At 41.3% G+C, this 123,530-nt stretch overlaps 1 protein-coding gene across 6 annotated transcripts; it reads right to left on the bottom strand.

The window, feature by feature from the left end:
* Positions 1 to 15,154: 15,154 nt before the first annotated feature.
* On the bottom strand, positions 15,155 to 102,211 carry HDAC11 (histone deacetylase 11). Of its 6 annotated transcripts, none has more exons than XM_075939669.2 (12): positions 102,057 to 102,211; positions 96,486 to 96,634; positions 93,140 to 93,240; positions 70,256 to 70,372; positions 61,763 to 61,805; positions 57,877 to 57,953; positions 55,504 to 55,566; positions 45,923 to 46,019; positions 36,740 to 36,918; positions 32,503 to 32,688; positions 21,527 to 21,664; positions 15,155 to 15,375 (listed from the first exon to the last, which is right to left on the bottom strand). In XM_075939669.2, coding segments are annotated over exons 1-12 (1,158 nt in total). In that variant the 5' UTR covers positions 102,059 to 102,211; the 3' UTR covers positions 15,155 to 15,369. The 6 variants fall into 6 exon arrangements, with proteins under 6 accessions (XP_075795784.1, XP_075795785.2, XP_075795783.2 ...); XM_075939670.2 differs by lacking the exon at positions 102,057 to 102,211 and adding an exon at positions 100,798 to 101,068 and having other exon boundaries at positions 36,857 to 36,918; XM_075939668.2 differs by lacking the exon at positions 102,057 to 102,211 and adding an exon at positions 100,798 to 101,007.
* Between the last annotated feature and the right edge of the window lie 21,319 nt (positions 102,212 to 123,530).

Raw genomic sequence — 123,530 nt, forward strand, 5'->3', positions numbered from 1 at the left:
CTAGAAAGAAGGCGTGGGCATGAGGAAGGCAGGGATGGGGCGGGGGGGGGGGAGTAGAAGGAGGAAAAAAAACCCAAACAGGCAAACACAAGATCAGCACACAGCAAGAAAACCCCAAACACAAACACACACTACAGACAGCCACTTCTCTCAAGGGTCCTGTATTAGCTTCTTCCTTTATCTGGAGAACTCCCTCTCCAAACGCCCTGTTAACAGCCCCTGTTCACAGGCTCCTTGGTCACTGACTCATTCCTTTATAAAGCCCTGGACTGCCTGATAGCTCATTCCCTTGATTAAGGTTCAACCAATGAGCAGAGGCTCTTAAGTATTCATTTTCATTTGGCTACCTGGACTCATATCATGGACTACCATTTTCTTGTGCTGCCTCGTTCCTTAAAAGATATTAAAAGATTGATAAGAAATAGTTCAACTCCATCAATCTGGAAAGTTTATGGACTAATAAATTATACTATAGAAAACCTGGAAAATGTCTTAAAACACGAAGAAAACTTTCCTGTTAAAATCTTAACCACACTCCTTTAGCCATTGGCTGTGACATTAAGAAAACACTGTCTTCATTAATCAGTCACTGAATCAGTATTTTAAAAAATAAGCCTTTGATCATGGCCCCTGGCAGGACCTTGGTAGTTTTTCACATATTAGAAATTCATTTTTTCCAACAAGATTGTGTTTTGCTTCCACTGTTTTGACCTCAGATGCTTTAGGGCTGCAAATCTCAGGCATCTGTCTGTCAAAAATATGTTCCCCATCTGGATGCCTTTCAGTCAAATGAAAACCTCAAGAGACTTTTTGCACCAAAATGATTCTCAACCAACAGTAAACCTTTGTCAGTCAATGTAGGAACAGATTTGACTACTATTGCAGCAAGGGAAATTGGTAAAATTAGTATGCAGCTGTAATTAAAATGATGCTACTTTCAGCATTAAACGGAGGAAACATAGATGGAAGCTTTCTGAGGTATTTTCATATATGCTTCTAATAAAATGGAAAATGTGTGCCAATTTACCTTCAAGACACAGTTCCTTTTGACCTTTTTCCATGGAGATCATACTTCAATACTGTACATCCACTTCAGGATTTTTCCTTGTTTGTTTAATCTCCAAGAGGTTATTTGGTCCTGTATTAATATAACAATACCAGGTTTTCTGTATAGAATTTTTTTTATTCAGACAGCGTATGTTTATTAAGAATATGTATTTGCAGAGGACGCTGCTGCAAATTAGCAATGTGAGGTGTGTTGTAGATAAACACCGAAGTACACTAATCTATGCAATGAATTGGGTATCCAAGGGAAGCTTAGGTTGGACATTAGGAAAAACTTCCCATCAGGATGGTTAAACACCGGAATAAATTGCCTAGGGATGTTAAATATCTCCAGTGATGGAGATTCTACAAGAGCAGGTTAGATAGACATCTATCAGGGATGACCTTGGTCCTGCTGTTAGGGCAGGGGACTGGACTTGATGACCTCTTGAGGTCCCTTCCAGTTCTAGTATTCTAGGAGTCTATGTTGACGATGTATACGACCAGATTGCACATTCTAACATATTGTATTTTCCAATGGTTATAATATCACTCTATCAGAACTGGATTCAAGCTTAGACAGCACTCAACTACGCATAAGAACTAAAGAAAGCCGGTTCAGTAATTCACTCCAGCAAGTTACCCCTTCCCAATCAACAAGGTATTTTGATGCTCAGTATACAGGAGAATTTCCAATGCTCGGAGGAGATACATTTAGTTGATTCATGAAGAAAGGTGTCCAAGCTCATGGCAGAATATCAAAAAACAGGACTATGCAGCACTTTAAAGACTAACAAGATGGTTTATTAGGTGATGAGCTTTCGTGGGCCAGACCCACTTCCTCAGATCAAATAGTGGAAGAAAATTATCACCCTTTGGTATATATGGTTGTGACAATTTTCTTCCACTATTTGATCTGAGGAAGTGGGTCTGGCCCACGAAAGCTCAACGGCTACATTTCTATCATTATTCGACAGAATATCAGTAAGTTTTAGGATTTAACTGAAAACATTCAGTTGTTCAGCAGTCTGGCAGATGGACTGGCATGTCAATGTACACGTGATATATACATGTTTGACATGTTCCTGTTAGTAACAATAGGCCAGACTGTAATGCTGTGTAGTGTCGTCAATGGAAGGGGCATCACATGGCCATGAAGTTACACTGACTCTCCTCCATGTTCCTCTCTGGGTTTGCCCATCCCAAACAAGAAAGTGAGGATCTGGCAGATCTCAGGCTTCCCCAGAAGCACAGAACCATCCCAGAGGATGCCTGGGGCCTCCACTGCAGCACTTCGTATGTACTCATCATGGGGTGATGGAACATGGAAATGTACACAGACTCCTCAGAATTCTGTCTACGTTGTATGTTTGGAGGCATCCCTACTGGGTTCCCGAGGAAGAGAAAGTCAAGCATCTTTTCCCTAGCTCCCGTTCTGACCTATCCACAGCCCTGGCAGGCCACACAATGGAGCGCTGGACTTAGGAGGCAGGTACTATTCCTGCTCCATTGCTGGCTGACCATCCCTCTGGCCCCTTTCTGGGTTTTGGGAGCCCACACTTTATGGTGTTTCCCCACTTCCTGCATAGGATAGACCTGTTGTTCAGCAACTCCCACCTCCACTCTTGGGAAAAATCAAAGGAACAACTCATTGTGTGGCTATGAGTAAATAAAAAACAGATCCGTCTTCTCAGACACTCCTTTTTATGGGTCCGTAAAAGCAAAGGGAAAAGCATATGCAGCCGGAGAGCTTGTAACTTCGTGTGAGTCCTATTGACTGATTGCTCACAGATGAGCCTGACATCCAACCCAATTGCTGCACTTAATATTGCAGGCTGTTTTAGTGCTGCTCTTCGCTCTCAGGCACTGCACAATAAGATCTGGAACCTACTTTTGTTTAAGAAAACAGCTCCACTATCTTTCTCTAGGCATTTAGAAAGCACTCACCCCCTTCTAACCATACGGCAGTGCGAGCTGGATAAATATATACAGTGAGGAGCAAAAGACAAAGGACAAATTCAATGAAAAGAAAAGCCCACTTGATCTGGCAGGTCTAAATTCACAGTGCTGGGCAGATCACCCACCACACCTCTAGCACAATAATTTGTTTTCCAAGGAGTAATGAGGCTATGAGCTCTAGAAGCTGAAGTTTGGGTCTGAGTGTTCTGTTCCTGAGTTCTCGTCACAGCTCTGCAACTAACCTGCAGTCTGATTGTGGGCAAATCACTTAGACCTAACTGTTCCAGTGGTCATTAATTTTCAGCGTCTCAAATGCTAGGTGCCCAAGCTGGCCAGCTATGTTTCAGAGGTGCTGAGTACCAGCAGCTCTCCATCAATTTCACTGCATTTCTACAAGGGCAGGATATATAGGGACACACAGGGAGGGGGCAAGGCATTAACACTTCTGCAGTGTTGTTGCTGGAAAAATACTGTCTCTCCTTCCATGTCAGCCTAAGATTTCCGTCTTCATTCTCATCCTCAAATTTTGATCACAAAACATCACATGAACTAAAATGGAAGTCAGAGCACCTCCTATAGCAGGGTGGACGATGAGTTGAATATGGTTCACCAGGGTTAGTTGTGGGTGGGCCACTGGTGCTTTATTTACCTGTGCCTCTACAGGTATGGCTGCTCACAGTTCCCATTGGCCATGGATGGGTGTTCCCAGCCAATGGGAGCTATAAGAAGCAGTGTGAACCAGGACACTATTTCCTGCAGCTCCCATTAACCAGGAACAGTGATCCATGGCCTACTGGAGCTTTAATTGCCTATACCTGCGGATGTGCAGATAAATCAGGCTCACCAGAGGCTAAGCCTGGCAAACTGTGTCTGTCCGTGGGCCGTTTATTGCCCATCAGTGTTATAGAGATTAGGAAGCCCAATGTAAAGCTGTATTATGCTAGAATAAGAGGTCTGTGTCCCTCTACTCCATTTCTCTTGTATATCATGAGCTTAGTATTTAAACCAGTGGAAATGCATGTCATCATATTTTGCTTCATATTTTTCAGAGGAATACATCCAAGAGCAGATGCTAAATTCTCCAACCAAATCCTGTTGTTTTTTCCAGGGAACAGTTAGTTCACCAGACAATAAATGCCAGCAGATACTTACCTACTAGTCATTGGGACGTGCTGTCTCAGAATAAAGGAAGGACAGTTCATGGGATCTAGTTTCTATATCCTTGATGTATCATTTCCATTATCCAATGTTTCTGTGAAAAGGTTCGTACACCTTTAAATCAGAAAATCTCTAACAGGGGCACTCCAGATCTTGCATTTGGTTAAATGAAATGTCAATTTTTAAATATTTCCATCTGGAAAAATAACATTCCATACAAAGACCAGCAAAAAAGAGTTCCTAAAAAGGTCACAGAAGCTGGAGGTCACATGCATAGCCCCCAATCATATCAGTTATAAGCAGCTAACAAGATCCTGGTAATTTCAATGCTCCTCTGTAAATGATTTTTTGGTTTTATATTGGGTCAGTTATACAGCTCAAGGAAAAGTTTCCCTCTTTGGTCCAGATTTAAAAGTGATTATACCAGGGTAATTCTGAAATCATCTATTCTAGGTTAATGGCATTAACTAGATTCACCCTGGTTTAAAAAACTCCCAGCATCTAGCCAAATGCACTTAATGTACAATAAAAACACTAGAGAGACAATAAAAGATATTACTTCACCCACCTTGTCCCACTAATATCTTGGGACCAATATGGCTACAACAACAAAGTAAAATCACTGACATTCAACCTGTAATAGGTTCACTGCCTGTAACTAGAGAGGGTGATATAATTCTAATCAAATATCTCCACAAAAACAATACCACACAGCACACATCATAAATATTGTAGCTCATTGTAAAACTGGTGGCCTTCCAAATTCTAATGACTGTGATGCACTGAGACATATTAATGGGGAACTTGATGAAATGCTACAGTCTAGAGAGAATTTTTTTGACCTAGCGGGAGTGCTGGAATTTCTCGTACTAAAGCACATTTCTCCCTATCTTTATTCCAGCCAAAACCAGCAGGCCAGCCTTCAACATGAAATGATTCTCCAGAGCTCCTACAATGGAGACAGAAGGCCTAATCACATTTTAATTGAGCCAAATCAGACTTCCAAATTCAACACAGATTCAAGATATATTTCCTCCAGTTAAATTATAAAACCATGGGGCCCTCCTCTGACAAGTGACTAATTCAGAAAGGACAGCCTTGAGGATTGAAGGATGACAAGTGTGCCAGGATGAAAATGTATCCCCTGAAAAAGAAGAATGCAATATTTTACTGTTCTGACACTGTCGATACCCCACAAAAATTACAAACCCATATAAATTGGTGGGATTCACCACTGGATCATTGGAAAATTGGTCATTTTCCCCAGTTGCCTGTTTTCTCAGGCCTTCCTGGGGGGAGAAGATTGGCTCAGAAATGGCAGTGAGATTGCAGTGGGGACGTAGAAATAATGTACAGGAAGCAAGCTGGGCTATGTAATTATGGTCCATAATGAGGCCTATGCTATGAAAGAGTTTAAGCTCGTCCCAAGAAGGCTTTTAGGTGCTCGCAGCTGGCTAAACACTGTGCTTTTTAAATATTGCAGTGTATTTAGCTTGCTATGAATACAAAAAAGTGTAAATACACATTAAATAGTGAGTCTCTAGACTTTATCTGATGCCTAACACAGACTGATTAAGCAATCTACTGGGAAATGATCATAACAAGCCAACAGACCCACACAGGGCTCTAACTTATGAAGTGAGGCGCACACTGTCCCAGATCTAACAAAGCACTTGCTTAATTTTAAGCCTGCGAGTAGTTCCCCTGGTTTCAGGATTGAGAGTCTTCCCCCCGCCCCCCGAAAGAATATTTTTACCCTCATTATTGGCTTCTATTCCATTTATTTTTTAAATCCAAGGTGTCTTGGGATTAAATACCCCAGCAATTGAAAGTAGCACATTGGCTCCTACCTGATGCCTGCCATTTAAAATAAATCACTATAACAGAAGTTGCTACTACTTCATGGCTTACAGCTCAAGAATCAGGGAAACCATTTATCAGCTTACAGATGTTTTCATCTTAAACAAATATCCTAAAAGCACCTTGATTGTCTCCTGTTTTAAAACATTCAGAATTCTTCTGCTTGTATGTAGAATGAAAGGTAAAGACTTTGTATCATAGTGAATAGCTCTATCACTGGAATCAACACAAAAACATCTCTCCAAGATTAGGCTTGAGCTAACATTTCTTGTGTTTTTTTTTTTTAATTAATTTTGAAAGGTTGTGAAACCATAAATGTCTCTTTAGAGTGATAAGTAATAGAGAGGTTTAGTGTTAGTTTGATCTTGCTAAAACAAAAGGAAAAACTATGTGGGCCAGACCCACCTCCTCAGATCACCACAAAAGCTCATCACCTATTAAACCATCTTGTTAGTCTTTAAAGTGCTACATAGTTTTTCCTTTTCTTTTGAGTGAGACACTAAATAGGCTGTCATGCTCTAAGGGTTATAGTCCAGAATTCAGTTTGTCTATGGACCCAATCTCTCTGGGCACGTCTAGACTACATGGCTCTGTCGAAGGAGCCATGTAGATTTGTTTACTAGGCAAAGGGAAATGAAACGGCGATTTAAATAATCGCCGCTTCATTTAAATTAAAATGGCTGCCGCGCTGTGCCGATCAGCTGTTTGGTGGAACAGAGCTGTAGTCTGGACGCTCTGCGGTCGACATCAAAGGCATTTGTCGACCTCCCCGGTAAACCTCATCCCACGAGGCATAACGGGGAGGTCGACAAATGCCTTTGATGTCAACCGCAGAGCGTCCAGACTACAGCACTGTGCCACCAAATAGCTGATCGGCACAGCACAGCAGCCATTTTAATTTAAATGAAGCTGTGATTATTTAAATCGCCGCTTCATTTCCTTTTGCCTACAGCCCTAATCTACATGGCTCCGTCAATGGAGCCATGTAGTCTAGATGTGCCCTCTCAGACCTCAGGTCTACCAGGTTAAAGATGACATTTTCATAAGTGCTCAGCATTGGCTTAAGTCAATGGGAGATCTTCTGCTGACATCAACAGGAACTAAGTAAGTCTGACAGAGCACTTTTGAAAAGCTAGTTTAAAATTACAATAGACATTAAAATTTCCACTTATAAATATTGGTTACAAATATTTACCAAGCAAAAAAGGAAAGTGAGGCTATCTTCATTTTTTTTAAAAAGTAAAACTTCATTTTCTAGGTATGACCAGTAAAATGCCAATCCAAGACTATAAAAGTTAACCAACAGATTGCTTACCACATATTTACACCTATGTATTATAAATCATTACCAGATCTAGTTCTTGTGGTTCTGAGTGCTTCCCAGTTATATATCCACAGGTCTTTTTGTTCATATCCATATTTTAATCTAGCAGAACAAATCACAAATACATTTTTGCTAAAATGAAACTACTGGATTTTCTGTATGATATCGAGATGGGGAAGTAAGTGCTGCTTAACAGGCTGGAGAACATACACTTCAAGGACAATGTGTGGTCAGGCAACAAGATATTAGTCAAGCACTCACTAAAGAGATTCTGCTTGCTAACTTCCTTTAAGTCTCAAAGTTGCAGGTGTATCTTTGCATAAGAACACAGAATGCTAACTGCTGATTTAATAGTACTATGCAAATGTGTTTTCAAAAAGGAATAAAGTAAAATCCGATCCTATGCCTAATGTGCTAGGATTTTTGTATTGAGCAGGTTATTTTAATACATCTAATTTTCCCCTCAACTGCTTCACATCTTGGAGGAGTAAATCATATGACAATGTGTAAAGGGAATTTATCATATGGGTTAAGCAAAGTATTGCTATTTCCTCTGTGCAAATGGAAACACTAAATCATACATTTTTCTCACAGACAATATTTTGAAAGGCTTGCGTTCTTTTACATTTCAGTCTCAACTCTTCCTACCACTAAAGCTTATTGAGAAGGAATTCATGTTCTTAGGGCATTCCCTTCCAAATAAGCAATTACCCTAAACACCCCCTGTTGAACAATGCAGACTTGTTCATTCAAAATAAACAACTATCTTTTAATTAGAGATTTATTATCTTAATGTGCTCAGTTTCATTGCTGGCTTTGGCATTGACATCCAGATTTCAGAATGAAAGAAAGTGAAAACAGACAAAACCTTAAACCCCCAAGAGTTGCAAAATCCTATTAGATGGCAGATGGGAAAGATAATTAGCCTACAATTCAACCATCTCATGCTTGACTAAGAACTCTATTTCTCTGCTTCGCAATGTTACTAACTCTTCATTTTTAACCTTAAATCTTGTAAACTGGCATAAAAAATATGGTCAGGGATTAAATGGGTGCTCTTAAAATCGAGAGATGATAATGACCCATATTCTCTGTATTCCAGTTGCTTTGGTCCATGCCAACCAAATAAAGTCCTAAGACTGGTGCACTAGGGATATGTCTAGACTACATCCCTCTTTCAACAGATGGATGTAAATTAGGCACTTCAAAATTGCACATGAAGCTGGGATTTGAATTTCCTGTGCTGCATTTGCATAATTGCATCATGGCGCTCTTTCCAAAAAGCGCTATTTTGAAAGTAAAACTGCAGTCTAGATGCAGTTCTTTCAAAAATAGAAGCCTTTTTTGAAAGATCCTGTGAACCTCATTTTTTGAGGTTTACAGGATCTTTCGAAAAAGCCTTTCCTTTTTGAAAGAGCGTCATGATGCAGTTATGCAAATGAAGCACAGGAAATTCAAATCCCAGCTTCATTTGCAATTTCGAAGTGCCTAATTTACATCCCTCTGTCAAAAGAGGGATGTAGTCTAGACGTATCCTAGGGCACTGAAGGAAAACTCCAGTGTAGGAGAATGCTTAGATGGCAAAGAGTCAGCAAAATGGCTCCTATACTAACCTCCTTCCTTGCAGCTGGCAAAGGGTTTACATGAGAGAGAAAAAAGGTCTGGCTAGGTCTTACCTGTCCCAGTGTTCCCTGGATGCTGCAGTGGCTAGCTGGGGCCATTAGCCTCTAGTGTAATTTAGAGTTTGCACATTTATTAATTCTAACTTCACACTGGGAACACGAGGCAAAGAACTACACTCAGCCAACCAGCAAACAGAACTATAAGAGGTGTCTTGTGGCCAATCAGAACAGCTCAACTCCCAAATACTATTTGCCAAAGGCAAAATTGCCATTGGTTTCAGTATAAGCAAGACTGAATCAGAAAAATGTAGTGTGTGTTAGGATATCAGGAAAGGACACTATAAAAACTTGTGGACCAGATGCCATATTAATACAGTTGTGATAAAAGATTCCTGATCCTTTAAGATGACCTACTGAACTCAGATAGGGTTGTTGAGTGGACATTCAGATTTGGTTTATAGGTGTAATTTTTAATAATAATTTTCAAAAGGTCTGTTGGATCATTGTATATATTTCTGTAAAAACAGAGCTTGCAGCATATTCCGATTCCATGGATACAAGTTACTGTCACCCAAAGGAAAAATCCTTCTAGCCTCCACGTTCTGAATCCTCAGCTACTGCAGCTCAATATTTTTTGCTGATATGCTTCAGCTTCCTGTAGGGGTCAATTGCGGAAGAACTCTGTACATGTGAAGTATGGGGTGGTGAGGCCTGCATTCCCCCCCTTCCCCATTCTCCCCCTCCCTTTCCCTACTACGGATGAGCCAGAAGTAAGTCTCTAGGAACATTCGCCATTGTAGCAAGAACGAATTGTAGATAAGGGTGGGAAAATAACAATCTTGTTTACCTAAATGTACTGATCATGTAAAGGACAAGCAGTACAGCTGAGCAATACTGTAACAAGCAATGAGTAACCCCCGGAAATTTCCAAACTGCCACAAAACAAGGTAGAGACACAGTATTTAAAGCTGTACCAGAGCTCAGCAATTTGGACCTCACTGATGGGCTTTGCGTACCGGCACCTCAGAAGCTGAGACAGTATCCCACTTCATCTGCAGTCGAAATGGGGTTCCCCGGCTAGCAGAAGGGATGTAAGAAATACCGTTTTTACTATCATGTTGTTGTTCTTTTAGTTAAGGGGCACAGCTGATAGCTGTCAGAAAAATAAATTGCTTGTGTTTGACAGATACCTGTGTAGCATGTCTTTGTACTTTGAGAACCCAGTGTCAGACCTGAGACTTATTCTTGCAGGAAACACTTCCGATAGTACTTCTGTTGTGTTTACACAAGGCTATTTCTTTAATAACTACCTCCTTTAAAATGAAAAGAGATTGAATTGTTTTAAATACAATGATGGGTGCAGTGCAGGAACTTAAACAGAGTAAAACAGAACACTATGTTGCTATCCCCTGACATGTGGGTGCTTGTAAGAAGACATTTTAGAAGCAATGCTCATTTGTTAATCTGACCACTAGATAGAAATGATTTGACCTTCTGCAGGATCATCAGAAACATAAAGTTGGTTGTCTCCCAGCAAAGCAGCCTGAACAATGCAATGGACAAATGCAGAAGAAAGTCAAATCACTATTGTGGGAAGAAAGGAAGTAGTACTCAATTGATACCATGTGAAGTAGCACATTTTGGATTTGATTCTTTTTGTCTCATGGATTTTTTCTAAGCAACAGAACCATCTCTTTGACATTCTCCCTCTTAACTTGGGTCATCAGAAATAGGAAAAAAAAATCTTAAATGTATAGTCGACTAATAGAACTCACACAGCTGAACTATTTCTCCCAAGTCTGACTAGAGCTTTGATTAGCTTTTGTTCCCCTCAAGTCAGTGGATTTTCTCTTTTCTTGTGCAGATGACTGACAGCTTCCTGGTCATAGCTGTGGTAAAAGACAAACATTTGCTTTCCATCTTTAGAAAGAACTGATTTACAGTTTCCAGGTCAAGGACTCAGAGGATTCTACCTCAGAATGATTTAGTCTGTCTATAATGTTATAATGACAACATTCCTCTCCCCAAGAAGAGATGGAAATAAAAGTCTAAGTGGGCATTACTCCAATTTCAAACCTACAAATTTAGCTGCCATGAGAAGAATGTCCCCATCATTCCTCATCTGTGGATTTAAAGCATCTCTGTCTGATTACTTGCACTAAAACAATACAGTATTGTGGAACTGCACGGTTCTGAAGGCAAAGTCTCCCAAACATTCATAATTTCCCTCTTACAGGAAGGTTGAGATGTACCCTGGATTCCTTATGAGGCTTTGTTCTAGATCTGAAACCCATGTAGATGAGCTTCCTAACACTGTGTGATGCAGCATGAAGAGAACTGGATGGATATGTACAAATTGGAAGGACAATAATATTTCCCAGCCTGGAGTCAGGCTCTCATTGTATCAGTGACTCTTGATGGTGATTTGTTTACTCAGACACATGCTTTAAGGCTGCACTGCCTAGCTAATAAACACCCTGAAAAGAAACAAGAAGCATGGCTGTTGCCATGATGAGGATTTGTCATATCATATGGTAATTTTTATTTCTTCCTAGAAATCTGCCAGTGGTGAAGTAACCTTCTGAACACCATCCTTGCTGGGGAAACACATAATAAATCAGGCCCAACATGGCTAACATGGTTCCTGGTGCTACTTCATAGATTTCTATTATTCTTACCGAGGCTGGAGCTTTCCTTGCCCTTATTAGAGACAGAAAGATATTTCATTGAAACTAAGCACCCCGTGATAATGCATTATGGTCTTGTAACTTTGTGTTTTTAAACTTAGATACACTTAATTAGATAATCATACATCTGCCTGGGTGCTCCGAGGTAGTGCAGGTATATCAAAATAGCAGAAGAAGGTAGAGGTTACTAAAGATGCACTGCAAACACAAGTCTAACAAGGTATATCAGAGTACATTACATGGGAGAGCGGTGATTGTAATCTTTGGGGAAGGCGGAAGAGTAGGCATCTTGCTTTTACCTGTAATCTGAGGATAATAAAAGAGTATGAGGAAATTGAACCTAGAAAAGATACCTTGTGTGGAGCTCCTTATTTGTGAACAACCACTGAAAAATAATTTTTCAGTGAAAATTATTTCACTGAAGCCTAAAAAAACATGACTTTTCTTACATTATAAAAATCAGAGACTTCATTTTTTAAGTGACAAGAGTGTAGTGTAATGCAGGTGGTAATTATTTCAGATGTTTTTTTTTTCTGCACTCCTTATTTAGTGATTTAGCTCTGTATTCCAAGTTAATCATTTTTGTAGCCCATTGGTCAAAGGTACCAAAAAATAAGACAGAGCTAATATAGCTGTATCGTGTGCTGCATTTATTGTGACCTGATGGCTAATTTAGACACACAGTTTACAGAAGTAAGAATATAACAATGAATTGTTATGTTTTATCATGTACAATCACATCTGTCTGCAATACTTCTATAATCCACTATCATCAAGTTAGCCATGCAATACTAATCCCTGTAATCAGAGCCTCTTGGCCCAGTAGGTTGTGTTTTGTGTTTAAAATTCAAGCTCTATCTTTATACATGCTTATTTTGTGCATACTATTTTCCTGTACAAACAACATTTTTGTGTCCAAATAAAATGTGCATGTAATAAAGTAATATGAATGCAAACTGGATGTTTGGTGACCTTTTTTCCAATTAGCTATTCCCCTGTAAAACAATAATTTCTATTCTAATAATAATTTGGACATGTCTATTTCCTATTTGAAACTCCAGTAAAACCTTTAAATGAAACCTTTGCAGGTCACTTCATTTCTAAAAGCAGAGTTATAGCACTGTGTATGTGCAGCAAGTTTTCCCACAAATATTTCATAAGGATTTTTAACACAAAGACCAATCTGTATTTCCTTTGTAACTTTAGGTACAATAAGATAGCACTCTTTACTGAGTCTGTTCAATTGCCCCAAGAGAAAAGGAACTACACCATCTCAAAATGATAGCCACAGCTTGTTCGTTTTCTGTTATGAGGCATTTTTCTCTGTCTATTGACCCCATGAGAATTAAATTAAATTAATAAAGAAACCCCCACCCCACATATAGGGCATGGCTACACTACAGGGCAAAAGTTGAATTAAGATACACAGCTTCAGCTTCGTTAACTGTGTAGCAGAAGTTGAAATAGCTTAATTTAGCTTTTGGCGCTGTCTACACAGCAGGAAGTTGAAGGAAGAATACTCTTCCTTCAACTTCCCTTATTCCTCGTGAAATGAAGGTTGCAGGAGTTGGAATAAGAAGTCCGCCATCTTGAAATTATTATGAAATAATGGCTTGCTCTGTAGCCGTACACTTAGTTATTTCGAAATAATGTCAGTTATTTCAAAATAATGCTGCAGTGTAGACGTGCCCTTATTGTAAGTAATGATGGGGTTATAAGAAGCAGCAAGGAGATTCATAGTAAAGGCTGACATTCCAACCTTAACTTCTGTATTAAAAAAGACATTACAACAGTCTAATACCAAGCATAGTGTGACATATACAATTCCAAGGCAGAGCTGGACAAGCTAAGGGCAGAAACTCAGCCTTCCTTTTGAATTAGCTTTGTTTTGCCTCTTTAAGTCACAGTCCATGAAGAGAATACCACATACCATTGTTAATATGGCATAAATACAGGCGGCCCCCCGACTTGCGACGCGATTGGTTCCCGGGGAAGCGTCACAAGTCGGGGGTGTCGTAATTCAAACCCTCATTTACGATAGGCGCTGTGCGCCGTTGTAAATGCAGGGCTGAGGACGTAAGTCAGGGATATTCAGCCCCTTCCGCACTTACAAAAATGGTTGTAAGTGCAGGGGGTCGTAACTTGGGCGGGCAGAAATCAGGGGTTTTCTGTACTGGTAGTGTAAAATGGTCAAAAGTGCCCAAGAGGTTTAGAAGCCTATATTCCAAAGAGTTTTAGTAAGGCTTAGGCACCAATATCATTTAGGTCCTTTGAAAATTTTAACCATTACTTATTACTGACTTATGTTAGACACTTTTTGGAGTGAGTTATAACAACACAGGCTGATCAACGGGTTTATTTAAATGTTGAATTTGTCTCTAACACTTTAGATCATCTTCACTTAAGTCAATGGAGCTACACTGCTGTTGCTGAGAAGAACTGGGCCCTATGTTTTGCCTTATTCAGCTATAATAAAAGGCATCTTTCATAACACTAATTCAGTTACTATAAATTCTGACAGAAAATTTCTGCTTGCATATATACTTATTCGGAGCACTGACAAACCAAAGCACATATGTCTAAACAAATATGAATAAAACCCTCACCTGGCATTAAATCGCATTTTACTACTTATTTCAACCTTACCATTTAATGAATGATAAATTCGGAAAACCGGGAGACCTTTCTGTGGTAACTGCTTACCTTGTTTGTACTTGGCCAGCGATGATCACACAGTTTCATTTCTTTTAAATAAGCCAGGTGAGAAATGAGCAAACAACATGGGAAATCTATATAGACAACAGTTGCTTTGTGTATGCATACACAGATAAATGTAAAGCAAATAAGTCTGTTTAAGCATTAAGATTAAAATGGTATTTTGTGGTCTTGGCCCACATGATATGGACAATCTAAAAACCCCTAATTCCAGGATCTAGATACAAAACCATGAGTTGATAATTGCAATAAGGTATGTGAAACCAAGGAAAGTGCACTCTCTCATAATGTTGTCATTAATCAATTTCTGTCAATATTCTACTCCTTAAATAGGAAGTGAATATAGGACAGAAAAATATAAAGACGATTCTTGACTTCTATCATATCAATTGCACATTTTACTATATTATTTTTATTATATCATAGAGTTTGTTACTAAGTACTATTAATACCTGGTCCAGCTGTTAATTAAGATTGGTTTTAGTAGATTTTATATCACTTCAACAAATTAACTACCTTAAGTTCATTTCTGCTTAGGGTCGTCAGCCCTCCTGCATTGTTTTTAATCTTTAATTTTTAAAGATTATGTAACTGATGAAAACTCCAAGCATACATCCAACCAAAATTAGCATCTCCGCTTCTGCTGTTTCCCAGCTTGTCAATAAAGTGTCCTTAACAAGCATGTGTCAATACTGAAAACTCTTATAATTCTTGTAACCTCAGTAACTTTCTAAGTAAAGAATGAAAATAGCAAGAAACTGAAAATTCTCATAATGAAAGTCCAGTAGAGGAAATGTATTGCTTTATTGATTTTTTGGGCGTCTCTCACCTTTGCAGCAATACATCAGTAAATAAGTAGTTTTATGCAAAGATCCTGTGGCAAAGAATCAATTGTGAACCAAACTTGTGGGATGTATGGCTACCTCTCCAATAATCAGAACAATGCTGTGTTCTCCCTATGGCGTCATAACTTGAAAACTATAAGCCTCCAACTTAATGTTTAAATCTAGAAAAAATACAAAATAAGGACATAAGATTATCATAATCCAATATATTTAATAACAAAGCTACCAAGAGCACACATTGGACTGGGGAAGGGAAGTAGAATGAATACCAAAAATTTGGCTTTTCTCCTTTTAACACAAGTACAGCTAAAATTTGTTGGTTCACTTTTCTACCATTTTAAAATATTCCTTTTACTTTTATCATTTATAGCTGTCAACAACATTCAATAGAGTCATATTTACAGATTGTAAGGTCAGAAGGGGTCACTGTCTTATCTAGCGTGACTTCCAGGATAGCACAGGCCACTCCTCAGAATAATTTTTGGGCAGGTCTTTATGCACCTCAACATGGTTTTATGCACCTCGACATAAATCTTATGGGCACTTATATGGTTCTTAGAGCTGAGAGTACCATCATGCATATTTGTCTGCAGGACTTCTTCATCTGCTCCCACCAAGTTAAATTATCTCTGTTTTCAGAGCATTTCTCCGTAATCTCTAAATTGTATTAATATTGCTAAAACAAACAATCAAGAGTTTAACACAACAAATCTAGCTGATGAAAGAAGGACTCAAGAAATTATGGACCGAAAATTAAGACAATAAACCCCAGACTTAACTTCAGAGACAATGTTCCCAGAAGCTAACATAAGGAGGCTCAATTTTACCCACATTTCAATTGGCAACTTCCACTAGCACCTCCCCCAAATACTACATTAGGATGGATAAAGATACATTGAAAGATAGGGATCATGGCAGCTGATATACATATATTAAAATCGGGCTCCTGACGTCTTTTTCACACCAGTTTTTCACCATAATAACTTCAACTGGTTTTATCATTGTTGACTCCCAATCACGCGGATAAGATCAGAATATTAATGGCCTGATTTTCAGAGGTACTAGCCACCTGCCTCTCCTATTAACTTCATTTGGAACTGTGGCTTCATAGCTCCTCTAAAATCAGAAAACACTCAATGAGACCACTCCCATGCTTCAACTCTTAACAGTTTTGCTGCTTTGGAGCCTGAGTTAAGTACTATTTGTCAACTTTATACTAGAAATTGTTGGAATCAACAACTAATATCTGAAATAAATTATCACTCAATCTCATGATGTCCAAATAATTACACTAACTAACTAACTATGGCTTCTTTGAAAAAAGAAAACAATTCTGATACTATCCTGTGTTTTAAAGAATATTACAAGCAGCCCAAATAAAGCTAGACTATTATAGAAAGATAAGAACTATGGTCATCACGTCACCTGCAGTAATGCCTCTTTAAACCTGTTTTTTATTAGTCTGTACTCCCATGTTTACCACAGGATATGGGCTCGGCAAAGACTTGTAAAATGACTCGCATAAATTATGGTAGCAGTCTGAGACAAGTATAACATTTCCAAGCCAAGATCTGTCAAAAATACTAGTTTCCAAAAGAACCACAAAAATAGCTCTGTCTGCTTCAGATAATTTCTTGAAGTTGATTTCTATTTTAAAGGAACACCAACGTAAAATCTAAGCTGTTTAAAAGCACAATGATCGCAAAGCAGTCTATTAAAGCAGCATCCAAAGGCCCCATCCAGATTAGGAACCCAGCACAAACACAAGGGCTGCTGGGTGCTCAGAGCATTGGGAAATCAGGCCCATTTTTAACGCACCTAGGTATGGATTGAAGAGGCTGATGTTAAGACTCAATTCTTAAAAACCTTACCCGTTAGCTGTATGCAGATGTAGACAGGAAGTTAGAGAAGGGACAAAGTCAAGGTCACAAGAGCAGAAAAGGAAATTTACTTGGGTTGCAACATTCTCTGATGGATTGTAGTGGTGAAAGATGGGAAAGAGGAAAAATTATCATTGTATGCATTAACTTGGCTGAGGACTAATGTGTGGGCAGCTGGGGGAGCGAGCAGAGTATGAAAGCTATGGAGAGCTCCTGCCTTATGCATTGCATGGGGGCAAAGAATGGCGTCCCGCACAGCCTGTATTCATTGCTTTGCACTATGGAAGTCAAGGGCAAACACCAGCCTTTTTTTGGTAATGAGTTTTTCATCCCCCTCTATTTTAATGAGTCAGCAATTATTTTCTCCTCTGCTTGCAATGTGCATCAGGGCAACTGACACATATTTATTACTGTGGTTTTCACTTTTTCGCTAATAGGTTTCGTTTCAAACTTCTTTAGACCTCTAAAATGGAAAGAAAATGGACATTCCAAAATACTCACAATGTACTATATCTGCACATGATCGGATACATTTAAGGTTTAATTTACAAGACATTAAAATGAAGGAAGAAATGTCTACCATATGTTTTAAAAATGCAATGTTTGGTTTATGACACAGAGACTTCTAAACTTGAAAAAACAAATATATATTCATTACCCACCTAAAATAGTCAGTTCTCTTAAGGTTTCCATGAAAAGAATTACATCACAAGTGGAAATATATACAGAATTGATCCAAAGATTGGATCTTATTGGTGGAAAACATTAACTGACTTTATATCTGATAGTACGCAATATAGCTAATTATTTGTAACACTAGTACTGAGCGTGGAAAAAAAATGTAATAGAGGGTTTTGGCTCCACAGACCATTGAATTGACAAAACAAAAGTGTTGTATTTGTAGTGTGTTCAGTATCTACTACAACTGGTTGTCTTTCCGCCACTGCTGTACTTAATTAAACTCCAGGCAAAATTTTGATCTTAGGTAAAATCCATGTAACAAGGATCAGCATTGGACCTATCATGTGCATTCGAACTATAGCCCCATCGCATTTGTTTCCTATGTCAGTTCCATTTTTTCCATGAAAGCAGCTTTGCCTTTTCCCACAATTGTTTGAATTTGGCTTTAGAAAAGAATTTTTCTATTCAGCATGCAAAGCTTGATCTCCAGTTTTGCCCCTTGCTCTGGTGTAAAGGGGCCTTAATGAGAATCAGGCCCTATATGCTTCGTTTCCAATAGATCCTAACACTTCATGTAGCTCTGCAAGACCATCAGCAGTCTCTGGAAGGAACCTCCTCCATTCCTGAGAGTAAAGACATTGGTTAAACCAGTACAAGTTGAACCACTGTAGTCCGGCACCTTCAGGACCTGCCTGGTGCCAAACCAGAGAATTTCACAGACCGTGGGAGGTCAATATTGTCTAGCAGCATTACCAACACTTCCACTGCTAATTGGGCTCTTACATACCAATTAGGGGACCAAAAAATAGAGCTAAATAACAGCACAGAACACTGAAAGCCAGGGCTGGTTGCTATAAACAAACTGCAGGAAACTTGGCCACAGCCATGATAAGTGGACATTCAGATAACTAAAATCATGACATGTCATATAATATTGTAAAAGCTGCAAGGGAACAAAAAATAAAGCTGCCAAAGAGGTCCTCAAAACATGAAAATGTGACCTGTTTGCTAGTTTCATCCTTAGTTGATTTGGATGTCTAAGGCTCTCATAATATGATGAGACATTGGGCAGGCAAAGTATATTAGCTATTTTCTAACAAAGACAATACTTAAGCTAACATGATTTCTAAATTAAGTACAGACATGGCCTAAGAACTAAAACATCCTCATACCCACATGGAAAAAAATGTGGACTGATTGAGGAGGATTACCAGAATATAATGGCAGATAGTGGACAGACAGTACACTCTGTTCTGCTGAATGTGCCAAACTGATAGGCTACATCTAGACTGAAAGCCTCTTTCGAAAGAGAGCATCTAGACTGCAACCACTTCTTTTGAAAAAGAGAGCCGCTTTTTCGAAAGAGAGTACCCAAGCAGTCTGGATGTTCTCTTTCGAAAAAGCCCTGTTTGCATTTTTTGAAAGAGCGCTTTTGAAAAAAGGCATTATTCCTCGTAAAATGAGGTTTACTGCAGTCAAAAAAACCACCACGTTCTTTCGATTTAATTTTGAAAGAACGCAGCAGCAGTCTAGATGCAGGGGGAACTTTTTTCGAAAAAACTCTGTAGTCTAGACACACCTTAGTTAAAGCAATTATTTGCTTTTGTAGTAAAATAAAAGTTCAAGGAATAATCATGTTAGTAGTTTAACTACCTTAGCAACTTTACTACCAAGAAGTTTGTATTGGGGCAGGTCCCATAGCTGGCATCTAGCCAGCGCTTTAACTTGCCAACAAGTCAAATTTATTGCTGTTCCTCTTTACTAGAATTTCTTTCACTGGACTCCTTGGAATGTTAACACAACTAAAATATCATGACCATTTGGTGAAATAACGGCACACCCAGTATTATGGTAACATTATGAAATTGTAGGAAGTTTACTGTGGGAAATGTCACTGCAAAACATTTTGGTCAAATTAATCCCTTTCTTTGCAAATATGTAAAATATGGTGGGTTTCTAGTGTTCTTCTAAAAACACTTTAAAAGAAATGTACAGGGAGGATTGCTGAACTATGTCCTGGTTGTCTAGTAATTTGCAGTAAATCAACAATCTGCCTTACAATGTATTTTCCTATAATCCCAAGCAATAAATCATACCAGAGATTTGTCATATTATTTCCACAATACTTCTATCTAGTATCTTTTGCTCCTTTTATCTAGTATGTTGCTTCTATCCCACATCTTTTGAAAGGTGACAGATTCTGATCAGACGTTACACTAGCAAAACTAAAATCGACATCTGAGATCAATATATGGCCAATCTCAGTATCTCAAGCCTCTGCACAATACTGTCTCTTCATGCTCTTTCTAACAACTTTCTACTGACAATTCACTTTGTTCAGTGAACTTTCCACCTTTAACCCTCTTCCCAACAATATAAACCATAATAAAAATAGTAACAACCAAATTAATTCCTTTCCACTCTCCTGTAACTATAAAATGCATGTCAAACACAAGCAATCCTAATCACATGAGCTTGTTGCATCTCCTGCCTCACCACCTTTGTCTGTACATTGTCTAGCTTAGGACCTTTATTCATTACACTAGCCCCAGTGAAGACAACACAGGATCGATCCCTCAGAGTCCCTGCAATCATGCCCAGACATAGTACCACACTTGGCAGGAAACATTATGCCCATTCGTATTTCCACACTCAGGCCCTTGTGCCATTAGTTTTTCAGAGGAGGGCCTGTGAGTCAATCGGACCCACTTATGTCAGTGTGAATGCAATTCCACTGACTTCAAGGATGCTACTTTAGTCAGATTTATAATAGTGGAACAGATCAAAATGGGCCCTTTGTCTCACATGTGGCTGTAAAAGTCCAGACATCCAATGTTCCTATAAAATAATGTCCAGAGCTGTGTCTGGAAGGGCTTGCAATAAGCTGCCATTCTCATATTGGACAGTTTGGAGACTGACTATATAATCATTTACATGGTCTGCCAGCCTCATGCATATTCATCTTGCTCTCAATTCCTTTGCTTAAGCTCTAGATTTTAAACCATTTTCAAATGGCAAAAATCCAACTATGGCACTTTTTAAATTCCTTTGGGGGGTGTTTCTTATAATCAGTTCTGCTACAAACCTGGGACTCGGCTCTGTGGATATCTTTTATGAATTAAATCCTGAAGTTCAAAAACAGATTGTGTATAAACTTAAAATCAGTGACATTTGGCCAGTCTGATGGTATTTTTTTGAAGCACAGGCTTTTCTGAGATGAATTTATTATCAGTTGTAGACTAGTAATGGAACAAATCTAATGGGATACAACTGTTATACAATCCATAACATATCAAAATATGAAATCTCCTATAGACACATAATTTGAAACATTCTGTGTGTGAAGATTGCTAGCAACAAACTTACATAGTATCCACATTCTTTTATCCTATGAAAAATGTGTTCTCAATAGAATACACTCAATCCCTAAATCAAACACCCTTTGTTCTAAAAGAAAAGTTCTATTAAATATTTTGTATTGATCTTTTAGTCTGTTAAGCATTATGGGCCGAGTCCGGAAACGACATGCCAAATAAGATAAGGAGATAAGTTACTAGTGCAAGACAAACCTTTCACAACAAAATCTGTAACCACAAAGTATCCCACTAGCTATCTGGTAACATGGACAGGAATTCAGCCTTGTGTCGTTTTTTAGGGGTATGTCTAAGCCTCAGTGTAAAATGGCACTAAACCCAGGACAGGTGAAGGGTCCAAGCCTGAGACAAGCCAGGACTCAGGGTTCAAGACTTACTGCTTTGCAGGGTAGATGCAGCCCTGCTGAACTTGCATTCTGGATGTCTGTCAGAAGTATCTCACAATCCCATGGGCTGGCTTTCCTTGTTCTTTGGATAGTCAAGTGTGATGGACAGTCCAGTTTTTCCACATTACACTACAAACAAAAGGCGAAAGGGGGCACATTTTGTGACGGCACTACAAATCCTGGGATATGGGTGGTTGGACTCCAGCCAGCGTAATGCAGCATAGATACTGGAGCCCTATGGGTCAAGAATTCCTAACCCGGGTTTACAAGTGAGTGTAGATGCTCAAGCTCTACGTTAACAACCCCAGGGACTGATACATCAAGTCCTATTAACTGTAGGCTTACAATGCAGTGTAGACATGCCATGGGAGTCTCACAAATCTTTTGTCAAAGCACAATTTTTGAATGCCTCTAGCAAGGTACAAGATTTTTTGAGATGTAGTTTTGTAAATTAGAAATGAAACTTCTGACCCCCGATCGCACATTTGGGCTGTCTGAGTCAGTGGAACTTCACCAATTATGAGCCTCATAATGCTGAGAGTTTAAACTCATTTTATGAGTTATGTTTTGAATTTCACCTTTGCTAAAGCTAAACTCAAGCGGTGCAAGACAATGCAAAAATAAACACACACAAAAATGTCAGTGAAACACATTCTAATTTAAACTAGCAAGTTTAGCAGAGGCTTAACTAATACCATCAACTTATGTCTCTCTTACTAAGATTAGATAATCAGATGAAACGAACATTGATGCTTGGCCTGATAGGTCAAAGGATTTCTTTGCACGTGAATGATAAAATATAGCAGACATTTAAAAAATTGTAGGTAGCTACTCTTTTAGTACAGGCAATTAGGGTTTATTTGTAACATGGAAGAGAGTTGTTGTGTTTAAATAAAACTGGCTCAACATTTAAGTTAAAAATTATGAAACATTTTGAGTAGGAGTTATTGGTTTTCTAAAGACTTATCTACTTGCAGAGTTGTTCCCAAATAGCTCTTCCTGATTAAGGTTGTGGGTGAATTCTCTTATTCTGGAATAAGAGTATCCACACATAGGCCAGGTCTACACTAGGACTTTATATTGACTGTAGCGACATATGGTCAATTTTCGAAGTGATGCATTCACACTACAAAGCCTCTCACATCGACCTTAAGAGCGACAGAAACTGATTTAAGTACTCCTGCTTTTCATGAGAAGTAACACTATTCCCGGTCATGCACAGTCAAATTTACAGTAGTGCGGATGCAGGGCTGCTGTTGGTCTTCAGGAGGCCTCCCGCAGTTCCCTGGCCAGAACGTTGGCCTGGACTGCTCTCCCTGATGAGCACAAAAAGCCATGGGAAATGTTGATGGGCCTTTCCTGTGTGGTCAGCATTGTTAGCGCTTTTGAGAAAGCAGCACACAGCAGCACATATGGAAATGACTTTGAATAATCCAACCAACGCTGTGACGAGTTCATATACTCCTGCTTCCATGGGCTTTAGTTCCATGGGGCACATAAGAACACCAGCATGAAGTGTCCAGATCTTGGACCTCATTGAGGAGTGGGGAGATTAATCCATCCTCTCTGAGCTTTGAACCAGCAAAAGGAACACCGACACTTACAGCATGATCACAAGCTGCCTGGTGGCTAAAGGCCATTCCAGGGACACCTAGCAGTGCAGAGTGAAACTCATGGAGCTGAGGCAGTCCTACCACAAGGCAAAGGAGGCAAGTGGATGGTCTAGTGCAGCACCTCACAGCTGCCACTTCTACAAGCAGCTGAATGCCATTGCGGGGGAGGTGTCTGGCCAGCTTCCCCAGTGTGGTCATGGAGTTTGGCCTACACATACCTAGCATCAGTCTGGTGGACAGCATGGTGGCGGAGGTATAGGAGGAGGAGGAGTTGACTAGCCAGCTGGCGATCTCCAAGAGCCAAGATCTGGTCATGATGCTGGAGCCAGTCCCTCCTCCCAGGTTGTATCCCAGGCCAGCACCAACCCCAGGGAGAGCACTTCTGGTGAGTTCACAAACTTTTTCTAATTACAACTGGGTTAAGGCAGTGGGGTGTGAGATGCCTATACAGTGCAGAGGACTTGGAATGGCTTGTTAACATGTCTCTAGATAGAGTGGGAGTCTGGTCTGTCTGCACAGCACCATGAAGCTCTCACATAGGAACTCTTTAATTCTTCTCACAAGGTGTTTGAAGAGGCCAGCCTTATGATGTCCTCTGTAATAGGACACCTTCCCAAGTCACCAGTAAGTGGTCTAGCATCATTGGACCACAAAGCAGTGCAGCTTAAGGCCTAGGTTTATGGCCACATTCAGTCAGGATATGCTTTTCCGTTAAAAGTATTTGCGCAAAATCATGCCAGAGTAGATGCAGCCAGGGGATGTAAACAAGTCACAACAATTGTCACGTTAAAGAAAATACATTCTCATCTTTCCTAACTACTCTATTACTTTTTCATGTAACCAGACACTATAACTGCCACAGGAAGGATGTGGGAATGGGACGTTCCCCTTGCATCTTATCTTTAATAGACCGGAATGTAGAATTATAGAAACAACAAGGTTTAAAAAATAATTAGGGGCAGATAAGTAACTGATCATTGACTGTTATCACCAGGGGAGCCAATAATGTCTGTGGGCCCCAGAGCAAGGTGTATGGGGCAGAGGTGGGACAGCCAGTCCTCAGCCTAACCTGGACTGTGGTGCTGGGCCCCCCTCAAACCCTCACAGCTGTGCAGAGTGGCGCTCCGGTGGCAATTTTAATTTTAAATTTGCAATAGCAGCAGCCAGAAGCTCTGGGCCCCTCTGAATCACCGGGCACCAGGGCAACTGCTCCCTTTGCCCCTCCCCCATCGTTGGCGGGCCTAGTCAGCCCTGAAAAAATTAAGTGCATGCAAGACTATTGAGAAGATGTCTCTACTCCAAACAATATTTTAGTTCTCACATTTGTGTCTTTTCCTTGTAATATATTCATGATAAGAGGTATTTTGACTTTTTCTTTTAGGAAGTACACCAGCAGTTCTGGAAGGCAAGTGTAAATGTAAGGGAGCAGCATGAATGTTTGGCACAACTGCTCCCCACACATGGAGCCATTTTCAGGAACTACAGAAAAATCAATAGACCTTAATTCGCCTTTTTAAATGAAAAATTGATTTTTGTTGATAATGAACCATTTCTCTCACTTGGCAGGAAATGCCTTTGTGTGAACAACTGTTCAATTTTAAAACTAAACTTTTGCTTTTTAGTGAAAGAACATTGGTACTTCTTGTATGGGGACCAACCAACCAACCAACACAAAATGGATAGAAACGGCAAGATGAATTGTTCCAGTTTGCCTTTTTAGGACCAACCTCAACCCTAGTTTAAAAAGCTGTAAATTTGTCCCTAAGTGTTTAGGCATAGACACACTAGTACATGAAGTATGAGAAGTACTTGAGAAGAAAGCTGCCTGACTGCAGTTTCTCTACACTACTTTCTTCTACATACTTCCAGCCACTGCTATTACCAGTTAAGCTTGAACTGGTAGAGTGTGCAATGAAAATTTACCATATTCAATGCAGAATACAAAATTTACATATAAGTATCAAGGAGCAGCTTCCAGCTGCACAGCAGATGCAAAAAATTAGCTAGTTTCATAGGAATGGATAAGAGAACGTGTCCTATATCTGCTATGTATTTGAGAGAGTTTGTGTGTCTTTGTTTGTTCAGGAACTCCTCTCCTCCTAAATGGTAAGAGCTAGGACTACTACAGTCCGTATACAACTTCCTCTTATCAGAAAAGCGTTTGGTTGCGCCAGGAAAATGGAATGTGCCTGGAATGGGATTGCTTCTCAGAAAACTATACAGAAAAGAGACAATCACCAAGCAGGCGAAAGGTGCAGGATGGGGGCAACCCCCATCTGGGACTGCCCCTAGCACCGAACCTCCCACTCCCCAGACACCCTTTATGGAGAGGAGGGCTGATGCTCACTCCACGCCAATTCATATGTAAAGCTGTGAGGCCCTGGCATGCCCCGCCGACTGGGAGGGAAGGGGACGCAACGGGCGAGCTCCAACTCAAACCGTGTATCTAAACAGGTACTTAACAAGGAAAGCAAGGGAAACAACTAGGCGCTAACTACACTAAAGGACTTGTGGGTACTGCTGGAATCACGCCTGTGAACAAACGAGAAGGGAGCTCCAACAACCATCGTGGGGATAAGAAGGACCTGAGGGGGTGGAGGGCCAGGGGGGATGTATCTGCACCGATATAGCGGTGCCCCTCCAGGGGACTCTCCAGCTGGCCTGACAGGTATCGCTAAGGGAAAATTCTCTGGCAATCCATCATGCGGCACACACACATCTAAGTGGAAGGGACATGAGCAAGCACTCCGAGAAGAAAGGAGTTTCCCATACCATACAAGGGGAGGGGCTGCTGTTCAGAGGGATGCAGTATGCAGAGAGGCCACTGCGGGCAGCCGCACCACAAAGAGAGTGGCCAGCAGGGCCGGGGCTCTGCCATCTTCCCTGCACTCCTACGTAGCCCTCTTGCCCAAAACCTTTCCCCCCCTCCCAGCACTTGGGCACAATGCTGGGGGGGGGGGGGGGGGAGGAGAGAAAAAGCACACCTGCAGGCTGGGGCGGGGGCTGGGGGAGAGAGAACAGGTTTGGCTGGAGAGACCTACGGTGGGGGAGAACAGGCCCTTGGTAAACAGGATCACCTGGGGAGAGAACAGGCCCCTAGCAGGTGCGGGGGCTGTGGGGAGATAGAAAAGGCAACTCACTGGTGGGAGGATCCCCTCCCGGAGCCCCTCCTCATCCCCAACCCACACTCTCCCTGCCCCAACCTCCTGCAGACACACCCCTACATCCCCAAGGCCTTGCCTTGAAGGACCCGGGCAACGCTGGGTACGTTTACTAGAAAACTAATTTCCAGTAATCTTGGGCCAAATTTCCACAGAGAATCAAGTATCTCAAAGTATGATCATGAGAAAACACAGTTTTCAAACTTACTTTAAGAGGCTGAGTTAACTTTTAAACCATTTAAAATCTAACAACTGGATTTCAAACTAAGTAAGCTAATAACTAATTGTATTTTAATGTCATTAACCACGGCATTACATTTCCCATAAATCTTTCTATAACACTCCACGATTAGGTAATCTAGGAGGCTACTGTCCTGCTGAATGTATTCGTTTGGCAATGATTAATCAATCAGTCAGCTCATCTCTTACACCCCATTTATTTGATAAGTAATCTGTATCATCTGGGGATTCCTACAACAGCCGAGATTGTAAGAGATATAGTTTAAATCCAGAATTAATTTACTTCTCTAGAGATAATAATCTTAACCTAAAAGGGCACTTCTCCAGTGCTTTCCCAGAGGGAATCTCCAAGTGCTTTATGTATGTTTACAGCCCAGATCACCACCTCCTGCAGTAAAACTCCTTGTGGAGTTTTTGTCCCTATTTTTTCACTGGGGTGGACATGGGGAACTGGGGGGTGGGGGGGTCACCTGGTCCCTGTGGTGTACGTTTCAAGGCCAATTACAAACCTGGCAGAAGTCCCAAAAGCCAGCATCTTTATTGGACCGCTATATCTCTGCTCCCAGAGGCCCACCTTTCCCGTACCGGACAGCATGACTGTTGGAGCTGCAAAACAAGAGACTCACCCAAGATGCAGCAGACCTCGGGGAAAGGGCACACCACAAAAGGTAACAGAACCTCAGGTTGTATCATCTGTAATGACTCAACTCCAAAATACTCCGCCAGCTTGCCCTGGTTTTGCTTCTTGCTGAGGGGTGGATGTCGGACTCATGGAGCTAACTTCAGTTCCCCATTTGACAACACAAGGAAGACCAATGCGTGGAGTGCCCTCCGTCCAGCACAAATATAGAGGAGTTAGGACTTGGTTCTTTTACCCTCCCAACACACCTGTGATGTAAATAAAATCTCCACTTTATGGATGGAAAAACTTAGATCCATTGGCTCAGATCTTCAAAGACACTTAGGGTGTGTCTAGACTACCTAGTTTTGTCGACAAAAGTGGACTTTTGTCGACAAAACTATACCAGCGTCTACGCTACCGCTGAGTTCTGTCGACATAACGTCAACAGAACTCAGCAGTTTTGTCGACGCTGGTAAACCTCATTTTACGAGGCGTAACACCTTCTGTCGACAGAACTCTGAAACAGGTGGTTTCAGTGTATGACAGGCTCAGGTTTGGAGTCTGGAGAGGTACACGAGTGTTATGATGCTGCGGCCAGATGGGGGCTTGGCCCCAATTGGCCAGGCTTCATTTTTAAGTAAAGCATTACGTCAGACACAAAATGTTTTGGCATTGTCTTTATTTCTGAGAGGGGCAGGGAACCTGTTTTGAGGCAGGGGTCACTGACCCACAGAAAAGTCAGTTGGGGCCACACAAGTGAGATGCAAAAAAACAACCCCCTCCAATATCCCCCAAGCCTCACTAATGTGGCCTCAACTGTGCTGGTGGGGGCAAACAGGGTGCTTTTGGGTGCTTGGGCAGGAGCCTAGAGCAGAGGACAGGGTACTGGGGCAGGGGACAGGGTAGGGGCCTGGAGCAGAGGACAGGGTAGGGGCCTGGGGCAGAGGACAGGGTGCTGGGGTAGGGGACAGGGTAGGGGCCTGGGGCAGAGGACAGGGTAAGGGCCTGGGGCAGAAGACAGGGTGCCAGTGGGTGTCGGAGCAGGGGCCTGGGGCAGGGGACAGGGTGTCAGGGCAGGGGGCCAAATGGTGCTGAGGCAAGGGACAGGGTGCCAACGGGTCCTGGGGCAGGGTACTTGTGGTGATCTGGGGGGAAAGGAGGGGAGAGAACAGGGACTGGCACCTGGGGATCCTGCAGCTGTGCACCAAGGTCCAGGAAGTGCATGGGCTGCTCCCCCGTCCCCCCAAACAGTGGTGCAGTACCTGAAACGCTGGTACCTTCCTGATGCCTTCCTGCACGGGGGTGAGGAGGAGTCCTGGACCACGCCAGCCCCAAATGCTCGGGCAGCGTGTGCCTTGCTCCTGCGTTCCCCACGGCAGCACGCTCCACCGGAGCAGCCAGAGTCAGCACGGTCCTGGACGCCCACCTCTCCCCCCACGTGCAGGAAGGCAGCAGGTGAACAAAGTCTGCAGCATGCAATGGACCGCCGTTTTAGGTACCTCGCCGGCTGTTGGGGAGGAGGGGGAGAGCAGTCCGCCTACTTCTGGGACCTGGCACACAGCTGCAGAACTCCCCTCACCCTGAAGGAAGTCCCTGGAGGTAGCATCAGCACGGGGTTCATCTTGGGGGCAGCGCCAGTGAGCACAGGGGAGCCAGGGACCATTGGAGATGGGGGGGGTACATGGGCAGCTTCGCGAGCTGCACTTTCCGGGGGAGGAGGGGAGCCGCATGCAGCTCGTGAGCCGCGGGTTGGCAACCCCTGCTATAGAAGTTAATGCACTAAGCCCCAGAGGTCCCAGGTTCAATTCCGCTTTTTGGTGTTACACAAAAACTGGTTTCTGGACAAGGGGACCTGTGAGATTGGGGAGGGATAGCACACACCTGCCCCCGCCCTCCATGGAGTGCACCCAGCAGCCAGCTGCTTTAAGTGACATGCGGAATGTGGCAGGAAGGAGTCTGCCTGAGGATCCCACTGGACCACAAACATTGGCAGCAGAGAGGATCATGGCGGCTAGATCTGACCCGCAGGCCACAGTTTGCCTGCCTCTGCCCTAAACTATTTACTTTTCATTTTTAAAGCACAACATGATGAAATTAACTTCCAAACATCCTTAAGGCTGCTATTGAGTTTATTTTGTTGAGGTTTCAGTTACATACTAAATGAGCAATGGGGAAGGTAAAGAAGAGTACAGGAGAAAAAGTCAGTCAAGATTATTCAATATTATTTTAATTTCCACCAAGAGACTAATATAAACATATTAAACACAAACAGAACAAGTTTTTGAAAAGACCATATGGCACTATTACAGTGTATTAGCTCGATACAAATGTAATTTTCAATTTTATAAAAATTATAAGAAAGTATAAGAACATCTTTAAGTAATACATCAGTAAAAATAAATCAACATTTTAATGTATTCTGAATATTCTTAAAGTAGGAATTTTAAAAGTGTTTTTAATAGCAGTGTTGTAACTCAACAGTAGTGCAGCATGCCAAATAGATTTTAAAGCAAATAATTTATAGCAAGTTGTACAATTTTCTAGAACTAGTAGACTCAGGAGTCTGAGAACTAGTGTTAACTGAGGTAAGTATTTCAATTACAACTAAACATTATTTAAGTACCTTACATGCTGATTCTATCACTAAGAGACAAAAGTCGACATCCTTTCATGTGAAGACAGAACCCTTACTCATGTAACAAAACCAGCATTATTATAAGTGAACATTTAAAAGACAAAGAAAAATGTATTCTCCAAAATCTTTATACTTTTTAGAAAAATTTGAACCTATGCCACAGTGTTTAACACAAACATCAAATTCTTTATAGTTACTAGGTGCACGCAATTCTCCACTGAGTAAATTATTTGTTGACAATTCCTGACATTCCAAGAAAGCCCAATTTCAAGATTTTTGTAGTTAATATATTCCAGGAATTAAGTCAGCCTTATTTAGATATTTCACAGTATATTCATCTCTGAATAAGTATGTGATTTTGTTAACTATCAGTGACAACAGATTACTAACATATCTACTGCCAAATTTTAGAGCAAGTTAGAAGTGCAACATCGTAGCAGAACAAAAACATGCTGCCCCACTGTTACACTATACAAAAATAAGAGTAAGAGGGCGACTGTACTTCTGAAAACCACAGTGTAATTCTTGGAGGTGACACAGAGGTAACCTTTTCAAATTACATCACTTTTTTTTATTCAAGTTCTTTATTGACTGTTAGAGTATACAAAAAGGTTTGGATATTCACCACTTTTGCTAATGCTCTCATTTTTATAGTAACAAGAAACACAATTTAAGAACCAACCTCTTGGCCTTCATTTGCATATTATTGCAGCGTTTCCCAAACTATGGGTGAAAAAAATACCGGGCCTCAGCATGGCTGGTGGCTGCTGGCAGGGCCGGCCTCAGGCCGATTCAGGCCCCGCGCCCCTGAACCCGGAAGTGCCAGCTCGGTCTCTCCCCCGGTTCTGCCTGGTGCAATCCATATTCCTTAACTTGCTGGTAAGAATATTGTGGGCGACCATATCAAAAGCTTTGCTAAAGCTGGCACTGGGGGTTTTGGGAGGACCAGAAACAACTTATTTGAATATTCATCATTTGATTAATGAATATGCAAATATGCAAATGAACATTACTGGTCCTCCAAAAGTTCGTGAATGGATTTACTGGTCCCCATGTCAAAAAGTTTGGGAACCCCTGTATTATAGGATCTGAACATTTCTTATTCAATATTTAGTTTGCTTAGAGAAAAGATTTGTCAGTGTGACAAAAAGGAATAAAAAATAAATTAATTCGTTTATTTTATAAGATGGTATGGTTTAAAAGTCAAAAAATTGACCATTTTTCATAATATTACACAAATACTTTTATACAAATATTAGCACTGAGTAGATAACTAGAGATGATTACACAACTATTTCTCTATCCCTTCATTTTAAAAATTAAAATATCATTCCTTTAATTCGGAACATCCAGTAATGTTTAACCCATTTTCCACCTCTGTTTTTACAAATGCATTAGGAATGGCTTAACAGATATACAAATAGATATATTTTTGTTAACCACTTCCCAGTACCAAACAAACTTGGGCTAAAAAATGATAAATATAATGCAGGAATATTTGTATCTTTTCTCAGCAGGAAATGTTGACAATAGTGTATATACTTGTTGCAAAAATGGAGCTAAACAATTTATTAATAAAAGAGATTTGACAACAATATATACAGTAAGAAGTGAAATGTAGTATCTTATAGTTAATTCAAAACACCACCCTGATTTTCAAATGACCACTCAGTAATTTTTATTTTTCGATAACAAATTCTTGTTAACTAGTGTACTAAATTCTAAATTAATTTCTTATCCATTTTTTGAAAGATTTCCAGTGCATGTAAATGTGAGAGATTGTGATTCTTTAACGTTTTGAATTGTGTTGATGTCAGATTAACCAGAGTTGCTGAACTTAGAGCAAAACATTCACCAAATAGTGATGCATGATCCTAATTACCATTACAGAATAATAGAGAGAAGCATTATGAATTATTGAATGGGGAAGGATTTCTGAAAACTATTTGGCTCAACATGATTCTCAACTGTTACAATAAAATTTGTCAAAATGCACAATTAATATTACTAGGATATTGTGGAAAATTCTGCCCAAACTACATGTATATTGTGACAACTGTCACACTACCCTTCATGCCTCTCTTGTCTGCTCCTCTCTATCTTTTGGTTTCTCAATGCCCCTTCTTTCTCTGCTATTTCTCATCTCCTCCACTGATGTATGTTTACAAAATATACTATCAAAATCCCTCTCAGTCAAATGTTTCTGCTCTGGGATTAAAACTTCCCTTCTCCCATCTACTGAAACAACTGCACCATTATTAAAAGGCCTGGGACAGTCATCGGAGTCTAACGATACAGTCCTTTCAACAATACGGTAGACTTTCCATAAAAATAAGAGAAACAATTAAAGCCTGTTATACTATAGATTATAAACAATAACACTGATCTTTGAGCATCTTTTTGAATTCATTCTCAAAGTTCTGCTGCATTTCATCCCATAGCTACTTAGGAGTACAGTATTCAGAAGCAAGTTAGACACTTGCAAACATCCTGGGACTAGCTCTTATCTCTAGTTTGTTAATGTTTTATAGACAAATCTCTCTCATGTTATATTAACCCTGATAGAGCTGGGGAGACTATTTGTTCCTACATATCAACACTATACAATTAGTGAGTTTTCTGTCTAAAACAGTACCGTCTCACTGCAATGACAGGTTAGTTAAATCTACAATAGATTCTCTAATCATCAGTTCTACCTTGGGGTTTTCAGCTTCACTGGTTGCTAGCTCCTTGTCAATAAGCCCCAGGTTGTGCAAATTCAGAATGGAGTCAGCAATTATCCGTGCTGTCCTCTTCTGGTAGCCTCCAGATGTCACCATTAAGATAGGGATTCGGTGGCTTCTGGCAGCCTTGAACACCACCTCATCTCTTTTAACAATCCCCTGCATATGGACAAAAATGAAAAGTGAAATTCTATAAATGTCACTTAGTTTATATTTTTATGGATTTTTTTACTTATCATTGATGCTTTTATAGTCTTATATTCATGAGAAATCACCATTACGTGAGCTACATGTTTGCAATAGGAATACAATGAAAATCTGTTGATATTATTTAAATATCCCTCTAGAAATATCTCAAACATTATGCTTTGGCTTTCTGTATAAGAACTTTTCAAAGACAAGTCATTATTTGTATTACAGTGGTAAGTAGAGGTCACAACAGATTGGGGCCCCCTTGTGCTAGGTACTGTGCAGACTCAAAGCAAGATAGCTCTTGCTCAAAGAACACATGGACATGGAGGTGGGAAAACGAAGCATTATGCCAATTTAACAGATAAGGAATTGAGACAGTAAGAGACAATAGCCTTGATTCAGACAGGCATGCAAGGATACTTAATTTCAGAAGGATTAGTCACATTCTTAGGATCAAGCAACTTGCCCATGATCCTATATGATATTACTAGTAGAACTAGGAACTCAATCCAGATCTCAAGTCCAAATCCTATGTCATAACCACTGAGCTCCTTGCTCGCCCTTTAAAAAGGGTATAATATTACTGCAGTAAGAACCTATGCATGGACTGTGCAGTTGAATTGGGTATTTAATGACCCAGACAGTAGAGAATCCAACAAGAGCATCAATCCAGATCTGTTACTTTCTTAAAGAAAACATTCAAAAACATGAGAATAATAGGAAAAACTAGTGATCAAGTGCGTCAATGCCATCACCAAATTCAGAAAAATAAAGAATACCCATTTTTTACTACATGCAACAGAGAAGTAAAATGTATTAAGTTTCAAGAAACCACCTTTGGGAAAGGGGGAATTCAAAATTACTTAATGAGAAAAATTAAAATCCACAAATATGAAGTAAGAGCAATCTAAAAAACAGTCTCTAAGGTGCCATAGGACAGCACAATAAAAGTTCAATCAACTCACTACAACTACTCTCCAAGAAAATAATTCAAAGAAGAAATGTAGTTTCACAAAGGACAGTTCAAATATCAAAAAGTTAAAATTATTATTAATAGAGAAGGCGAAAGGAACTAAACAAGAATACTGAGAATCACTTAATCGTAGGAAGATAAGGGACCAAACAGATGTCAAGTGAGTCTGTGCTAGATAAAGGAGCTAAGAAAATAAGAAGCTCCCTTACAAATTTATCAGGGAAAAATACCAGAAAAAATTAGAAAAAGGAAAAAGAGGTGAAATGAATATTTAAATAGGCCTATTGTTAACTATTTAAAAATCTGTCTAAAGTTTGTTTGTTTAAATGGTACCATATAATGACAAAGTGTTCAACCAAGAATAGTGAGATGGACTTAAGCCTAAAAACTTAGGATCAGTGTAGCAGATTCTTAAATGAAATAGCAGAAGTTTCAGCACAGGTTACATTTTAGAAATGACTGGACTAAAATGTAGAAAAATAGACTATAAGGAAAAATTCTGAATTTGCAAAAGGATGAGCTAAAGAACCTAGCAATTATAATTCTGTGATTCACAGAAATCATAAAACACAGCCTTAATAATTTATCGAATGCCCATACAAAAAGAGGATTCTCATAGAAAAATAAAATATACGAAGAGGCAATATAAATATAGTTTTAGATTACAGAGGCATTACCTTTTTAGATTGCATTATATTTTTAGATTACAGAGGTATTACCTTTAGTCTGACCCACTATGGCCACTCTTATGAAAGAGTATTCGACTGTTTGTTACAAAATGCATAATAAAGGAGGGAACGCCTATACGACAAAAAGGAACAACAATCTTTGCATGCCTAGAGAACTTTCCATCCAAGGACCTCAAAGTACTTTACTAACATGAGTGAATTAAACCTCACAACAAAGGAATCATCAATATCCATAACTTAAACATGGGGAAAATGAGGCACAGAAATACCACATCATACAAGAAGTCAGAGAGCCAAAAATACAACCTAGATCTTCAGGTATTCATTTATGTGCTTTATGCATAAAATTATGTATATTGTGTTTACAAGTAGGAGTTTAATTCAAATATTTTGAGAGTAGAAAATATTTGTAACTAGAGTCCATACACTTTGAAATATAGTTCTCCTCTAATTTTGGTTCCCATTTCCAAAAACAGTTTTAAATGAAGTACATGTATCTCAGTACAGCACATAGCATATCCTGATAGAAGTTGCATTCTAAGACCAGTTAAAAAATACCATCAGTGCAACTAATTTCTCAATACCGTAATTCTTTCCAGCCTACTTCAATATTTACATCAGAGAATAAGAGCTATTCTGCTGACCCTTTGCTTGCTTTACACGTTGCAATTTATAAATTGAGTATTACTACTGAGCTTCTCTTCTATTATCAATGGCAATGGAAAAATGAGTCACCGCTCAGACACTGAAAATCAACCCCATCGCATGCTATGTCATTATTCAAATTTCCTTTGAAATGTCTGTATCCTGAAGTACTGTAGCGGATTTCTCAGAGTGCAGGATAGGATTAATTAAAAAAATTCCTAAGGCAAATATGTACATAAAACAAGATTTGTGATATGTTATCAGCAAGGATGCATCAATGGCAGCTTTGCAGACACTTAGAATTGCCTCCGCCTACAGAGGACAACACATGCATCCCTAAATCCAAAGGGGAACTGCCACAAGCTAAGCCACAGCCTTGCTGGCAGGACTTAGGCTATGTCTAGACAGCAAGCCTCTTTTGAAAGAGGCTTTTCTGAAAAAGAGCATCTAAACTACAACTAGTACTTTTAAAAAAGCAAGATGCTTTTTCGTAAGAGAGCACCCAGGCAGTCTGGAAGCTCTTTCGAAAAAGCAGTTTGCATTACATAACACCTTTTTTTGAAAGAGCACTTTTGAAAAAAAGCGTTCTTTCTTGTAAAACGAGGTTTTTCGCGGTCAAAAAAACTGCCGCGTTCTTTCGATGCACTTTCGAAAGAACATGGCTGCAGTCTAGACGCAGGTAAAGATTTTTTGAAAAAAGGCCACTTTTTAAAAAAAAATCCCTATAGTCTAGACACACCCTTAATTGATTACCTAGCCCCATTCTCTCCCACCAGCATCTGCAAGCTTTTTACTTGCTGACTATGGCAGCACTGGAAGAGAATGATGGAGACTACAACACGCTGTTCTACAGTGGCCTGTGATCAACTGTTCCCCATGCCCATTGAGGCCAGGACAAGTAGTAATGGACTTAACCCAGCAAGGAAGATTTACATCAGGCATTAGGAAAAACTTTTTAATTAGAAGGGTAGTTAAGCTCTGGAAGAGGCTTCCAAGAGAGGCTGTGGAATCTCCGTCTTTGCAGGTTTTTAAGAACCAGTTGTACAAACACCTGCCAGGGATGACCTAGATTTGCTTAATTCTGACTCACAGCTGGGGCTGGACTTGATGATTTCTCGAGGTTCGGTGCAGCCCTACATTTCCATGAAATTGGAAAAACATTCAGCAGGAAGGAACGTCATTCACATAGCAATTCATTCTTGTTTTTCTTTCCCTGTTGCCTGCACTTACGGTTTTACAAGCTATGGGCCAAGAGCAAGCACAAGCTAATTAAGGGCAAGAAAAAATTAACTTAGAAAGCTGCAGTTGCTATGTCTCCCCACTCCTGGGGACTAAAAGAGGAAAAACAAGAGCCATCGACAAAGGTCAGGATGATAACTGGCCAGGAAAGGGGAGATTAGGGAATGGGCTGAGGTAGAAGGTGCCATTTGCAGGGCTGGATGGATTAACATAAAGAATGCGAGTGAGGAAGACACAGGAAACTTGGGATGGAGGGCCACGTTTAGGGAGGGAAAGCTCATGATGGGGAAATAGTATCATGTTAGGCTTCAGCAGAAAAGAATCATCAGCTGGGAGAAGGCGATTAGCTTCCAGGGAGGTTCCAAAGCTTCAGAGGTGAGGGGACAAAGTTGTGGTGAAACCAGCCACTGATACTGGCATTCACTGGAGGGCAACCAGTAGAGTCTGTGGATATTTGTATTGTTATACAAACCTGAGGTGAAATAGCAAGACCACCCAGTGGATCTCCATCCAAGATATCAGTTCCAGCATTATAAACGATAATGTCTGGGCGCAATTCATTTAATGCCCCTTCCACGTGTGTTTGTACCTTCTGAAGATATTCTGTATCCTCTGTTCCCCAGTCCAACTCAACCTTCCGCTTTATGGCTCCTAAAAAATTGGTTTAATAATATTGAATCAAAGAAACAAAAGAATATGCTGGGGGGGAATACAACTTTTAGATAGAAGCAAGAGGAAAACAAAGATTACAATTTATGAAAATTTTGAAAATATACATAACTTAGTAAGATTTTAACTTAAAAACATTTTAGCAACCTTCTCCCAATACCCACAAGTTGCTGGTAAAATAAAAACTACAACCTGGGAACATTTTGTACGTCTGAAAGAGAAACAATCAGGCAAAATGAATAAAAGATGACATATACAGCAGGACGATTATTTAATAACATTTATATTTATCTCATAAATATTCAACAACTGGGAAGGAAATTGGTAAAAATATCTTCAAAGTGACAAAAGACAAAAACCCTGAAAGCAGTAAAAGAAAGATATAAAGAAAATTTAATTGCAGTGCAGGACAAGTGATGGCATAAAAGGCTGATAAAACAAGTATTAAGACAAATTATTAATATTCATTTGTATTACAGCAGCACCCAGAGGCTTCAACCAGAATTAGATTCCCTCTGTATGAATGCCCCAAACAGCTTACCATCAAATATCCTTGTCTTGTAATCAGGTGTGTTGGCAAACACTAATTCATGCTAAGTGATTACAGGCAGTCCCCGAGTTACGCAGATCCGACTTATGTCGGATCCGCAGTTACGAACGGGGTTTGCTGCCCGTCTCCCTGGTCTGCTGGAGACCAGCAGACCAGGGAGACGGGGAGCAAAGCCGCGGAGCACGCGGGCAACGGACGGCCCAGACGCGCCACGGCTGTCCCGCAGCCGGCGTGTTCCGCAGCTTTGTTCCCCCTCTCCCTGGTCTGCTGGAGACCAGCAGACCAGAGAGAAGGGAAGCAAAGCCGCAGAGCACACGGGCAGCAGGACAGCCGCGGCGCTTCTGGGCTGTCCCGCTGCCCCCGTGCTCCGCGGCTTTGCTCCGGATGCCTGTGGTACAGCAGCTGGGGCGCTGCTGGTTGGTCCCGTAGCACCGCTCTGGGCGCTACTGGACCAAGCCTGCAACACCCCAGCTGCTCTGCCCCAGGCGTCCTGATTCAGCCACTGCTGGTCAGTTTCAGCAGCGGCTGAATCAGGACGCCTGGGGCAGAGCAGCTTCGGTGCTGCTGGGTTGGTCCAGTAGCGCCGAGGAGCGGCGCTACTGGAGCAACCCAGCAGCACCCAAGCTGCTCTGCCCCAGGCGTCCCCAAGTCAGCCGCTGCTGAAACTGACCAGCGCTGACTACAGGAAGCCCGAGGCAGAGTTGCACTGCCCCGGGCTTCCTGGAATCAGCCGCTGATCAGTTTCAGCAGCAGCTGACTTGGGGATGCCTGGGGTTCTTAAGTTGAATCTGTATGTAAGAACTGGCGTCCAGATTCAGCCTGTTGAAACTGATCAGCGGCTGATTCCAGGAAGCCCGGGGCAGAGCAACTCTGCCTCGGGCTTCCCGTAGTCAGCCGCTGGTCAGTTTCAGCAGCGGCTGAATCTGGACGCCAGTTCCGACTTACATACAGATTCAACTTAAGAACAAACCTACAGTCCCTATCTTGTACGTAACGCGGGGACTTCCTGTATTTTGATAGCAACAGCCATAAGTATGGGTCTGTCTAGGCATATCTGATTGTAGGGTGAGACAATTTAACTCAAGTAACTACAAATGTGTGGAGCAAAGTTTCGGAAGAAATGCCGGATGAGGACAAGAGAAAGGACACAAAAGAGTCCATACCCTAGCTATGTGCAATGGAAAGAGGATTTTGAATAACTTACAAATATATTAAAGTATTAATAGACAAATCAAAGCCATTTCAGACATTTTTCGGGTTTCATTATCCTGTAGGTGCTGTACAAAACACACTGGAGCCTCTGGATCCACTGAATATAAGCACAAATTATAACGATAGATAATAAGCTGTCCTAATAATCTTTGTGAGGCTCATTATTGCATTCCAGTTACTATCCAGCTTTGCAGGTGTTGTTCCTTTCCAACTTTCTTTCATACTTTCATCACAATATCTGTTCTTGTTACATGAATGTTTATAAAATTATGCACAGCTGTATTCAGCATACAATTATGGACAACACTTAGCTCACATTCTGGGGAAACAATACAATAGCTGGATGGATTGTGTAAATAGGAGGGAAACAATTAGAAGAGAAAGAAAGATAAGTGTTGTTCTGATTAAACCATTAAACGTCAGTTCAGACAATCATGGGCCCATATCCTACAGTTCTCAAGTACCATGTCCTCATCTTCAATAAATACAACCTAAGATAACAGCATTTAATTACTCAAATGTGAATACAGGCAGTCCCCGAGTTACGCGGATCCGACTTATGTCGGATCCACAGTTACGAACGGGGTTTTTCTCACCCCGGAGGACAGGAGTGGCGGAACGCCCAGATGCGCCGCGATCCTGCCGCCCGCGTCCTCCGGGGCGAGAAAAGCTGCTCCGCGTCTCCCTGGTGTGCTGGGGGGAAAAGCCCCCCCCAGCACACCAGGGAGACGCTGAGCAAAGCCGCGGAGCACGCGGGCAGCAGGATAGCCCAGACGCGTCGCGGCTGTCCCGCTGCCCGCATGCTCCGTGGCTTTGCTCCCTGTCTCCCTGGTCTGCTGGTCTCCAGCAGACCAGGGAGACACGGAGCAAAGCCACAGAGGACCCAGGCGGCGGGACCGCGGTGTGTCTCGCTCCGCCGCCCACGTCTCCCTGGTCTGCTGCGGGGCTGGGGTGCGGGGGGCGCCTGCAGCTAGTGCACCCCCCCCCCCCCCCAGCAGACCAGGCTTTTCTCCGGACGCCTGTGGTAGAGCAGCTGGGGCGCTGCCCGTTGGTCCCGCAGCGCCGCTCTGGGCGCTACTGGACCAACCGGGCAGCACCCCAGCTGCTCTGCCCCAGGCGTCCTGATTCAGCCACTGCTGGTCTGATTCAGCAGCGGCTGAATCAGGACACCTGGGGCAGAGCAGCTTGGGTGCTGCTGGGTTGCTCCAGTAGGGCCGAGGAGCGGTGCTACTGGAGCATCCCAGCAGCACCCCAGCTGCTCTGCCCCAGGCGTCCCCAAGTCTGCCACTGCTGAAACTGACCAGCGCTGACTACAGGAAGCCCGAGGCAGAGTTGCTCTGCCCCGGGCTTCCTGGAATCAGCCGCTGATCAGTTTCAGTAGCAGTTGACTTGGGGACGCCTGGGGTTCTTAAGTTGAATCTGTATGTAAGAACTGGCGTCCAAATTCAGCCTGTTGAAACTGATCAGCAGCTGATTCCAGGAAGCCTGGGGCAGAGCAACTCTGCCTCGGGCTTCCTGTAGTCAGCCGCTGATCAGTTTCAGCAGCGGCTGAATCTGGACGCCAGTTCCGACTTACATACAGATTCAACTTAAGAACAAAGCTACAGTCCCTATCTTGTACATAACCTGGGGACTGCCTGTATTTGCCAAGTTCAAATTAGCTCAAGTGACATCTTTGAGGATGTGGGCATGCAAAATTTTTCTGGTTCAGACTGTCTCTCTCTAATAAGAAAGTAGAGCTACGTCTTCGGTGAATCCTAAGGTAGGCTGCGATCATTATTTTCATTTTACAAGGTGAAAATAGAGGCAAAAAGTGGTGGTATGACTTTTAAAGTCACACGTTGACTTAATACCAGAGCTGAGAGTAGAACTCAGTTAGGGGTGCTGGAACATTTGTATACTGGGGATGCTGAGAGCCTCTGGACTAAACTGTAAACCTTGTACATAATAGAAACCACTTTAAGTCAAGGAAAACAGTAGCACACCGCCCTACCCTTAGTTTCCACACCAGTGAGCCTAGTGGTCCTCACCTAGAGTCTTGCATATTAGCCACTAGACTATCTTTCCTTTATTTGGCCCTGAAGTATCTCTGTTGCATTTTTTTCTCGCACACTGCCCTCTGTCACTAGGGATGTAAATGGGTAACTGGTTAACCCTTACTAGGCGGTGCATACTGGTAACACAGCTAACCAGTACATGTAGGGTTGCCAGATGGTTTCAACAAAAATACCAGACACACTTGAGATTACTTCACAATCTACATTACATCTGATTTATAAAATACTGGACATTTATGTTTTCTCAATTTGTTTCCCAAACAGAAAGCTCAAATACTGGTCTGGTTCAAAACTGGACACCTGGCAACTCTAAGTACATGGCCTGGCCAGAACAGCCACCCACCCACAGCGCAGTGCAGTAGGCCCTACCTGGCCTGGCAAAAGCAGCCCCCCAGGGCACAGGGCCAGCCAGCAGGAGCCCCACAGAGCCGGCAGGCAAGAGCCCAGGATGGCACATAATGGCATATATTACGTGAGTAGATGTGAACCAGTGACAATATGGTTGATCTGGCTAGGTCCTGTGATGGTGCCTACAATGCCCCACTGCTGTATACATCGGCCAAACTGGACAGTCCCTATGTAATAGAATCAATGCACACAAATCAGATATTAGGAATGGCAACATACAAAAACCTGTAGGAGAACACTTCAATCTCCCTGGACACACAATAGCAGATCTAAAAGTAGCCATCCTGCAGCATAAAAACTTCAGGACCAGACTTCAAAGAGAAACTGCAGAGCTACAGTTCATCTGCAAGTTTGACACAATCAACTCTGGATTAAACAAAGACTGTGAATGGCTTGCTAACTACAAAAGCAGCTTCTCCTCTCTTGGAATTCACACCTCCAGATCAGCTACTAGAAGTGGGCCTCATCCTCCCTGATTGGATCCACCTGGTCATCTCCAGCCTGATCCTGGTCTGCATATTTATACCTGCCTCTGGATATTTCCACTACATGCATCTGACGAAGTGGGTCTTTGCCCACGAAAGCTTATGCTCCTACACTTCAGTTAGTCTATAAGGTGCCACAGGACTCCTCGCCGCTGTCACCTTTTAGGTACTGTACACACACTTATTGCATAAAAGTTTTAAAATTAAGCAAAATGTTAACAGAATACCAATGAAAGTTTGACATGCTTAGTTAATTAACAAAGGACCACACAACAGGAAATATAAAGTAGCAAACAACAATTCACACCATTTTTAAAAATACAGCTATTAAAACCACAGAAGGGTTGCCATTTAAAAATCAACAAGCATGCTCCATTTTATTTGGAAAAAAGTTATAAGCTAATTATACTCCATATGTTAGAAAACATAGCTATTTGATAAATAAGTGCAGGAATGCAGTGACCAATTTTGTTTTAACTTCATCTGTTAGTAATTTTTCTCTTGGTAGACGTGATGTTCCCTGGACAAACATCTTTGATGTAATACATTGAAATGTGTACACTATTGTGTAAACACTGGAGTAAAGCATTTGAAAAATAAAGAAAAATGTACTGCATTGCATATGTTCCTTGTCAATCATAAGAATTAAACAAGTATGTTGTTTATCAGAAAAATTAAGAAGAAAAAATTACGCACTGCACTTTTATACTGTTAACAAATCAAGCCAGCCACAGACAGCTGCATCTTATCACACTGAATCAAAAAGTCAGTCTAACTTTTAGGCTTTTTGCTTTTAATTAAAAAGCGAGTCAATTAATTATGACAGAGAACCGTACTTAAGGCATACACCATGGTGAAACACTAAATACCTAGGATCTAACAATGGTGAGAGTATTCTATTTCTTTTCAAAATACTACCATGGTATTCAGAGGTTTCTCATTTTCTGAAGTCTTATATAAATAACAATTCTGCAGGGAATATGATCCCTAGTTACGCAGAGTTAGCTAATCCTGAATGAACCATTTGTTAAAAAATGTTTAGTCTAATGAAAACATAAAAGCAATTCTAAATAGTGACAGTTGTCCTTAAATCAACAGCATGTCTAGCCTATTGTTATGTTTTGTATGGCCTCTTAAATGGCTCACTAAGATGACCAGCTAATGCTGGTGCCATTCATTTTTAGAAATTCATTAGCTAAGTACATAAATAAGGTTAAAGGTGTTTTTCAATGAACACTTAAAGAATCTTCAGGTACAACTACAGAAAGGGCAATACCGCTTTTTGGTGAAACTATCATTTTAAAAATCAATGTGTCAATCAATTATAAATGTAGTGAAATTCTCAAATAAAACCAAAACAAAACCATTGCTTTGCACAGCAAGCAGTACATAGTTAAATTCCTCTAACAACATCTGGAAAACACTTTACTTCCCATTAGAGGTCACAATATGCTATCCATAAAAGTTTCAACCAGTGCTTCAACTGCTTCATTTGAATGGTCCTGTGATGGGCACAGCATCACCCTGTCCCACTCTGGATTGGAGGGGTTAAAACACCCTACCCTATGCTATGGGCTGAGAAAGCCATGATCCCTCACACCAGCTAGGCATGCTCCAACTGGAGCCAGAGTATAAGAGGGAGAGATTAGGTCAGTCTGGGCTGACCTCTGATGAGAGGTTGTTGCCTCTACTGAACCCCAGATGACCGCTGGGGCCAATGGAGATAAGACAGTGATTGCTGAGGGACTACCCCACCGGTATTAGAAGAAGGCGTAGGAGGTGGCTCACGGAATGGGAGAATAGTTATGGGTGACAGAGACTGAGCAGTAAAATGTTCCCTACCACCTTGGATTGGGACACAGTGGAGAAGGGTGGGCTTGGGTCCTCCTACCTCATCCAACATGCCATGGACACTGCAACATGTGAGGAGGTGAATTGGGCTGCTATGTATCATAGCATTAGGCTGCTAGACCTTACTGTCCTGAACTGCAGGGCAGCCTATTGACTCTGGGCATTAAACTATACTGCCTTGGAAAGAAGGGTGGCTACTTAGACTCTGACCATTAAGCCCTATGGTCCTGTAATCCAAGCTTGCCTTAGTTATTCAAGTCCTGGGGCTGAAGGTGTGTACCTGTCCTATGACAGGTCCAAGTCTATAGCATATAGACCTGCAAAATAAAGTTAGCAAAAAGTATCATGAACCCTTTCACTTATTCCTCCCAATTTGTTTTGTGCATTTTTGTGCCCTCAACATTTTGCCCATCCAGTCTGTATATCAGACTGTTACAAAGCATAGCATGGATCTACTTATTATTAGTTCCCTAAATAGAAGAACTAGAGGACACCAAATGAAATTAATGGGTAGCAGGTTTAAAACTAATAAAAGAAAGTTCTTCTTCACACAGTGTGTAGTCAACCTGTGGAACTCCTTGACAGAGGAGGCTGTGAAGGCTAGGACTATAATAGAGTTTAAAGAGAAGCTAGATAATTTCATGGAGGTTAGGTCCATAACAGGCTATTAGCCAGGGGATAAAATGGTGTCCCTGGCCTCTGTTTGTCAGAGGCTGGAGAGGGATGGCAGGAGACAAATCGCTTGATCATTGTCTTCGGTCCACCCTCTCTGGGGCACCTGGTGTTGGCCACTGTCGGCAGACAGGATACTGGGCTAGATGGACCTTTGGTCTGACCCAGTACGGCCGTTCTTATGTTCTTATGTTATGTTCTTATGTACTCATTTGCATGTAAATGCCAAGGTGGTATAATCTAGGTTAGAAGAAGCATGACATAGCATTTCATCTGTAAATTCTACAGCATATCAGTAGCAGCCTCAGCCTATGTGGACAACATGCATCTTACCTCCGGATTCAAAAGACGTGTGTCTAGGGTCCGACTGCCTACATATTTAGGTTAAATATATATTTTAAAAATAAATGCCTTGACAGCAGCTTTCTGTGGTAATAAAACTATGATTCTAATGTTAATCCTGTATCTTCACATCTAATTGCTGCCATTTTACAATAAATATGCCTGAGATATTTGGTTTTTTTTTGAGGGGGGGAGAAAAGGCCCCTGCCAACCCAGGGGGAGGGCTGGGAGCAGAGAGACGACGGCCCCTGCTGACCCAGGGGAAGAAGGAAGTCTGGAGAGGGAGAGAGAGCCCCTGCCACCTGAGGGGAAAGAGACAGCCCTTGCCGACCAGGAAAAGTGGCCAGGGGGAGAGAGGAAGCCCATGACAGCCAGGGGAGATACTGGGGGGAAAAGAAGGTCACTGTCAGCCGTAGAGGGCACTGAGGGAGAGAAAAACCCTGAGCCCCTCCTTACCCCCAACCCTCACTTTCACACACCTCCAGCCTCCCCAAGGCCCTGCCCTAACTCCTGCACCACCCACACGGCCAGTCTCCTGCCCTGAAGGACCCGGGCAATGCCAGATAAGTCTTCTAGTATTTGATAAACAGAATGAAAAATAAAGTCTAAAGATGTAAACCTAAGACAAGCACTGACCTAAACTTATTACTTTGAGGTGAAAGGAAAGGCCAGTAGTGATAATGCAGAAAGGGACACATACAAACAGTGCACTGTGCATATGTGATGGGAAAATACATGTGAACAAATCAAACTGTTCCTGTTACTGTTTTAATGCTAAAAAAACAGACAAATTTAAAATATAAAATTTACCTCAAGAGCCAAGTCTACACTAGAAACTTATACCAATGTAGTAATGCCACTTACGAGCAAAAGCACTAGTGCAGACAGCTCTTATGGTATGAGTGCTATACGTGATATAGATTATGATGTTCAGGGAACTGCTATGAGCTATACAAGCAGAGGCACATTTTTTGCCAATATAAATTGCATTTACACTTGGAGGATTAGCTGGTATAGTTAGACTAACAAATTCTTTTTAGTGCAGACTATCTAAAGAAAGAAGTGTAACTAAAACTTCACCTTTAAAAAAACAGAGGGCAAACTAAATGGTTTCTCCTAATGCCCCTCTTGGCCCCCTAGGTCCAGTCTCAGCCAGATAGCAAACCAGAACCAATACCAAGTGGCTCATGGCTAATCAGAACCATGATAGACACTAAAGTTCAAATATCCTCTGTAACATTTTGCAACCAACTTCACAGGGAAGTTTTTTTACATCATTTTCATCAATAGTTTTGTGCCTCTGTGCTTCATCTCTGAGTGAGCAGCATTTCAGGGGTGAATGAAGCACTTGCTCCGTGGTAAAAACATGTATAATACTTTAGGGTCCTATCAGTTTAAAAAATACTTACGTTTAGCAAATCCATCCCCCGGATAAATGTATCTATTGTACACATCCATAATATACACCCTACGATCATCCATGAAGTCTCTCTCATGGCCATTACCCTATAAGAAAATTGCAATCGATTAATCTTAGCAAGCAAACACAGAATTAAAGAATCTGTTAAGATTAAGGAAATTATAATACAATGATACACTGTTTAATGTTCCCGGTACTTTTTCCTGTCTAGATCTTTAAAGGTTATTGTGATGTTGCTAATAACAATATCTGCATCTCTATCCCAAGTGCTTTACAAATATTACTGAAATTAGCATTACAATACTCCTTTACAGATACAGAGGTATTTTCATCCCCACTGTGCAGACAGGAAAACTAACGGACAATTTGCTCAGCGTCAGAATGGAAATTTTCACCTAAGCCAAGAACAGAAATCAGACCAAGTCCTGTGTTTTAAACAGACTATATTCCAGAAGTTTGTCAGCTACTGACAATATATAAAATGAGACCAGAGTTCTTCTGATAATCAGTGAAATGTTGAAAATATTAATTCACCTTCAAGAAAGCCTACAGGAGTAAAATATAAATAAGATGTAATACAAAACATATTACATTCTACCATTGTAAAGTCAGGAAAGGTAAAGGGAAAATCAGATTCTGATCATCATCTCTTTTTTCCACACTCTTGAATTCCAATATGATTTCAGTGACTGTCATCTGCACACCCATCAGACAGCATAAAACAATCTCTAATTAGTAGTTTATAAGATACAGTATGTTAACATTATATCAGATATGATATAAGGAATGAAAGCAAGATGGCAATCAGAATGATTTGATTTCAAACTATAAGGAGTAAATCCATGGAAATAATATTTTCTGTAATTTTGTTGTCCAATTTAATGTTAATTTAATAAAACACTCTGAACAGTTAGAAAGTTGCATCTCTGATATGGTTCCCAGTCCTGAGACATCCAAGAGAAAAAGAGGCATTACAAAGTTAAAACTGATGTGAAAGGAGGGAGGGGAGTACACAAATGCTCCACTGTATGCTTCTGAGCCACAGACATGGCTTGTTAGAGGTGGCTGAGCATGAACTCATCCTCTATTACTTCATTACACTCAGGCCCCAAAGAAGAGGGTAGTACAAAGGGAACTAATGAGAATAAAGCTTTGGAGTGAGCAATGTTCCCAAGGCTGATGGACTCAGTGGGTGCCCTAAAAGCCACACAACTTTCTTATGACCTTGGCATATCCGCACTGTTAGAGAGCTCTTGTCTAGTCTTCCGCCTCACCTCCCCTTCCCCTAAAGAAAGGGAAGCATTATAGATAGGGGTGATTTAGCCTATAATCTACAGATCACTGGCACAACAGCTATAAGGTCGGAAATTTCTTGAGAAGCATTTTAATGAAGAGACTTGATACCCTTGAAAGATCCCATCAGAAATACAAAGTAACAACATTGAATTATCTGTGTCCTTGTTTCATAGCCAAGTTTAGCATACAGATAAGAGACATGATGGAAGATAACATCCTTCAAGATCATTTTTCATCATACCAATGAAACTGTCTCAAAAGTGGATTAACACCACATTAAAATATTGTATACATTTCTGATTAAAGGCCATTTTAGTACATTACCAGCTTTTCTAAAATAAATCACTTTTTATTGCTGAACAGTAAAAGTATTCAATCTACAATATGGATCGATCAGGTTTATACAACAAATCCACACAAAAAAATGGTGTAGCCCCTTATTAAGATTTTACTGAAAATCCTACCATCAGAAATGTGATCTGCTCTCAGTATAAATTGTAAATAATTCCTTCTTTGGGGGGGGGGGGGGGGAGTGTATATGAATGTATATATACTGTGCTCCATTAGGCTGAAGTCAGTCTTCCTGTTACACGCACTGAAGGTCAAACTCATCTCTTGTAAAAGCTGCTGCAATAATTTTGCATGCTGAACTAATTACAATTCTCTTTAAGAGCCTCTTGTTTCTTATGGGATGCTGAACAGTTCTCAAATATTGTTAGGCTGCACAACAGTATGGAAAAACAATAAGGAGTCCTGTGGCACCTTAGAGAACAGGTTTATTAGTTTTAGTTAGGTTTTACACACAAAAGCTTTTGCCCAAACAAACCCATCTCAGAGGGTATATCTAAACAGCAAAGTTATTTCGAAATAACAGCCATAATTTCAAAATAACTTTACTAGCATCTACACAGCCAAACCGCTATTTCAAAATTAATTAGAAATAGCGGAGCACTTATTTCGAATTTGGTAAACCTCATTCTATGAGGAATAATGCCAAATTCGAAATAGCTATTTTGACATATGTGCTGTGTAGACACTTATATCGAAATAGGGGGCCTCCAGCATTCCCAGGGTGCCCTGGTGGCAACTCCACCCTCAACCAAGAACACTCCTCTCCCTCCCCACTCCCTGGAGCCCTTAAAGGGGTTGACTCTGGCCACAGTGCCTGAGCAAGCTCCAAGCCTGCCAGCCCAGAGCCAGCAGTCACTGCCCCGACCCAGTGGCCCCAAAACATAAGCCAGCAAGTCACTGGCAGCCAGCCCTCCACCGCTTCCTGGGAGCAGTCTGCCAGCTCCCAGGAGACTGCCAGGGCCAGGAGAAGGTGGACGCCTTCCTGGTCCAGGGCAGAGATCATTGACCTTATTCAGGTTTGGGGGGGATGCCCCCAACATCCATGATCTCCGCACTAGATGGAGGAACGTGGCCGTCTATGGCAGGATAGCTGCCAGCCTGGCCACAAAAGGCCACATACGAACCCAGGAGCAGGTCTGCATGAAAATCAAGTTGGTCCAGAGAGACCCCCAACCCTGAGCTTCTCCTCCCCCTTCCTTCCCCCTTCCAGCTCCCTCCTCCCAGGTTTCCCCTTCCCTTCTCCCACTCTCTCCTGCCTCCTTTCCCCAGTCACACCAGAGTTTCATTCTCGCCCCCCTCCCCCAGTTTTGTTAAATAAAAGAGTTTGTGTTCATGAAAATACATGTATTTTATTTGACATTAGGAAGGGGGGTTAGCGAGGGGTAAGTGGAAGGACATGAGGGAGGAACGAGGCACAAGCCCCCAGTGGGGCAGACCAGGGAGGCTCTTAGTGCTCCTCAGGGTGGAAGCTCTCCTGCAGGGGCTACTGGATACTGACAGCCCCCCGATGGATCTCCCAGATGGCAGCCTGCAGAAAGTGCAGCCAGGCTCGGAGCATCGTGTCCAGGGGCAGCTCTGGCTCCATGTTGCAGAGTGCTGTGGTGTCCTGAGTGAGGGCAACCAGAGCATGCAGAGACAAAATGCTTTGCTGTCCCTCATCGAGGTAGGCAAGCAAGCAGGGAAACCTGAGAACCAGCTGTTCTGGAGGGGACAGGGGTCCCTTTAAGCACAGACCTCAGATAGCCTCAGGCAGCAGCCACACAAAGTAACTCCTGACCCGATGACCTGCCAGACCTGATTCCGGCCAGCCTTAAACGCGATTCAGCGTCCACTCAGTGTGGACATGCTATTTCGAAATAGCAAAAAGCTATTTCGAAATGCATTTCGTGTGTAGATGCATTATTTTGAAATAAGCAATTTCAAAATAAGATATTTCAAAATAATACTGTAGTGTAGACATACCCTAAGGTACTACAGGACTCGTTGTTTTTGCAGATACAGACCAACATGGCTACCCCCTCTGAGACTTTTCACCATATGTAAACCAGAAAATATTTTTACACTTTAGCCACATGATGGAGCTACAACTCAGCTTAAATTTGCAGCAATGAACATTTTCATTAAGGTTGCTTCACTGCCAGTCAAGGAATAAAATATAATCAAACAGCAGGGTTGTGCTGAGTAATTAATAATCAAACACAGTAACTGATGATCCTGTGATTTTCTATAACCAGTTATTCAGACTACTGTTGCCTTAATTTTTACTGACTAAATCTGTGAGAAGGAAGTAAATTAGTAGTAGTATATGATACTGCTTTACGAAGGTATCTGTCTAAAGTGTAAGTTAATTCTCTCTGGAGGATTACCCTGGCTGCTGATTGATAGAGTAGACAATGGGTCTGGTTTTCTCCCTCCATCCCCCTTTTTTTTTTTTTTTTGGCTTGTCAGAGATTGTGTGGGGTGCTTACAAGTTCTCAGAATTTGGCTCCGTTTGCCTGTAAATGAAGGGAAGACTGCCATCATCCAATTTTTGTTCCTCGTTTTCATTCATTCAACATTTTTTGGGTGTGTGTGTAACAATTGCATTTAAAATGGCAAAAAGTACCTAACCGTTGAATGTTGATCATCAAAACCTCCTCAGGTGCATGCATACATGTGTATCCCTCTTCACTGCACAGATTAATGTACAGTTTGCTGATACGATGGTTTTAGTTTTCTGAACACTGAATACAAACATCTAAAGTGTCCTGCAGCAGAAAAGGTTTCAATACTGCCAATGGTAGGTATAAATCTTTGGCATAAACATTCTTTAAAGAGATATCTAAAATGAGGACCTCCTAAAGCCTCCTGGGTTTGCATTTACAGAATGCACTGAAACACTCTGGGTATAATTACATATTTACAGAAACAAACTTCACAATATGTTGATCATTGTACACCAACTATAGTCTCTTAAGATAAGCTAGACATTTATCCCTCGCAATCTAATCTTTCTCTCTAATTTGTATGTCCATGTGTGGAATGACTTTTGCTATGTGCACCAGTATGTATCACCTCCATATTGGAGCACATAACAAAAGTAATTCCACATATGGATAGTGTGTGGCAGGGTAGGGCCAAGGAAAGTGTTGGGGTGCAGAAGCGTGATGACTCTGGCTGAAGATACAGGCTCTGGGATGGGGCTGAGGATGAGGTGGGGGCTTGCAAGAGGGAATTCAGTATTCAAAGGGTTGGGGTGCAGGGTGAGGGGTCTGGCTGTGGGTGTGGGGCTAGGCATGAAGGGTGTGCAATGCCCACTGCACTGCAAAAGAGGACTCCCCTCAACCCTCTCTCACCGCAGTAGCTTGGGGCCAGGTGAGAAACACCTCTCCACAGCCGCAGCAATGCCACTGGCCACAGCCAGGGGAAAAGCACCTATCCCCCAACTGGGGAAAGTCCAGGCTAGACTGGATGGGAGACAGGGGAGGGGCACCTCTGGAGGAGCTCTGCGTTAGGACTGATAGGGAGAGGTGCCTCTTCCCTGGCTACAGCAGCTGGAGCTTGGAGTCAGTGGGGAGATGCACCCATCACCCAATTGTGGCAGCTTCAGGCATCTCTCCCTGCTGCAGCCCTGAGCCCCTGTGCAGGGCTGAATAGGGAGCGTGCAGGCTGAATAGGCAGTTATGCAGCTCAAAGGGAACTTAGCCTATAATCACTCGGGAAAACTTAAAAAAAGATCAGCCCTACTTTGTTCCCTAATGGTCAGATCATTCCTGTTGGACCGATGGGTGAAGTGACTCTTAGCTGAGTCTGAAAACATTCAAAAGTAAGTAGTGTTAGACAAAGGCATCAGAGCTAACTGAAGGTGTCAAGATTGGTGGTTTCCCAGGCATTTACAACCACGCTATATCAATCTAATGTCAGAGACAATATGGATGAGGTAATATCTTTTATTAGACCAACTTCCAATAAAAGATATTACCTCACTCACCTTGGGTGTGTCTAGACTGGCAAGTTTTTCCGCAAAATCAGCTGCTTTTGCGGAAAAACTTGCCAGCTGTCTACACTGGCCGCTTGAATTTCCGCAAGAAAACTGACTTCCTACTGTAAGAAATCAGTGCTTCTTGCGGAAATACTATGCTGCTCCCGTTCGGGCAAAAGCCCTCTTCCACAATTCATTTGCGCAGGAGGGCCAGTGTAGACAGCACAGTACTGTTTTGCGCAAAAAAGCCCCGATTGCTAAAAAGGCGATCGGGGCTTTTTGGCGCAAAAGCGCGTCTAGACTGGCCATGGATGCTTTTCCACAAAAAGTGCTTTTGCAGAAAAGCGTCCGTGCCAATCTAGATGCGCTTTTGCGCAAATGCTTTTAATGGAAAACTCTTCCGTTAAAAGCATTTGCGGAAAATCATGCCAGTCTAGACGTAGCCCTTATGTTTCTCAGATATTGGGACCAACAGGGCTACAATAATGCTGCTAACATTGAATTGATCAAATGTATACAGAGCTGCATAAGGAATTGACCTGGTAGTCACTATAGTCATCTAAGATTAGATGTCCTATGTTCTTCTTGATAGCTCCACTTCGTAGCAATTGTTTGTAATCAGTCACCTGTAAAAAACTCTGGGGAGAGAGGCTGGCTTCACAGTCTTGCAAGTGCTGTCTACACACACATTTTTGGAGCAACACAAGTTTGAGTCTCTCAACCCAGGCTGGGAAGTTTGCTACAACAGGCTGCAGCCACATACCCTGAAATGTACTTCCAAAATATGTTAATAAGCAGGTTCAGTCCGAATACTAATGTTTAGTGCTTAGATATGTTACAATCTGTTAGAATAAAGCAGAATCCATGTGCTTCTTGTTTTTAAGTCTGAAACAACAAAACAAAACACAGGACTATGTAGCACTTTAAAGACTAACAAGATGGTTTATTAGGTGATGAGCTTTCGTGGGCCACACCCATTTCCTCAGATCAAATAGTGGAAGAAAATTGTCACAACCATATATACCAAAGAATACAATTTAAAAAAATGAACACATATGAAAAGGACAAATCACATTTCAGAACAGAAGGGGGGTGGGGGGGGGGAGGTAAATGTCTGTGAGCTAATGATATTAGAGGTGATAATTGGGGAAGCTATCTTTGTAATGGGTAAGATAATTAATGTCTTTGTTTAAACTGAGGTGTAAAGTGTTGAATTTAAGCATGAATGACAGTTCAGAGGATTCTCTTTCAAGTGTGGTCTGAAAAGGTCTTTGAAGCAGGATGCAGGTAATCAAGTCGTTGAGACAATGTCCTTTCTGGTTGAAATGGCAAGAAATTGATTTTTCTTTGTGATCCTATCTAATATCTGTTTTATGGGCATTGATCCTTTGGCAAAGTGTCTGAGACATTTGTCCAATGTACATACAAAATAAAGACTTCATCCATCCTGTGCAATCCTTAACCTAGTCTGCTTTTCTTTAGTTTACTGGAGAGAAAATTTATACTAGTGAAAACAAATCTCTGGAACACATGCTTTGAAGAGAATAGCTTCATTCTGAATTTCACTGCCAAGGATCTGAAATACACTGGAAGGTTCCTCTTGCCAAAGAATAAAAGACATTACAGAGATCATTACAGAAAGCTGGCTCAGAAGTTGCAAAAAGTAGTAAGAAAAGGGTTCATTTCTGTTGGCTCTTCAACCACAAAAGAAAGAAAACTAAGTATCTGAGTTGAGAAAGTATAAAGATTTAACGAAGACCCTATATTATTAAAATCCTGGTATCCTGACTAATATCATGAGATTTCTCTTTTTCTTATGTATTCCTAATTGCATTTGCCACCAACACCGTAGTTATATAGGCACCAATTTGAATAAAGTTGTATTAAAAACGGTTCCAAACCAGAGAGCGGTTTCCCATATGCTACTGCACAGCATATGTCCTGACATAGTTTATATGCCTGTCAAAGATCTTACCAGGGGATATCATTTAGGAGCAACATGCTGGTATCAAAACAATGTTTGCAGTGTTCAAGTAGGTCTTCAAGCAGGTTTTAAAAAGAACTACATTCTTTTGTAAAGCTTTCAACTATGCAAAGATTCTTGCACCAGGTAACTCTTTTGAGACTTACATCATAGCACAGATTGCATGTGTAATCATGTACTTCATGAGAACCACTGTAGTCATATATATTCTAAGACATTTGAAAGACTAAAATTTTACCTATGAACATTTTAATTTAGAAGCTTTCATTAAAAACCTCTGTCAATAGATCCAAATCATTATCTGGAACTAGATATTAAAAAAATGCTGTAGGCAGTTTCACAAAAAGCGAGACAATATGCCTTTTTCTTCTTCCACATGTAATCTGCATTCAGCAGGAAAACATACACAGATTTAACAAAATTTCTCCATATAAGCAGGGATGCTCCTTGCTGATTCTTCTTGAAAAGACAAAATACTTTTTTCCCTACATAAGAATGGTCATACTGGGTCAGTGCAAAGGTCCATCTAGCCCAGTATCCAGTCTGCCAACAGTGGCCAATACTAGATGCCCCAGAAGGACGGAACACAATAAGTAATCCTCACATGATCCCTCTTCTGTCATCCATTTCCAGACAAAAGGATGGCCTAGAGTCTCAAGAGGCAAAACATTAAAACATGCTATTTCACTTTCTGCTTCCTGCAGTTCCCATTGGCTAGGAAGGGCAAACCACAGCTAACAGCAGCTATGGGTGGCCGTACCTACACTCAGATTAATAAAGCATCTGGCAGCTGCCCAGGGCCTAACACTGGCAAATCGTGTATGGCCTGCAGACTGCTTATTGCCCACCCCTGCTCAAGAGTATTAATGACTAGGGATGAACTGCTCAATGAGCATGCATCTACTGCCTACCTTACCTGAAATAATTCTTCAAGAAAAACGTTGTTTAAAATACAATTGCATTTCCCTACATGTGGTAACTTCAGCGGGATTTTCAACTTATTTTCAGTGAAAGACCCACTGAAGTTACCACATGTAGGGAAATGCAAGAATTAGATTTTCAGTACTGCCACCTCTCATGATTTTACTGAAAGACTTGTGATAACTGGTGTTTTTCTTAAAGCCTCCTAATAATATTTTGAGGACTAACTCACGTTTTTCAACTCCTGGCATTGGCAACAGTGGATTTTTTTTCTGAATTCTACTTATTCTACAAATCAGCTCTCTGGTTTCCCAGTCCTAGGGTTTAGCATGTACTGCTAAACGCTTCTTCCAAAAACAAGTCCTGCATTAATTAATACCTGTGGTGTGAAGAAAGATGAGCTATTGATGGCTGTAGGACACGTACCTTGGGAAGCACCTCTTGCTAGGGATCTTAACTCAGTGGCTCAAAATGTTTTCTTATTAAAGTTTTAATTTAATGCACTGTGCCACAAGACAACTAAATGACACATGAAGCAAAGGGAAAAATTAAAAACATAGGAGCTAATCATAGGAGAACAAACTTATGTAAACACATTTTCAGAACAATAGAGAAGAGAATTAGAAATAGTTTAAGCATGAAGGAAAATGACAAAACAGTCTGAAAACCTGACTGATTTGATTACTAAACATAATCTCAAGACGACACACAGTAATCAGCACTGACAGAATCATCAACCAAACCTGAATCCCAATGGCACTTTGTCAGAAACCAGCACTCTATTAATTAGCCGACATATGAACAGATAGGAGCAGGTCTTCAATAGCTTATTAAAAAATTGTGACTATATTTATATAACAAACTAAAACTATTTCTATAATTACGTGTATAATAATATCAACATAATACATTTCCTAATTCCTTTCCAATTAAGGTTACAGTTGCATTCTGCAACTTACATTTTTACCATTATATAGTTAGAAAAATGGTATTTTTGAGGATTTTGGCTTTTTGATTAAACTTCTTTTTAACAGCACCAAACATGTGAGTCACTCACCTGATGTGCATCCAGATCTATAATAGTGGCCTTAGACACTCCTTCTACTCTTTCAAATAAAAACTGGAATCATAGGTATATACAGAAGAAAGAGAGAAAATAACACAGTTAAGAAAATAAATGAGACTAGAATGGAAGTTTGCACTGGCAATGGCACATTTCATCCTCAAACTGAATGTAGTATATATATTTCTTATTTGCCAAAAATTAAGGGCTAAATATTCTAAAACACTTTATTATGGAAACAACAATGTGTGAAGGAATAATTACATTCAGTACTGAGAGGTTTCTTTATAGTTTGAAAACTACAGGCAGTCCCCGGGTTACATACAAGATAGGGACTGTAGGTTTGTTCTTAAGTTGAATCTGTATGTAAGTCGGAACTGGCGTCCAGATTCAGCCGCTGCTGAAACTGATCAGTTTCAACAGTGGCTGAATCTGGACGCCAGTTCTGACTTACATACAGATTCAACTTAAGAACCCCAGGCATCCCCAAGTCAGCTGCTGCTGAAACTGATCAGCGGCTGATTCCAGGAAGCCCGGGGTAGGGGCTTCCTGTAGTCAGCCACTGGTCAGTTTCAGCAGCGGCTGACTTGGGGACACCTGGGGCAGAGCAGCTGGGGTGCTGCTGGGGTGGTCCAGTAGCACCGCCGCTCCTCGGAGCTACTGGACCAACCCAGCAGAACCCAAGCTGCTCTGCCCCAGGCGTCCTGATTCAGCCGCTGCTGAAACTGACCAGCAGTGGCTGAATCAGGACGCCTGGGGCAGAGCAGCTGGGGTGCTGCCGGGTTGGTCCCGTAGCGCCCAGAGCGGCGCTACGGGACCAACCGGCAGCGCCCCAGCTGCTGTACCACAGGCATCCCGAGCAAAGCTGCGGAGCACGCGGGCAGCGGAACAGCCCAGACGCGCCGTGGCTGTCCTGCTGCCCTCGGGCTCCATGGCTTTGCTCTGCTTTGCTCCCCGTCTCCCTGGTCTGCAGACCAGGGAGATGGGGAGCAAAGCAAAGCAAAGCCGCAGAGCACGCGGGCAGCGGACAGCCCAGACGCGTCTGGGCTGTCCGCTGCCTGTGTGCTCCGCCGCTTTGCTTCCTCTCCCTGGTCTGCTGGAGACCAGGGAGACGGCCCCGTTCGTAACTGCGGATCCGACATAAGTCGGATCCGCGTAACTCGGGGACTGCCTCTATTATCTTGAGAAGCTTACGGACACAATGCGAATCCATATATTTGCATCACGTTATATACATGAACTACATTTACAGACTAGCTTTCATATTAAATCTTACAATTGAAAAAAAGAAAAGGTCCAACTGCCTGTGTTCAGAGCTGCAAGAGGCAATGCAGGTTCTCACATAATGAATGTCTTACATTTCTAAAGGGCTGTGTAGGATGAATATATTACCTGGTTTGTGATAAGGACACAGACTGAATGGGCATAAAGAGCATTCTTCTCTCTCTCAAAATAAAAAAGTTGGAGAATGTGTAGTGGGGACCAAACTCATAACTCAAAGTTTCTTTATGAACTAGTAGTGGAATTCATTATTTGCTATTTCACATGGCTGAGAAAGCACATTATTAAAGTTTTCAAAAAAATCTCTGAGTTATAACACCACCTATTATTAACTAATGAATGGTAAAATATATTTAGTACTATGGAAAAAGAATCTCCAATTTGCACCAGAATAGTTGGGAGACCCAGTGCAGATTAAGAGACTGAGTAAATTAACATACAAAAAAAGCTAGGGTATTGCACTATATAGTATGCTGCATTTGTTTATATCTTACCATTTTAATTCTTTCTGTTAGTATTTTATAGAATACTAGCTCATGTTCTCTGATATACTTTGTAGGAGTAATTAAGTCTTAGTTACAGGAGGTCTAGTTCTGCCTCTGTATATGCATGTTTGTTTACAGAACATACAACACTAAATATAATCAAGTCTTTCAAACTCTCCCCTTCCTGATTTTTGAAGACTTCACATTTTTATCTAGGAAGACACCATGCATCTAGGGCAAGATCTTGCAACTGGATCTCCGAAGGATGCAAATGTCAGTAGAAATCAGTGTAGACCTACATGGTGCCTGGTTTGGCAATTGCAGAATCAGGACAGTTCCCACTAGAGATTTTAAAACAATTAATTAACCTATGGTATCTTATTTGAAAGAAAGAATTGTAACAAAACTGTACTGGGTCATACTTGCGTGTAGTAATCTGATCCTGCAGCACTTCTCCACACAATTATAGCTCTCCTTAGTGGCAGGTATGCATGCGTAAATGCTGCTGCATCAGGTAAGTTAGACTAGTGATTTAAGAAATGTATGCTGATAAATTTTTCATTTGTATAAATAGTAGAGAAAATTACTTTAAATGTCCTACCTTAATAGCCAGTGTGATATCAGCATATGCACAAAACCCTCCACCTTTATCACTTGAACAGTGATGGAAGCCACCACCTAAATGTAAAAATGTAGCTTTAAAGAAACACTACGCTAAAAAGCTAGGTACTATGAAAAGCAATATCACTGTAAATGTGAGGTCAGTTTGTATTTACTTTTTATTTAAGCAATGACTGTCATTTTTTAAATTGAACAAAACTTCTAAAACCCCTAACCTATTGTCCTGGCAGCATATCACATTCAATATCACCCCTTCATATATATTTGGCCTATCAGGTCCCAAGAAAAAGGAGCAGTATGTGTCCCATTTTGAAGTAATCTGGCCCCAGAACTGGAAATCTTGGAATCATATAAAGAACTATGCTTAAAAGGTGATGTGTTTGGCACCCTACAATTATGCGCTACATTAGAACCCATGCTTTGTAGTAAGGCATGTCTCATCCATGGCCCACCTATCCTGAGTCATGTGCCAATTCAACTCATCAAAGTGTAAATTTGCTTGACTCAGTAACTGTGCCACAAGTATGCTAGAGTACTTCTGCCACAGTAATAAGTGAATGAATTATCGAGGGGGGAGATGAAAATCCCCACAATGTACCCAATTAACTTGTGGAGTGAATAGAATGGGTAAATCCTTCTCAATCTGAAAGTCAGGGGTTAGCAACAGCCCAAAACAAGAACCATAACTGTCAGTGAGTACAGCCAATGCACCCAAAGCCATCCTGTATCTATAGGCATTAAACTAAAGGACAGATGCAACATATTGTTTTGTTTCAACCCATATAAAGTTACAAACATAATTCCATCTGAATTTCCACAGAACATGTCTGCTTTTGTTTTATTTTTTAATCCTGATGTTTATTCTGTAGAGGATTATATTAAGAAACAATGGAAAGATATGTCCACAAGAGTGAAAAAGTTAATATTTTATATATGCTCTTAACAAGTCTGGGGTTTTTTCCTCTTGCGGTACAAACTTGCTCAAATTCTTTTTAAGACATAATGGCTTCACATATGCTCACTATGTGGGAATTGCCATCTTTAGAAATGTCTCAAATATACGTTAAAGGGGGGAGGGAGAATCAAACATATATGACCCGGTGACATCCAAATTTAATTATAGCCCTGACTATTCCTTGTACAGGCATTGTCCTTCCTCCTTTTGCCCTATTATGAAAAAGGCTAGAAAGAGGACCAAAATATATTTCCATTATACCCTTTGTAATTACTACAGTTACGTCTCTTTTAAATGAAGTAATCTCAGTAATTCCACAAATCCATGCCTATAACTAAGCCCTCACTACAATATTAGAAGTTCCAAAGATTTCTGTGGTTGGGAGAGACCAAAGATTCTTTTTTCTTCTGTGGCAGAATTAATGCATATTTATTTAGCAAAATAGTGTAGTTAGGTGCCACTACTATTTATTTACTTTATGATAGGATTTGCATGCAAATGTGCTCATAACTGATGGTTAGAAATGTAATATATGTGCCCATAAAAAACATGTTGCATTTCTCAAACCATTAACTTTTATTTTTTCACACTGTAGGGTTCATTACATGCATAAAATATTTCAATTTTGTAGTGAAACAGAAATGGACATTGACAAAACAGAAAAATAAGTCCTGAAGTTGAGTTAAATGCAACATGGTTTCTGTTTATTTGGGACACTGAAGGGAAGCCGCACTGCGGTAAGTTTTATGGAAATAAAAGAACTCTGAATCATGCTACAGTCAGAATGAATCTCTCAACTATTCTAATCTAGCATCATTTAAGTGTGTATTAAATGCCAATAATTTATAGGTAGGAACACCAAGTCTCTAGATAGGAATCTCTACATGTAAGTAAAAAGAATTTTCCTATAGATTAATACGATCCTCCAAAAAGGCTGTGTTCTCCAAGCAATGAATGGGAAGAACCATTAAGGTAAAGTGAAAACTTTGAATTTATTCCACAAGGTTTAAAATATTAAATGTTTTTCCACTTTATTTTTGCCTTTTTCTGAAGCCTTCTGAACTGGGTACTGAGGGAGCAGGAAGCCAAACCAAACTGTGTCAAGGTCTCTATGTTCCTCTAAAATTTAGCAGATACTCTAATTTAGTTGTACAACAAGGGCACAGTGAAATTGCTAATTTGTTTCGGAAGTGTCATACTGTACTGTTATTAGTTTGGCAAACATGGGTACAAACTGTGTCCATCATGATTACCTTTTAATGTATGACAAGGAACAGAACATTGGAAGCAAACAACATTTTCTTATTCATAGCATTTGTGCCCATAATTAACATTCTCTACTTTCCCAGGAAGTGTTTCACCTGAGTAAGTTTCAAACAAGTTTATGTCTTCACAAAAAGTACTATATCTTTTAAACCTTCTGTAAGGAAAAATTTATATATAATGTAATTAACCTCAATTGTAAAACTTCACATATCTTTTTAAAATAACATTCATCTTTGTCTGCAAACTTGGGATAAAATTCACCAAGGTGCAGAAGGCCAGCACACTTTTTGCCTCAATGGGCTATGCATGACTTAAATCCCTATTCATGTACCTTGGGTATTTTATGTTCCCCCCCCTTTACTGTAGTAGTTTTAGTCCAGGTCTATCCTAGATCAGGAAGGTCAGCTTAAGGTACGCAACTCCAGTTACATAAATAACATAACTGGAATCGACATTACTTAAGCCAAGCTTGGTGCAAGGTGGACAGGAGCCAATGCTCCCGTTGGCTTCCCTTATACCAGCGCTGACCGAGAGCACCCTTAGTATTCAGTTTAGTGGGTCTTTACCTGCTAAATCAAATGCCAGATCGATCTACATGGCAAATGGAGATATGGCCTTAGATAATGGTATCTCCTCATTAAATCCCTGTGAGGAAGGAAAATGCTATTATCTCCATTTATAGAGGGAAAACTGAGGGCACAGAGGAACTAAGTGCCCAAGATCTCATACAATGTCATCAGTGGACCCAGGTTTTCTATGACCCCAATCAAAAGCAATAGCATTGGACCATCCTCTCAAAACTAGAGACATAAGAGGTGCCTGGGCCTTGTGTTGACCCTGGAATGAATTTCACACTAGAAGTATATTTAATAAGCAACTGCAGAGCTACCATCCTGCACTTAACATAGGATAATGATGACAGTGAACTAAATCAAATAAAATTCAAGGTAATTACAGATTTGATTATTAGACATCATTTGAAAAATCATTTTGGTAATAAATATGGATGTTCCTTAGGTTTTGAATGTTGTTATGATTGAGATTAAAATAATACATGAATAAAATATACTTTGTTTCATTGTATATTGTCTCTAAGGTGATATTTGATGTTGTGTGACTGATTTTTTTAAAAAACATTTAATGAAAATTTAGAAACCTATCACAATATATCATGTAATTTTTCTTCCAAATCCTATTTTTTGTCCTTATTTTTCCAGTTTTTTCATTCCAAGAACTTCTGCTTCAATCACAGTTTTATAGAGTGGAAAATTTAGCTTTTATCATGTAAATATTCAGATTTTTCAAAACAATATTAATATTGTCTACCTTTATATAATTAATAACAGAAAAATGAAGATTTATTATCACAAATAAGCATTCTATTGTTTGTTCTCTTAGGAGAATCCGATTGTTTTGTTTACCACAAAAACATAATATGGATCATAGTAGACTAGGAAACTAAAATTCTCTTCTCAAATTCTTCTCTAAAACTTATTCTCTTCTCTAAAATACTAAAATTAGCATATCTTCTCTAAAATTAACTTTGGACATTTACATTTGAGGCTACAGGTCATGTTGAGAGGAAATAAATTATTTTTTAAAGTAGTTGGTAAAGCTTCATTTGGTTAATTACATCTGTGCTTACCCACGTTGATTGCCCAGCCTCTGTCAATGGCAAGTTTTCCCGCCTTTAAGAAAAATAAAATAAGAAATTCAGGAATGCGTGAACTATGACAATTTAGGCCTTTATCCTGTATCCCTTAGGCATTATGAAGGTTCCCACATAGCCTCTAAAGACAATAATTGAAGTTTTACCATAGCAAGGCATGCTGGAGGAGACCCTTTAACGAGATGTCTATATTTCATTATGTTCCAATTGTTCGTGTAAAATTAACTTTGCTATGCAGAGACAAACACTGACCCCTAGTAGCCAAACTGAAAAGTGCAGTAATGAGAGAAAATTGTTCCAATAGGTAAAGCTTCCAAACATAACAAGCATAAACATAGTGTTCAATCCTTTTTTATATCATTCCAATTTATGTAATAATCTCCCAAATAATGCATTGAGAACCTGTAAATAAATGCAAACATATTGATGCACTTATAGTTACCAGTGAGTAAAGTGGCAATATGAAAAATGTCCTGGGATTTTTTTATTAAGTTGTATTTGTCGACAATTCTTTTCCTCAGATTTATGGAAATGGTGATGACTGCTCATTTGCGCATTCAAAAAAGGAGAGTCAACAAAGAGAGGATACACTATGCTGGAATTAGGAAAACTTGAATTTATAAAAAATGCAAAATATTATTAGCGAAGAGCCATCTTAAAGGAGCATTTTTGCTTTTGAAAGCAGATATTATTTTCATTCACAATACTGTTCACTGATGACTGATAAATTATAAGTACTTCAAGTGTCAAATATTTTTAAAGGACATGTTATAATATCTAACAAAATAAATTATTTCCAAAAAATCATAGAGTGAAAATTGCATTTGTAAGGGGACCTGGAAAGCTTCGAAGTAAGAGATAAGGAGCTTTTCCATACCTAAAATTGGTCTTTGGATACCTCTGGAAGATTACTTAATATTTAAGAAACTGGGGGAGAGGGGAGGAAGAGAATGTCATTTTACTACCCAAACACTGCCAATATGTCCAGCTTCGACCTTAAAGAGGGATTACGGACGGGCAGAACCCGGAAGTCACAGTGCTTCTCCACTAACTCCTCATTCAGTATACTTCCCAGGTATTCCTCATAACACTAGCGACGGCACTGGCAGCAATGAAGGCACATATGTTATACTTCTGAATTTTTAAGAGCACACAGATAGTTTAGGCCTTTATTTATTGCTTGATGAATTCAGTTTATGCAGGCAGACACTATGCTTTTTTTTTTTTTTTTTTTTTTGAACATGGAAGAGTATTTCTGTGATGAGAACTAGAGGAAGCTTGGAACACAGAGGCGTGGAAATCATGACCATAGAATCGCCACTATTGTTATTTATTACTTGTATTACAGTAGCAATAAGAGTCCCACTGTGCTAGGCATTACACAAACGTAACAGTCCCAGCCCCAAGAGCTTACGACATGAGTAACGCTCTCCCAAAATCCAGATTTACGAATAGCTAATAGAATGACATCAACTCTGGTCTCATCACGGAGAACTGTCTCTCTATAACAATTCACACTACACAACTAAAACAAAAGACAGGACTATGCAGCACTTTAAAGACTAACAAGATGGTTTATTAGGTGATGAGCTTTCGTGGGCTAGACCCACTTCCTCAGATCTGACCAGACTAACACGGCTACATCTCTATTACTACACAACTAAGAGAGACTGGTGCAAGGCTCCCAGATAGTGCTGTAGCACTAGCAAGAGGCAGTGAAACAGCCACAAGAGCATTCAGAGGAAATCCACTAGCAGGGAAATAAAAAGAGTTTTAAGCAGCATGGCAAGGGCCCTCTGACAGTAATTGATAATTTTAGAGAATGATTTTTCTTCTTCCTCCTATTGCCTCCCTCTGTAACACAAATGCTTAAAAATTGCAGGCCAAATTCTATCCTCAACTATCCCTATTCATTCCCATTAAAATCAACAACGTTGCCTGGCTGTATATGACACAGAATTTCACCCTATTTGTTACTGCTGCTTTGAATTTGCAGGTCACTATATTCCAGTTGCTTATTTTAGACTTGAATGAGAATTATGAGATGAAACTAAAGTCCACATGCAGTTAAGTCTTCAGCTCTCACACACTGATCTGCTTTTGCCTTTTCCACTTAGGGCACTGGCAATAAATTGCCTGCTGAAGAAGTTACACTTGTTTCTACCTCAGCTACTTTATCCATATTAATAAAAGGACACCTCTCACAGGATCCCAAATTTTGGACAATGACTTTATCACTTTCTCTCTGCACTTCTTGCTAAGCAATCTTTTATGAATAATGTAGGCAAGGATAATATTCCAGATAGCATATCTACTTTTCCTGCTTTTCAAGGCAGCTTTGGGCTGGCCAAACAGCATTAGAAATTGTTACAAATATATTCAAGCGCTCTCCTTTTTTCCTAACTTATTCTTCCTCAATCTTCAAGAAAACACAGTGAAAGTAAGGATATAATCAAAATGAAAAGGGAAAAAAGGAAGCAGAAATTGAAGACCAGAGAGGAGAAGGAATGGTACTAAGAAAACACAGTCAAAAAAGGGCAATAGTAATAGAGATGTAGCCGTGTTAGTCCTGTCTTTTGTTTCAAAAAAGGGCAAGATATTCTTTACTAGATCCCACACCAATGAAATCAATAACTTGTGGCAGTACATAAATGTGGAAAGTACCACTGGCCCCAGCACTGCCTAGGTGACTTGGTAGTAGAAGTTGTCTATCTTATTCCTCAACCCATGGCAGAAAAAAAAAAGAGAAAATGTGACCTTTATTTTCAGGGTAGCTGTAACCTCCACAGTAGAATCACAACCTCTTCTGCCACTTTTCCACCTTTGTTGGAAATTTATGTAAAATCTTTCTACTGTGCTAACTTTCACAGTTTGCTTCTTGATTTCATGATCTACTTGCTAAATTGTTAATTCTCATCTTTATCATCATATTAGCAATGCTTCTGCCAAATGTGTATGTGTGTGTGTGTGTGTGTGTATGTGTGTGTATATATAAATACATATTTTAAACAGGTCAGTATTCTGTGTGATTATGAATACATGAATCACATCGGAAAGGATAAGCAATTATGCTGTTTAACTAGAAGTCTTGAAAAATCAAACAGTTTTTGCAACACAACTTGAGCATGTGATTATGTAGATGACAGATAAAAATTTTACAAAATGTTTTCAATGTTTAATATCACTGACCAGTGAGCAAATTACTCTTTCACACAGAGAATTAAGATGCCATTATGTGCGTAACATTAAGACATATTGTCAAAAGTGATTTCTGAATGCTTAAAGTGAACAATCATACATGACAGATTACCCATCCACCAGTTATCCATTCTATTTCTTTCCTGAATATCTCTTGATGACTAATTACAACAACTGGCAGGAAACTGGAGATCCTTGACAAACATGAGATTTTAGTTGCAGAATTGGGGAAAGCAATTTGTACAGTTAACAGCACCAATCAGCAGAAATTTTATGAATAAAAGGCAATTTATTTTGTACGTGTTTATAGAATGCTTGAAAATATAAAGTGTTAATAATATTTTAATTAATGGCTATGCTGGACATAAAATTTTGACAATACATCCGAGAAGAAAAACATGAAAATTTTGTGAATAAATGCTAAAGCAATACTAAAAGTAAGTACTCAAACACTTTTCAGATTTATCTTATTAAATAAACGTGTGTAGGAAAGTAGAACTGTGTTCCCACAATCATCTATAATTCATCTAAATAATAGGGTAGTTATAATGTCGCTGGCTCTGCCTTGCTGTGATGGAGTTTTACAAAAAGGATAATGGCAAGGTGCCTTGGAAATTAAAAATGTGAGTAACTCTGATTATATTAGTTGTACTGTGGCTGAATGTAGGGGCCTCAACCAAAATCAGAGCCCTGTTGTGCAAGCCACTCTACAAACATAATGAGAGACTCTGTCCTTATGACCTTACAGATCTGTGGCCCCAATCCTGCAATAATTTATGCACACGCTTAACTTTAAGTACTGGCAGCAGTCCTGTTAGACTCAACATGCATAAAGCTAAAGCATGTGCATATGCTTTGGCGGGATTGGGAATAAACTGGAAAGACACAGAAAGAATGGGGATAGAAACAGAGGCACAGAGTGATAAGGCAACTTGCCCAAACAGATAGCCAGTGGGTGGCAGATCAGTGAAGAAAACACAGGTCTCCTGATGCAGTTCAGGGCCCTCATTAGTACGGCTTACATTTTTAAAAAACTTAAATTGGCTAAGCAAAACCTGAAGTGTAAGAAAGTTCAATGCCAACCTTGACTCAACAGAGAAAGCATTCTGATTTCAACATGAGAACTACTAGATGGGTCTGAGTGCATGAAGAGATATAGAACTTCCCACCTCTACATCACTGGACCAAATCCAGTCCACGTTAGAAACCAAAAAAGCATGTACTCAACAGTCTGTTTCTCATTAGACTATGTAATTCTATCATTTTCTGAAACACTTTCCCTTTTATTTTTATTTATAAAAGAAAGAAAGAAAGAAAGAAAGAAAGAAAGAAAGAAAGAAAGAAAGAAAGAAAGAAAGAAAGAAAGAAAGAAAGAAAGAAAGAAAGAAAGAAAGAAAGAAAGAAAGAAAGAAAGACATACTCTAAAATACATGCTGTCCTGTGCAGCCTGAACAATATGAAGCTATAGAATTCTAAAAACACTATATATTTTCCCTCTGGCAAATGCTAATTTGCAGTATTTTCTTCAACAGCAATTAATAATACATTCACAGTTTAATATTAATGATAAACTCCTCTGGGAACTAACCAGGTTCATTAACATCAAAGAGAGTTTTTCCCATGACAGATGTGGTACTTTCTTCTTGAGTATTGATTAATGATAACATTTCTTGAGAGCTATGGGCAAAATTTTGCCCTAGGTTAAATGTGTATAGGTCCCACTGACTTTCATGGGCACTATCTACACTCCTTTCAAGGACATAAAGGAAGAATTTGGCCTTGTGTATTTTATTACTTCAAAAAGTCTAGTCTAAATAATTATGCTACAGAAACTCAAGTAAGTGCTTTCTACAGTTTTACTATTTGTTATGTGCCTTTGCATCAGGAATGTTTCTTGCCATACAAGAATATGTTGCTATTTTTAAAACATGCATAAATCTGAATAAACACTGAATATAGCTTACTGCAAACCCACTGCTTGCAGTAAACCTGACTGACAATATTGCCACATAAAACAAAAACACAAGGGATAAGATATTTTACTCCATGAATTTTAATTATAACCAATGCAGTATTTTACAGTTCTGGCTCTCTTCTTATGGTACAATCAATCCTTCTTTTGGGAATACAGCATTTCCCAAAACTAGCAAAAATATACACAACATCTAAAATAGATGTTTTTAAAAGTGTATTTTAATTAATTTTAAGTCTTTAATTTTATTTAATTTTTAAATAAAGTGAAATTAACTTCCTATTTTGGTTGCTTTAAATAATACCTCTTACACCTTTAGTATCAGAGGACCTTTACGAGATACCTGGGAATGAGAGAAGCCCAAAATGCACGTGTTTGACAGGAAAAGGAGCTCTGCCCCTTCTCCCTAACCTCCATAGCAGTTTTCTGCTTAGCTGTTGGCTTGGCAAAGGGATACAGAGGCAGCCTATTGGCTGCTGGGTGCCCCTCTTTATTTAAACTACAGTACTCTGCGGTTTTCAAAAGCTTCTACTTGCTCATTAGTTGTCCCACCTCTGGACCCCTGAGGTGTAGATTAGGAGTGATGCTGTTTATGATGCTGTGGGTCAGACTGATCCCATTTTTATGGATCAGAAAGGAATTTTTCCCACTAGGCCAAACTGACACGGGATCAGGTGAGTTTTTTGCCTTCCATGCAGCCTTTAGGAAGCTCACTTGGAATAGAAATGACAGGATTTGAAATTCACATAATGCTGTTAAGATTACAGATTCTTCATAATTGCAGTCAGTGTTCAGAATTGGGTAAAGGTTAAAAGGGACAGCTCCCAGTATTGCACAGCTGGACCTTGCACTCATGGAGGAGGGGAAGAGGAGACCAGAGACAGTGGGAGGACCGTGAGATTAACACAGACTGAGGTTCCCTTCCCTAGCTTTGTGGCCTCTTGCTACTCCACCCCCATAAGCCTTTATGTGTAGTTTGCATCTTCAATGAATCTTTGATATTATTCACCAAAGGAAGAATTTGAAAAAAAATGCATCTTGCTTTTCATGTTCAATCTGATTGCTGCAAAGTGCCTATTATCACCACTAACCAACAATTAACACAGATATCCTCTCAGTTTTGTGAAAATACTGCTGCTGCTTTACTGTTCCCTTCTAGCTTCCCAGCCTCCTCCACTATTATATCTGCTAGTAAGATGAAAGAAATCTTTTATTCCAGGAATGGGCAATAATTTTAACAGGGAGGCCACTTCACAAATGTCGGTACATGGTCACAGGCCGTCTCCAGGCCCCCCTGAACGAACGGGGCCTCAGATACAAGGGGTGAGGTTAGGAGCTACAGAGAAGACAAAACAAATGACTGTGAAAGAGACCCTTTGTGTGTATGGCAAGTGTGTATGTGATTGATTCTGTGCCACACACACACAGCCGCTAGGTGTGAGACAATGACACAGAAACTGTGTATGCTTCTGGGTAAGTTTCTGAGAGAAGCCACACACTGTCTCTTTAAGGCTATGTCTAGACCGCAGAGTTCTATTGGAAAAAGATATATAAATTGCATATATTTTTCTGATCCCCCTCCCCCCCTCCCCCCCCCCCCCCCGCCCCGAAGAGGCTATTTTGAAATGTGACCCAAACTCCTCTTTTGGAACACGCCTTATTCCTCATACAATGAGGAATACAGGGATGCCGAAAGAACGCATCCGCTTTTTTGGAAACTGTTCCGAAAAAGTAGAAGCGTTCCCTGGATGCACCAGAGCTTTTCCGGGATACCTCCAGTATCTTGGAAAAGCTCCTCAATGTAGACATAGCCTAAGGGAAATGTGTCCTGATCTGTGGTCTTCCCTGTCCCTTGCTCTGCACTCCTCTGGGTCCTTGAGCATCCACGCTGTGTCTCCCTCCCCCCAACCCCTGCTCTGCAGAGATGGGCTATAGGGGCAGGGGGACAAACTAACGTCAGCACTCCCTGCCCCTCCATACACACCCACAAACAGCTAGTAGGAAAATCCTGAAAGCAGCTCAGCTACATGACCTAGCAAGGTGGGGGAGGGCAGCTGAACACATGTGGCTGGCTGTAAATATGCACTCTCTGCTAATCAGCTGGGCGGGCCAGAGAGAAATGGTTGGTGGGCCAGATCTGGCTCCTGGACCTGATTTTGCCCATCCCCGATTTCTAGATCTGAAGGAAAAAAAATAAGTACACTCCTCAAGACAATGCACTTCAATAGCTGGCCTTAACATATGTAATGTGGGATTCTGTATCTTTCCATGGATCTCCACTCTAACAGCTAGTTTGGGAAGGGCACGGGAGAGTGAAGCTGCAGTAGAAGCAATGAAAATCTATTTGCCAGCACAATGATTGTGATTTTAGATAAAATCCCTCATTTTCATTGCTATAGGTCAGCTCCTGTGAAAAGAGATAGGGAATGCCATTAAGGTCTTCCAGCACTGTGGTTGGCTCTGAAATGTGCTTCTACTCTGACAAACAACATAGACAGGTTCCGTGGTTGTTGCCGTCTGATTTTATGATCAAAATGTGGTGGGTTTACAACGAAAAAGATGTTTTTTCCCCAAATTACTGGCCCTGCAAACTCAGCTTTGGCTCAGAGTCTCAGGGGTTCTTTCCATCTGGCATCTCACTGTCTGTAATAAAGGTTCTGTAGGAAAAAATAAGCCCGCAGTGACACCTGTGCAACTCCACTGCCTGCAGTGAGGAAGAACAGATGTAACTAATTGGAATTTGGAAACAATTCTGTAATGATTAAACAGAATACAACTCACTCCATTTTTGCCGGGCTCTCTCTATAGTGATAACACCACTAAAACTTCTATTTTAATCACTAATTTGAGGAGGTACAAATTTCTGAATACACAAAATAAACAGTAAGAAGATGTCATTTTCTCACTAGCTGTATTTCAGAGCAGAAACTCATTGTAAGCAGCACATCCTTTTTCAGGATGCGCTGAAAACAGAATGATAAGAGCAGATGCCATCCCAAATAGGGAAAAAAATCTCCCCTTTTTAGTGATTGTTCTCTTTCCATGCCCTCGCTTCTTGATAGTGTTGATAGGCATTGCAATGTGATGCTGGATTTAGCCACTGTCTCTATGACAGATCATTAACCCCCTTCTTGCCCTGGTCCAGTGTAGTATTAGTAAACGACCCAATTACAGATCCATTGGTTTACATGCACAGACTTTATAAGTTATAAAATCTATGAGAGGGCACAGGTTAAGTACTTTTTTAAAATGCAGTTCATTAATTCAAGCTGATGAAAGAGATAAGAAAAAAACCTTACCATTATTGTTCCTCCTGTCTGCATTCTCAGAGGCTTCAGCACCTTTCTCTGAACAAGGAAATTGGGAAGAAAGAGAACTGGAGGAATTTCTGTAATTGTAGCCACTACAAATGACCACTACAGAAAAAAAAAACAGAGAATAATTACAAATTAGTTTTTGTATAGTTTATCCTATCTCCTTATTACTATTAAAATATTCTGTGTCACAGTTACTATATACTAAACAAAAGCACATGTCTTTAACATACAGTATTTTTCCCTACAGAAACACCAGTATCCATAATAGCAATAATTAATATTGGCCTCTAAACAGCTTCCTTTCTTTTAGAGAGAGACCAGCAGGTCTCAAATGGCAATTTAAGAGAAACTATGTTTCAGAAGTCAGATTCTGGATTCTTATGCCAAATTTTGACAAGACTATTATTTTTTCAGTGATGTACACATTTCAAATAGGCTAATAATGTTACAAAACCAACAATGAACATTCTTAAATGGTATTAATAGTTGGCTGTGCTTACTACATTGCTCAATCCAAAGGGTCAAAAATACACAAATAGATTTGGACTAAGATGTTTAACACTTAATGAACATTTTACGTGCATCTTAGCTTAAACAATGCAGTTATTTTCATGCAAGATCAGGTAAGATTTATTTTGGGTAGTAAATATTGTTAGACTATTTTTTAAAGTATACATTGTATTAAATAAGCAGGTAACCAAGAAAATTATTTGAAAAATTACTTCCAAAATATTTACAATATGTGATCTATTCTAGTGAAGAACTTTAGTTCTTCAGATATTGCTTCTAAGAATCCATATTAGCAGTGTAAGGCGCCAATATAGCTCAAAACCTAAATCACAGCTAGCAATATTTAATGTCTGCATTTCAACTTATTCCTCAAAATTTCATAGTCAGTTCAATACATTGAAACCTTTGCACAAGGATTTTGTGTGGATCCCACACTAGTATAATGAAGTTTCAAGAAATTCTGTAGACCTCTGAAGTTCTCTTATTTCATCAGTTGAGCTATTGCAAGTGATGGGGTAAACTGGTGGGTGAGTGTTAACAAAAGAATAAAACCTAAATGCTTATTTGGTCTACTTAGGTATTCAAAATATGACCACTTACAACCAAAACAGCTTAAAGGAAGACTGTAGGTATGATTTATTGAAGTGGTTATGCATTTTGTTTTAAGCATAAAAAGTATATGCCTTCAGCACTGTTTACTTTGACAGCAGTTCACTTAAGAGTTTGTTGAACTTTTATATTGAAAGAAATTTCAAAGACAACATATGGCTTATATTATATTGGAAATTATTTCCCAATAACAGCTGCCCATCAGTTATACAATTATCTTCACTATCATCTTTTAATGCAGCAAGATTTGCTAAAATCTATTTAAAAACCTTTGTAACCTCAGGTTGGTATTATAAAGAGATAATTTCCACTTGTAATGCATCTTAAATGGAGTAGCACTAGGTAGAATTTGGCCTACTATTAAAACTAGTGTCAAGCACTGCAGATAGCTGGAGAGTGTAAGAACATTTCACAAAAACGTTTGCCTCTCTTTAATTTATGTTTTCTGGCCTGCTCTATAAATACACTGTAACCCATGTGTAATAATACAATTTGTAATCTTCTCCACAATGTAATTTGGCCAAGGAAAAATATAGCCTTACTATTCCGCCCCATTTTCACGGTGCCAGCAAATGAGAAAAGCATCTAAGAGAACACTGCAGAACAGCTATTTACATGAACATTTAAAAAGAAAAAGGAAAATGGGGCCAGAAAAATAAGAAATGGGGCACAGAAAAGTCAAATAAATGTATTATATAACAAATTTTGAATCATGATGCAATAATCCTATCTTGGCATTCTTATGACTACATAGATGACTCACAGCTTTGCATTTATAGTTAATGACAGAGGAAAAATGTGTTTGGGTAATTAAACTCTCCAAGAACTCTCAATGTTTTCTAATTAACAGCATACTTGACACGATATACAGAGTAAGATAGTCATAAATCATGACAAACAAGTAGACCTGTGGCACCTTAGAGACTAACAAATATAGATCGATCGATAAAATAGGATAGGATAGTCTCCACTCAAGCTCATCTGAAGTGGGTTTGGCCCATGAAAGCTCATGATTATTATATATATTAGACACACACACACACATACATACTGTTTGTTTCTGAAGTGCCACAGGACTACTCATTGTTTTTAAAGTTACAGACTTTAAAGTCATGGGACTTATAAATCATGAGGAAAGCCTTCAGTCCTGAAACATACAACTAAACCTATGGAAAACAGACTATTTATTGAAATTGTTATAATCTTTGTGGTGAACAATCAGGAAATTAGGTGTCCTTGATCATATTTTGACACAGTTCTGCTCAAATGTTTACAAAGTCTGAGTATTCTGTTTTTCTTGTTACTTCCAACATTAATTATCCTGCCTCCTCCACCTTCCTGCGCCCCACAGTTATTAGCCACAAGTTTTAGGAACTGATGAATAGAATATACCACTTTATATTTGTCTTTTACAGCATATGTTCATCATATTAAATTATTTTATAAGGTTAATAACTCTAAATATGAAACAACAAAACACAGAGCTTGCACCTGACACACCTACCCCCTCCTACACCTGAACTCCCTGCCTTAGGTCCCAACCAAAGTTCCCTCTAAGCTACGTGACTAAGCGGCCGCACAGCTACGTTCTGAGCCCTGTACAAAGGTTCAAAGCTCCCCACACAGGCAGAGGGGTAGCTGTGTTAATATGTAGCTGAAAAAACTGTTTGGGTTTTTAAAATTCTTTTAACAAAATTTTTTGATATGCTGCAGATTGCTAAACTCTGAACTTAATGATTTTTTTAAATTCAGTGTTAGTAATTAATACATGGTAAATTGTGTTGCATTAAGGTCAGATCTTTGCTGTCTGGTAGAGTTCTGGCTTTTATGAGTTAGAAGTAACAAGTACTGGGTGTGATGCTAGCTGTTTTGTAGGATGAAACCTTATTTGCAAGCTTTTTGAGACATGCAAATGTCTACAAACCCTGAAGCCATGTGTTAATTTGTTCTGGGCTTCTACTCTTCCTCCAGGGAAAGGTTAATTTCCTACCTTTGTACAACACCTTTGTATTCACTAAGACTATATCTACACTACAGGTTTCTTGCACAAGAAGCTTTTTGCGGAAGAGATCGTCCACAAAAACTTCTTGCACAACAGAGCCTCCATATTGCAAAAGCACATAGAAAAAGCGATGCGCTTTTGTGCAAGAGAGTGTCCACACTGTATGGACGCTCTCTCGAAAGAAAGCGCTGATAGCTGTCCACAGAATGGCCAGCAGGGCACCTGTGCTTTTTCCTCTTTCCTGTTTTTGCGCAAAAACCCCCTGTTGCCTGTCCTCACACACCTTTTTGCGCAAAAAGGAGTTATTCCTTGTAGGAGGAGGAATACCTACACTGGAAAAACCCCTCTCTTCTTTTGTTTTATTTGTGCAAAAACACACTTTAGGTGTGGACACTCCACGAGTTTTTGTGCAAAAACAGCTGTTTTTACGCAAAAACTCTGTAGTGTAGACCTAGCTTCAGTGTACCTCACAGCAACTAGTCACAGGTGTCTTGTTTTAATATATTTTATTCCACATATATGGACTGCTTTATATATATATATGGTGGGTGTGAGTGTGTACATACACACAGTATGTTCTGTTTGTATTGGTGGTATACATCTACACACTACCTCAATACTGATGGTGCACATAAGAAAATTCAACCTGCCCAAGGGTAGAAAATGTTAGAGGGACTACTGATCATAACCCAAACCCCTGCTCCGGATCTCTCACACAGACCCCAACCTTACACCCATCCTACGTCCCATCTCCAGAATCCTCTTCTGCACCCATACCCCCTCCCAAACCCTGCACCTCCATCCCCTGCCCGAAGTCATAACACTCTCCTACCCTAGGTCACAACCTAAACCCTCTGCGCCCCCTCCTCCACCCCAATCCCCTGCTCCGGGTCACAACCCCATCCTTCACCCATACTCCCTTCAGACCACACACCTTCATGCACTGCAATCCTCTACTCCGAGATCCCTTCTGACCTAACCTCCATCCAAGTCCCCAAACCTCCTCCATTAACATAATAAAAGAGTGCAGGCCTTGACCACTTACCAAATTCTGAGTGCTCCCCCCCCCATCAAAAATTATTGCCCACCTCTTACAAAGTATGTTTCATTCTCTAGAAGGTGTCTGAAGCACTTGTACACCAATGTACACCGCCAAGAGGAGAACAGACAGCATTTTATTATGGTTATCCACCATGCAAGGCTTCCCATTGCAACTACACGTAAGAATAAAAAGGACTTATATTCTGCTTTCCTGTATGTTTTTATGGGAGCTGAGCAGAATGGCAGATTTCTTCTCAGACTTGTTTGAGGCTCCTATGCACAAGTCTAACAAAAGAATCTGCTTCACAGCAAATAGCCATCTTTACAAGTAGCCTCAGATAACTATGTTTAGTAAGCCTGCTGCTAAAAGCAAATGGCTAACACAGGCAGTTATTTATTTTCAGGAAAAAGCAGAGATGTGAATCTGATTTTTCAATTTATTCTGTCCAGACGGTTCTCCTGTCAAATATTTAATTGGAAATTGATCTTCCATGAGATCTAGAAAGGAGCATAACAATAACTCTTTGTATCAACTCAACACTGAGATTTTCACTCACTGATTTTTGAAGACTTTTCTCGCAAACCTTTAGGACAATATTACTCAAGCTTCAGTTTGCAACCCCAGCGTAAGTTAGGAAGCTGTGGGGTTTGGTGACCACATTTTCTATAGGCTAAAGTTTTTTGTGCTTTTTTAAAAAATAATTATTCTTATTATGTTTCCAGTGCTTCGAGTTGCAAATATGACTTAAGTTTAAATGCTGCAGTTATAGCACTGACTGAATATATACCACTGGGTAATCTGAAATTTTGACATTTTCCATACATAGAGTTTATATTTAAAATATGAAATTATCAGATGTATAATGTCCTGAATGTAAATGCTGGTTCTGGTCATATTTGGCAGAATAATGCAATGGGGGGGAGGGGCTGACAATCAAAATAAATAATTTTGAGACATAAGATATAAAACATTCTGAGATATTTGATCTTTGCCTGCAGCTCCAGGCCAGCCCTGCCATGCAAAGGCTTCTTACTAGCTCCTGCAGGGGTTTGGCTTCCAACTCTACAGCAAGAATCTTGAAGTTCGGCAAGAACCCCAGTTCAAGCCAGGCTCTCAGAAAGTTCAAGCTCTCTGCTCTAAGGCTGGAGACTGGAAGTCCTGGAATAGTCAAACAGAGCTCTAGCTTGAGGGCAGTCTGCAAGGGACTTCCCTTGGCCAGCCACTCAATGGCATTCAGATTCCTAGGCCAGCCAGCTCTCTGAAAGCCCTCTCATCCCAGCTTGAAACAGTCCACATGTTGGAGCTGTCTTAGAGCTGCAGATTTCAGAAGCAGAGCTGAACAAGGAACTGATTTTTCAGTTCAGCCAACAAACCAGAAAAAAAATCCAGGTGAAATATTCAGTTCAGTTGCAAAAAATGTTGGGAATGTGTCAGCAAACTGGAAATTGCTCTAGAACCTGGTGATTAAGGCACTAGGAAGGAGATGTGGGTTCAAACATTTCCTCTGCCCAATTCAGAGCATGGACTTGAATCCACATCTCTTACATTCCAAGTGAATGCATTATTCTCACTTTTTCTCTGTGTGTAGCTCAATTAATTTTTAAGTATCTATGTACAGCGGAACAGCTTAAACAAGAAGGACTGAGATACACTCAGCCCAAAAAAGTAAATAGCTTAGTCATTAGGACCCTCACCCAGACAAGGGGGAGATCTGAGTTTAAGTCCCTGCTCCAGAGGAGGTGGTCACATTTGGGTTCTCCTGCGTCTTAGGCAAGTGCCTGAACCCATGAGCTAAAGCTTATGAAGAGGACAGTAAGCCACACATGCAGTTTGCTGATCCCGAAAATAACTTTTCCCCAGCCAAAGCTATTCAGTCAAATGTGCAAATAGTTTAGGATTTATCGAAACTGCATGTTACAGTGAATAAATTCTTTCATCTAAAACAGTCATCCAACTACACATGGGAGCCCTAGCAGCACCTATTAGCAGCAGTGAAACTGATGAGAATGTCAATTTCACACAACAGCTGTTCTGGTTGGGTAGCAGATTTCATTTTAGAAACATTATGTTAGGGTTTCTCAAATTGGAGGGGGGCAGAGAACCGGGGGGGGGGGGGAATTTTCTGGTTCACAAATTTTTAAAAAATAGATTCAATCTGATCTGGAATTAAATCAAACTTTGAAAATGCAACATTTCCTGCAAGCCAGAAATCCCATGATTTGACCAGCTCTACTTGTCAGGCCCTTCTTTTTGTTCAGGGCCTCACTCTATCAAGGGATAGATATTTTTATTAAGTGACACAATAAAAGTGCTTATTGTTGTTGTTCACATGTCCCATACAAACTAAAAAAAAATAACATTAATACTACAGGACTTCTTAGTAAAAGTTACAACTTTATATAGCCACAGTTTTAAACTCATAAGGTTTTTCATTTCCAAGTGGCCCAGCCACAATGAAAGCTAATCACACAATGCTACTTGACTTGTAGGGCAATATTTGTAGGTTTACCCACTCTGCACCAATTTCTCTGTGTGTGTTAAATTTACATACATACACAACTTGAAAGTATCATACTGATCACATACTGCACATGTACTTGCAAGCATAATTGCTGCTTTTTACAAGTGCAAACATGTGTCACAATTTGAAAGTCTAGCTCAGTAATCAAGACTGGAGTAAGCACAGTAAACTTTTAATATCAACAAATTTAACCTAATTTGAATCAATTGTTTTTATATACTTATCGGGCAAGCTGTCTAATGCTACCTGGAAGCCACAATTCTTACCATGAAAAGGCCTCCTATTATGAAAATAACTTTGTTCCACATCAACATTACAAAAAAAACACTACATGTACAGAAAAAAAATCAAAATGTAATTACAAAGTACAAAGAAATAATGGATAATGATAATGATTTGCATACAACAGGTAGCCAATGTATTACTGGTCATTCTATCAAGACATCACAATTCAATGACTAAATAATAAATATTTTATATTCATAGTACTTTATGTGCATAGCAAAAGCACAAAATGATTTACTGGATACCTCTTGAAAGCCCTCCAAGATATGGTTCTGTATGCAGTATAAAAAAAATTAAAGAGAAATATATTCAAACATTTGGAATAGATGGTAATTGAAGGTAATTTTATTTTCCAAGCTGTCAGTTGGCTAAGTATCTGTCTTCATGACATACCTCTTTATTAGTTTATTCTGATATGGAACAAAAGGACAGACATTAAATAGTAATCTTAGAAGGCAATGTACTGTCTGCATTACGATTATCTAGATAACATATTATAAATCAATACATGTAACTATTTCTTTGATAGACCATTTGTTCTCCTTCAGTCATTATCAACTTTTTAAGCCTACTTCCATCCGTTTATAACAGTATACTTGTTGCATAACTCAGGAACTTGACTCCACTCAAAATGGATCCTATGTCCACTAGAGTAACAAGCAGCACGTTTCCTATAGACAGCAAACACTGCATTTAATGATGTCTTCATTTTTCTCTTGTGCACTCTTGTGCAGTTACAAAGTGTACCTAATCCATTTTTGTTTGTGTTGATAATAAGGGATGTTAAATTTTGAGTAATTGACTAATCTAATAGTTCATGCAATTTGCATCGACTATTCGATTAGTCAATAGGGCACCTCTGCCTTTGAAGTTGATAGGGCACCTCTGCTGGCCCCATGCTTCCCATGGCATTTCAAAGCAGCAGCATTGTGTGGAGCCCAGGGTTAGCACTCCCCCGCTGATCCCTGGCTCAGTGTGGCACTGTCGCTTTGAAATGCCACAGGGAACCCAGCGTCAGATTGCATGTGGCGTTTCAAAGCTGCTGCTTTGAAACGCTGCGGGGAGCCCAGTCTCAGGTTCCATGCAGCATTTCAAAGCGGCAGCACCACATGGAGTCCAGGGTCAGTGGGGGAGTCCCTGGCTGATTCTGGGCTCCATGCAGCGCTGACGCTTTGAAACACCACATGCAACCTGGGGATACCCCAGCTAGCCCTGGGCTGCACACAGTGTTTCAAAGCTCCAGTGCTGCATGGACCCGCAGGTCTGGCCCCAGGCTCTATGTGGCGCAGCCATTTTGAAGTATCCTTTCATATCCCTCTCCCCCCCCCCCCCACTGCCTCCTTCTGATAGAGGAAGCAAGAGCTGGGGGTGGAGCAACTAGTCCACTATCCTGCATTTGCTTATCAGATAGTCGTCTAGTCGTTCACATCCCTATTGATGGGAATAAAAAAAAGATTCACCATATTTTTCTCAGAAGTGGGAATAAGTAATTTTCTGAGGACAAGAATCCAGTTTATATATTTTTAAAAAATATTTCACTCCCTCTCTGATTAAAAGAGGTAAAATAAAAGCATATATTTGACAGACCAAATAAACCATTAATCATTTGAGATTTTCTTCTGCTGAGAACACAAAATGAAACTCCTTGAAAGTATTATTTAGTTTGACTCACAAAACAGCATTCACCACCATTTCATTATCTTAGTTTTAAGGGTTCTTCACATAGGCCCAGATCCTACAGACACTTGACTTATTCATGTGCTTAACTTTAAACATTCTGAGTAATCTCTTTTCCTCATTCACTGTGACTGTTCACGGGCATAAAGTTAAGCACACACATCATTATCAAGATCAGTTCTTTAACCTATATAAAACACCAATTTATTATAACAGACAAGGTTAAAATGTTTCCAAAATTGCTATCTATAGCAAGTAGTAACTAAGTGAGAGGGAGTGAAGAGAGAAGGACCTGGCACTACAGGGATTAAACAAAGCTTTTTGGCCCAGCTAGCCCTGCCCCACTTTAGGTATAGCCAATGCCAGCCCTGGAGGGAAGATAAAAAGAAGGAGACTGGCTTAGTTAGCTGCTGACCAGCAAAGACAGGAGAACAGGCAGTCCCCGAGTTACACGGATCTGACTTATGTCGGATCCGCAGTTACGAACGGGGTCCTCTCCCTGGTCTCCAGCAGACCAAGGAGAGGAAGCAAAGCAGCGCAACACGCGGGCAGCGGACAGCCCAGATGCGTCTGGGCTGTCCGCTACCCGCGTGCTCCGCAGCTTTGCTCTGCTTTGCTCCCCGTCCCCCTGGTCTGCAGACCAGGGGGACGGGGAGCAAAGCAGAGCAAAGCCGCGGAGCCCGAGGGCAGCAGGACAGCCACAGCGCGTCTGGGCTGTCCCGCTGCCCCCGTGCTCCGCGGCTTTGCTCCGGACGCCTGTGGTACAGCAGCTGGGGCGCTACCGGTTGGTCCCGTAGCACCGCTCTGGGCGCTACTGGACCAACCCGGCAGCACCCCAGCTGCTCTGCCCCAGGCGTCCTGAATCAGCCACTGCTGGTCAGTTTCAGCAGCGGCTGAATCAGGACGCCTGGGGCAGAGCAGCTTGGGTGCTGCTGGGTTGGTCCAGCGGCGGCGCTACTGGACCAACCCAGCAGCACCCCAGCTGCTCTGCCCCAGGAGTGCCCAAGTCAGCCGCTGCTGAAACTGACCAGTGGCTGACTACAGGAAGCCCCTACCCCGGGCTTCCTGGAATCAGCCGCTGATCAGTTTCAGCAGCAGCTGACTTGGGGATGCCTGGGGTTCTTAAGTTGAATCTGTATGTAAGTCAGAACTGGCATCCAGATTCAGCCACTGTTGAAACTGATCGGTTTCAGCAGCGGCTGAATCTGGACGCCAGTTCCGACTTACATACAGATTCAACTTAAGAACAAACCTACAGTCCCTATCTTGTACGTAACCCGGGGACTGCCTGTACAGTTCAGTTGCCTGCAGGACAAGAACCAAAGCCCATCCTCTTGGCCAGCCACAGGAGCATGTAAGCCTCCAACTCCACGCCCCCTAGAACAAAAGGGGAAACCTGCTAGAACACTAGCTAAGAGAAAGAGCTGGACTCTTGGGGCCAGCCCCAAACTCAAGAACTACACTTATATGGAGTTTCTATGCCAGGACATCAGCAGCAAGGTTCTGCACCCTTTTTCTGCTGGATAACTCTGGGACCTAAGCATTAGGCTATACCATGGGCAGGGAGACCAGGCAACATTAAGATTTTGGAGATAAAAGTTAAATCTAAACAAAAGAAATAGAAAAACAGCTAAATTGAGAGATGTCACTTTAAAGCAGAAAGTGACCAAGTGGGTCTTTGCCCTTGAAAGCTCATGCTCCAATAAATCTGTTAGCCTATAAGGTGCCACAGGACTTATCGTTGTTTTTGCAGATTCAGACTAACATGGCTATCCCTCGGATACTTTAAAGCAGAGAGCATGAAAGTGATCAAAAGCAAGTTTGTATACCATCTTTCATGTTGTGCATCCAAATCCTACAAACTAGTATTTTAACAGCTCATTAATTAAAACAGGCCAATTAAAATCATAGCTTAGATGTTAAAAATAAAAATGGAATTCATATCTTGAGTAGAAGGGAGTACCAAGTTCAAGTAAACAGCACGTAAAGGTTTTAAATCTAAAGATCTGAAGCCAATCAACTACTGAGACTTTCATAGAATCACAGGATTGGAAGAAACCTCAGGAAGTCATCAAGTCCAACCACCTGCCCAAAGCAGGACCAAACCCAACTAAATCATTCCAACCAGAACTTTGTCAAGCTGGGTCTTCAAAACCTCTAGGGATGAAGATTCCACCACCTCCCCAGGTAACCCATCCCAGTGCTTCACCACCCTCCTAGTTAAGTAGTTTTTCCTAATATCCAACCTAGACCTTCATTACTGCAATTTGAGACCATTGCTCCTTCTTGTGTCATCTGTCACTACTGAGAACAGCCTCTCTCTATCCTCTATCAGTATTCTATCCTCTTTGGAATCCCTCCCCCCCTTTTAGGTAGTTGAAGACTGCTATCAAATCCCCCCCTCATTCTTCTCTTCTGTAGATTAAATAATCCCTAATCTCTTAGGCTCTACTTATAGGTCATGTGCTCCAGCCCCCTAATCATTCTGGTTGCCCTTCGCTGGACTTTCTCCAATGCGTTCACATCTTTTCAGTAATGGGAGACCTAGAATTGGACATAATACTCCAGATGTGGCCACATAAGTGCCAAATAAAGGGGAATAGTCACTTCTCTAGATCTGCTTGCAAGCAACGCTCCTCCTAATGCAACCTAATATGCCGTTAGCCTTCTAGGCTACAAGGGCATGCTATCAATTTATATTCAGCTTCTCATCCACTGTAATCCTCCTGTCTTTTTTTGCTGAACTGCTGTTTAACCAGTTGGTTCCCAGACTGTAACAGTGCTTGGGATTCTTCTGTCATTTGGATTCCCACATTTAGAATCTTATTATGAACTAAACGCTAAGGCCTTGTCTTCACTAGAGGAAAAAAGATGTTTCTTGAGTTAATTAACCACACAGTAAACTCCTAGTGAAGAATAGGCAGTTTCCACAAATTAGACTGTAGGCTCTTTACCTTGCATACTACTTCATGTGACAACTACAAACTGCCTTATCTTCACTAGGGTTTTATTGTGGGGTGAATTATGTATTAAGATGTGAGATTTTTTTCTACTGAAGACACAACCGAAGGGCCTGATTTATTTTCATCAGTGCTGAAACCCTTTAATTCTAACTGAAATCAACAAGAACTCTGAGCACTCAGCTCCTATGAAAATCAAGAACTAAAATACTACTTTCAGTTAAAAATATCCGCAGAACTACTTGCTTGATAAGAGCTGCAGACCTACTACCAGATATTGTCTTTTCACAGTCACACCTCTCATTTTGCAGGTTAGGAATAGTAGGATTTTAATAACAGTTTTAGTTATGGCTGCCTAAGTATTTACATTATATTACCATTTCCATTCCATCGTAACTTTCTGAATCTTCAATTATTACCCGTTGTGGCTATGATATGTATCTCAAATATAAGCTTAATAAAAAGAATATTTATATACAATTATTGTGATTTTTGGACAGTTCTAGAATTAAAGCTGTACTAAGTTGAAAACTGGAAGTGAAATTGCCTCTCTAAACACCTGACTAGAGTTCAGCCCTGCATGAAGCCCTAGGACACTTGCCACATTTTCTGTGCAGTAAACACTGAATCATATAAAGCTTAATATGCTTCTCTTCAGATTTGGTATCAGAGCTTGTCAACATTTCTCAAAATTCTATATTTTGACAACAATTTTCATTCATTTGATATTTTGACAAAAAAGGTCGTTAAACTTAATTCAGAATTAACTTTGATATCTAAAAGCAGTTTCAAGTTAGGGATTTTCTTTTTTTCTATTTATGAAATGTAGTAAATTCCATTAAAAAAGTATGTTGAGATGATTAAGACTGCATATGTAACCGTTCAATAATTAAGGTGTGCAACAGGAAAAGTTAGTAGTTTAACTCTACCCTCTGAACTTCCATATTACAGCATACTCTATTTACATGATTACATACCATTTCTCTAATAGCATATGTAATATTATGTAATATTGTGTATATTTGTCCAAAGCAGCTCTTCTCAAACTATGGGTTGGGACCCTAACATGGGTCACAGCCCCATTTTAATGGGTCACCAAAGCTGGAGTTAGCCCACCACATAGGGTCAAGAGATTCTCCCACCTTCTCCCACTCCTTGGGACTGAAGCCCTTGGGCTTAGGTTTTGGGTTTGCTGCCCCTATTACCCCAGGATGGCAGGGTTCAGGTGGGCTCAGATTTCAGCCCCCCTCCTGCGGCCATGTAGTAATTTTTGTTTTCAGAAAGGGGTTGCAGTGCAATGGCATTTGAAAGCCCATGATATAAGGTGTCAAGTAAATGAGACAAGATTGTCCCAAAGCCCTTAAAGCATCTTGAATTGTCAGAATTCAAGCTAAGTAATGCCCAACACTATACAATGTAGCACATTTAACTGAAGTTATAGAAAAAAATGTGCATGATATTTATTACATTTGTGAAATGGTATCTGCTCATGTAAGACCACCATAAAGTACAAGAGACAGAGTTAAAACTGGGCATATAACTTTAATTTTGACATTTCTAGTCTTGAGTGCTTAACCATTCATCCATTAGGTTCTCTTACTTTTTAAAAATGGGACTTTATTAGTATTCTGAAGATAGATAACAGTTTTTCTCAGTGATTTTGTGGATCCAGAAGCCAGAGTTACCTGACAAACACATCTTATGAGCCAAGCAGTAGAGCAAGTATACATGCAACTGATGCCACATGACCAGAGTTACAAAGCAAAGATCTGAATAATAAAGCAAACTGGATGGAATTAATAGCAATCTCTGCCAAAACATGTGAGAGAATACTTCCATCACCTTTCAGCATACCATATCTGTTTTACTTATCTATAATCAAGCCCTCTTCCTTAACTGAATTTCGATGTATGCAGTCACCCTTTATTACCATAGAAATATTATTTTCTGCAAGAATTCCTAACAATCTTAATTTGATAGCTATTTGCCTGAGAGTCTGGGTGACAGACAAAATCAACTGATTTCAAGATTTTTTTTTTATAAAAGTTAAGAAAAGTAAACCACCACTGATCATTACAAAAAGTTTGTCAGTGAACACCAAAAACCAAGGTAAAAAAAAAAAGTCAAGGTGAGAAAAAAAGTAATATCAACAAAATGTATTAAAAACAGAAACAGTATGAGAGTCATAAGAGAGTCATAGCTGCATGACCTGAGAGATTGTCATATAAAAATCTGCATGAATTTGGAGCTACAGAGAAATAACTACTGCTGTCCAGGGAACTGGCTAAAAGAAATCTAAGAATATCAGAAGATGTTTATTGTTTCACCTTATATTTACATATAAATTCAAATGAGTCACCGAAATGAACGAGTGTCTTCATTTCATAGCAGTAAAACAACGTGCAATCAATGCAGAGAATGGAATTTTTATATTGAATTGTATAATTGTCTGTTGTAAACTCCACGGCTACATCTAGACTGGCATGATTTTCCACAAATACTTTTAATGGAAAAGTTTTTCTGTTAAAAGCATTTGCGGAAAAGAGCGTCTAGATTGGCACGGACGCTTTTGCGCAAAAGCACTTTTTGCGGAAAAGCGTCCGTGCCAATCTAGATGCAGTTTTGGGCAAGAAAGCCCCGATCGCCATTTTCGCCATCGGGGCTTTTTTGGGCAAAACAGTTTTTAGCTGTCTACACTGGCCCTCTTGCACAAAAGCATTTGCGCAAGAGGGCTTTTTCCCGAGCGGGAGCAGCATAGTATTTGCGCAAGAACACTGACAATCTTACATTAGAGCGTCAGTGTTCTTGCGCAAATTCAAGCGGCCAATGTAGACAGCTGGCAATTTTTTCCGTAAAAGCAGCTGCTTTTGCGGAAAAACTTACCAGTCTAGACGCAGCCTACTCGTTGCATAAAAGCCAAACAAACTAAAAATTGGAGCTTCGTCCCTTTTTTTAAATTTTTTGCTAATAATGACCAATTTTGATTTCCACTTACAAAAAGTTAATACGTTTTTTGATAAACTTAATTTACAATTATATAAATTAATTGATCAATTTCTCAGTCTAAAGGGGGGTACAGTGTGTGTCATAACACCCAAATGATAATTGATTCCACTGACACAGAAGCAAAAGAGTGATCCATTTTGCAGGGGCAATTTCTATTACACTGTTCACTCTCACATGTTATTGCAAAACAGTAAATGGTTTCTACTTTGCACATCCAAGAAGTGTAAATTTTATAGGTTGCCAAATATTTTTCGGTTAATGGTACTTATTTCCTTTTGAAACTTCAGTGTGCTGATTTGAAGTAAATGGATAAAGTACTTCCTTATAACACACAAATACTGAAGAAAGATGCATAAAATATTATAGCTAAATCCTTTATAATTAATTTATTGCCTTAGGGACCTAAAGCCGTCTAGGAAGCATCTGAAAAAAAAATCACATTTTCCAAGACCATGTTCAGCAATTATAACTGTGCTTTTCCTAAAGGATGTGACAGAAAACCCATACATCACCGGACAACCTTTCAGTTATATATGTACAGAAACACAAATTATTTCACTTAAAAATTCAATGTACAAAGAGTTCTTGCTCATTTGTCTGCTCTGTCCTATCGTATCTCCCCTCCGACTGCACCTCAGCCTGTCATCTCCCTATCAAAAGATCTGGCCAGTCTCTTTAGCTGTTACTAACATCTATACCTGTCTTTCCCACAGCAGTTGGGATTTTTCCAGGGGCTCACAACTTCACGTTCAATTTCGCTCATCAGAGTATGGGCTTACGTTTGCTGTTCATAGATCTTTCACTTGTTTGAGTTAAAAGGCAGTCAAGCAGACTTTGTGTGGGCCTTTTACAACAGAGCTTAAAACTTTTACATTTTTAAACTGTAAATCCTGCAAGCAAATTCCTTCAAAAAATTGCACTCAGGACAGTTCACCAGTCACACCTCTTTATTTCTACAGCTGCAGGAGCCATACAACCAGGAAAAGACGATGGCACGTACAGAGATGTAATTGCCTTCTGCATTCAGAAGTGATCTTGACTATTAGCCTAATGTAACGGGCCTTCTTTGTCCAAGACAAGTTTGAAAACCATATTAGTTTTACAGAGTGGAGGTGGGGCTGGAAGATCAGTCAATCTTTATTTATCAGAAGCTTGGTCAGAGCCATTGCTATCAGATGTATTAATAGGAATTAATATACAACTTCACTTCCACGTGGATAGAGAACACATCTCCATAACAATTCAATTCTTTTCCCACTGTTTTGTGTGGAACACCACTACCTTTTGTTCAGGGGTATTGTGTATAGATTTCTAGAATCTTGGGGTGGCTTGCTTATCCATTTCAATCATGATTACCCTTTGACAGTCTACACTTTTGAGCTTCCTTAGTGTATTTAGGACAGCTCCATCTACAACATGCATATGTAGCTATGGATCCTAGACAAATTACATAATTACAATTTCACCTTGGACTGCCATCATATCAGAGAGGTAAGGAAGTCAATTGTCAATTATGTATAAGGTGAAAATCTGTAGCTTATGACCACTAAGACCAGTTACTGTAGAGCTGTCCTAATAGGTATTAGGAACATCTCTATGGCACTTGGAACCATGATATGTGTGTGGTGTCTCCTTCCTTGCCTCAAGAAATTATTTAACTTAATTTAATAATTATTTAATTATTCATGCTGGGTGGTGCTATGGAACTACGGTTCAATACTGAAAGTAGTTCTGGTACGAACAGAACCAATAAGGCCTTGAATCTCCAAGTGAAATTATAATAGGTGAGTCAAGAGATTAAAAGATTAGCAGATAGCAACATGAGTGACCAACTCCACATAGGGAAGAGAGCCTCTAGGCTGAGGAATACAGTTTTCTAAAAATGAGATTTCAAGCCTGCTTACATTGTCCAAAAGCAATGATGGCAAACTCAGATGAGTTCCTTCTTAATTAAGAGTACAAGATCATTATTTTCTACTTATATAGTTGGAGAGGTTCTAAATTGACATTTCATGTCATCTGTATTCATATATCTTGTTCTGTACCAGCTCAGATAGATTTTCAAAGAAAGATTTCAACAAAATACAACCTTTTTACAATTAGAATAGTCAGTTCTCTCTCTCTATTCACTACTACTATGTAGAGATAGCAATTGACGTTTTAAGCTTTCAAACACAGATGACACCCAAAATTGTAATTAGTCTCTCTCACTTTTGTCTTTCTATTCTTTTGTATTCCAATGCTACATATGTATCTTAAAGTATGAAGTCCCTTTTTTCAACTGACTGGCACAAAGAAATTCCTGGACCTGGGATGGGGAACCTCACGCCTGGCTCTCAGCTTGCCTGGATCCGGCCCCTGAGGTTCAGCGCACACCCCGCATTAGAAAGCCTACGCTGGCACTCCAGCCCTCATGCTGCATACCCCCCCAGCCCCGGGGCTGGAGCACACAAAGTCCACTAGGCTGAGCCCCTCTAGGCTCTGATGTGCAAGGGGAATGTGGAAAGTGTCTTTCTCCTCAGTTGGGGGCCACAGTGAGGGTTTTTTCCCCCCACTTCTCACTTGTGTGGGGCCCCCGATCGATTTTTCTATAGGTGAGCGCTCCCCACCCCTACCCTAGACAAATTCCTTTCAGAAATTACATAAAACCTGAAACTATTAAGTGATTATTATTTATAGAAGAACAATTAGTATAGTATATTTTCTTTTTAATGCTCTATTCAACGTGTTTTCCAAATACAATAGCACTTTACTCTAAAATAAAACAAAATTTACCCTTGTAAAGACTAGAACCCTAGAGCTACAAAGGAAATTAATTGTGTTTCAAATGTTACTAATTTCCTTATGCTCACTTAAATTTGCCAGTAAGTCATTTTGCCTGAAGCAAAAAAACAAAAGCAAAAATGAGTACAATTAGTAGGATGACTTCAACATGTTAAGTATGTTGCAGAAGAATCTAAGATGCAACAGACCAGTCACATTAAGTCTATTAAAAGTGATACATTTATTCATGATGAATTCGAAATTTGAGCCATCTCCTTTGAGAGCAGACCAACAGAAGTCTTGATTCCTGCACATTTCATCTGCCATTATTCAATTACTCTTTTTTATCATCATTATGGCATGTTCAAAAGTGGAATGAAGAGGTAGTTCTTTTGGGTGTTTGGATGCAAGGAGAAAACTCACTTTAAGTGACCGGAAAAACATAATATGAAAGTATTACTTTTGATTATGAACATTTTAGTATGACATGGCTGTAAAGCAAACACCACCCAGGCTGTGTCTAGACTGCATCCCTTTTTCGTAAAAGGGATGCAAATTAGACTTATCGCAATTGAAAATGAAGCAGGGATATAAATTTCCCCCGCTTCATTAGCATAAAAATGGCTGCCGCTTTTTTCCGGCTCGGAGCTTTACCGGAAAAAAGCGCCAGTCTAGATGCGGATCTTTCAGAAAATAAACCCTTTCCCGAAAGATCCCTTATCCCTCATTTTAAGAGGGATAAGGGATCTTTCGGAAAAGGCTTTATTTTCCGAAAGATCCGTGTCTAGACTGGTGCTTTTTTCCGGCAAAATTCCGAGCTCATTTTACGAAAAAGGGATGCAGTCTAGACACAGCCCCACAGTCTTTGTAGCACTGCAGCCTCTCTCCTATTCTCTCCCACATTTTGAGTCTTCCGTCAGTATTTAATTCTCTTCCCACACTTTGTGACAAGGGTACATTTGTTTACCATGAACATCCTACACAAGATTATTCTATAATATAGGCAGTAGCCAGATTTTCATCTGCTTATGCCTATGAATTTTTCTGATACACTGAAAATACAACTCTCTTTTATCCACTGTCAAAAAGTGCACTCCAAAATGCTGTACAGAAAAACTACAGATACCAAGTTAAAACAAAAATTCTAGCAGGTAGAGGGAGGATTGGGGAAACCCTGCAGGCAGTGTGTCCGTGCTCTGTGGTTCCCCAGGGGGTTTCTCTCCCCAGCACAGAGCACTGCCCCAGAGCATGCCACGTGTCCTGTACCTGCCCACTCCAGCCCTAGAAAAACTGGAGACTCACCTCTCTACCTTCAGCTGCCAAGGTTCTCCCCCACCCACAGCAGGGAGCCCACACAGGCACTCCAGCTCCGTGCCCTCAGTTGGAGCACCAGCACCATTTCCCTACTAGTGGGTGAAGAGAGAAAAAATATTTTTGAAAAATAAATAGAAAGATTAAGTTCAGAGCAAAGCAAATCTATTTCAATTAGCAGGAGCTATGAAGAAGTAGTATCTTGTGGCAAGACTATACGATGGGACAAAAATAGGCTGGTGCTGAGCATACATATTGAACAGTGGGATAAGCAAACACTTATATCGTCTACCTGGTAAAGCAGAGACAAAACCAGGGAGAGTTTTAGGCTTGGATCCTGCACCAATGTTGTCAATGGATGCTTTGTCACAGACTTCATTATCAGGCAGTTAAAAAAAAAGGCAATTTTGAGCTAAACCCTAAGGAGCTAGTGTACTTGTTTAAGGACAGGTGTGGACTGGCCACATCTTAATATTATTAAAAATAAATTTAATCCAACTCTGATTCCAAAATCTCCAAGCAATTAAATAAACATTAAAACACAGCAGGATTCTACAGGACGACTACAGGGGGGGGAAAACCCAAAGCAAACCTAAGATTTTAATTGTACCAATTGTTCTTCCCTCCTCTCATCTCCCTTATGTTCTTTGGAAGGAAGGGACCCTGTTGCATGCTCCTAGTCCTTTGGGTCGTATAATAAACAATGACAGCTCAAGTGAGAAAGGAGGAATGACATATTGGACCTGCAGGAATTTGAAGAGTTTGCAGGAAGCCAAAGGGAGAGGTTATGATCATGGCAAGAGGGGAGACAGCATTTTAGCCAGGAAGTTAAGGCAGTGGAATACATGAGCAACACTGCAAAGACAGCAACAATCAGTTTTTTCCAAGGAGTTGAAGGAGGAGAATATTGTATATTGCCACACACACAGCACAGAACCATGGAATCAAAGAATAATATTAGCCTGTAACTTTAAAAACCTGTAACACTTTAGAGACTTACAAAAATATATAGAATAATAAGCTTTCATGGATAAAACCCATTTCATCAGATGAGCTGGAGTGGAAATAACAGATTTTGTTGTTTGTTATTCTGTATTTCCATTCCAACTCATTTGATGAAGTGGGTCTTACCAAAAAAGTTCATGATCCTATATATTTAGTCAGTCTCTAAAGTGCCTCAGGACTGATTATCCTCAAGAGGTCATCAAGAACCAGAACCCTGCACTCATGGCAGGACCAATACCATCTATACCATCCCTGATAGAGATGGTCTAACCTGCTCTTAAAAATCTACAATGATGGAGATTCCACTACCTCCATAGGTGATTTATTCCAGCGCTTAACCAACTTGACACTTAGAATGTTTTTTCTAACGTCCAAGCAAAACCTCCCTTTCTGTAATGTAAGCCCATTGCTGCTTATGCTATCACCAGAGGTTAAGGAGAATAATTTTTCTCTCTCCTCCCTGAAACAAACTTTTTGTTACTTGAAAGCTGTGATCATGTCCTCTCTCAATCTTCTGTTTTCCAGACCAAACAAACCCAATCCTTTCTATCTTCCCTCATAAGTAATATTTTCTAGACTTTTAAAATTTTTTGTTGTTCTCTGCACTTTTTTCCAATTTGACCACATCTTTCCTGAAATTTGGCACCCAGAATTACTTCTTGTGTCTTGCTTACAACACTCCTGTTAATACATCTCAGAATGTTCGGGTTTTTTGTTTTGTTTTTTGGGGGAGGGGGTTGGCTTTTGGGGGGAGGGGTTAGCAACAGTGTTAGCCTGACGACTCATATTTAGCTTGTGGTCCAGAAACATCTAGGAGCTTGGGATGCAACTATAGCTAAAAAATTCTTCTAGTTGTTGTCATATTTCAATTTTAGAGCAATAACAACTGAGAAAGATATTGACGGTAACCTAGAGAAAGTTATAAAAATGTATACCAATCATTCTGCTATATTTGCAGTATTAGTATAAATACTTGTATGTACTGTAAAGCCTGTGTTATCCGGCATGCTCGAGGATTAGGGCATTCCAGTTATCTAAATATTCCTGTTATCTGAGGGTCCCATCACCTTAGGAAAAACCAATGGACAATACCAGTAAAACTCAAGTTTTTAATATCGGTAGTTTTGTAGTGTGAAGCAGTTGATGATTGGCTTAACAATATTTTATTTAAGAAGTACTAATCATGGTAAACCAAGCCAGGCCTGTTGGCCTGAAGATGTGATAGTATTGTGGCGGAGGCAATGCCGGTTAACAACGTTTTCTGGTTAACAGAGTGCCTGATAACAAAGGTTTCACTATATCTTAATATGATTATATTACTTAATTATTTAACAAATTTCAAATCACCTCATTAAGTTGATTTTTCTTCCTCTAGGACTACATTAACTCTTCGGGCCACAGCATCACACTGGGAGATGATGTTCAGCTGATTGTCCACTATGATCACCAAATCTTTTTCAGAGTCTGCTTCCCAGGATAGAATCTCCCATCTTAGAAGTATGGCTTATGTTCTTTGTTCCTGTGACAGGGCTGGCCAGCCCCGCACTGAACATGGGGGCGGAGAGCCCGCCTACAGGTGGGACCACCGTCAGATCAGGCAAAGCGATAGGAAGCAACCCAGGGCAAGGACCAGAAAAGGGCCCCCCGGGCTCAGCGAGTTTCGGGGAGGACGCCCTGCTGTGCCAGTGGTGGGAACCACCCGCCACCGATAGGGCCCTGGGTTGGGGCCCGGTGGAGAGGGAGGGCCCGGGCTACCCTACTCCTTCCTTCCAGATCCCAGATGATGAGGGGGATCCATTTAAAGGACTAGGCCGCTGGGCCTGCATTTAAAGGGACCGGACCTTGGGGAGAAGAGGGCGGGGCTTGCGAACCCGCCACAGTTCCTAGATGCACATGTTTACATTTAACTGTATCAAAATGCATATTGTTTTCTTGCACCCTATTTACCAACTAATCCAGATCATTCTGAATCAGTGATCTGTCCTCTTCGTTAACTACCATTCCCCCAATTTTGGAATTATCTGCAAACTTTATCAGCAATAATTTTATCTTTTCTTTAGGTCAATGATAAATGTAATCTCTGTGGGACCCCAATAGAAGCACAGCTGCTTCACGATGATTTCCTTTTCACAATTATATTTTGAGACCTTTCAGTTAGTTAGTTTTAAATCCAATGTGCAATGTTAATTTTATATTGTTCTTGATTTTTAATCAAAATGTTGTGTAGTACCAAGTCTAGTACCTCAGAGAAGTCTAAGTATATTACCTTTATCAACCAAATGTGTAAACTCATCAGAAAAGCCATCAATTTAGCATGACAGGACCTAATTAATATTGATTTACAATAGTGCCCTCCTTTCATCTTTTATTAATCAAGCCCTGTATCAACAAACTACATTATTTTGCTATGGATTGATGTCAGGCTGACAGACCTAAACTACCTTTTTAAAAAACTGGTACAACACAGGTTTTTTGCAGTCTTCTGAAACTTCCCCATTGTTCAGAGACTTACTGAAGTTCAACATTAATGGTCGAGTGAGCTCTTACACCAGCTCTTATAGAACACTTGGATGCAAATTATCAGAACCTATTGATTTTAAAATGTCTTGCTTTAAGAGTTTCTGTTTAATACCATCCAGAATTATGAGCAGAAAGAGTGTTATCAGGACTATGTGATAAGGCTATATATAATCATGGTTTTTTCTCCAAATAAAGAACTGACGTATTCTAGTCTAGATTCTGTTTAGATCTCATGTATGCTGCCATTTACTGCTAAGAAAAAAGGAAAATATTGTAAGATCAGTGGCACCACTTTGCAGTTACCCTGCATCTCAAGGTACAGGTGCAGTCCTAATCTGTATCCAACATAATATCAAGATTACTGATAGTTTGTAAACTGCACTGATTTCCAGTTCCAATATCAACAATTATTTTAAATGATGTCCAATATCACAAATACATGTCTGACTTTGAAACAGTAACTTTGAAAACAAATTCAAAAGTTAGAAGGAAAATCCAGAATATAGTTCTGGTAAACGGTTACTAGAATTTGCTGGTTCATTAATAACAGATTCTGAGCTAAAGAGGGGAGCAGTATAATACAAGTGGCAGGAGATCTACTGCTTGAAATAAACTCTAAAAAGTGTATTTGAAAGATAACTAGTGGGTACAGCACCTTTAATTTATTCAAGTAGCGTCTTGTGTGGACAACCAACAAATCATCTTCAGTAGCTTCTCGTGCCTGTACAATCAAGTCGTCTGCAATTAGTTTTTCTTCTGAAACAGCAGAAAAAAAAGGAGGAAGAAAATTGTTACTCAACATTGTTTAACATTCTAATTTTTCTCCCTACAGTTTTAGATTCTGGCTTGTAGGTGTTGGAACTCCTATTTTGAACTACACTGGAACTGGATTTTTTTATTCAAAGTGCTCAGAAATGCTCAAACACATAGTCTATGCAACTTATTAATCATATATAAATAATATAACAATAGCTGTTTATAAATAAAAAATACTCATACTTTATAATTTCAAACTGTTAATTCCTTTATTTTAACCGGAAAGGAAAGATAGGCAGAGGCACTGACATTTAATTCACTAAATCATCAGAGCAGGAAATGCCAAAATTCAAAGAATAATAATTACTTAGGGAGAAGTTCTGATAAGAAGTGAGAACATTTAGGCTTAATTACTACATTTAACACTGTCAAACCCCTATTGATATTTAATTTGCAAAAGCCTGGAAGCAGTCGTAGCTTGCTCTCCATATTTGGTTACCCACTGGCAACTTACATAAAATTACGTATTCCCAATACAAACTATTGTTCTCCTAAGTATCACCCCAAGATGTCTGTACATGGACATATGATACTTTTACATAACCAGGGACATAAGTGGACATACTGGAAGAACATCTGTGTTCCTATTGACCAAGGCTTCAAAAACCATTCACTCAGCTCATATAGAAATTTTGCCTACATGAATGGGACCAGAGACACAACAATTTCTTTCCTGAGCCAAAATACCTCTAGTGGTTTTCCAGTCAGGAGTGCCCCTTCTCTTTTACAAAATGGAGAAGGAAGCAAAGTGGCTGGGGCCATCAGTTTTTCCTTAAGAACTGAAGAGTGAAGAGCAGAGTTGTCAGAAATGTGTGCGCATCTTAAAGAACAGGAACCTCAGAGGAGCCCAACAAAGACGAACCCAATGTTCATTAATTGGGAGATGGAGGAGAACAAATCAAGATTCAAATACTGCAGAAGGGAACTGGGAATGATCCCAGAATTCATTAAAGGAATGTACTTAGCGTGTATACGCATGAATTTGTGTGCAGAGGCAGAGATAGTTTATTGACAGAGGAATGACTATGTGGCAACATCAATGAGATAGTCATGATTCTGGTTGGACCACTGGCTTGGGCATGATGGAAGCACAGGTATTTTTGGCCTGGCTACGTAAGCTCTATCCTCATGTGAAAAGGTGCTGAAATTTTACAAGCTTTTATCCTAACTTCTTAAATTTAAATTCCCAACAGTATTTCTCCATAGAACTTTTCATCTGTGTAAACAGCAATATTAGTGCCCCTCAGCACACTAATCTTCATTTCAGCAGAATTGGAGCCATCGTGCAGTTTTAGTTTCAGGGTTAGCCTTAAAATAAAGTTGTAATTGGAACTGCAAAACAGGATCTGCCTCCAGTATTCAAAGGTAACCTTTTATTAATTTAGCTTCCCCTCTCATCAGGTGGTGACAGAAAACATTTAGTAATCAGTTTGTAACCACAATGAACACAGTAGTACATAAAATGCCAAAATGTTCATTACATCGTTACAATTCAAATAAAGTCAGCTAGCAAAGTGGTCTGTTGCGAATAGGGCTCATTTGTGTCTGACAAGCATTTTATACTAGATGTCAAAAGGCAGTCGCTTAGAATAAACATGTCAAAAGGCATTTATTTGTCCTTCTTTATGATAATCTCAGAGAGACTAAAATTAAAGGGGTATGGTGACTGAAATCTAACAACTGTGGATGGAACAGATGCGGTAGTACAAGATTAAAAAAATGCAAGTATTGCACCTGCTCTGAGAATAAATAATTTACTGAGTACCATAAGGATGCTTTGTATGCTAAAAGCATATGGCCTTGCACTTTTTCATCTGAATCAGCACAAGAAGAAGAGTCCCCTGTTAAGAGTCCCACAGTTAGATTCAGCATACTAGCTTCACAGGAGAGGCAATGTGAAAACACACAAATTTGTTTAAGATTCTCAGAAATTTTAAGTTAATTTCTCCTTAAAACAACAGAATACTTCATATAGTTAGTGATGTATTATTGCCATGAATTCGGGATCTTCTCTACTCTATATAGTTTGTGTAGTTCTTTGGTACGAGTTTTAAAAATGCACTTGATCAACTATTAGTGAGAAGTAGGGAGCTTTCAGCAGTGACTGGAATTTTTCATGCTAAGCAACCAATTTCTGCAAGAGTAAATCTTTCATTAAAGATGTTTCCAGCTGTTACGATTTGAAAATAACCTGCCAATGCATTGCTGCCTTCATGAGTTTTTACACATGTAGCTCCCCTAGTTTTGCTGTTGCTCACCATTTTGCCCAGAAGTGAGAATTTTTCCTGCTGTTTTTCAAACCCAATGACAGTGTGAAACTGACAACCATTATGTGAGTTTCACTTTACATACATGGCAGAATAGAAATGCAGCCAAAATGGGAGCAGGGATGTGAATGTTTATCCAGTAAGCTTCACCCTTCATGGAAGAGGCTTACCCGTTAACGTTAACCAGTGATGACTGAGGGCCCACTGCAGACAGGGGCTGCTCCAGATGGAATGCCAGAGCAGCCCCTGCCTGCAGTGCACCTTGGCCTGCCCCAGGCAGGGGCTGCTCTGGACCAGCCAGGGGACACTCTGTGGCAGGGGACACTCCAGCCCAGCTGCAGACAAGGGGCAGAGCACTCCCCCGCTCACCACCAACCCTCTCTTTCAATCAATTAACCAGTTAAACAATATGTTTAGCCAGTTAATCACTTAAATGGGAATTTGCTTCCCTAAATGGAAGTGGAAAGTCCTCTGCAAAATATTTGTGGGAAAGAAAATGTGGTGGAGCAAACCCATGATTTAAAGAAAACCACAGTGGTTTCTTTAATGTCCAAGTGGCTCCACTTTTAAATTCTCCATTTTTAAAACATAATTCTCAATAATGTAAAGTGCATAGACCTCAATTTACATACGAAATGTTAAGTCTAAATTAAAATTACTGAGGTTTAAATTTGTGGATTCACAGACATTCAATTATTATAAAGGGGATACATTTAAAAAGAAAAAAAGCATGGTTTGCCCAGAAAGTAAAAGATAGTAATGTAGAGCAGCTATTATCTCTATTAGCAGTAAGTATAGTTGATGCTTATAGATCCTGCCTGCAATTACTTTTTCTGTTCCATTTTCTTTGCACAATTATCAGCTTACCACCACTTAAACACAAGTTGGATAATGAGCATAACCTTGTCATTCTTTTACCTTTTAAGAAATTGATTACTTTTCCCCATTTCCCTGCATCAAATGGATGTAGCTTCTCCAATCCCATAAATGTGATGTTGTAGTCTGGAGAATATACAATAGGCCAGCATGTTGGTGGGACTTCATGATACAGCTCGGTTCTGTGAGGCCTTAAGGAAAAAAAAATAAAACCATCACTATTTCTAACAACTGATAAAGAAAAATCTAAAGGCCTCACCCTTCAACAAGCAGCGAGGGCCATTGTCTGGCTTGTTGAGAATAAGAATGGCCAATGTGGGTCAGACCAGTGGTCTATCTAGTTTAGTATCTTGTATTCTGATAGTTGCCAGTGACAGGGGGTTTAAAGGGAATATACAGAACAGGGTAAATATCAATTGATCCATTCCCTATTGTACAGTGCCAACATCTAGCAGTCACAGACTTCTGGACACTCAGAGTATGAGGTTGCATCCATGACCATTCTGGCTAATATCTATTGATGGACCTAGCCTCTAAGAACTTATTTAATTCTTTTTTGATGTTAGATATAGCTTTTGCCTTCACAACATGCCCTGCCAATGAGTTCCACCGGTTGACTGTGTATTGTATTAAGAATGACTTCCTTTTGTTTTAAGCCTGCAACCTATTAGTTTCATTGGATGACTTCTGGTTCTTGGATAAATAACATTCCCTTATCCACTATTTCTACCCTTTCATGTCATTTAGAGGCATTTCTACTCCTCTAATTATGTGTCCCTCATTGTCTCTTAAAAGATGAATAGGCTCAGCCTTTTTAATCTCTCCACATATGAAATCTGTTCCATACCATTATTTATTTTTGTTGCCCTTCTCTATACCTTTTCCCTTTTCTAATGTATCTTTCTTGAGATTTGGCAACCAGAAGTGCATGCAGTATCCAAGGTTTTGGCATACCAGGGATTTATGTAGGGGCATTGTGATATTTACTGTCTTATTATCTAGCCCAGTGGTTCTCAAACAGGAGTCTGCATGCTTCTCCATGGTGGAGGGGCTGCAAGTCATGTCCAGGTGTGCAGGAGATGCTGGAAGGAAGCAGGAGGAACAGGAATAGTGTATGCTCAGGGGAGGGAAGAGGAGGGGCAGAAAGAGTGAGGATGGAACGTTGGGAAGAAGGGTGGAGTGGAATTTGGGGCTGAAGAAGGAATTGAGCACCCCTAGGTAAAGTTAGAAGCTGGCTTGCAGAGGTCCATAAAAAAAATTAAGTTTAAATGGAGGTCCCGGAGTTGCTGAAGTCTGAGAATCATAGAACTGGAAGAGACCTCAGAAGGTCATCAGGTCAAGCCCCCTGCCCAAGGCAGGACCAGTCCCAAGCACTGATCTGTCCCTTTTCTAATAGTTCTGAGTATTCTGCAAGATTTTTTGACTGCCACTATACATGGAGATGTTTTAGAAAACTAGCCACAATGAGTCAGCTAGCTATTAACAGTAAGGGTGTTAAATGTCAAGTAAATGACTAGTCGATGTTGATAGGCATTCCGCATTCCTCCTCTGAAATGTACAAGAGCCCTCACTGTGGGGATGCTGATCCCGGGCTCCAGGAGAGCGCTTCCGCTTTGAAATGAACAAGAGCCCCCACTGGGGCTCTTGTACATTTCAAAGGAAGAATGTGGAAATCCACATGAAGCCCAGGGCCAGCGGGAAGTCCCTCTGACTCAGGGCTGCACACAGGTGCCAGCTTTGAAATGTACAAGAGTCCCCAGCAGGTGCTATTGTTCATTTCAAAGTGAAAGGGCCCTCCTAGACCCCAGGATCAGCATACAGTACTGACCCCGGGCTCCATGCTGCGCTGCCGCTTTGAAATGCCACTCTGCGTGCTGCACTGGAACCTCAACTGACCCCGGGCTCCATGCAAACGCCGCCGCCTGTCAGCCGACGGTCAGGGCAGTGAGTGGGGTGTGTGTGTGTTATACACCCAAGACTTCAACTGCTGAGACCAGAGTCCCTTTGCAGCGGGCAACCTGGAGAAGGTTGACAGGCGCCCCAAGAAGTTTACAGATCAGATTTCAGCTGCTAAGATACAGGATCCCTTCGCAGCGGGCAGTCTAGGGAAGACTGAGAGATGCCCCAACGGATCTGTCACCTGGGAGTGACACGATCCAAAATGCCCAAGCTCTTCCTATACCTGTCCCTTATGACCGGCTGAAGTTCTTTTTAAAATTGTGCTTGGTTCTGTTACAGCAAATGAAGGAGTCAGGTTAAAACTTAAACAGTTACAGGTTTATTGTTACAGGGTAAGCTTAGCTGTTAAATGCTACTACACCCTCTTTATACCCCTTGGGTCACGTAGGCTTCTTCCTGGTCTCAAGTGGCCAATTAGGAAAAATGGCTTTGGATGCCAAGTTTCCCAAGGATGCAAAGCATAATTCACACCTGGAAAATGCAGAAAATGGGCATGGCACCTCTGGTATGTGATGGGCGAAGATTCCTCTCCTGGGACAGTGCAGGCATGTCAATTACTGGTACTAGCCATCAGGGCGGCGGGAGGCCCCGGGTCGTCAGCTAGCCTATTTACTGTCTGGTTTCTGTTTATGGTAGTGTCAGGGACAGGCAGCACACCTGCATTCCCAGGGCATTAAAGGCTGACTGCCTTTCTCTTGCTCTCCGAGAGGGGGGGGATGGGACAAAATGGGGTTCATGTCCGGCTACACCGCCGCGTTTCAAAGCAGCACCACATGGAGCTGACCCTGGGCTCCATGCTGGGCTGCCCCTTTGAAACGCCAAGAATAACTGGACCATTAATTCTTACATATTGTTTCCGGTCTTTTAACTAGTTTCTGATCCACGAGAGGCCCTTCCTTTTTAGCCCATGAATCCTTAACTTTAAGTGCATTTCATGATGAACCTTGTCAAAGGCTTTCCAAACATCCCAATACACTATATACTGTGGATCACCTTTGTCTCCATGTTTACTGACCTCTCAAAGAATTCTAATAGATTGGTATGGCATGATTATGTGTTACAAAGACTCTTCCTCAACAAATTGTGGTCATCTATGTGTGTTGATAATTCTGTTTTCTTTTATAGCTTCAACCAATTTGCCTGGTACTGAAGTTAGGCTTAAGAGCTTGCAATTGCCAGGACTGACTCTAGAGCTTTTATTAAAAACTGGTATCATATTAGCTATCTTCCAATCATCTGGTACAGAAGCTGATTTAAATGACAGGCCAGAGGTAATATTTCTTGTTACAAAAATCTTATCTCAGAGGAGCGGGTCAACCTCCCCACAACTGGCCTGCTGGGGGCAGGGAAGGAAAGGCTCTCTGTCCTTCTCTCCTCATGTCTCTCCTCCACCATGTTTGGCCACTCTCCCTGGCAGCCAGCGGTATGGAGCCACTTCTGCCTGAGAGTGGAGGATAGAGGCTGCAGCTCCAACTGTCATCTCCCTCACTTAGGTGGGAGACTGCTAAGAATGCCACACAGATAGTATTCTAACATCCCCCACCCCCAAACCCTGCCACTTTCACTTCTACACTGCGGTTGGCCACAGCCCTATCTTCTAAGCTGGATGCTTGGTGAGCAGGCCTCCCTCTCAGGCTGTTCAGCTCTGAAGGCAACAGCCTGCCAGCAGCACCACAAAAGTAAGGATGGCAATCCCATGACCATCTACAATAAGCTTGCAAACCTCCCACCCTGGCTGACCTATGAGTCAGGACCTCCATTTATGATGTGAAATTTATGATGTAAAGACTTGCACACAAGATATTAAAACCCCTTGGCCACAAAATTGACCAAGAATTTGGTAGGGTCTCACTTATGTTCAAGTATCTGAACAAAGCAATATGTCAATACACTCAAAGATGCACCAATTATGTACATTACTTTATTCCAACAGTAAATTCAGCTATTGGCAAAACTGAGTTCCATTTCCACCTCCACCGTTCTCCAGACTGGCTAAATTCTAACCCACTTTAAATTTTAAAATGGGGGCTCAATTTTTCACTTGACAATCTAAAGTTTATTTTAAATTACTGGGCTCAAGTTTCAAAGTTTTGTTTCTAAATACAAATCAAAACGTAATGTCCTACACATTGGGGAATATAAATAAGAGAAGACATCCAACCAAACCTAAAACTTGATGGAAATATAAAACACATTGGAATTTTCAAGTCCAAACTTGAGTCACACAAAATTTCCACAGAGATTGTTAGAAATTCTTGAATCAGGATTATAGAATAATATTGTGATTGTTCTATTGTCTTTCATACCAACTGTACCTCTGACAGGATTATAAACATAATATTTAAAAAACTCCAGTCTAAAAATGTTACATATTATCATTAAAATTAATACTCACAACTCTTGGATATAACAGGAAAAATACAGAAGAGTTCTTTCCAGAATCAGACCCCACATGTGAATGTGTAGCTATGTACACGATTAACTGATGAGTCTGGGCTTGGTTAATTCTAACGGTTACGCGCAGCCTCCCCAGCTCTACCTTTGTATCAGACACGGGGGAGTGGGACAGGTGAGAGTTGGTAATCATGGGGAGACACCTGCCACCCCCACACTGCTGCCTCCCACAAAGGCAGCATCACGGGAGCAGGGAATGGAGGGAGCAGGTGGGAAATGGCGCTCGCAGGAAGTTGGCTTAAAAGCCAGCTCCCCAAGAGCATCAGCTCCTGCCTGCTCCCCCATGTGTAAACATGTATTCATTGAAATTTATAGCAGTTCTACATTTACACAATAAGCACCCCTCAACATCCCTAATACTCAATTTCCCCCTTCTATTTGCATGGGTTCTTTCATACAACAACAAGACAGAAATTCAAGACACAAAAAGTCCTCATGGAAAAATGACGAATTCAGAAAATCCATTTTAAAGAAAACTGATTTTTTAATTTAAATTATTCCTAAGAGTATTTAAAATTAAACTGGAAATGATGCCAACGTACTGTGAAGGCCTAAACTTACTGTCGGCCAGTCAAGTAATTTACAGGAATTAAAGACAATATGAAGCAATTAATTAGTTGCTGACATTGTGAAGCGATTCAGATCACTACACTGGCAAAGGTCACCACGTGCAACACTAGCGACGCGCCCCTGGCGCCTGCACGGCAAGGGGCGCAGCCCGAGCAGAGCCGGCCCTGGCCTGAGCAGCTCTCCCCACACTGCAGGGCGGGAACCGGCCCGAGCCGGGGAGCGCTGCGGGGGGGGGCAGCGAGGCGGAGGCCGCTGCTGGGGGTCCCGGGCGGGGGGGCGCTGAGGCAGGCCCGAGAAAAGGGGCGGGGGAAGGACTCTGGAGCGACGGGCGCCGCAGACGCGCGGCCCGGGGAGGCTGGGAGCGGAGCCGCGAGGCCAGAGGCGGTTTAACCGCCGTTGCTAAGGCCGGTCGGGTCCCGCCTCCCCGCCCGGGATGGGCTCGGCCCCCCCCCGCGGCGGCGGAGACAGCGCCCCCGGGGGCCCAGATGGGGCCTGTCCGGGCGCCAGGCCTGGGGCGCAGCAGCCCCCGCCCGGCGCGGGGGGGGAGGGGGGCACAACGGCTGTTCCCGAGGCAGGGAGCGCGAGGCGCCAGCAAGGCCCCGGCCCGCCTGCATCGCGGCAGCTACTCACATCCCCGGCCGCTGCCGCCAGCCAGCGCTCCGCAGCGCGAGGGGCGGGGCCGAGCTGCCGCCGCCCCGCCCCACAGCGCGGCCGGGAGGCGGAGCCGCGGGAGGCCCGCCCTGCCACTGGCCCAGCGGGGCTGGGGGGCGGGGCCTGGGGCCGGGGGGAGGAGCCGCGGGAGGCCCGCCCTGCCACTGGCCCAGCGGGGCTGGGGGGCGGGGCCTGGGGCCGGGAGGCGGAGCCGCGGGAGGCCCGCCCTGCCACTGGCCCAGCGGGGCTGGGGGGCGGGGCCTGGGACCGGGCGGGGCCGGGGGGAGGAGCCGCGGGAGGCCCGCCCTGCCACTGGCCCAGCGGGGCTGGGGGGCGGGGCCTGGGACCGGGCGGGGCTGGGGGGAGGAGCCTCATTCCCCGGCAGCCCCGCCCCCATTTCCCTCCCTCGTTGCTTCTTTCAGTCTAGTCTCTGCTGCTTGAGTGCGTGGCCCTGGCACGTGGCTCTGCAGGCCAGGCCAGCTCGCCCAGCCCTACCTCCGCGCCACAGAGCAGGGGCGAGTGGAAAGAGCTGCCACTGGCCCCGCACTGAGCTGGCACTGAGCCCCTCCCGCCTCCCAGCAGCAGTTATGCTGTCCCGGCCTGTCACTCTAAGGCCGGGCTTGGGAGGGTGACTTTCCAAACCATCCTCCAGGCTGCCTGATGGCAATTGAGGGGCTGCCTGAGTTACTATTGAATCAGTGGTCCTGCATGAGCTTAGAACTGGGGCGAGGAACCTTGTTTGGGTCGGGGGCTACTGACCCACAGAAAGATCAGTCGGGGCCACAAACAAGTGAGAAGCAAAAAAAAAAACCACCACCCCCTCATTGACATGGCTTCAAAGGACAAAGACACTTCTCACATTCTCCTCCCACACCAGAGTCTGTGGGGCCCAGCCTGGTAGATTGTGCGTGCACCAGCCCTGAGGTGTGGCACTGGGGTTTTGGGGCCATGAGCCTCAGGGGCCAGATACAGCCCCTGAGCCTGAGGTTCCCCACCCTGCATTAGAAGGCCCTGTGCTATGTTTTTCACTTGGCCAAATTACAAAACAGATTATTACACTCAGCTACCTAAATTGCCCCTTCTTTTTTCTGTCCTAAATTGTGTGGATTGCTTGACATGTTAGACAACTGTCATTTCATCAGTAGGTCAAATAATTGCTCCACAGCCTATATGCTTTAGAACAGAGGTGGGCAAGATAGGGTCAATGGGCTGGATCTGGCATGCCAAACCACTGGATCCAGCCTTCAGCTGCCCTGCCACTCCCCTGTCCCCAGGCTAACTGAGGGGACAAGGGAGCTTGCAAAGTCTCCTCCCCCCGCCAGGGACGCATGGCACCAGAGGGAACCACGAGCTATTCAAAATGGATAGTGGTTCCCTCTAGGCACTGCACGCCCTTGGCAGGGCAGCGGTGGGAAGGCAGGAGAAGCATATAAAGTCTGCTCCCCCGCTAGTGGCACATGGCGCTTAGCGGGAACCGCCAGCTGTTCTCTCTAAGCACTGCACACCCCTGGTGGGACAGGGATGGGAGGCAAAGACTTCGCATACTTCCCCACCCCCAGGCCAATCTGGGTCTGGAGGTGGGGGAGCATGTGAAGTTTCTTCCCCCTCATCATGAGTTGGCTGCACCTAGAGGAAACAGCCCTCTTCCATCTGAGGCCCCGCCCCTTCCAGGCAGCCCGCGACTACTTCCAAATTCACGAAGTGTAACCCCCTTCAAAAATTATTGCTCACCCCTGCTTTAGAATACTAGCTGCAGAGGATCAATTACAAATTGAACTTCACAGCAGCCACCAGTACTGACTATTGCACATATAATTGCTGGCTATTTCCAACAGGTAAGTGCAGAATAACAAATATTCATAATGCATCATGATATTTTAATACATCTCTGGCTGCGCTCTCAACAATATGGTCAGATCTCAGATCACTATTGCTTTGCAGTGAGTCACTGCAGGAGCTAACAGGTTAGTTATCAAAAGTGTATTGTTTTAATAAAGATTAAGTATTTTGTGAATGACTTCCACGTGGGTGTTCTGTGATTTGTGCTTTATTGCTTACATTAAAAGGAAAATATCTGCTAGGGAATATATTGGTCCTTATCCATCATGACCCAGGTAGTCAAAGAAGAAACAGTGATGCATATGAATACAAGCTGCTACAATTCAGCCAGCAGAGAGCAGTAGTGCTTTTGGCTGCTAGTCAGTATAAAATTATAAGCAGTAGACAGTGTCTAGGCTTTCACACACTGGGACTTCAATCACCCAGTCATAGAGCAGGAAGGAAGGTCATTAAGGTCCAGAGGTCATTAAGTCCGGTCCCCTGCACTCAGGGCAGGACCAAGCACCATCCCTTACAGGTGTTTGTCTAATCTGCTCTTAAAAAATCTTCAGTGATGAAAATTCCACAACCTACCTTGGTAATTTATTCCAGTGTTTAACCACCCCGATGGGAAGTTTTTCCTAATGTCCACACAAAACCTTCCTTGCTGAAATGTAAGCCTATTGCTTCTTGTCCCAGAATGGATGAATACGTTTGTTTGTTTGTTTGTTTGTTTGTTTGTTTGTTTGTTTGTTTGTCTGTAAGAATCTCTTACACTTGAGACTGTTCTGGACTTTTAGTAGCACAGAAGAATTATGAAAGATCAATTGAAGATGAACGGTTGCACTGTAAAATGGATTAAGGAAAATATAAAAGATCACAGAAGAAAAGTAACTGATTTAATGCCATGAGAAGTAAAGCCATATCAGGATTTTCATAAGTGTGCCTATTACCTACTGCCAGTGCTTTTTTTGTAAGAAAAAAGGTGCCGATACTCCAGGATCAAAGTAGTTGAGCCCTCCCCCCCCAAAAAAGCCACATCGGGGACCAAAATGCGGTTGCGGCCCCTTTAAGAGCCGCATGTCCCGGGGAAAATAGGTGTCACTACACCGTACCGAGGCATATCGCCACAAAAAAAGCACTGCCTACTGTGCATTATTGATGTTGAATAAAGGCTTTATCCTCCCCAGATTTTCAATGACTGCTTCACAGCATATTTCACTGAGTATCTCTAAGTGCTTCATAATTTATAAATTTGTTAAGCAGATAAACAGCTAAAGTTAATGACTTGCCAGAGGTCAAACTAAATGTCAGTAGCACAACCAGGGGTAGAAACTAGAAGACAACCCCTGATCCCATTGAAATCAAGGGCAAAACTCCCATTTAATTCAGTGGGTCCACGATTTCATCCCATGACCCTGATGACCAATTGTCTGCTCTCGCCCCCAGACCAACATTATTAAATTTGTATGCATGCCTAAGGAGCACATTTAGTTGTTAGGTTGAGAATCCTTGAAAACACAAGTCATACCTAATTGCAGAGCTACCTGATACATAAACAGGTGAAAGTAAGGCGCTGCACCCCACTGCGCAGCTTCAGCAACAACTGGCTGAGCTGAGGCAAAAGCCAGCAGAAAGCTATTTAAAGAGCTGTCAGGGACCCTGGTTATGATAGAACAGTACCTGTAAGAAATTTAAGTTCCTTTCATCCCTGTACATAGGAGGAGAAAAATAATTTAGTATAAAAAAATCCAACAAATTCTAAGAGTGCTTAATTAACTCTTTAAATATGCACATAACAAATTTTACTGTGCAAACCCAGATAATTAATACAGCCATCAACAACAGTCCAACTAAGTCAACAATATCCATGAACCCAGATGACTAACACAGAGATTTATCATTTTCTTGGTAGAAGAGAAATAATGTGCAGACTTCCATAAGAGTACTGGATAAAGTCTCCCACTTTAAAATATCTTGGCTGTAACTTGACATTTAGTTTTGACAGATGCCTGGATTTCACCGTGGTATTTATTTAGCACCAGGAGACCATTATCCTCTGAAACTATTTTATTCTTTTAACAGTCTTTTAATTATCCATTTTTCATGCTGACTTCCTATGCACATGCCTGAGAACATTAATTCATTCACATACACCTTTTATTTCTTATTAATTACTTTAATGTGCTAATTAGGGTTTGAGTATTATTTGTTTTATTGGCGACAGATTAATATTAATTAATACATAACTGTTAATGTATTTACATATACATTAGCTTTAAAATTCAATTAAGAACAAATTTACAGTCAGGTTTATTTATTTATTGAATTCTTGTATTTTTTTTCTATCTACTGTTTCTGTTAATCATTCTCCTCTGAACTAAAGCTTTACACAGACACCTTCCACCATGCTTCTCAAAGCTAAAACTTTTACTTAGTTCCTAACTTTTTCCAAAAAGTTACCTGGTGAAGGAATATTTCCTTCATATTCTGCTTAGCTATGAAATTCATTGTATTTGTTTTAATTTTTCCTTCTGCTCTGCATCACTCCACAGTGCTTTGCATACATTGTTTCATCCCTAAGAGTATCCACCAGCAGAGCTGATGGCATTGAGAGTTACTTGCAACAGTTCTCTCTTCTTTTGGCCTTTCTATTTTCCTCACTAGGATTTAACTTCCACTTTTGAAACAATGTCTTTATGCCAGTTGCTGCTTTTTTTATATTTTTTGTTTAGCTACAGTAGCATGTTTTGTTTCTCTTACTATGTGTGTGTGTGGTTTTTTTTTTAAATTTGGGACATACGTTTAAGTTGAGCCTCAATTATGGTGTCATTGAAAAGCTTCCATGCAGCTTACAGAGATTTCACTTTTGGTATTGTACCCTTCAATTTCTGTTTAACCTTCTCATATTTGTGTACTTCCTCTTTCTGAAATGAAATACTAAGGTGTTTTGTGTTGCTACTGAGGTATTAAAATTAATTATATCATGATCATTATTACCAAGCAATCCAGCTATAGTCACCTCTTGGACCAGATCTTATGCTCCATTTAGGACTAAATAAAGAATTGCCACTTCTCTTGTTGGTTCTTGTTGGTTCTAGCTGCTCCAAGAAATGGTCATTTAAGGTGTCAATAAAATCATCTCTGCATCCCATTCTGAGGTGATATGTATCCAGTCAATGTGGGGATAGTTGAAAACCCCCATTATTAAGTGTTTTTTAATTATTATTATTTTAATAGACTCTCTAATCTCCCTGAACAGTTCACACTCAACTATCACCATCATGATCAGGTTGTCAGAAATATATCCCTCCTGCTATATTCTCATTATTAGAGGAATCCTATGGCACCTTAAAGACTAGCAGATTTATTTGGGCATAAGCTTTCATGGGTAAAAACCACTTTGTCATATGCATCTGACAAATGGGTTTTACCCACAAAAGCTTATGCCCAAATACATCTCTTAGTCTTTAAGGTGCCATAGGACTCCTCGTTGTTTTTTGCAGATACAGACTAACACGATTACCCCTTTGAGAATTATTAGAACATGGAATTATCACCCATAAGATTCTATGATATAGCTGGATTCATTTGAAATTTTTACCTCATTTGACTCTATGCTTTCACATGTAGTGCCACTCCCCTACCAGCACAACCTGTTCTGTCCTTCTGGTTGATTATTCTCATTCCACCAAGTTTCTGTGGTGCCTAATATATCAATATCCTCAATTAATATGAGGCACTCTAGCTCACCCATGTTATTATTTAGGCTTCTAGCATTGCTATATAAGTACTTTTAATACTTGTCACTTTTTAGCTGTCTGCCATTACATAATGTAATTGAATGGGATTCTGTTTCATTTGACTGTTGCTTGTATTTTATAATTTTCCATCATCTCCTCCTTACTAGGACAGAGATCTGTTACTAGATGTTTCCCTTAGGGATGTTTCTGTCCAGACCATGTGCTCTTCTGTGCCTGTCAGCTTTCTCCTAGCTATTAAAACTGCTCCACGACTTTTTAAGTGCCAACAATCTGGTTCCCATTTTGGTTTAGGTGGAGCCCATCCTTCCTGTATAGGCTCCCCCTTTCCCAAAAGTTTCCCCAGTTTCTAAAAAATCAGAACCCCTTCTCCCTACACCATCATCTCATCCATGCATTGAGATCTTACTACTTACTGTCTGTAAAGCACTTTGGGATCCTTCAGAAAGGAGGGTGCCAGATGCCTGCTGAAAACAAGCCAAGATGGACTGCAACCCAACTTGTAGAGTATTCTCGTGTAATTTGTCAAACTGGTGTCTCTACCATTCATTCAGTTCTGCTTCTGTTGAGACACAGTGCAAGTTGAATAGCTTTGGATCACACTAGTAAAACATGGTAAAGAACTAAATTAATTACAATGTTCTTGAAAGTATACACATATATCATGGTTGTCATCAATAACCTCCAGCCTGTCTACTCCCAAGGTTTGGTCAGTTTAATATGCTTTCATGACAGTCATCTAAAAAAATCACTCATTTCATACTGTAAATCACAAAAGGCATATTAGAAGGAATTTCTTACATCCAGAAAGGAATTATTTTGCTTACTTATGACCCCCAACATTGCCAGTCTAGGCATATTCCTGTGTATGTGTGGAACCCACCAAAGGCATTTCAGATTATAGGTTCTGGCTTCATCTATTTATTTCAAGGGGGCTTTATATAAGCACAGGAGTCTATTTGCACAGATTTACTTGCATGCTCAGAGCCTATAATCTGAAATACCATCAGAAACAATCTTTTTACTAATGCAGATAGAGAAAATATGACCAAAATGATGCACTGTAAGAGCATGAATTATTTTGACCTCCCAGAAATATAAGGATGGCTCTACCAATATCAAATAAATTCACTCTTTTCATCCAATGTCCATATTATAACGGGATATAATAATATATCAGTCCTACTTTGATCTAATAACAATAATGTTGGAAAACCAAATTGTTTCTTGGGTGACAATGTGCTTTTGAAAGCACAATGAGTTCTATGAGAAATTTAATCAGGTTCTCAAATTCTTTGGTTTTAAAGAGTGGATCTCTGGATCAGTTAGGTCCATTAAGAGGGGTTTCAGCTTCATCTGAAACATCCAGGTAACTGTCTGAAACTGTCTGATCTGTTATGGCAAATTCCATGGCCTTCTGACATTTGGAATTATGTGTCTAGTAAACACTGCTAAAACTTTTCTTCTGTGTCACCTTCCCAACAGCCAGTAAATGTTGTATTTTTGAGCAACTGGGCAATCTCATAGCAGAGCCAAATTAAAAACTGTTGCAATTACATAATTATTTTCACCCATTATCTTTTTTCCAGCTGGAAATTGCCTAAGTGCCGTTACTTTCAGAAATAACTGTGCATGTCTCCCAAAGGCATACACAACACAAAAAACTTCTTGCATCTGCCCTGATTTCTTTGGATATTTTCTCACCTTTGCTTCCCAAGTTTTTTTTCTCTTTCATAACATAGCCTCCCATCTGCCCAACCTTCAATTTAGTGACAGTATGAAAATATGAAATTGTTGTTTTTGGTGGATAGGCCTTTTGGAATTGAAGTAAATGGTTTATCTGTCAGGCTCCAAGTAGAATGCCCATAATAAGAATCCACTATCAGAAATGATCCTTAGATTAATAACATTTACTGGATATAGCACCTACAGATCTCAAGGCATTTTATATTCATGCATCAAACCTCATAGCACAGCTGGGAGGTACCACTGGGTAAGCACTGAAACACTCATTTTACATGAGAAAAATAAGTCAGAGATCAGTGAAGTGTGTTATCAAAGTCACACAGCAAGTAAGTCAGTGGCAGATCCAGGAATAGAACCCAGGAGTCATGGTTTCCAAGTTCATTCTTTAAACCCTAGATAACACTGTCACAGTTCACAGTAACTGCACTTGTACATCCCCTCTATGGTCCAGCACGGGCATCTATTGTGAGGCTTGCACTTCCCCAGCTACCATCTCTCTTGGGTGAAGACAAGCATCTCTTTCTCTCCTGACCAGGGTAATTCCAGGCTGCACAATTCCTTACCTACACTGAATTCCCCAGCAAGTCAGACTGCGAAGTGGAAATTTGCATTCCCTAGGAAATCCACTCAACCACAGGTTAATTCTTGGATGAACCACTGTTTAAAAGAGTTCTAATATAATACTTGAAAAGCATTATTAAAGAGTTCATAATATTTCCTGTGGTTTAGCCATTTCATAGCCACCTCTTCCCCTTAAAAAAGTTACATACAATTCCATACAATAATGTATAAACCTTTCCTTTTTTTATTATATGAACTCCTAAGAAACTTAAAACATAATTCAGTACGGTTTGTCCAAAATATAGCAAGAAATTACCACAAATATCTCGAAAAACATGGGAATGTCTGCACTGCAAAGCTTTAAGGGTACGTCTACACTACAGGACAAAGTTGAATTGAGATACGTAACTCCAGCTACGTTAATTGCGTAACTGAAGTCTAAGTTGCTTAACTCAGCTTTTGGCGCTGTCTACACTCCAGGAGTGTACTCTTCCTTCAACTTCCCTTACTCCTCATCAAAGCAGGATTACCGGCATCGACCGGCGTGCCCCTCTCACTTTGAATTAGTGGTCTTAACTAAAACGCTAATTCAAACCCTGGAAGATCGGCAGCGGCAGCTTTGATCTTCCTCTGCAGTGTAGACGTACCTTAGTGACAGGGCTGTGTCCACACAGGCAGTGTAAACATTGTCAGCACTTTCTACCACAAAAAACTTCCATCCCTATGAACAGCAAGCAGCGTTTGCTTTGTCAGCAAGACAGTGCTCCTGCTGAGAAAGCATTTTTTATACTAGTACTTGATGCTGCAAAGCTTTTGTCATTGGACAGGGAGGGTGATTTAAGCCCCCATAAATGACAAAAAACGTTGTCGCTCAATAGCCAGTATAGACAAAGCTAACCAGACAGCAGTAAAAAAATGAAAATGGAAGTAATTTCAATAAGCTTTATTAGGCCCCTGAAACATGTGCAAAAGTCCTCAATATGAGAAGGGAGTGTAATTAGTTATGAAACCACATTTTCTTTCCTATGGACACAGAGGAAGGTGCTCTTCAGATGGAACATGTGGGAATGGTCACTTTTTAAAAAAAAATTGAGGTGTAAGAACTTGCACAGGCTCATGAGTGATGTGTCCTTGAGCTACATCAAAGGGAATTTATTTTAAAATGATCATACATTTAGATCCTGGTATCAGAGTATTCGGAGACTGAATCTGGTATAAAACAGATGTACAGAATATCTGTATACTACAGAAACATGTGATAGGTAATACAAGGGGTAAAATAGCTTTTAAGGCAATATGAAGAAAACAGTGATTTTTTAGATTACAATAGAACATTTTTTCTGTGAAGCTTTTCCATAGTACCTCATGATGTGAATTTCCAAAGATGTTTTAATTAATGCTTTTAGTGAGAAACATCTTGGAAAATCATGCTACTTTAATCTCTTTAATCCTAAAAGCTTTTATCTATTATGTGGTAACATGATTCATATCAGAAATCTATTTCCATGGGTGTAGAAAATGTAAAATTATCGATTTCTATAATCCAGCAGAACAGAGAAAGATCTGTGTTTTATACAGCTCAGAAGCAGCTGTAAATTTCATACCTCTGTATTGCTCACAGCTGCTGAAAATGCAATTTGGATGCTTTCTCAAAGACATCATTACTCTACTTATGGGCTCATCTTTACTAACAAGTCCGCCTCCCTTGTTGACATTCATCTAGCCTGATATTCCCAGTTTTGAAAATAAGACAGCCTGATAGCACTAACTACCATTTTATGGCTTCAGTTTAGTGCAATTTTCAAAAGAAGAATGAGGTCTTTTTCGGCCATATTTAGAATATAAATCTCTCCTTTGGTTTATCTAAAGTAGAGCTATAGTGATTTTAGATTCCCAGCTTTAGATTGCTAAAGGCCCTGAGATGATCTGATGGAGACAGAATCATAAGATTTGATGTATTGCTTTACTCTGTAAATCTTTGTTGTAAAGCGAGATAGCTAAAATTGCTTCTAGTGGAATGAAATTCTTTCCAAATGAACAGAAGTTTTCAAATCAAATGTTAATTTGCAAGTCACTTTACAAGCATGAATAGCCAGTTAATGGGGTGATGGTATGCAAAGGAGTGAAATGGAATGAATTTAATAGGACAAAATATGTACACACAATGTGTAAATTCTGATGTATCTGTCTTCATATAGATATACATGATCAAACCTATTTAGAAAAGTATATATACTTCTAAGAAAAAATATATTATCAATCACAGTAGAATAATGCAGTCTGAAAAACACTTTTAGAGCATTAGCTATGTCAATTTGTGTCAAGACTGTTCCCCGCTCTGGCACTCAGAGGCTACGTCTAGACTACGGGGTTTTTCCCAGGGAACGCATCTGCTCTTCCGCTTCTTTTTGCAGAAGAGCAAACGTGCTCTTTCAGAAGCTCTGCCTTCCTCATTCCACGAAGTGGAAGGGCTCTTCTGAAAGAGGAGGTTTTTCCGAAATTTGGCCCAGTGTTGAAGGGCCAAATTTCAGAAAAGCCTCTTCTGTGGAGCACAATTTGCATGCCTTTTTCTGGTAAAACATTGTAGTCTAGACGTAGCCTGAGTGTAGAAGATAGGGGCCCGCAAGAGACCTTAAATATCTTGCCACTGTAGGCTCCTGCTTACTAAAACTCTCCAAGGTTACAGATTCCCTGGCCTTGGGAGGTAGCAGCCACGACCAAGGGAACCAAAACAACAATAACAACAACAACAAAACCTTTCTTCTTAGGCTTAGGAAGGAAGCACTTGGACTTCTTCTGGAGGGGTATCCTTAAGCTCTTTTACCACAGGAGAGCTGGAAAAAGAAAAAACAGAAAACAAATTGCAGTCTCTGGGTATGTCTACACAGCAGGGCTAAAGTAGAATTAAGCTACTCAACTTCAGCAGCGTCAATTGCGTAGTTTAAGTTAAAATAGCTTAACTCAGCTTTAGGTGTTGCCTACACTGCAGGAAGTCGAAGGAAGAATACTCTTCCTTTGACTTCCCTTACTCCTCGTGAAATGAGGATTACCAAGAGTCAGAGTAAGAAGACTTACTGCTCAACATTATTTCAAAATAAAGGCTTGTATTGTAGATACGGTCTTTGTTATTTTGGAGCTGACCTCTGATAGCTGACCTCTTAGTCTTAGGCATGTATACACAGACCTCCTGCTACATTCCAGGGCACAAGAATCAAATCATCACCTTAAAAAGATGATTTTATTAATAAAACAAAAAGATATACTTGATAAAAGCATACTTGGTTGGTAGGTGTTACAGATCAAATAATAAAAAAACAGACTACAACACAGAGAAAAAATGGTATCTCTGGGTGCAACTTAGATATAGGGATTGGGGGCACATGAATTTAACATGGAAACATTTAACCAAACCAAAAAAAAACCCCCAAAGAAAAATAACCTGACCACGACTAAATATACATTTTTCTATCTACTCATGATCTGTACTGATCTGTACTTCCAGGTCCAGTCCATTTCCATACCTAGTATTCCCTGTAGGCATGGTAGCTCTGCCTCATTGAATTCATCTTGCTTCCCCCCTGCTCCTAGCTTAAAACTCACACACAGGAAACAGCAGGCAGGTATATCTTCCATTTAAATTTCACCAACTTCTGCCATTGGCTCTCCTGGCTCCCTGACAGCACCCCCTAGATACCTGAGATACCTAACCCTAACCCCCTAGATACCTAACCCTAACCCTTTAGTCACCGAATGCTGGCCAGCACTCCTCCTAGCCATCACAGTCTGTAATTGCAAAAATAGCTAGGAGTCCTGTGAGCACCTTAAAGACTAACAGATTTATTTTTGTAGTGAGATAACCCCTCTAACTCCTTATGCAGTCCTAATTTGATCATGTTAAATTTGCAAATGAATTGCAGCTCTCTTTGTGGTCTGAGTTTGAAGTTTGTTTGTAGAAGGATGGCTGCTTTTAAATTCATTACTGAGTGACTAGGGAGGTTAAAGTGCTCTACTGGTTTTTGTATGTTACCTTTCTTGATGTCTTATTTGTGTCCATTTGTCTTTTCATGCAGAAACTGTTCAGTTTGGCCAATATACATGGCAGAGGGGCAGTACCGTTACATGATGGGTACATATATATATATCCCTGAACATATTCTGATGGGATGCAGTCACAGAAGACCCTTTAGAGCTGTTCCCCAGTGTGCTGATTATGCCGCTGACACTTGCCTCCTTGCTTTCTGGGATTCCCTACCACCTTGTCCTGCTGGGCCACATTCTCTGCTCTCCCCCAGACAAGGTACAGAGTTGGAGTGAGCCACCCCTCTCTCTCTCTTCCCTCCCCCTCCCCCTGCCCCGCAAGAGCAATGCAGACATTGAACCACTTCAGCTCTGGGAGAATGCAGTTTTAGGGCACAGCACCCAGGAAACCAAACCCCAAAAGGAATAAAACCCCAGATAAATCCTTCTTTCTTTGTGTAAGAGTTTTATACAAAGAAAGCTCATAGACTCATAGAACAATAGAATTGGAAGGGGCCTCAAGAGGTCATCGAGTCCAGTCCCCTGCCCTCACGGCAGGACTAAGTGCCGTCTAGATCAGCAGTCACCAATCAGTAGATTGGAATCTACCTGTAGGTCTTGGAGCCTCTGACAGGGGATCCTGACTGGTTTGGCCAGGAAGCTATTAAGTGCTGGCACTTGCGTTGCCCCTCCACCCATCCTCATGCTGCTCCTGCCCCCTGGGAGCCTCTTGCTTGCTGTGCAGGGTGTGGGAGGAAGACGGTGTGGGGGGGGCTGATGTCAGGGTGTCTCTCCTGCCCCCACTCCTGTGCTCTGTCTCCACACAGAGGGAAGGGGATGGAGGGAGCTTGACAATGCAAATCTCTCTCACACACTGTGTGTACCTGTCACTCTCACAAACACGCACTGTCCTTCCCTCTCGTCTCCTGACCCAACACGTACATGGGAGGTTGTCACTACTTTTACTGCTGGCAAAGTGGGTTCTTTTTTGGTTTGTGACTGGCCTGTGCTTTTCATAACTTTCATTTCTCTCTCATGCTTAAATTCAATTCTTTGAGTAGTGAGTTCTAAAATGCCTAACTTGTCATTATCCCTGAAGTAATTATCCCTCTAGTAATTGTGCTCCTGCAGGTGGCTGGCATGTCTCTGCAGCCCCTGAGAGAGGCAGGGAAGAGCAGGGGGTCTCCACATGCTATCCTTGCCAGCAGACCACGCCTGTAGCTCCCATTGATCAGTAATGGGGAAGCCGTGGCCAGTGGAGGCTATATGTGAAGAGCAGCTCATGCAGCCACTGCTGTGCATGCCAGCTGCATTCGGGAGTGATACAGAGCTAGGGCAGAATTAGGCCCTGTCTTGGCTCCACACCTCTGGCAGCTGTCCAGCCACTCCCAGAGCGGGTGGGACTTGAACCCACAGCCCTTGTTTTCCAGGCAACTGCTCTAGTCCCCTGCTCCATTCAAGAACCCACCCCATCTTCAGAGGGTCCCTTATCCTGCTTTCCTGATGTGGGAGCCAGCTCCATTGAGGGCAGCCTGTGTTGGTGGTCTGGCTGCTCCTAGGGTGGGTGGGACTTAAGACCCTAAGCCTGCACATCCTGGGCAAGTGCCCTATTCCCTAGTCCACTCAAGAACCCACCCCACCTCTCTACTTTTCAGTGGATCCCTTATCCTGCCTTCCTAATACAGGTGCCAGCTCCATCCCTGGGGCAACTGATGTTGGCTGCTACATTAGTGGGTGGAGTAGGGGAAGGTGGGAACCAACCTGTACTCCAGATGCTGACACCATATACCCTAGGGCATTCCAGAACCCACCCCACCTTCCTACTTTCAGGGGGTTCCTTATCCTGTGTTTGCTGTCTGGTCACTCCCAGGTTGGGTGGAACTTAAACTCACCACTCTGCACCCTCCAAGAAAATGCCCTATCCACTAGTCCACTCCATGAACCCCCGCTGCTTTCAGTGGGTCCCTTATCTTGCCTTCCTCATGTGGGAGCCAGGTCTATCACTGGAGCAGCCTGTGTTGACTGTCTGGCTGCTCCCAGGATGGGTGGAGGGGGGAATCAGGACTCAAACCCCCTGTGCTCCCCAGGCAAATGCCATATCCCCTAAGCAACTCCAGAACACACCCCACCTCCCTACCTTGAGGTTGTCCCCTCCCAAACTCCAAGTCCCATGGCCCAAGACCAAAGCAAGCACCCTAACCCCCTACCACAGCCTGCTGAAAGTAATGAGATTTGGTGAGGAAGAGGGTGGAGTGAACAGGATGAGGCCTGGGAGGAGAGGTGGGGCAAGGGTGGGGCCTCAGAGAAGGTGGGGAAGGAAGCCAGGCAAAGGTATTTGGGTCTGAGGTAGATCTTACATTGCAACTTAAATAGCAAGAGTGATCTTGTGGTTAAAAAGGTTGGAGACCACTGATCTAGATCAACCCTGACAAGTGTTTGTCTAACCTGCTCTTAAATATCTCCAGAGAATCCAGAGATTCCACAATCCCCCTACGCAATTTATTCCAGTGTTTAAACACCCTGACAGGAAGTTTTTCCTACTGTCCAACCTAAGCCTCCCTTGCTGCAATTTAAGTCCATTGCTTCTTGTCCTCTCCTCAGAGGCCGAGGAGAACAATTTTTCTCCCGCCTCCTTGTGACACCCATTTAGATACTTGAAAACCGCTATTATGTCCCGTCTCGGTCTTCTCTTTTCTAAACTTACCAAGCCAGGTTCTTTCAGTCTTCCCTCCTAGGTCATGTTTTCTAGACTTTTAATAATTTTTGTTGCTCTTCTCTGGATCTTCTCCAATTTCTCCACGTATTTCTTGAAATGTGGTGCCCAGAACTGGACACAATACTCCAAATAAGGCTTTATCAGCACAGAGTAGAGCGGAAACATGACTTCTAGTTTGCTCTCTTCATCAATGAAAGAGAGATAATCACACTGATTGTCTGCCCTAGGTAATTATTTACACTGGGCTTGATTGTAAACTAAAGTATTTATTAAGTACAAATGATAGAATTTAAGTGGTTGCAAGTGAAAACAGACAGATCAAAGTAAGTTACAGAATTAAAATTTAAAAACTGCATAGCTAGTTCTGATACACTCAAGCTTATTACAAACATACCATAAAATCTGTTTTCATTTCAAACACTTTTTGAAATCAAAGGTAATCTTTTTCTCTGACTTGGGTCTCTAGCCCTCCTTTGGGTGTATCAGACCAGCCAAAGACCAAGGGACTGATAGCTTTCTATTGTTTTATTAGATTCTTCCTGAGCAGGAGTCTTTTGTTCTCTAGCCCCTTTCTATGGAAAATTACCTGGTCAAACTGGAATCCCAACACCAGGTGGGATGGTCACATGTCTTCCTAGGACCAACTATTACTTAGACTTAAAGGACAAACAAGGGTGTTCTCAGATCATCCAGCCACAATCCTATACTTCATATTTCTAACTTTACATACATGAATGATACATATACCAAAAGAAGGCATACAGATCCAGAAGATTTTAACATTAACATTGTTAGGTTACATAATGTATTTTGTCTAAATCATCTTTGAGTTATGTATGTTTATATTTATAAGCGAACTTAATAAAGTATGGACGGAACCTAACACACACACACACACACACACACACACACACACACACACACACACACACACACACACACACATTTTTTTAAATCTCCACTTGACAAAGCCCTGGTTGGGTTGATTTAGTTGGGATTGGACCTGCTTTGGGCAGGGGACTGGACTTGATGACCTTCTGAGGTCTCTTCCAACCCTATGATTCTATATTTCCTGCCCCTGTAATTTCCACTCCAATGCATCCAACAAAGTGGTTTTTACCCACAAAAGCTTATATATCTGTTAATCTTTATAGTGCTACAGGACTCCTTCTTGTTGAAAGGCTTCACATACAGTGTGCACTGTTTTTAAAATTTTCAGACATGAGAAGACATAATAATACATGGTCAGATGAACTCAATTCAACTGAAATTTGCTCTACTCTTACCATGCTAATGATGAGCTATGTAATTCCTTTATTATGCATACAGAATAGGAAAAAGCTGATGAATTAAGTAAAATGCAATTTTTGTCTCCTATATAAAATAGTTTCTTATTACTTCCAATGCTATATATTAAGACTTAGGTGATTGATATACAGCAGATACTGAAAATATGGTAAAATATTCAGAAAGGAATATAGTTTCTTAATATAAAAGATAAGGATTAAATGCTAGAATTCCCTTTTTCTGTTTAGCCTCAGATGTATTTCTTGTTCAGATGGAAGTAACTTACATCATGTTCTTTGATCAAATCTTTAAAAAAATAAAAGGAAATGAACTTTTACAGTGCAATTCTAACATTACTAAGAAGTAGTTTAGTAGAACCCAATTGTATCAAAGAGTAGGGAAAGAGGGATTCAAAAGTTCAGCCCAAAAGTTTTCTGAAAAAAGATTAACATGAACCACTGGAAAGATACCTATGTACACATAATACATTCTATGTAGTAAACTATTCTTAGCAGGGATAATACATCCCTTAACAGATTACTGACAATAATTTGAGGACATTCAGGCTTATATTGGGAAGGATATGACAAATAGGATTTCTACATTGTATTTGGAATGTCGACATAACATATTAAGGCTATATTGTGGCAAAGGATATGGCAGAATTATACAGTATACTGATTTACTAGATCAAAACCCAATACAAAAAGAACAGTGAGGTGCATGATTTTTCTGCTGCCAGAACATTTGCAACTGAAATAAGAGAAATAAGTGGTTCAGGAAAGAATATGAAGTGTTGACAAAAAACAAAAACAACTACATAAAGAAGACATGAAATATTTTCAAATCCATTAACCACTTATTGAAGATTTTGTTATGAACTTATTTTTAGATTGATAAAAATGCACTTTTCATAATATCTCAGGGAGATGTACAGCTATTTATGCAGAAACAATAGCAACATTTAGTTGAGCAGTCAACCTAAATAAAGAAACTAGCCTGTGATTCTATAGCAATATATCACTTTTCATTTGGCAAAAGCCTGTGTAAACAGATGGAGTTCTCCCCCATGTGCTAAAAGTCACCATATTCTTGAGTATTTCAGACCAGTAAAGGAAATTAATTCCAGAGTCAAGAGTATTCCAGTTAAATTTCCCTACCAGCAACCCACAGACATTTAATCTAGGCGCTGTTAGCGTCAACATTTCAGCTGATCTCAGCTATCCAGACACAGCTTAGAAAGAGGGCAGCTCTCAGGGTAACTAGAACTTAATTCATATGAGCCGTTATATATCGATAGCAATACTTTGATTTGAACCTCAAAACACATAGATAGCAAGTGCTTATAGGGAGCCACAGGCTGCACTTGCTATCTATGTGTTTTCAGGTTCAACTCCAAGTATTGCTATCGATATATAATGGCTCATATGAATTAAGTTCTAGTTACCCTGAGAACCGCGGGGCAGCAAGCGGCGCAAGCAGCCATTTGGGTGCTGCGGTCCCCAAACAGCCACTTGCTGCCCCACGGTGGCCCGGATGAGTGGCACAGAAGTCAGCCGAGCGCCATGGCGGGAGGTGAAGGGGGGCAGGGCAGTGACGTACACAGCCATGGGGCGGGGCCTGGCTGTGTACATCACCGCCCTGCCCCCCTTTGCCTCCTGCTGTGGTGCTCGGCTGACTTCTGCGCTTGCTCTCCCACGGCGGTGTGGCTGAGTGCCACGGCAGGAGGCGAAGGGGGGTGGGCCGGTGACATACACAGCCGGGGAGGCACGAAAGGGGGTTGGAGTGGCCTACCACCATGGTGTGGCTTGCTCCACTTGCTCCCCTGTGGCAGCTCGGCTGAGTGGCGCAGAACTCAGCCACGTGCCACGGTGGGAGGCGAAGGATGGTGGGGCGGTGACGTACACACCCAGGGGATGGGGCCTGGACGAGCATGCATCCCTGATGGAGACAGAGGAGAGCAGAGGGAAAGTGAGAGGCAGGAGGAGGAGAAGAGAAAGGGAGAGTTAGAGGCAGGACGGGGAGAAGAGAAAGAAAGAGCTGGAGAGAGAGGCAGAAGGCGGAGGAGAGCTGAGAGAGAGGGGGAGGCAGTAGGAGGAGGAGAGAGAGAGACAGAGACAGAGACAGAGCGAGAGACTGGAGGCTCAGGAGAGAAGACCGACGTGGAGGAGAGACCTGAAAATCCCGTTTTATGACGGGCTAATTGGCTAGTCTGTAACATGAAACCTCAGAGGGGTGTTGTGAGGATAAATACGATACTATTTGTACAAGTCAGGAGAGTCTCATGAAAAATCAGATTTGTGAACTCTGACGCAATCCAAACTTTGGAAACATTCTCATGAGGAAGGGAAGCTTTTGCAGTGTCCAGGCAGGGAAATGTAAATTCACTCTCCACACTGTGATCAACCTGAACATTGCATATAAATATTTTTTTAAACCCCACACATTTTCCAAACATCTCTGCTGAGAGGACGGAACTGCTCATTCCATCTTCATTATTATTCCACAGGATGGAATTGTTGTTAACAAAGACATGTGCTGATCACAGAACATTAAATTAATATGCATTTCTGAGGTTAATAGGCTGCTCATCATCTGAAGTACGTCAATGACCAGCAATTAGCACCCCCACATTTAGTTACCATGATTACACCAATTCTTGTATTAACATTGGTAATTGCTGCTTACATCATCTTGATTAGTGGTCTGTGGTGTTTTAATGCATCAGCAGGGGTTGGATGACTTAATTCTGTCACTAAGAGGAAAGATGAAAAATATTAATTGGTAATACAGTTCAACTTGCTTCCTGCTGACCCTCGGTGCAATATAGGCTTCTGTTTCTCTTCCCCACCTGGCTTTGGCTCTATGATCCACTGAGCGGTGATGACAGTATCTACTCCTGTCTGAGTTAACCATTAATTTGTTCTTATCCCATAAAGGATTAACTTCATTGTGACTAAAGGCTGCAGAGTCAGATTGGGATATACCCTTTATTCGTCTCCAGTGCTACTGTCACAGTGATTCTTAGACACTGTAGAATCAGTTCAGCCTTTAGCTGTGCTATCTGGTGCCACAAAAATCCAAGATGCAGGGTCCTGCTGCTAGGAAGTTCAGTGTGTGGGAATGCTGCAGTGACACCAAGTATCTACAACCCCAGCCTTGCTAGGTGAAGTGAAGGTTACTCATCTGGGCAAACAAGGAAAAGTCTTGTGGCAGTTTATAGAGTGACAGATTTATTGGAGCATAAGCTTTCATGGGCAAAGACATTTGTCTTTGCCCACGAAAGCTTATGCTCCAATAAATCTGTCAGTCTATAAGCTGCCACAGGACTGCTCATTGTTTATGCAGACTCAGACTAACACGGCTACCCCTCTGATTCTCCTCTGGGCAGTTACTGAGATTCATCCTGATGAATGCCTTGTGGCTGCTCCATTCTAGGCGTTGGTGCATCCCTGTGCCCTTGTTCATAGATTTCTGCAGCTGTGTCCCTCCATCTTGCGATCCCGCCCACCCTTATTTAGCATACCCTGCAAGGAACCCAGAGCCTCAGATCCCTTTCTACCACAGAGCCTGCATAACTTTGAAGCCGAGGGGAAGAGGGCAAGTAGTGGAGCACCCATGGGGGCACTCATCTCCAAGAATGTCAGTTACTGCCCACGTGAGTAACCCTCACTTCTCCATGGAGATGTCTCCCCGTGGGTGCACCACTGCGGGTGACTTAGTCGCAGTGTCCCATAGGTTGGTAAGGACTTCAGAGTTGGCGGAATGGCTGTTAAGAGTAAGGCTGAGATGCCTGAGTGATGGCACAGTGCTAGTAAAAATACGTTGGCATGCCCATGGCGCTGTCTTGCATATGTCAGTCGAGGGCACATTGTGTAGGAAGGCTACCGATGTGACCCTCCCTCTGGTAGAGTGTGTGCGTATCAGCTGCAGTGGCTGCACTCCTTGGACTTGGTAGCAGTCTGATGCACCCTACAATTCAATTAGGGTATGTCTACACATCAAAGTTAATTCAAAAAACAGCCGGCTCTGACAGAGCAGGGCACGGTCATCCTCACCTCGCAGAGGGGGCTGGGCTTCACCCACTGCGTCCCCAGGGAGAACTGACCACTTGTCGTCTTTCTCCACAGCCGCACCAGCTGCGCATGCAGGGTGCACCACTCCGCATGGGACATGCTCCCGCACCCGAGGGCTCTGCAGGTCCACCCAAACAGTGCAAGGGTTCTGACAGCAGCCCCTGGGGGCACTGCGAGCCCTGCACTGCACCCTCCAGCACCGGGTGCAAGAAGACCTGCAGCTCCGGCAGGAGCAGCTTACCTAGGGCTGTGCCATCTGCTAACACCTGCAGGCCCTGGTAGACACTTATTTCAAAATAGGGGGCCTCCTGCCTTCCCAGGGTGCCCTGGTGGCCACTCCAGCCTCAGCGAAGAACACCCCTCACCCTCCCTCCTCCCTGGAGCCCTTAAAGGGGCAGACTCTGGCCACAGTGCCTGTGTCAGCTCCAAGCCTGCCAGCCCAGAGCCAGCAGTCACTGCCCCGACCCAGTGGCCCCAAAACACGAGCCAGCAAGCCACTGGCAGCCAGCCCTCCACCGCTCCCCAGGAGCAGTCTGCCAGCTCCCAGGAGCCTGCCAGGGGCTGGAGAAGGCGGGCACCTTCCTGGTCCAGGGCAGAGATCATGGACCTTATTCAGGTTTGGGGGGATGCCCCCAACATCCATGATCTCTGCACTAGATGGAGGAACGTGGCCGTCTAGGGCAGGATAGCTGCCAGCCTGGCCACCAAATGCCACATGCAAACCCAGGAGAAGGCTCGCATGAACATCAAGTTGGTCCGGCGAGATCCCCACCCCTGAGCTCTGAGCTTCCCCTTCCTCTTCTTCCCCTTGGTTCCCCCTTTCAGCTCCCACCTCCTAGGTTTCCCCCTCCCCTCTCCCACCCTTTTTCTTCCTCTCTCCTGCCTCCTTTCCCCAGTCTCACCAGAGTTTCACCCCCCCCTCCCAGTTTTGTTAAATAAAGACAGTTTGTGTTTATGAAAAAACATGTATTTTATTTGACATCAGGAAGGTGGGGTGGGGGGTAAGTGGAAGGACATGAGGGAGGAATGAGGCACAAGCCCCCAGTGGGGCAGACCAGGGAGGCTCTTAGTGCTCCTCTGGGTGGAAGCTCTCCCGCAGGGCCTCCTGGATACTGACAGCCCCTCGATGGACCTCTCGAATGGCAGCCAGCAGAAAGTGCAGCCAGGCTGGCAGCAACGCATCCATAAGAAGCACCAGATTGTCCAGGGGCAGCTCTGGCTCCATGGTGCAGAGCGCTGTGGTGTCCTGAGTGAGGCAACCAGAGCAAGCAGACACAAAATGCTTTGCTGTCCCTCATCGAGGTAGGCAAGCAAGCAGGGAAACCTGAGAACCGGCTGTCCGGGGGTGGGTCCCTTTAAGCACAGGCCTCAGATAGCCTCAGGCAGCAGCCACACAAAGTAACTCCTGACCTGATTCCCTGCCGGACCTGGTTCCAGCCAACTTTAAATGCGATTCAGCCTCCACTCAGTG

This window comes from Pelodiscus sinensis, chromosome 11 (genome assembly GCF_052426305.1).
Source record: "Pelodiscus sinensis isolate ZL-2025 chromosome 11, ASM5242630v1, whole genome shotgun sequence".
NCBI lineage: Eukaryota > Metazoa > Chordata > Testudines > Trionychidae > Pelodiscus > Pelodiscus sinensis.

What these genes read in the sequence shown, in the direction of transcription:
- HDAC11 (XM_075939668.2), bottom strand. Translation starts at nt 100,856, where the DNA reads ATGTGGGGTCTGATTCTGGAAAGAACTCTTCTGTATTTTTCCTGTTAT. An exon ending in AGACAGGAGGAACAATAATG is followed by an intron (nt 61,806 to 70,255) that starts GTAAGGTTTTTT and finishes TTTTTCTTAAAG; the next exon opens with GCGGGAAAACTTGCCATTGA. An exon ending in GGGGGATGGATTTGCTAAAC is followed by an intron (nt 36,919 to 45,922) that starts GTAAGTATTTTT and finishes CCAATTTTTTAG; the next exon opens with GAGCCATAAAGCGGAAGGTT.